Below are 136,633 nucleotides of genomic sequence, written 5' to 3' on the forward strand. Positions count from 1 at the left end.
CACTGCCTGGTGGCGGCTGGGGGCTGCTCCCCACCGCTGTGCACGCCGGAGCCCGGTGGGTTTGCTGAGCTCTGGAGGCCAGGGCTGCCTCCCAGCCCCGCAGACAGGGGCTGCGGAGGGAATGCAGAACGGCAGCCAAGTGCTCTCCAGCCCTGCCAATGTTTTCGATGCCTTTCTGTTTCGCCGGTGGAGCTCAAACCAGCAGCCCCAGCACTTGTGTCAGGGGCTGCTGGGAACAGGCTTGCAGCCTTTTTATTTTCTTTCTCCACAAAGCAACAAAGCCCAAGTTATCCCAGAAATCAAAACAGGCACGGGCTCACTAAATCAACAGGGTCTGTGGCAAACCCAGAGACACGCAGTCTGCACTTTCCCAGGGGGACGCAGGCTCCTGAGACCACCCGGCCTTTGCAGGAGCCTGAGGACAGGGTCCTGTTGGGACAGGACCGAATCCTGACTCGGCCAGACCCTCAATCCTCCCTGGGGTGCTGGGTGTGCTGGGTGACCCCAGAGCATTTCAGTGCCAGAGCCAGGCTGTGCGGCTCACCCAGGACTCATCCGAGAGCAGCAGTGCCCCGCGGTCCATGCACAGTGGAACTCTTCTCCTCCTGCCGCTTCTGGACAGCCCCAGGCTTTGCCCTGCACTTGGGCAGCCGACAAACGGTGCCGTGAGCCTGGCCGAGAGCAGGGGCACAGCCTGAGCAGGGGGCTAGGGCTGGCTCCCCGGCCAGAAGGGTGAATTAAAGCTCAGCCACCTGTGAGGCCAGCACAGAGCTGCCAAACCTCGCCTGTGGAGCTCACGGGCTCTGCCCCAGGGTGCCACCAACACGGCACCTTCAGTATTTGGCATCAGCTCAAGGACCAGCTCCTCGGGGCACGGCCCAGGGCGCAGGCTGGAGGGATCTCCCCGGGGGTACAGAGGATGGGTGAAAGGCACAGGGGTGAGCCTGGGGGCTGCACTGCACACCCTTAACGCCGCGAGCTGGGCTTCTTACACACTCACAAGCCCAAAGCTTCCCCTCGGACAGCTTTGTAAGGCCGGGGCACGGGCAGGATCCAGAGCAGGACCGCAGCCGGGAGCCCGGAGCCCCCCGGTAGATGGCAAGCACGGCCCCGGCGCGGCGCTGGCGAGAAACCCGAGCCGGGCAGACACTCCCCGGGAGCTGCCGGGGGCCGGGAAGCAGGAAACACGGGCTGTGCCCGGCCACAAGCCGCTCCTGCTGCGCGGAGGAGGCAGCGACATGGGCAACCGCTGCAGCCGCGGCCGCCCGCGGTGAGTGGGGCGGCGGCGGGCAGGGGGTGGGCATCTCCCCCCAAACCGCCACCGCCACCCCGACAAGTTTGTCTTTTGTTTTTTTTTTTTTTTTTTTTTTTTTGGGGGGGGGGGGGGGGGTGCTCCTCAGCCCGGCTTCCCCCTGGTCGGGGCTGAGAAGAGCCGAGGGACCAGCAATCGGATCCCCCAAAGCCAACCAAGCGCCGGGAGGGGCGCCCTGAGGGCAGGGCACCCGTCGGGGACCCCCTGTCCGCTGCTCTCCCCGCTTGGGGAGCCCTGGCAGCTCCTCCTGGGGCTGCGGGTCCGTGTCCCCGGGGGGACACAGCCCTTTAACCCCCCCCCCCCCCCGCCTCCCCCGGCCCGCTCCTGCTTGATGAACCAGGGCAGAGCGGGGAGCGTCCCGCGGTGCCGGGTCTGCTGAGCCCCCGGGGGGGTGCGAGGGGGGAGCGGCGGCTGGCGGCCGAAGCCCGGAGCACATTCCCTGCCTCCAGCGCCGGCTTTGCTCAAGTGTCCGAAAATCGCCGGCGCTTTTTAATAATTAAAAGCGGCACAGCATCACCTAGCGGCTGCTGCAGAGGAAGGGGGGGGGGGAGGTCAGGGAGTTTGGGATTCGGGGCTAAAGCCCCTTTTCCTACATCCTCTGCCCTGTGCCTGGGGGAAATGAGGCACCCGGGGCATCTGCTGGGACCGGGCTGGGGGCGGTGAGAGCCACGGGCGCACGTCGTGGGGCACTGCCAGGTCCAAGCAGTGCCAGGCCCTGTGCAAACACTGCTGCTCCTGAAGGAGGCACAAACCCGGATCTGGAGGTCACTCGCCCAGGCAGGGCCGAGCAGGAGGGAGGCTTTGTGCTCCGGCTGGGGAGCAGCGATGGCTCCTGCCGGCTCCTCTGGGGCAACGTCAAGTTCTGCTGTCCCAAGGGACCAGGGCTGCTGTGTCCTGCGTGATTTTATTCCCAGGGGCTGCGTGGAAAACAAGAAGCTGGCACGGTGTTTCTGCTGGTGGCAGCAGGGGACAGGGCTCTGGCCAAAGACCCTTTTGCCCCCAGCACCCCTGTGGGACTTGGGTGCTCCCACCTGCCTTAGGGGCTGTGTGGGGCCCTAAAAAAACAGAGCTCTCTCCCCAGGAGCAGCTGTCCCTGCCCTGCACGGGGAAACGCCTGGGTGAAGGTAAATGGGGACGTGCTGTTGGTAACATGGGCTGTGGGACACCTACAGAGGACCGCGACCAAGCACAGCGAAGCCCCGCTGCAGCAGCTTGCGTGATTCATGGCTTCACCTTGGTGACAGAGGGGAAAAAAATGCTACTTAATTTTAGTTCAGGTGTTTCCAGGTGTCAGAACCGCTTGTATTTTCGGAGACTTGCTCAGCACCACAGCGGCGTCAGCAAAGAGCTGGGCTTCCTAAAGAAAGCTGAGACTTACAAAAGGGCTCAGGGGAGGCAGGCACCCGCCTGCTGGATGGAAGATCCTTGTCATGATCACTGCCAAAGTGTGGGCCTTAAGGGGGGGCAAATGGCGAGAGACCGGGGAGGTTCCTGAAATCTTCAGAGAAAAGCCATTACAGCAAACTTCTTCACGGAGGAAAGCTGCTGATGGAGGAAAGTGTGCCCACGGGTCCGGGTACCTCTGCAGTACAGCCCTGGGGAGGATTCTTACCTCACCCAGTGTGCATGGGCAGCAAAGGATGTCAAGGTTTGGGAACCACAGTGAAACAGGCTTGTGTAGGGCAGAGATCAGGATGCTGCTGACACGGGGAAAGGAGAAGCAGTGTATCGCTGCGCGCTGTCATGCAGAATACAATCTAGCAGGCTGTGAGTTAGTTACAACACGTCTGACCTGGTTTTGAGAAGAGGAGGGGAGAGGTTTGCCCTGCTCTCGTTTCCCTTGCCACATCCTTTCTAATTACCGCAGATCTGAGGCAAGGAGATGCCATCTCCTGCCGGGCTGCGATTAGCCTGCAGACAGCCTCAGCGTACCTCCAGCCTACACGCTGCCTGCTAAGGCCTCTCTGCAAAGAAAGACAACCCAAACAAGACAGAGCGGCTTGGAAAGCTGGTTCAGGAACCCACCTCCCAGGAAAGAGGCAAGGGACCCTGCCAATTTTACTTCAGATGGCGTTATTTTAATTACAGTGCACAACCTGCCTGAATGCTGTGAGGAAGTCAAGGCTCGAGCACACAAGACTTGCCAGGGAGGGCCCTGGAGACCCTGCGAGCTCACAGGGACAGTGGAGGGGGGGAGCCGCAAGTGAGAACCCCCCCAAGACAAAGCTGCCTTGCTGGCAGCCCCCAGATTTTGTCTGCCAGGGACTGGAGGGCTGGCAGGACACAGCAGAGGGGCGAGAAGCAGCGTTGGATCCTTTTGTACAGGCACGGCCCCCCTGCCCTCCCCAGGGCTGCCTTTGACTTCCCAGCTCCAGCAGGCCTGGTTAATCATTGCCGGCCATTTCGGAGGTTTCCAGGTTCTTGGCCATTATTTTCCTTTTCTCCTTTTGCCATTAGAGCACCAAAGCCGGTACCGCACGCACTCAGCCCTGCTCAGCCGCCTCCCCAAAATGCCTCTAAAAGCAGGCAGGGGCAGAGCTCTGCCTCAGGGGCTGCTTTGTGGCAGACGTGTCTGGCGAATGCACACCCCGTGGGACACACAGCGCTCCTTGGTACCAGCTGGGAGCTCTCCAGCCCCATTCAGAGCACCGCCTGCCCGTTTTCAGCTGTGCTGCAGCCCACGGGGGGCTGGCACCTGCTCTCCTCCAGACATGCGAGTGTGCTGCAAGGATAACATTTGCTTTGTGCTGCAGGGATAACATTTGCTTCGTGCATCTGGCACGGAATGTGACACGTCTCTGCTTGGCCAGGCGGACGGGCTGCCCGGCCAGCGCCAGCCCGCGGGAGCTCGGCTCCCGGCTCTGTTGTTGCAGCAGGAACGAATTTGGCTCCCGTCTGCACCGTGGCTGGGCCGTAGCTGTGTTTGGCTTGTCGCTCTCTGGTCACACAGGTACAGACAAGATTAGGGTTTGGCTTGGCTTGTATAAAGCACGCAGCTTGTTTGGTTTGGTAGTGTTTTAGGTGGAAAACTGCGAACAGGAAAAACACAGTCTGAAACATTAAATCAGCACATGGGCTGTGCAGCTGTTCCTTGGGCACGGTGGCCAAAGCACAGGGCACGGGGCTATCAGAGCATCTGGCCCTAAGAGAAATGTTTCGTGCTAGCTGAGATCACGCTCAGCACTCCACATCTTTGGTCACGGAGCTGTGGAAACGCAGTTGCAAAACCACAGTGGAATCTGTTCCCACTCGCACTGATGCATGTGCATAGGGGACAACCAGACAGGGCAGGATGGCAAGGAGCCTTGTGGGTGTCTGTAGGGCAAGGCAGATCAGCCACAAAAGAAGGAAATGCAGCCCCACGTCTCTCCCTTGGACCTTCTCCCTGCAAAAGCCACTCAGGTTCAGAGGGTGCCTCGTTCCACCAGCAGGGCTGGAGCCCACGGAGCTGCTCAGGGGGTCCTGGCAGCCCCAGACACCCCGGGGTGGTTGCAGCAGGCTGGGATCTCAGACCTTCCCCACGGCACAGATGCGGTACCCTGGGGTGGTGCACTTGGGTTTGCATGTTATGAGAGCAGAGGCTGGGGCTTCTCCGGGCTGACGTCTCTCTCTGATTTCAGGAACTGTCTTTCGCTTTTTAAAAGGAAGAAGGAAAAGCAAGGTAAGGATTTGTGAAGATGCTCTACAGCACAAGAACAGGGGGTGTAAATCAGCCCCTGGTTAGCTGGCATTCATCAGCGCTGGCTGTGAGTGGATCCCTGAGGCTGAGACCCTCTCCCAAACTCTTCTGTACCTAACCTTTCTGAAGAGAAGAGGCAAGAGGCAAAATTTCATTAAAACTTACAGCGAGAGGGGTATGATATGCCATGGAGCTCAGCAAGGGGGAGGGAAGGGGCTTCAGCAGTATCTTTGAAATACCGGAGTCTCACATCGAAAAGCGTGTGAGTGCTCTCGAGTGGCAGCAAAGCAGAAGCTGCATCAAACACCCCTAAGAGCCGCAAACATCTGTCTGACATCAGTGCCCCAGGATAAAGGGGGGTCCTACGTAGCCCAGTCGTGTCCTGTGGCCTTTGGACCATGCTGGGCAAAATATGTTTGCAGGCAGCAGAGGAAATAACAAAGTTAAAACTGGATCTGACTTCTCCAAGGGCCTGACAAGGAAGCTCTCTGTGCTGTGTGCGTCCTCCTAGGTTCTGCCAAGAACATTGCGGTCCACAGCATGTTGTCATCCCAGGAAACCTTATTTTTTCCAAAGAAACAAGTCCAGGCTTTCTTCTCGGAGGCAGGCCTCAAAGACAGCGTTAGGGCTGAGGATGTCAGATGGGGTGGAAATTTGATTTGCGTCCAGTGGAGAGAGCCCATGTGCCAGATGCTGCATTTCTGAATTCAGAGATGGAACAATAAACAGTTGTGTTAACCTGATCCGCTGGTGTTTCTTTTTCAGGAACTAATGTGAGACATGAGAGCCAACAGCACCAGCCTGGCAGGAAGGTAAACAGCTTCCCAGAGTTGTTTTGCTGACGGGATACCGACAGGACGGAGCTGACCATCACCTCCTGGCCTTGAGGGGTCAGGGAGATGTGGGGCAGTTATCCACAGCTGTGAAATGCCTCGTCTGATGTAGGCTGTGGGAACGATGTGGGAACAATTTTTTCCCCTAAAAGTGCAGTGGAAGCAGTAGGATGAAACCTGTCTCTCTGAGCAGGAGGTGTCAGAGGGCTGGGGGTGCTGGGGGCAGCGTGCAGGCGTCTCTGCCTGGCCCGGGGAAGGCAGGCGTAGCAGTAGCCCAGAGCTGACCATCTGGAGCTTTTTCTCCCCAAAGGCTCCAACATATGAAAATGTCCCGGAGTCTCCTGTCTACGCCACTGTGAGTAAACCCAAGAACATGAAGCAGGACGACAGCATTCATTACGCAGACATCCAGGTGTTCACCAAGGTCCGGGAGCGCTCTGCGGAGGAGGTGAAGAACTTACAGATGCAGAATGCCACAGAGTATGCCACCCTCAACTTCCCCCGGCCCAGGCTGAAATATGACAGTAAGAACGGGACCCTGGTTTAAAAAGATTGGTGCCCCTCTCCTCGTTCAGCAGCAAAAGGATTTCACAGACTTAGAGATGCTGTAGACTCGAGCTAACCTCATGGACACGTCGAGTCTGCCTGCGAAGCAGAGAGGCTGTGTCTTCCACCTGCGTGTGCCTTCAGAGGACAGAGGCGTATTTATTCTCACACAAGGAACAGTTACCTGTCTGGTTCTGCTGGCAAAAAAAGCCACCTCTTCCCCTTGGAAAATCTGCATTGCCTCTGAAGCAGGCAACCCATCTCCTCTCAGCCCTGCGAGAAGGCAGAGCTGCTGCTTGGCTGGTGATGGTTAGAACCACAGCCCGGAGCTGCTGGAGGGTGTTCCAAGAGCGGCTCTGCCGGCGGATTTGGGAACACGGCACAGAGGAGTCCATACTGGGACAAGGGAGATGTTGCCATGGGATTTTATGTTGATGTTAAGAAAATTCTGCACTGTGCAGAATGACATGTGGATGATATTGGGAGGAAATTGTATGGAAGTTTTAAGAGTACCTGCTGCGATGTTTTCCTCCAACACCAGCCACTGTACACTGCAATCATGCACTATGTGCATCCCTTTTCTCAAAAAGCAGTGTTTTACAGCCATGCACAGCACACTGAGACCAAGGCCAGAAATGCAGAATTAACTGAAAGGTACAGAACAATTTCACTGGAGGGCGGTACTGACAGGCATCCTTACCCCAAGGTGCACAGAAGTGAGCACTGAGCTCTTGGCTCTGACTGGCAATGAAAGAAGGCAAATTTGCAGGTTATCTGCAAGGCAGCCATTTAAAAGCCACTGCCTATATTTAGGGCAGTTATCTGATCCTTAGAGTGCAGTAGCTGTTTGCATGCCTGAGACACTAGGAATGACTCCTGGCCAACTTCAGAGAGGGCTTTGGACTTTTTCTCCATGTTTTCTTATTTTGTATTGTCAGCCTTAGTTATAAAACCACGTAACGCAGAGCACATACCACGTGGTGTTTTCTGCTAAAGCTCCCAAATACACATTTGAGAATTTATTGGTTTAAAATAATGTCAGTACAGCAGCCGTCCAAAAGGCTTCTGCCACTGGACTGAAATTGACAGTGGCACCATTGGCAGTTGCAGAGTGCTCCCAAGCAGTGTCCTCAGGCCCTAAATCAATGGTTGGCACGTTCTGTTCCTCAGTAATGGTCTGCATAGCCAAATGCAGGTCGTGGAACAACCTGTTTATTGCCAGTGTTGAAAAATGGACTTCATTGTACACTTTATAAACATGCATCATTTTGCATATTATGGCTTAGCTAAATGTAAAAAAAACATGAAGGAGTTCCTGCTCGTTACAAAAAAAATAAAGCTGGTACGGGTAGTGTGTACTAATATGGAAGTGTTTTAAGGACCAATCCTACAATTTTTCCGCTCTTTTTGCTTGCACTATCCAGTGGACCTCAGCAGGGCTATTATAAGGCCAGAGTAAGGTTTGCAGAAGGCCCTTTTTTAATAATGGAGACAGTTTTTCTGCCTGAACAGTTTTTTTGCTCCTGCTATTGAGCTGGCCTCTGCAGGGGCTATTGTAAGGCCTGCAGCAGAAGACCCTTCACTTATAATGGGTGCAGTATTATGCTGTTTAAGCGCTGTCTCTTCTGAGTGCCAAGAACAAAAACCTGCAGGGAGGAGGAGGGCAGGGGTTTAGCTTAGGGGGGCACAGGACTGCCTGAGCGCTCGGTCCTGCTTAGCCCAGCCATCGGAGGGGCTCCCAGGACACAGCCCCAGGCCCGGCTGGTGCTGAGCAGCAGCTGGGGACCTCCTCGCGCTGAGCTGCTGGCACCAGAACTGGAAAGGCACACTGGCTTCACTGGTCCAAGCCCTCCGCAACGTAGGAAGAAATATATGTATGTATTTTTAATACACGTTATTAAATATAGACTATAATTCACCAGAGGGGAGGTTTTCTAGAAGGTGCTGACTTGAACAGGTCATTTTTAAAGACAATTTGACTGAAGCTGCCTGCTACTGCAGTGTCAAGCACAATGAAGGATCTTTTTTGTGGTACTGGAGCTTTCCTCCCCACCAGGCGAGCTGCGGCTGGGGACAGCGCAGCACTGGGTCTGCTCCTGGGCACGGCCTGGTGTAAATCTGGAAGGATTTTTCTGAAAGCCTTGGTTTTGCACTGAATATTAACAGATTACGGAGGCCTGCCCAGTGTTACCCAAGGTTGCCTGTTTAGGGGTTAAACGAGTGTTAAACGTATCGAGCGTTCCTCGGACGGTAAAGACTTGATTTTCGGCTACTTCGCACTTTATCCCCGCGCTGGGCCACGGCAGGGAAGTCCGGGGGCTGACAGGGGGCCTCGCCCCCATGGGAACGGCCTCGCCTTCGGGGGCCGAGCCCTCGGCCCGGCCCGCCCCGTTCCCGGCCCCGTTCCCGTCCCCATGGCAGCGGCGACGCGCGGGGGCCGGGCCCGCAGCCGGCCGGCCGCAGGCAGGGCCGCGGGGTCTCGGCTCCCGGTTGTCGGTGCCACCCGCGCCCCGGCGTTCCTCAGCCCCCGGGACCCTCCGTTCCCCGCAGCCCGGTGTCCCCGGGCTTGCCCCGCTCCTGCTCCAGCCCCCCCCCCCCCGGTTCCCCATCCTCGCTCTGGGGCCCCCTCGTCTCTCGCTGCCGGCACGGCGGACCCCAAAAGCCTCAGCCCGCAGCAGGGGCAGCAGCAGGCCTCGGCTCCGCCAGCCTTCGTACCCCTGACCTGCGGCCCTGGACACGCCAGAGACAGCAGCAGCCATCGACCTACAGGTTACACGCCTTTAAACCATCTTTAAATATCGCATTTCCCACTGTTGTTCCATTTCTTTCCCCACAGGGGGTATTCCCAAGGAGTCTCACCATTTTCTATTCTATTAGCTCATCCAAATGCCCCCACCCTTCCTTTCACCAGACGTTTCTCCAGAACCCTGAAAGAAGACAAAGCAAAAAAAATACAGATTACCCCCAAATTCTCAAATATGAATGTCAGTTTGTGGAATTGCTTCCTAAAGTTACTTATGAGCGTTTGCTGTCTGGGTCATTTAACACCAAATCAAGTAATACCCTGACTATTTGACACCAAGGACCAGTACAGCTTTGTGTGGCATGTTTTAACTTCTGCTGAATTTGTATTCCCCTTGCACAAATGCGGAAGATAATTAGACCCTACGTGCACTATGAGCCAATATAATCAGGAATCTTTTCTACATACATTTCATAGGAATTCCGCCCACTGTACATGCTTTACATGTGGAACAAAATATAAAAATGTGTAACTTTCCCTAAGATAGTATCTCTTAAGTATATATTGTTTTTCAGGCAATGATAAAAGGGGGCAACTTTTCTCCTTGCTGTTGGTTATATTCAGGCATTGCATTGGTAAGTCTGTTTTCCCTCTAAGAAAATTCTTTCCTTTGTTTTTAATATGTTTGCTTCTTCCCCTCAGGCTTCAAGGGGGAAGGAGTGCTGGTACATTCCTCCTGGCGCTGAGCTGAGCTGTGGCACCCAGCATGGGAACTCTAGCGGATGCGGTGCCCCGTCACACATCGCAGCCTGCTGCATCTTCCGTGAGTTCCCTGGAGTATTTTTTGTGTCTGAGCATTGTTTGGGATGCTTAATGGGAGGCTGGGAGGGAGCACTCAGTGGCACAAAGGCATTAGTTGTTTTAGACAGATTCCTGCAGTCATGGCTGCACAAGCTTTGTCTAGAATCACCCTCACTCTTATTTACCCAACTAAATTATTATTAGCAAGAGCTCAGCTGTGGCTGTTGATTTTTCTCTTCTTCTCAAGTGCTGATAAGGTAAATAATCAGTGAATGTTGATAAAGTGCTTTAAAATCCTTGCATGGAGGGCTTGAAGGAAGGCTCAGGTGTTTGTACTGATGTTGTGCAGTGACACGACGGCTGTCACCTCACAGCAACAGGAAATGGAGCAGGAACTGGGCTGTGTCGTGCACCTGGCCCAGGATTCAGCAGGGGGAAAGCACAGAGGTTGTGTTGAAACCAGCCAGGAGAGGGCAGTGCCACCAACCAAACTGCCATCCGCCGCGTTTGTTTTGAAGGTCACTCGCAGCAGGACGAGCAGACGCCGAGATCCTTCTCGTTTCACTGCCTCCCTTTGCCTTCACCTTGGAATTATTTTCCGTGAGTGTTAAAAATCACTCCTGAAAGGAAGAACTGTGAAGCATTAGTTTTTCTTCTCGCAAATACAACATTCAAAGGCATCCTTTGTGATGTTATACAACTGAAAGAAAAATATAATTCCTTCTACAAGAAGCTTGAAATTTAAGAGTGAAACACAAAGAGGGGAGAACTGGGATTTTAAAAAGTACCTTTTTAAAAGGTACTTTTCAGCACACACAGACACCCAAGATGCATTTATGTTACCACAATGAACAGAAAAATGGCCCAGCACTCTCTACCACTCAGTCTAGCCATTAGAAATGGCCTAGTTTCTATTCTCTGAGGTCCATGATCAATTAACTCTTTTTCTCAATCTATCAGCTTATGATGATTTAAGCAATATATTTTACAAATCAAATTGTATTTATACTTTGTATTTCTATGCTCTTTGAACAGATTATCTCTTTATTCTTATTTTGAATCCTGCAAATTTAGGTCATGTTTCCAGTATAGTCTGTGCCTCCCTATGGCTTATCTCCACTTCAAAGGACGAGTGTAAATATCTAGAGCTTGTAGGGGTTGTGAGCATACAACATTTAATCCGCTATTAAATTCATAAAACAAATTCTAAAAACAATCAGGGAACACCTGACAGCCATCTGCCACCTCCTCTGTGCTTCCCAAGTACATGTGATTTCACTTTAGTACATCTGCAGCTTATTTATTTTTTGTTCCAGAAATCGCAGGGGTAGAGGGAAGGGATGACCTCAGCATTCCTACCTGTAAACTTCTGTGAATGTGTATTTACAATGAAGCATTGAAAAAACAGATAATAAATATATTTTTTTCTTTGAGATTATTAGACAAGAATATCGTAAAGTTCACAGAAAAGGCTCCGAATGTTTTGTTGTGTTTTTCAAATGAGGTCACTTCCTTTTTGATAGGGAAACCACTCATTCAGTTTTTCTGTGAAATTTTACTGAAATTGCAAAGGCACAACCTACTTGTTTGCATTGTACAAAATAGGGATAGATATTTCCTGTCATCTAATTAATCGCATTTTGAGTAATTTTGAGTCTCAAAAGCAAACTGGATCGAGGTACTAACCACCAGCATTGCCACCTTTCAAGATTTTGTGCAAAGCCTCATCATAATTTACCGTTTTGCTTAACAGCTGTGATATTACAGTCAATGAAAACAAAAATCTCAGTCCCCACTGGATTATGAAAAGTAAGTAGGAAAGGCAAACAAGAATAAATCATTTAAAATTCAGGCTATGAGTGGGGGCTGACTCCTTTTTGAATGACTTGGGTTGGTTATAGAAGGAAATTAGCTGTTGCTTGTCTTTCTGTGTTTTACCTGCATCTCTCCGTATCTGACAGAAAACATTAGCGTGGTATAATTATGCAATTGCTTTTTCCTCTGGAACCTTCAATACTCAGGCAGGAAAACATGTTTGTTTTTAAATGTGTCTCTCACTTAGAAATGCTTGGCCATGATATTTTGAAACCTGAAGGCTCTGCCTGAGTAGTGCTGAGCAGGACGTGCCGTGTTGCTCTGGGGGCTGGCAGAAGGTGGTTTCATCCATTCCGAGAGGTTTTCTGTGTTTTTTCAGGGGATTTCTTGCAAGATGAGATGAAGTTTGAGAGATTGCCTAGAGATATCCGATACTTTCTTTCTGGAATGAATGCAGTTATTGTTGATTTAGAGACTTTGCTGGGGATCGTATTTAATTCTGATTTGGAAGTTTTCTGTCTTATTTCTTCTCCGGACTCCATTGCCACAGCAGCTAGGGTAGAGCCCAGTGCTGTGCAAACGTCGCTAGCTGTCTTGTGGCCTGGTTTGCAGCTTCCTGCCTCTGCTGGGTTGCTGAAAACGCCGCTGTTTCTTCGGGGCTGCAGACCGATTGCCGAGAGCTAAATCTGGCAGCTCGTACAGCCTTTCCCCTTGCTTTTCTAGCCGAGCAAGACATCTGCTATTTGCTGACTCTCTCCCTGCCCCCACGCCGGACAGGGCTCGCAGTGTTTGGTGGGTTTGAAAAATCTCTTTTTACGCAGCAGGTTTCGTGTGAGCACGGCTGCTTGGAAATAGGTTTCAGATGTTTCCCCAACTCAGCGCAGGGCCTGCGTCGTGTAAGCCGAAGCGTTTCTATAGGAACTGTGTGACATCTCTCCCGCTGCTCCCCGGCAGCTCTCTCGCGAGCATGCCCAGTGCAAGCCCTGACTTTGGCTCAACTCTCCGTGTGCAGTAACGGGCTGCACATATGGGACTGTGAATGCGGTTCCCGATGAGCTCCAACTCTTTGTCTTTGGGAGGAGGAGGAAGAGGTCGTGCCCGGAGCCCGAGGATCTGCCCCGTGTCCTCTGAGACCCTCGCCCGTCGGCGGGCTCGTGGAGAATGCTCGCCTGCTTGGCCAGGGGGAATTTGCTGGATATTCTGCAGGAGGGCTTCACGGAGGTAAATGCATGTCCCAGATCCCGTGCAGACCTTCCCGGGGTAAGGCAGCGTGCTTTTGTGCAGCATCTCTTAAGGGCTGCTATGTCTCCCAGCGCTTCGTGGAGCAGAAAAGGAGAAAAATGAGCAAGATTTTGGGGCTGGGGAGGGGGCAGAGCTGTTTACTAACAGGAGGGAATAGGAGGCAGCTCAGCCGGGGCTCTGCAAAGCAGCAATAGTTTTGAAGAGTTTGTGGCTGGTTTACAGCTGGTGGTTTTAGCTTGGCGTTTTTATTTTCTTTGCAGAGCTTTTGCTTTTGTACCAGAAAATAATATAAATTGCAGCGAGTTATGGAGAATGGTTTATTTTACATAACTGATTCCTTTCTTGAATATCTGAAGTCTCTATGTCTGTGGACTCTTAAAAAGCCTGTAAATCTCCTAAGTGGGCACGCAGTTCTTGGGAGAGGCTGACAAAGAGCAGGATGTTTTTGTTTTTTTTCCATCCTCTTCTGTTGGTTGTATTACTGGGGGACTGAAATTCATCTTGGTCAAGAAAATACCATCTTTAAAGTGTTCTTTATTTGATTATTCTAGTGTCAGGGAGACAGATAAATCACAAGGAGTGAGAACTACCAAGAAATTCAAGAGATGGGAATCCTGTGACTACATGGGGAGGGCAGATTGCTGTCGGTTTCCTTCTTTAGGGTGCACAAGCAGTTAGTCCACAGAGAGCCCAACCAAACTCAGTGCTAAATGCCAGGTCTGCATTCGTCATGCAGACCATGCTGGAGCACGACTGCCTGTCTGTAAACTGGGGAGGAAGGAACGCTGGGGGGGCTTGTGCTGAAACCCAACAGTGAGTGCTGTTTCCTCTCTTACCTGGTGCCAGGGATGGTCTCTTGGTGGGTTTCATTCTTTCCTAGAGTACATATCCTGTTTTGTTTTTGTGCTTAGTGGTTCCTCATCCTTCCAAGGCCCAGACCCCACCTCACTGTTCTGCCCCCATGCTCCATTCTCTGCAGAAACTGCACATCCCTCCTGGGCTTAGCACCGCCAGCCAGCAAGGGGAAAACAGACCGGGCTTGAAACTTGAGCTCCACGCCAGCCACAGGTCTCCTCTGATTGCGCTGCCTGACCGTGTAAATACTCCATCCCCTCCTCCACAGAGTGTCTCAGTCTCGTTTTTAGCTAGCAAAGGTGTTGTTTTAGCTCAAGTTGTTAAGCCTTACACTTCCTGTTCTCAAGGGCAGCAGATCTTTCCCTGGTCTAAGCTAATAGTAACCTGTATATTAATAATGGGAGTAAAGTACAATTTTACACACAATGCTAGCTCAGCTCAGACTGGTTTTACCCATAGGCTGCCCAGCTGTGGAAAAAAGTCCCTCTCCTACCATAAAAACCATATAAACTGACATTTACTCCCATGTCCAGACTGAATTTCACACAGTGAGGTATTGCAGGAATTGCCTCGCTAACTCGGTGCCTGTTGTTCTTTTGATAGAGCACCCTTTCTGGCCGGGGGGCTCTTTGGGTGGCCAGCTACCTTGAGGTATAAAAGGACGTATTTTCCAAATCTGGGCATAAGAGATTAACATACACGAGCAAGTAACTAGCAAGCTCATACGTGTTTGTGCAGAGCTCAGCCCTGAACACGCTTAGGACCTAGAGGCTAAGTATAGTGCCAGTTTCTCCAGGGATATTGATTGCTTGTCTCTGTCTTGCACGTTCGGTCAATAATCCATGCCTGGAAAGTTCCCCAACAGCCAGGATGCGACAGGCAAGTTTCTAATTTCTTTGCACTCTTCCCTCTCCATCCATCCTGCTGGTTAGGAGCCTTATTATCACACGAGCAGGGAAGGAGAACGCAGCATAGCTGTCCCTTCTGCAGCTAATGCCTGTTCTGCTTCACCGGTCACTTGTTAGACTGATGCTTTCTCCATGATGAACATAATCACAGATTGCTAATGGGCCCCTGTAAAATGCAAGTTCAGGGCAGTGTATATCCTTCCCTTTCAGAGTCCCTGTGCCAAAACAGGTTGCAGAGAGTGTCATCTGCAGACGTCTAAAGAGAGATGAGTTTTGTTTAATATTGAAATGCAATGAACTCCCCTGAGGCGTCACACAGCTCCTGTCCCCCTCTCATTAACAGACTATCCTGCCTCAAAGGTGTTTCGCTGCTGTTTATAGAGACTTACATTGCTCCGAGACAGCTAAATAATTCAATCCCACAGCTGGATGGTGTCATGGGAATGTATGGCTGCTAAAAGCTGCAGTTTATAATGAAAGGAAACCCCAGGAGGCAGGGTCTCCTCAGTGGTCACCGTGTCATTGCGGCCTCAGCTTGCTCTTGCTCATTGAGGAGATGCAGTTTGTTTGAGATACCCGCTCATGCTCCTGGCAGTTCATTAAGACAGATGGGGCACACAGAAACGTGTCAGAAACGCGCCTGACAGCTCCGAGATGTTAATGTGGCTGTATTTTAACAATTACCTGCCTTCTCTTTTTGAAGCTGGAAGGTCATTTCCTCTGGCAGATTTAGTCTGGAGCTGCTTGTGTGCCAGGAGTCGTTTGAAACGGGCATCTGTTCCCCCCAGACTGCGCTGAGCGCCAGGCCTGGGTCTGGCTCCCCAGAGGGTGAGATGGCATTGAATTTTCGAGAGCCCAAGCAAGAGGTGATTTTGAACGCAGGGTTTCCCACCAGCAGCAAAGTGAAGTACAAGGTTGGCTCTGTCTACGTGGGAAGTACCTGCACGTCTTGCTCCAGGAGGACCGCTAGTCGCCAGCAGTACGAGCGCAGGAAGCGGTGCAGTGCGAGCAGGGCTCTGTGCTCGCTCCCAGGTAGGCTGCACAGGGCCTGACCGCTCGCTAAGCAGTGGGTTTGCAGCTGAGCAGCCCCTGCAGCGGGTTTTTCCTGCACTTCCTGCACATGCAGCCTCTCTCCTCGCCGTTCAGTTTACTTGAGGTGATTAGATAATGTCCTGTCTGTGAGACCGGAATCCTAGCTGTGAGAAGTGACCTGGGCTTTGCTGTGCTTTTCTGGCTGAAGTAATCTTCTGGCACTGTAGACTTGCTGCCGTCTTGTTCTGGCAGCCATTCTGTTCTCCTTGGTGTAACATGCATGATCTCTGTTAAAAACGTCTCTGCTACTGGGATCTCAGCAGTAGAAACTTGCACTCACCCTCTCCTTGCAATGAGTGCTATTTTTAGCTAATAGGATTCACTCTGCAGAGAGCTGTTTGGACTCCTGTCTCACTCGTCCAGGTTGTCTCCAACAGGACTACCAACAAGGGAAAGATTTTTATCACCATTAGGGCTTGAGCAGTTAGGGTTCGGTCCCTGCCTGAGGTTCACTGTATGTCTAAGCCGGGTTGTGCTTTGGGTGTGCAGCAGTGGCTGTCCTCTGGCAGGGTGTATTACTGTGCATTTGCACGGTAACAGTCAAAGATTTATTGTTATCACTGTAGATCGTAGCATTTTACAGGGAACATAAAACTGAGTACAGCTGCTTTATAGAGCTGCTTAGGAAATGGAGACACACAGGAGAAGTGGGCTGCCGAATTCACATCGAGTCGTCGGCAGAGTGAGGAACGGAGTCAGTGTCCCAAAGGTGCCTTTAGCGCCCTTTATCCTGGACCAGGCATCCTCACTGTGTGCCTCTTCCCCTTCTCTCCATATGAAAGGTTTCTGCCTGCAAAGAGCACCGCTCGGTCACGCTGCGTGCCCCGTCTCTTCACAAAGCTCCTTTCCCCTGTCTGTACGGGGCTAGTGACTGCACACAGCTAAATAAGGAACAACGCTCCTTTTTTTTTTTTTTCCTGAAGAATCAGGGGATGTCTCAGTGCAGCTTGTTTTGACAAACCTTAGACTTTATTTGGGTGTAGTGGAACCATTTGATAATTGAGGGTGAATCATGTGCTCCGTGGTACTGGCAGTTTACAGTGAAAGATCTCACGTGGCTCAGCTCTTTGCACGTCTGCCTGATTGGAAACACCGCTTAAATAGAAAATCGCCTCAAAACACCATATTGGGGAAAATAGAGAGGCACTAAAACATCCTGCAAAAGTGCCAGAAATGATCCCTAAAGCGGCAACTTGGCTTTGAATGGCAGTGCCATGTTGAGGTGTGGGTGGCTGGTTGTTGATTAAGAGGAATGCATCCTAGACAGATTCAATTTACAAGGCTTCCCACCCGGTAGACGTCTGGAGTAGTTGCTGCCTGCAGCGCTGGTGAATTTGTTTAAATGAACTGATACCATCTTTGGGTTTCTGAACGAAAAAGAGTGCTCAGAATGGCCACTGCGGGTGTGGACGGTACAGTGAGTAACCCCAGGATTTTTATAAACAGGAGATTGGAGTTAAAGGACGTAAAAAACAGATTAATTACAAGGAGAATGCTTGCGTGTGGTGTTAGGGAAGTGACAGGCAAAATTACTGCTTGAAGAAATCGCACTCGGATGCCACTCACAAAAATACCCCCTAGCTGGCAGATGGGTCACCCAAGTGAGATCACTGCGTGACGGCAAGAATACGGCTTGGCAAAAGATCAATGGAAGGAAAAGGTTGCTTATATTACAAGGGAAAATGGAGTCATCAGGCATTTGTTCTGCACAAATTAAATAACTCTTTGGTTCTACAGAGATAAAAAGCTGTCAGACAAGCATTTCTCGCCGCTTGCCTGCCTAGGCTCAGTTTCCTGGGAGGAGACTCAAGGTGAGTTATTACTACCAGGTGCAACCAACTACTGAGTGTAACTGTCCTTCAGAGGTGAGCAGTGCTGCTGGCACCGGGAGCTCTTTAAAGAGATCTTCCATTTGCATCTACTAAGCTGTTTCCGAATGGATTCTAAAATGCAACATTAGCTGAATAAGATACCAGTATGTATAGGCACTCATAAGAATTACTTCATCCTGTACTGAAAATCATGTTTCAGAAATGGAGCACGACAGCTGTGTGGCTGTGCAGTAAGAAATACAGATCAAAACGATGTAAAAAATTAGGGTGTTAGAATGGAAATGGGCCTTGCTGTCTAACACCCAAGCTCTTCTTCTTAATGGGTAAAGGACCAGGAAAGGTCTGGAAAACTTCGCAGTCAAAAATGATGTGTCCTGATGGATATCTGGACTCTCTGGAAATTCTTGCTGTTGTTGGCACTTGGGCAACACATGAAATACAGCTTCAGCTCAGAACTTCACTGTTCACAGACCGTCAGTACTTGCGCTGGCATCCGAAAGCCTGCCAGTGAGCTTCTCTCCTAATAGCCCAGTCACTTATTCCCCTCCCAGGGTCAACAAGTGGTAGTTCAGTCAAGATGCCAAAGGCAGCTGTCATTTCAACCCAGCCATACTGCCAGGATTTGAGCAAAACCTCCTGCTTTCCTCCCTCTGGAGACGAAGACAGTGTTTTCTCAATTCTGACATTCCGAATGAAGGGCAGAAGCAGTTTCTGTGCAGGATCAGTGTTTGGAGAGTGGGATTTAAAACTCCTTATATTTGTTCCAAACACGTAGGATGCCAGGAATATCTCTAAAGTATTTCTAAAGATGTGGCCAAAGGCTTCTATTTGCAGGCACTTGCTTTCTGAAGTGTTGAGCCCAACCTGAACAGCTGATGAATGGCAGTCAGAGGCACTGGTTTCAAAAATGTTGACTGGGCAAAGAGATCAGAGAGCAGAAGACTGGTCTTTGTGTTCTTGAATCTGGCTCGAGAAACAGATGGCTGGTGCTTGAGGAAAATTCACTGAATTCACTGAACCAAAGAAATGGTTTTTGTTAAAGCAAGGAAAATCCAACGGAGCGTGCCTAGAACATACCGGGGATTAAGGGCTTCGTTGGGCTGCTCCTCCCAAACGTTTGTGCTGCTGAGTGTTTGAAAGTGACCTTTGAAGTTATAGGAAGCATGCTGGCTAGAATTTCAGCAAGACTTCGGCATAATCTTTCTTTCTGGATCTCAGCAAATCTGTGAACAGCCCTTGTCCAGACATTAGGATGTTGGAAACGTCCACGCCTTCACTCAGATGTGGGTAAAAGGGTTAAGGAGCTCCTGGTCTTTTGCAGCTCACAAGCTGTCCTGTCTCCTGGTGTGCACCAGCCTGCATGGGTGCCTCTTTTTCCAAACTGTGTTGCCATACTGAGGCGTCTTCTGTGCTCGAGACAGACTATTCATAGAAGATTTGGAAAATGCGCATCGGGCCAAAAGTTATTTTGAAATAAATCACATCTCCTGCTTTGAAGTGAGAGTTTTATGAAAGAGGAGTCCCGTTGGTACACACGGTCATTCTGGCATTACCCTGTCCATAACTGGGTGTGTTTCACCGTTGGATTCATCATCTCAATACATTAAACAGGCTGAATCAAGCAGTGATTTTGAGGAAAAAAAATCTTCTGCTGGCTTTCAGAGCAGGGAGAAACATCGTTTTCTTTGCTTGTAAGTTTTTATTATCTGCTTCTACAAAGGCCTTCTCAAACCAAAGCAAGAAAAAACTTAAACTTGAGGGGCACTGGACGGCAAATTACAGGCCTCGTCTAATTAAGGTCATGTCAGAAAGCTTAGAAATTATACAAGGCCTTAAAATCACATCCTGATGTAATTAGGCCACCCTTTGAGCTTCGTTGTTGCACACTTCTGGTTCAGTGCCCTAAACAGACAGGACACTAAATGCCTTTCATACTGGGACCAACCTCATAGCACGGGGTCTGTTACTGACCTTGTCAGAGTTGGTGTTTGGGCAGCGTCCACAGGGCATAAAGGAAAAGCAGAGTAAAGATTAAGAGAAACTTGATTCTTCCAGGCAGAGTCCCTAAATCCAACAATAAGGATCGATTCAGATTCATCAACTGTGTGCAGAAAAGGCGTCGTGTCCCTTCTAGAAGCAGAGTGTCTTGGGGGTCTTCTCTAACGTGACAGCAAGGGTGTCAGGCCCTTTGAAGGCATCTGCCCACTAAAGAATCATTTTGCCCAGGAAGAAGATTTGGACAACTTAAAAATGTGCAATCCCCTCATCTCAGAGGAGTTCATATTAATGAATTAACCTTATACAGGGTCGTGTAGATGGCACTGAGAGCAAACGACAGAGCAGCACACCACAGCATCACGACCTACCTGTATTTCACGTCAGGCAGACCGGGCTGATTTGTGGTTGAGGGGAGAGAAACCTGAGCCCCAAACAGCAGGTGGTGAATCCCACCGGTTAAATGAGAATAGCAAGGACACTTAGAGCTGCCAGAAGGTTTGCAATGGAGCTGCTGCTTTTCTTCCACCTGTGGACCGCATTGCTTAATGACACTTAACTGTAGTTATCAGCCAGGGCTCGCAGCTTGTTTGAAGAAGGGCTGACCCTGGAAGGGCGTTTTCCTCCCGAAGGCAGCATCGTCACTGGCTGTCGATAGAAAGCACGGAGATGTCTGCTCCTGACCTCAGCAGCTCCTTTCCCATAAGCACAGTAGGGCTGAGACACTTCTTCAGGGTACGGGCTGGGTAAGTGATCTGAAGTGGAATCCTGCTCCGAGAAGTGTTTGCGGAAAGGCACTAGAGCGCTAACCTGTAATTTGCTAGCAGAAGTACCTGCAGGTTGTTCCGTTCCTTACAACTGGGGGTGACCTCTAGTACCTTGCTTTAAAATCTCTCCTGCCCTAAGAATTCCCCTAGGGCTTGCAGCGGCTTACATGCAAGCAATGATCTGCCTGGGAGCTGAAGCAGCCTGGGCTCCAAGTTCCTTCAGGTAAGGAATTGGTGAGGTGAGGAGCTGCTCTTCCAGCTGCATGGTACAGGCAAACCTGGCCTTTTTTTGGAGTGCAAAGCTGTGCTAATATAAATAGGATTAAGCTTAACTCCGCCATAATCCTAATAACCTCTGCTCTGTATAGTAAATCTTAGACTAGGCTGATAGGTTTTTCCTCTGAAAAGCCTGCGTTTGAAAGAAATATTGCTGTAGGGCCAGAGCTTAGTGTCTGCTCCATTAAGTCCTGGATTTAGTTGAACAGAAGCTTAGTCCAAAATGCAGGGGAGTAGCAGAAAACTCCTGAGAGGTCAGTGGCTGAGGGAAGAATTATTCAGGGAAAGGTAAGGGACGAGCTGGGCAGAAAAATCATTCCTTCTCTGATTGCTCTTGGATGTAGCTGTCAGCCAGGCCTGAATATATCCTAGCAAGGGGAAGTTGTAGGGGTTGTTAAATCCTGTGCAGTGTGGAGCTTTGTAGGAAGCTGCATTCCACAGTCACAGCATCCCGGGAGTTGGTGTAATAGATCTGCAGGGCCTTTTCCCTCAACTAGAAAGGTAAAAGCTAAAGAGGAGCAGCAATAAGAACGTGAGCAGCTGTCGGAGCAAGGCACCTGAGCAGCTCTGGGGGACTGGGTCCAGCCACAAAGGCTCACTCTGCATCCTTCACCTGGTCTGGGGCGTGCTCTGCTTGTCCTGCCTCTGGGATGAGCCCCTCTTGTTGTTAATTACCCAGCACGCACAAAATGTAACGGCCTGCTCTGTTGTCAGGAAGCAGTGTGGAAGCCTGGGTGGAGGAACAGGGACCAGTCCTGGAAAAAGAAAGGAGGAACGCTTTGAGGTGCGTTGTCCACCCCCTTCTTCATTCCCAGCCTCGTTTCTCTTCCCCCTGGGGGTCCACGACTGAGGAGCCCAGACCCGTGTGAGGCTGGATGGGGCACGTGTCGCTTGAGCTGCGGCGCCTGCGGCAGCGAGGAGCGGTGGAGCATCTGCTTTTGGTGTGAGCATCTGTGTGGGCAGCTGATGAGCACAGCCTGGGGGGTATTTTTGGGAGGTGGAAGAGGCTGCGTAGGGCTGCTGTTCTCTTGGCGCAACAGATCGTAGCAAATCTTGTTTTTGCTTATTATGTGCTGGAAGATAGCTGGAATACTTTCCAGAACTGCTTTGCAGCAACCTAAGACTCTTGGTAAAGTCGTTAGCTTTTCTAGTTTTTGGATAGAAAATCGGGAAATGCTGCTCAGGCCAACTGTCTGAACTTACGCAGGAAAATCTTATGCGTTAGTGGAAAAAACAATTTACACCGCTAACAAAATGTAAGTCTACAGTATTATAGCAGCTACCGGTGTGAAATTCTCTCCTTTGTGACCGTGACATCCATATTCCATTGCCTCAAAATCCCCTTTTTAACACGCGTTGTTTAAAGTGTAAATGCTCTGGGCGTTAGGAGTGATTATTTTTTTTCTTCTAATAATAACAATGTCATTCTTACTCTTTTAAGAAACGGAGACTAAAAGATTGCCCGAATTATTTTTTTTTTTAAGAGTATGTGAAGAATGCTGAGAGAAGATAAAAAGAAAGCCAACTGCTTAGTGAGTGAGGTTTTTTTCCCTTTCAGTGAAAAAGGAGGTGTCTGAATGGAAGAACCACATAGACTCTTACAGACAATTGCAAGCTTTCTGTAGGCTGGAAGGGACCGTGCCCTTGTGGAATTACTACAGGACAACAGCCTAGTTCAAAACTTTGTAAAATAATTTGAGAAATGACAGCAGGATAGTAAACAGTTGTGAGGGATTACTTCCCTGAATTACATAGACATCAGATGCAATTTTCCTGCAACCTTATTTAATACAATGTTATTATTGAATCTAGATGTTTTTGTAATGATGCTCTGTTACTGTAAGCAAATCCACCTTTTTTTTCTAGCGGCATTTGCTTGAATAAATTAAAGCTTTATTGAATATGTGTAATTGAAGGCGTGTGGTCTCTGGCTCTGGAATCAGGCTGTCGTGAGGCTGGATCTCAGTGCCCCCACCATCAGTTAAAATGCAGTTGCGAGAAGCAGAGGTGCTTCTTGCAGTTCGGCAGGAGTTACCAGTGCAGTTCTGGAAATCAGCGCAGCATCATGAGCTTGTACAGGAGAGAGAAGCCACGACTTGTTGCTTCTTTGCAGTCCCCAGTTGCATTAAGCAGCAAATAAAGACCTCTGAAAGGGGGCAGGCAAAACTGACATGCATTGTTACCGTTACAGGCAAAGGAGAGCGCGCAGACCCCATCCATGTGACAGGCCAAGTCTGCTCCAGCAAGCTCTGCCACTTCTGCTTTTTTTTTTTCCCCTTTTTTTCCAAAAGCCATCAGGCAGGCCCCCAAGCTCGTGTCCTGTGTCCTGCTTTGCAGCTCCGCTGAGTAAGCAGGACTGACTGAACGTCGGTGCAGGCGTCTTTCTGAACCAACAGACCGAACCGTGGCGTGGTTAACGTTGGATTTCCCATGTCAGGATAATTACGAGTGAAGCTGTGATCAGATTGTGACTTCGATGGGCCGTAAAAGCATAAACTCTGACATTGCTGAGATAATACGGAAAGAGGTCTTAAAACCTGCTGCATGGGCAGAATAATGGGAAGCTTAGTGAAACAGGAGGTAATCCCATAAATGGATCAGTTTGTTTACCTTCCATGTGCCACACCAGCCCTGCCCGAAGGGATTTCAGTGTCACCAGGGCTCCTGCTGGCCATGGGAGTGCTAGGGGGTGGGGTGGAAAGGAAGAAATTGTGAATCTGCTCTATTTCTGTTCAGTTGCATGTGCCAGACGGGTCCTCGCGCTGACCAGCATCCTGAATTTCTTCCCCTTGTGGCAGCACTCACAGCTCTGTGAGGCTACGACCTGCTGCAAGGACGATGCTCTTTGCTGTCAGGTCCTGCAGGTGCTGAGACAAGTCATCTCCAGGAGTACAGGGCCCTGTGCAGAAATGGAGATCGGTCCATTAGAAATGCCCATGCAGCTCCTAGGCAATGGAGGAAGGGGGCTGTACAACAGGGTGACCCTTCCCTGCTGCACGGGTTTCTTCAAATGAGCCATGCTGGGTGTGCAAAGGAGGCAGGCTCTCTTCCAGGAAATCTGTCCCAGTTGTTTCTTGTGATAGATTGCAGTTTAATGGGAAGTAGCACAGGTTTTCTTGCTTCTGCCTTGTGGGTTTTCTACTTTCTAGATATCTGGAGGGGAAAGAAATACAGGGGGTAGGACACTAAATGCTGTGAGCGACCCTGTTCTGGCACTGTCATGCTGCCTGCCTGCGCATCCTGTCTTGGCACGGAGCAAGCTGCACCACAGTGTGCAGTGATGTCAAGTCCGTGCTCAGCAGGCTTCAGGGATGAGACCATTCCTTTGTTTTCAAAGGCAAAAGACAGTGAGATCTGTGAAGAGAGAGAGAGAAAAGTAAGAGCTATGCAACTGCCTCCTGAAAAGGCAATGATGTGCAAACATTTTGTTTTGTTTTCCATTTTCAGCAACAGCTACAGGCATATGTGGCCTGGGTGAATTCCCAGCTGAAGAAGAAGCCAACAATAAAGCCAGTCCAGGACTTGAGACAAGATCTCAGAGATGGAGTCATCCTTGCCTCGCTTATTGAGATTGTAGGTCAGTAATGCCATATGGCACTGTTTTTCGTCTTGCAGTTTTAGATCTCGTGTAAAAGGCTGGCCTTGGCTCCAACATCTGTCAGGCAGACTGGCGGACGTTAATGAGCGTCAGAGCTTCGGGGAGGGCTCACGTTAAAACAATCATAAAGCAAATCATAAAGGCAATTCTATTAGGTCCGCATGTGGTAGCAGTCAGTTACAACGCAGCCAAATCGCAGACCTTTTGAACTGCGTATGTGGTCTCTAAGGTAACCTGTGACAGAGATGCCAGAACTGATCAGGGACCATGTTAATTCCCACAAGGCTGGAACGGAGTCGTGAAAGGATTTGCCATGTTGAGGAATGGTGTTAGTTTAAGGCATTTTTGGAAGAGTGAGCTGCTTGCCGAGATACTGGTATTTATAAGAAGAGAGAGCAGAAGCAGCTCTGGGGGATAATGCTGTCTGTCTCAGCAAAAGTGTCTACTATTTCCACACAGAAGCTCACAGTGACTCAGGAGTAATCGTAGAATAATGAAGTATGCTTAAAAATGCCCCTTTTCAGACAATATACTGCAAGGTCTGCCTCCAGTGTACTTATTCCTAGTACTGGGTATCTTATAAGCAGGACAAGAAATCACACATGTCTCCTCGCAGTCCAACAAGACATAAAGTTAGCCCCTACAGCTGTAGCAATTCCCGAGGCAGCACTAAGCACTGTCCCCTCTAATCAAGTTTTTTTCACTTCTTTAGCTGGTGAGAAGTTGAACGGAGTTCAGGTCAACCCTACCAGCCAGCAGGAGATGAGAGAAAATGTGGAGAAAGTCTTACAGTTCGTGGCATCAAAAAAGATCCGCATGCATCAGACATCAGCAAAAGGTACTTGCCCCTGGCGGTTGCCACATATGATTCTAGCTGTTGAACACCCAGTTCTATTTTTGCCTCATATCAAACAGAAACAGATAATGCGTTGTTTTGTGGGGGAGGTTGGTTTTTCCCTCCCTCCCCTGTGGCTTAGTAACAGGTTTTGGGTTGCATGATATCGTATTCTCGACTGTTTTTTTGTTCCTGTGCACTGTGCTGCTACCAAAGTGCCTTTTCTTCTGTCACTGAGCAATGAGAAGACCAAGTGATGGTGTGACGGGGAATTCAGCTAAACTCTTTTAAAAATCCTAGTCTGACAGAATGGCTGATCTGCACAGTGAGCCCAAGACCAAAATGCTTGAGCTAGCTTGTACACAGGAGGAAATGGCCTCGTGTGAGATAATTAAAACTGATTAGTTAACATTTGGAAGGTGCTACAAACAGTTTAAGGTACCCTATTACTAAAAAAAAACTATTAGCTGGAAATGGCCACAGAGGGAAGGCTCAAGTCTGTTCAAAGCATTTAAACTTGGAGTCAGTTGTCAGCAGTGGGTTTGCTGCTCTGTGCAAAACGAGCAAAGTTAAGCATGAGTGCTGTAATTCAGTCTTTTTTGTGCAGTCCTTGTTTACTGGCACGGTCCTGCTGGGTTTAATTACATTCACGCTTGTTGGTCAGAGGCAGCTCTGGTGGGACTTCACGTTAAATAAAGCCAAGGAGGGTAATGTTGCCTTTTGCAGATATTGTCGATGGGAACTTGAAATCTATCATGAGGCTGATCCTCGCCTTAGCTGCTCATTTCAAGCCGGGCTCCGGAAGAGCAATGAATCACAGCGCTGCTGGCATGACGGGGAAGAGCTTGTCAGCGTCGTCTGCCAGCCACAGGCCTCGCTCAGCTGCTGCAGTGGCCCAAGGGGCAGTGGCTGCTCTGGCAGATGTTCGTCAAGATGTCTTGCAATCTGGCCGGGACGTTTTCCGGCACAGACAGAGGTAATTATTTTTTTTCTGATTATGAGAGTTCAGGTTGTGTTAGCAGGTGGACACCGTTTCATTTTTAAGTAGATGTCTCTTTATCCCGACAATTCCTGATGTAAGGTATTCCTATTCAGTGAACATGTAGAGAAAAACACTGCTGTCTCACTGAAACCTAGAATGGTGGTGCCCTAACAAAAGGGACGACTGATCTATGCTGGATGCCTCATAATGAAAACTGCAGGCATCCCAGGTCCTTCATGGATTTTCCAGCAAAACAACTGTTGGACCTGTGTTAGTTCACAGAAAAAGGACAGTTCTTTATGGCTGAGCCAGAGGGAGCTCTGCTGCCTTGTTTTTCCTAATTCATGCTGAGGATAGTGCCCTCTTGGTGTTGTTTACTTGCAGACATTCCCATTTCAAGTGAAACAAAGCGAGGGTCTTAACTACAGGTGCTGCTTACAGCTCTGGGAGCAGTTGTTGCCAGAATTGTAGTGTTGGTCCTGTTGTACAAAGTGGTTTTCTGCGTTGCTGTTCGCCCCAATGTTCCACTTGCTGCTATGTAGGCAGATGCGGTGTTGTGTGCTGTTAATCAGCTGATGCATCCTTCCATGGAAGTGGAGGAGTTCTGGTGATAATGAGGGGAAATGATCCATGTACAGAAGGAATGTGTAATTCTGAAAAGCACATTTAACACTTACAGAAGGTGCTATGTGGATTATAATAGTAATGACAGTTAAATGGAAGCCAGATGGCTGTCTTTTGAGGGTTTCATTTACACAGCTGAAGGTCATTTGCCCATGTTATATTGGCTCAAGGGACTACCCATGAAGTAATTTGGAAATGAGGCCGAAATGGTATATTTTGTTGAAAAATTAAATACTAGAGGTTTCTCTTGCAAAGTCGTTAGGTCAGGAGTTCTTCAGCAAAGCCAGTCCTCGTTCTCTTTGCAGATTCTGTTCTTTTCCTTGCCTTCACAGAGCTCTTCTGTTTTTCTAGTCACAGAATAAGGGACGAGTTTACAAGGAGAGTTTGTGTTTCCTTGCATTTTCCTCACACCAAGAAGATGAGATGAAGCTCCCTGATGGGAGAACTTTCTTAATAGGAAGTTTTCTAATGGTTCCCCCCTTCCTGCCTTCTATTCATTAGCTTTCCTCCCCTCCTCCTTGGAGACCAGAAGCATTTCTGCCCCTTCTTCATGAGGCTTCACTCATTTTTTGATTTTTATCTCCAGAAACAGCAGCATGGATGAGGAGATTGAAAACCCCTACTGGAGTGTCCGGGCACTGGTGCAGCAGTACGAAGGGCAGCAGAACATCGCCTTGGAGTCCCACTCCTCCAGGTAAGGAACTTCATTGCCCAGCTGTGTCCCATTGTGTTCCTTTGTCTGGCATTCCTTAAAATGCCCTTTGTCATTGTGATCTGATTAGCTCTGAAAGAAAAGAGGATTCCCAACGTAGAGTCTCCTGTCTGATCTGGAGAATGAAACCTCGGGAACCAGCATGGAGAAGTGGTTTACTGTGGAAAAAATGACAGATGACATTGGTCTCATCCATGATGTGATCACATAGATAAGAGCTAGGAATTTCTGAGTTACCATTGCTCCGAGTGTCCCTCCCTGAGATCAGGGGAATAGGATCAGGAAAGACACAGCTGGAGGTGACAGGCATGTGGATTTGAATAGTAGTTACGGGAATACACCCGTCTGTAGTCCAAGCCTACAGTCCCTGAGGGATCTGCAGCTGTGTCTTCATTGCCATCGTGCCCTCATCCATCACCTTTAATTGTCTCTAGATGTACAGGTATCTCGCTTAGCCTTCCATCCCCCAGACTTTCACATTAAATTATGTTACTGAAAAATCTCCTGCACGCTGTTGTGAAGTCCCAAAAGTCAGAGTTCACTATGGTTTATGTGAGAGTTGGCTTTGCCCTTTAAAGTAGAACTTGGATCCTGAGAAGTGTGTGGTCTGTGCTATAAACGGTCTGCCCAGAACCTGGGCAGTGTGTGCCAGTCATGACACATTACAGTGGTGCCTTGCAGGCTCTTCTCACTCTCCTTTCCTTTGGGGCAGAAGTGAAAACTCTTGTCCCTACTTACTTGAGCAGTGAGGAGAGAGGGAGGACATGTGGCTATGTTGTTTTATTTTCATGGATATAGGAGAGAGTGTAGCTGAAGGGACAGTAGAAGAAAAACTGTACTATGGCAGGGGAGCTGATTTACTGTGGGTAGATTCAGAGTAAGAGACAGCCTTTCCCTTTTTCCCTGGAGGACAAGAGACTAGTTTGCAAACAAAAGACTGTATGACTGAACATATTTGCTCTCCATCTGGGTATGCTGCTTTGCTCCATTTAAGCTCCTCTGGAACACACTAAGAGCTGCATGGGCATGGCTGCAGCTCTTTGGTTCGGTTTCTTGTCCCCGGTGTAAGTACCAACACTCCTTCGTTGCCTCCTTGTCCTGCCTGGGCCATCCGCCAAAAGTGCCTCAACTGGGTGCTCTTATTTTCCCTTCTTGTGCAGAAGTGAGGAGGTTGATTTTCTTGGGGCAGATTGGCTCTGACAGTTTGTCAGCAAGCAGGATTTCTCCACAAGATTTCTCGGGCCGCTTTTGATGCTCCCATAGTGCAAGGAGGCCTCTGAGTACCTAAGCATTAATGTCACTTAGTCCAACAGAGGAGAGGGAAGGAAAAAAAAACACACAATAGTTTGTACTTCTGCTCACCATTTGCTGTGTATCAGTGTGAGGTCTGCTTTAAATATAGACATAAACATTTGGATGGGTGTGGAAACTGCGTGTGAGCCAGTACTGGACCACTGCCTCCACATGATGTCAGTAGAGAGTGGACTTGGAAGCTGTCATTTGAGGGAAGATGTAAAAATTCTGGTCCTGGCCACACGATTTCATGGCTAATGTCACAGGAGTTGGTGTTGATTCTTGAACTGTGATCTCAGTAGGACGGTGAGTGACGCATGCTGTCTCCTTCCACTCCTTGTTCAGTTTAGGGTAGCCATAGTATTTTACAGGTACTCTCCTACCTAGCAGGTATTGTTGGACAACAGTTGTTTGTCCGTTTGTGGCTGTATTTTGCTGATGAGTGAAACTTTATGTGCACATCCTACATTGCTTTGTTTTTTCCCATACAATGCCATGAGTTCTCTTGCCATATGGTAATGGTGGTACTGTCCCTAATAGGGTATAACATGGTGAGAGCCTTTGTGTAATAATTAACTTCCACAATTTTCTATTTACTGTGGATTCAGAAAATGTTCCACCATGTAGACGAAAAATCTGCAGTGAGTTATCTTGATTTTTTTTTTTCAGTAAGAATTCTTCTATTTTTTAGTCTGTTTCTGCTTGGAACTTACAAACCTGTTTTGTTTTCCAGGGTAAAATAGCACATCTCCACATTGGAGCACGGTTCATATTGTAGGCGTTCCAGATGTGAGTTGGTGTGGGTGGATAGAGGCCCAGGGCTGAAACAGTGAGGGCTGATGTGTTTGGCAAAGCTTTACTGTGGTCTCGTTCTAGAAAAGCTGAGTATGTGGGGCTCAGGAATAAGTAAGGAAAAAAGCAGAGAAACGCTCTCTATGTTGGTTGATTTCATTGGTAGGAGCTGCTTTTTATCTGGAATTAGAGAGCTTGAAAGCCCAAGACCGTTTTTGGTCCACTCCCTGCGCATACAGATCAGGAGCAGAAGGCAACCCCAAGCCCTTGCAGCCTTCCCGGTGTTTTTCCTTTCCTAGAGCTCTGCTAATCCTGTGCTGTGGGGATGCACAGCCAGCCACTGAGAGCTCAACAGGAAATGATCAGAGATTGCATCGAGCTGGAGCTAAAACAATTTTAATTAAAGCTGGGAATATGCAGTGGTACATAATTAAATTTTAATCGCAGTATCTCGAGAGTGGGAATATTCCCCATCCAGCGTGTGGGTTCGTTACCTCAGGGATGCGGGTCGGAAACCACGTTGTGTCTAGCAGCAGCAAGGCCCAGGGGAGAGACTGGGAGGGATGCAGAAGGTGCTGGTTCTGTCCTCAAAGGGTGAAACCATAGCTTTGAGGACTGGGGAAAAAACAGGCAGGGTGATGATACTGGCTTTTTTTTGCATGTGGGGCTCAGCTGGGGAGCAGCTCCGGGCTGCCAGGCAGGAAAACTTTTTCTGTAGCCACCAGCACTGCCAGTTAGAGCACTTGTGTGTGAGCAAGGAGAGAACAGATTGGGGCTTTTGTGGTGAAAAAGCATCTGATGCTGTTAACCAGAGGCACAGCAATTACAAACACAGAGGTTGGCTGCTGAATTGCGGGAGGAACTGCCAAGTGGGGAAGGATCTATTTATACTGAGCCTTATGAAATCGGGAATATGTTGCCCTGTTACAGGGCACCAGGCACTCCCTGGTGCTCAGAAATAGGGCTCAACAGTAGCGATATTCTGTATTTTTGCTTTGACTCCTTTGGTGCTCTCAAGGACTGGGCTTGCTCTTAGCTTTGGTCGGTGATCTGCCAAAAGAAACTGGGAGCAACCCGACCTCCAGCTCCTGGGGCTGTCCTCTGCTGACACCAGGCGTGGCGATGAAGGCAAGATGCTTGTTTCTCTTCCCTTACAGAGAGAAATGTGCTAGCTTAGCTATGAGCCACAGAAGGAAGCCCCTTGTCTCTGGCAGCAGCAGCCACCCCCTCCACCTCATGGTGCTGCCGCCGGATCCGTCCCAGGGCAGCATCTCCTGCCTGGCACCGGCTCGTTTCTGCAGTAACTCTTCAGAGCGCTCGCAGCCTGAATAGCAGATTTCCAGGGACAGCAGCTCTAACAAGCAAAGGCAATAGAAATGATTCATGGAAAATTTCCCCAAATCAGCCTGATTCCCAGGCCAGCGAGCCCCTCACGCATCTCCCTCCTCCCTCTCCCCTCCCCTTCCACCAGCCTGCCTTCCCTCCCCCACGCCGAGCCGGGCTGCTCGGAGAAAAGGCTCTGCCTTGCACAGCCTGTGTGACAGCAGGAGGGAGAGGGAGCTGGAGATAGCAGCAAGAAGAAGCCGTGCACGGGGCTGGGAAGTGCTGCATGCCGTCTTCTGAGGCGGCATCCGAGCCTGGAAGAGCAGGGAAGCGGCTGCTTGCAGCAGCACCGTCTCCCGGCGCTTCGTTGGCATCTGCAGCAGGTGCTGGGAGTCTGAAGAGGGCAGAATGGGCTGAGGAACGCCACCGGGAATCCAGATCAGTCCGGGTGATGCAAACAACCGGCTGTGCGGCTGACCAAAATGCAGCAGCAAGAGACAAATAACCCGAGAGGAAAATCAGCAAAAGCAAAACCCGGGCTGCAGAATTCCCCGGCCCTGGAAGCAAATCTGTGCGCAGGGGCTGCTGATCTGCCGTCAGACGGCTTCTTGCAAAGACCCTGAGTTTTTTCGGCTGTGAATCTTTCAAGCTAACGTGAAGAGGTCTGCCTTGCAAATATTTCTCCAGTAGTTTGACAGGAGCTGGCATCTTCTGCACTGAATTCTGAGCTGGTGGAGGGACGAGGCATGTCTGTAGCCAGAATCCTGAGGCTCCCCAGGAAACGGATCCTGTGAGGCGAAAGGTTAAAGTGGGATCATGGGAGGGAAACAGGTCAAATGGTGAGCGATTGTTGCCGTTGTCATTTGAAACAGCAGGGGTGGGGTGTTTATTAAAATTATGGGAGTTGGAGCTTATCATTGGGGCTGTTTCCCTAAAGCCTTGACTCTGCAGGCACTGACAGCTCTGGGACTCGGCTGAGCCAAGGATATATGGGTTAAGAAGCCAAACAGTGGTAAAAGGAATAAAGTGGAACAGTTTGCATCATAAAACTTAAATAGCTTTAATTTCCCAGCACTTATTTCTGCATGTTTCAATCATGAATTATGATGTACTTTAAAGAGAAAATCACGAGTGGGTATTTCATACTCTAACGGGCTTGGTGACTGATACAAAAAGCGTAGAAATGTTTTCAGCATTAACTCGTTGATGGGGTAACGAGTGGGGCAACTGACCTGCGGTACTGCTTCGTCGGGCTTCTGAGTGCATTTGAGGGGCTCTTCACTGTGCACCCACTCAGTGACAAGCAGGAGCAAGCGGCTGGTTACAGGTGGTGTGTACAACGTGTGCCTAGTGAAGGAGTGCTGTAATGGAGTTAGTCTTCCTGAAGGTAAATCCTTGAGCAAAGCCAGGCGACTTGGAGCCCTTTAATGATCACGCACGCCCTATTTGAGCAGGACAGGACAGGTACTGTGACTGTTAGAGATCCCCATTAGAAGATGGTTATTCTTTCACTTAGTAAGTTGTCTTCGTCTCTTCCTTTAACGTGGTGAATGTCCATTCAATTTGGACCTTTTAAACTAGATGGTTTAAAGCTCTGTAACATAAACGAGAACTAAGCTAGCACTGGCTGTGGGAGTGGACTAGACAGAGCTGCAAGCAAGTAGTTTCCATCTCTATTGCAAGGCTTTTCAGATTCTGGGAGAGCTGCAGAGTATGCAGCAGCAGCGCTGGGAAGATGTGGAGGGCAAGCTGCTGAAACCTCTTATTTTTCTGAACCTATCCTATTATTTTTCCACATTGTTTCCTTTTTGTTTTCTGCCCTTTGTTTCTGTGTTGCGGAGAATGAAAAATTAACTCCTGCTCACACTAGCGAGGATTAGTTCCTGAGACTTTGGAGGTATGTTGAATGGGTCAGTGAGCTTCAGCCACCTTTTCTTGTTGTCTGGGTGATGCATGTAAGAAGAATTTCAGGAAAAAAGATTGGGTTTGGACCTCACAGTCAGCTGAGATGACTCCACTGAAAATATTTGGGTACTTTAAAGAACTTTTAACCTAAGAACACAAATGAGTGTTATCTGACTAGAAAATCCAAGAACAAAATATTTTTAAGTTTGTTCTCTGATTGCAGGGGTGCTTTTGAAACCCAGGGGTGAGACATGAAGAAAGCCAGGGTGGCTTTTTGTTCAGCTTCCAAAGTGCATAGAAGGCTTGCAGCAAATTGTTTCTGAGCAGACCTTAAAGTGTGGTCTTATCCCTGCGTGAGTGTTTGTAAGCTCTGTGGAAGCAGCAAACTTACTTTGTGTTAAGGAAAATGAAGAGACACGTTGGGTTGCATAACAGTTAGCCTGCTGTCACACTGATGTAGAGTGATTGAAAAGTTACATGCCAAGTTTAGTTTGTTAATGGCTTCCCTAGTATGCAGATAATTCTGACAAGACTTCCTGCATATTCACTTTTATCTTAGATAAGGGTGATGTTGATCAGCACTCTGAAATAACTGTTTCCCATTTCCTTTGCAGTCTCGCGTCACCCAGTCCTGTCCATAGCACAAAGAGCGAATCCACTGTAACCCCGTCAGAGGAGAAAGCAGGATATGTGATTATCCACACTGAAGAAACAGAAAGTAAAACAGGTAGCTTGCACAAAATGCTCCACAGCTCACACTTTTATTGCAATTTGTTTGCTTCACAAACTTGCTGAGAAGTTCCTCAGAGACTGAAATGAATGTAGAGAATAGGTTGCTGAGTATCTCTTCATAAACCTAAATCTCAAAACTGTCAGCACTACAGTGATGCCATATCTGGCAACAGTTGTACAGTCAATGTCTATGAGTCTTGATAGCTAATGTGTGGAAAACAAAAAAGCTCTGGGGAAGGATTAGGGGTCATGTTTAACTTTCATGGTAGGGTGATGCTTTCATCACAGTATCATTTGGCTGTATTGAGAGGAGGAAAAAAAAAAAACTCTCAAAATCCCCATAAAAACACAGTCCACAGGAAACTGTAAAGCCTGTAATGCAGAACTTCACTTTGTGTAAGGGTCTGTGTGTACAGCGTGTCTGTACATAGGTGGAGTGACTCTTTGCAAGGAATTGAACTATTGAAGTATTGTTGTGGCGTTTGGATTGAAGTCCTTGTTGTGTTGCCACAAATGCCCTCTGATGTGGTCAGTTTGCACTTGAAATTTTCATACAGATTGAAGGAAATCTTTTAGAAGTTCCTGAAATGATTTTTTTTTTTTCGAAGAAAACATAGCCTAATAATAGCCCTTCCTGGTTAGCTTCCATCTCAAGAGCAAATGACAGAAGCTGTCCTAGGAAATGCTTTGCTGCCTCAGCCAGTGCTCGTTTGAAAGTATTTGATGACCACCTCAGCAGGTGGGGTAGCTGGCAGGCTGGGGCTCTTCCTTATATTTTTAGCAGCAGCGCTGTGTCTGCTTGCTGCCCATGCAGCAGGGTACTGCAGCTGCATGTCTGTAGGTGCACAGCACTGGCCAGTTTCATCTTTTATCAACAAGGTAGCAGGTATTGCTGTGACTAGTCCTCATCAAAACTCATCAGATACAGCAAGTTAATGAAGGGGGAGGATGCCGATCATCTTTGATTTACGTGTGCTCCGGAAAGTTTCCTTTGTGTGAAGAGTGAGGCATAAATAGCAGCTAGAAGACATGCTAGTTTGGCAGTGATTGACATTGTGGACAGCAGGCAATTACTGTGTTGTGCAAGTCTTTTTTGGATCTCTGTCTGTCATGACCACATTCAGTTGGTCTCTCTTCCAGAAGAGACAGAATCTCACTTCCAGCCTGACTGGCAAGCAGGGAACCCTGTGTCACATTTGGAGAATTCATGGGAGGAGCAGCTTTTGGAACAACAGGACCATTTGGAAAAGGAAATGGAGGAAGCGAAGAAGATGATATCAGGTTTGCAGGTAATAGATTTTCTTCTCAGCCAGATTTCCCCTACATACTCTTTTTTTTTTTTTTTTTTCTACCAAATCTAGCTGGCAGATAGGTTATCTTGCAGCTGAGACACTGGCCTGGAACTCAACAGCTGAGTGAGAGTCCTGGCCCAGTAAGGTCGCCTTGCAGTGATTGCGCAGAATTCAGTCAGTTAGTGGGGACAGTGGCTGTCCCCACGTCTTGCCCTGTGGGATGACTCCCTTCAGGGAAGGCTTCCTTGGGAATAAGGGGGTATTTGATAGTGCTTTGTCATAAGCACCTAATACACACTCCAATACCTTCCTTACCTGCAATGTTTAGGCTCTCTTGGCTTCCTGCACTTGTCATTTGGTCACCTTTTCCAGAAAGGGAAATGAAAAGACTGTCCTTCCCAACTTCCCAGATGCAATGCAGAAGATAGCAGGTTCTGTCTGCGGTCTTGCCTGGGGCAGGGTATGCCTGTTCCCCATCATTATATACTATGCTTAATCAAGAGAGACCAGGGAGGGAAGAAGCATGGCTGCAATTTGCCCAGTGCCTGCATATTTACCAGGGTTTCAAAGAATCTAACATCAGTCTGTGCAATTCAGACACAGCCTTTTCTGTTGGTTTTAGTTCAGGTTTCTCCAAAACTGTGTTGATGTAAGTCGAGGCTTGTATTTGGTGAGGGGGGAAAAAAAGGGCTGTAGAGAGAGAGTAAGCTATGGAGACTAAAGATCAGGGGTCTTGACTAATGGTATCTAGGTAGATTTTAAGGGCACAGCAAATGCAGGTAGGAAAGGAACCCCTGTGGAAAAGCCAGAACAAAGCCTGTGTTTAGAAGTTGATTATTATCAGCTTGTCTTTCAGTTGGAGTCCAGGTTCATTGGCCTGGTGCCCTGTCCTGTGGTGCTGTGCTAAGCCCTGAATGCGCTATCATCCTGCAAAGCACATATGTTACTGTGCAAAATGGTGAAGATGCAGCAGTATTTTCCCATGGGCTGGGGCTCCCATTCTTCCCCAGGGCACTTAGCAGCCTGCAGGTTTGGTAAGCGGCCTGGAAGAATAGAGCGGTCATTCTGTGATTTGCGATCGGAAGTAATGCAGGGAGACAAGGAATGTTGGGAAATCAATCAAGATTCACTGAGCTGATCAGGGGTCACGCAGGCTTGCATCAGTCTTTCAGTGAGCTGAGCTGAACTATAATATTTGGCACGTTTTCCTCCCATGACCATTTATTTGCGGGACCTTTTTCTCACTGCCCTGTTCAGTCCCTCCTTGACCAAGTGACCCTCAGCCCAACGCGTTTGTGAGACTCTGCATGGGGAGTAGAGCCTCCGATCCATATGGTAAAGACCCTGAACTCTCTCAGGAATATTCCTTTCTGTTTGTGCTGGGAACCATACTGGCTTTCAATTGTAAATATTTATGTGCCAGTAAACAAAGCAGAGATTGTGTGAGAAGCATAGGCAGCCGGGAGGGTGCTTTCCCGGTGGACAATGGGAAGGAGACAAAAGACTCCAAAAGAAAATAGATGCTTGGTGCACTGGTAAAATCCGCTCGCATTGTGTGCCCGCTGGGAGCAGGGAGAGAGAGCGCTGGAAGGACTGGCATGTCCTGCTCCTCCACCCTGGCCCCACGTTCCAGGACTGAGGGTGAGCAGCTGGCATTGCTGCCCCCTTATTCCCTGGGAGCAGGAAGATGCAGCTGTTGCTGCAAGCCAAGAAATTGGATTTGATTAATTGATCTTTTTTTTTCTTTCCCCTTCTTGCTCAATATTTCACAGCCACCAGTTCATGAGAGTTTGATTGAAATATCAGGGACCTGATGGTTGTCTGCCCCATAAGGAGCTAAAACCATGACAGTTTTTTCTGTTCCTGTCTGATCCCTGCTTGGGTGTCCTGCTGGGCAGGCTTTGGGATGCCCTCACAGGACAGTTTCCCAAAGAGCCTTCGCATTAACCGAATACAGATCGCTGTCTGTCTGCTGTTCGGCAGCAGTTGCAGCTCTGTGGAAGATTCTGTCAGCAGGCAGAACGTGACCTGTCGGCCTCGACGTCTTTTGGAGCTGGGCTGGAATATTGCTGCAAATGGGATATTTTGTCTGTAGCCTTGAAGTTCAAATACAAATAAAACAGAAAACTAACTGGAAAAAAAAAAAAAGACATTAAATTATTGACTGGTGCAACATCCTGGCAAATACCAAATGTCTTTGAGTCCTGGGAGTTAGAGAGACAGAAAGGTCAATGTAAATACCACCAGCTAGAGCAATCTGGTACGGCATACCCTGCTGGCTATCTGAGCAGTCCTGCCTGTCACACTTCCTACAGTGCAGGGTTTTCCCTTTTTCAGGCTGGACGCAGTTTACTGTGGAAATTCTGGCATCTTCCTGCAAACATGGGCTACCTTGGAGCTGCTGAAGGAGTTAAGGGCTGATAGAAGCACAGTATTAAGTACAGGGGCTAGCTTAAGATTCTCACGGTGTGGGCAAGGGCTCTTCCCTCACTTAGACAGCACCTCTGGAGGTGTCCTGGTCTTTTCTAGCACAGAACAGAATTAGGCTTCCCTGCACATCACCTTTCTAAGGTCTGTTGTAAATGTGTGGTTAGAACAGTGTCTTCCAGCAGGGGACAGACACTTCAGTCTCATTCCAGATCAGAAGCCTCACCATGTAAGCAGGGATCAGTCTCTTTGCTATGGACTTGTTATTGCAGTTACTTTCCTTTGAAATGCCTGAAGAGATTTTTTTTCCTTCATCTACCCAGGCTTTGCTGCTCAATGGATCTTTACCTGAGGATGAGCAGGAAGGATCCTTTGAACTTTGTGAGCACGGAGCCTGCCCTGAAGAGCAGCTGGTGAGCACATTGCTATACTTCCATTTCTCTGATCGAGCAACCTCAGGTAATGTTATGCTACAGACAGGTGTTTTGCACAGTAATGACCATGGTGTTTTGTGTTCAGATCATAATCCGAAGTCGTCTGGACCAGAGTGTGGAAGAAAATCAAGACCTAAAGGTTAGAGGAGGGACAGATGAAGGGAAAAGAGGTTTGGGGTTGAGAGGAGGGGGGGGTGCAGAGGTGAGGTGTGTGTGCATGTTTTGTTAGAGTCCAGCTCTATTCCCATCTCCTGCTGTGTGGAATCTGTCCCTAAAAACCTGAAACTGTAATTCACTGACCTGGAGAGCACTGAAGATACTTGGCTAGGAGGTGTTTACTGTATCCATATACCCATTATACCCACGTATCCGTTAACCACTAATATGGATGCAATGGCTAATAACAATTTGTGGGGATAGCATCAGAAAAATATCTGCTACCTCCCTGGTTTGCCTCAAGCTGCTGCTAGTATAGTCAGTTTCTAGGAAAACAAATATCGAAGTATTACCTGAATTTAAATGTACCCTGAAGTAGATTTGCCTGCATGTTCTTGAAGTTGGAGAGATCCAGGTTGTAGTAGCTTCTCAAAACTTTTTTTTTTCTGGACAGCTGTTAAATCTCTAACCATATCTGAATATAAACAAGTAGCAGATAAATGTAGCAAAGAACCTGTCCTGTCAAACCTGCCTTAGTCAAATATCTGCTGATGCTGGCTCTAGGCCCAGTTCTGATTCTGGGAGAGAAGTACTTGACATTGGCCTGAAGGACAGATTTGGGGAATAAGGAATTGTTTTTTTCCTCTTGTGCATTTAATAACAGGGGCTTAGGGAGCTGCTCAGGTTTTTCTGCCGTGTCTGTAACTCATTAAGGGGGCTCAGGGCCTGTCATGCTCTTTGATCTGTGGGGAGAGGTGGGGTGTACTTTTGTCTGAAGCATGTATCTGGGGAGAGAGAGAGAACACTGAAAATTGAGTCGATTTTGAAGGGGTGACAAGATGCCATTTAATCAAGTTCTTTTGGATTTACAGAAGGAGCTGTTGAAATACAAACAAGAAGCTCGAAACCTACAGGGGATAAAGGTGAGGAAAGAGACTCTTCGTGAAATACAAACAGTAAAGCTATGGGGACTGCTGCAGCCCAGGAGTAGGGCAAGCAGCAACCATACACCTCTGAGGAATCCCAGAGAGTGGAGGGAGCTGTATTAGGGGAGTTGGAGGCGGGGGATCCTATGTGCTGTTCCCTGCAGTTGAGACAGGCACAAGGAGTTAGGTCTCATGGGTTCTGTCTCTAGGATTGTGGTCAAAAATCACCTCTTTTTTCTTTTTCCCATAAGGAAAATGTGAGGCACAGGATTCCTGGTTGCTTCTCATGACTTTGTTTTTCCACTGTCTTGGGGTGTGCACAGTAGGGTTGGCCCAGTGAACTCTTGACAAGAGGCGAAAGAGCTTGGGGGCATCCTTGTCCTCTTCAGCTGCAGCGTTTTTCACCTTTTTGGCTTGTTTGTTCAGTTTCTCCCTCTGGAGTTACAAACTTGCCATAGTTGACTCCTGAGAGGTATTTTTGGAGCTGCCTGTCAGGCTTCTGTGAAGGAAGGCGGCAGCACCTGTCCAAGGTAGAGCTCTCAGCTTCTGGGTAATACTGAATGAAAGGTGCGGAATTAGTCCTCACTCTGGCCTCTTCAGAGAGCATTTCATTGCACAATTAGGTCATGCTGAGAGCTTAAGTTTCCTTGTGTCCCTGGCTGACCTTGGCCTCTTACCCCGCTCTGGATGTTGCAGATGTGTGGCTGGAGACACCAGCTGTAGGCCACTGAAAAGACCCTTGAAGACACTATTTTCTCCCATAAGGGCACATTGTCAGGACATTTCTGGAGCAGGAAGTTCAGGCAGCAGCACAGAAATCCCTCCATCAAAGACGGCTAAAATGTTGGTAGGGAAACCGCCACTGGGCAAGAGCAAGGCAGAAAGACTCTAAGAGCCTGTTGGGGCAGATATCTGTATTATCTCCTGCTCTCTCAGGCTCTCGGCAACCCTTCAGCACTGCGCATAGCCCAACGTGCCATGCTACTGGTCTAGGTCACTTCCCATGGAAGGGTCTCTGCCTTTGCACCTTCCTATACGTGCACTTTTCCTATAGACGATGTCTTTTCCTAGGATGCTCTCCAGCAAAGGCTGGCTCAACAGGACGCTGCAGTTCTTCAGCTAAAGCAGGAGCTGCTGAGAGCCAACATGGACAAGGAGGAGTTGCACAACCAGAATGTGAGTCACTGTGCTGCTGAGGTTATTTTGGAAAGAGGCTGGGGGCCCTGGGGGCTCCAGCAGCCAAAGGATGAAGTTGGTGGTTGCAGCATAGTTCCTGGGGTCGTGGGAGATGGAATGACCAGTCAAAGGTCTCTGCACAGTAAACACTGCAGTCTGCTCGCCAGCTGTCCGACTCGCTGGAGTTCCCTGTTCTTCACTCCCACTTCCTGTCCTCCAAGGCCTTCAGCTGAGACAGGGAGGGGCTTCCCATGATGTTTTCAGTGCAGTTGGATTGCTCCTTCCTCATCGTGCTCCCTGCTTAGCAAGTGGCACTTTGACAGGTGGAGCTGTGATGCAGTGTCTGCTTGGAGAGAGGGCAGTGCAAGGAAGGAGCTGCCCTGTTCATAAGGTTGCTGACCTTAAAAACCAGCTCCCTGAAACCCTGCAGCTACGTGGTCTCCCTTTAGCGAAGGGCAAAGAGGTTGGCACTAACTCCCTAGCAATACAAGACCTCACACCTATTTGTTTTTCTCTGTAGGTTGACCTTCAGAGGAAGGTTGAAGAGAGAAACCGGCTGTTGGCGGAATACAAAGTAATGGAACCTCTCTTCTCCGGGAGCTTTGCTGGGGCAGCATCTGGTGGTTCTCCTGTGAATGTGACTGTTGTCTCCCTGGCACTCAGTCACCTCTGAGAATGGCACTGTGGGTGGTGAATAAATGGCAATAGCCATGGATGTTTGTAATGAGGTGGAGGGATCAGATAGCTTTTGATAGTGGATTCTTCATTGTCATGTTTTTTCTGTGATGGCTTGCTGAATGTCTAATGTGTGCAGAAGCCTATCAGGTTAGGTTCTGTCATTTGCCTACTGATCCCTCAAGAATCTTTTCTTTGCATCAGTTGTCTGGCCTCAGTAGTGGATCTTTGTTTGGCCAGGGGCCTCCAGGCAGCGAAGACCTGACAAACAAGGCTTTGAAACTCAGATCTAACATCTAGCTAAAAGCAGACGGATTGTGTAGGTCAAGCTGTAGAGGAGCCTGGTGCTGGCAGAATACATAATCTTCCCTGCCATAAGGAAGATGACTGTGAGCCTTACTTACAAGTAAGTACTTACTTACTTGTGAGCCATTGATTCCTGTGTTACAGAAGGAACTGGGCCAGAAGGATCGGCACTTACAGCAGCATCAAACCAAACTGGATGAAATGCTAAGGCAGCTTTCTGAGGCCAGCTACCAGCAGGTATGGAGCAGGTGGGCTGCACTGATGCCCTAAGAGCTGGCACGTAGCATGAAGATGAGCCAATAAGGTTAACTTCTGTTCCCTTTTCAGGTGGATTTGGAGCGGGAGCTGGAGCACAAAGAGGCCCTGCTAGCTCACTGCATGAAGAGAGAAGCCGAAGAGGTATGGGAAGCCTTGGTCTGCACATCAGACTGTCAGAATGATGTTTCTGTCTAGCACCCTCTAGCTACCTCTCTCCAGAAATCATCTCCTTTATCCCAGAGAGGCCAGGGTCAATGCGGTCTGTTTGTCTCTGCCCTAACCAAGGCAGGCAGACTCTACAAAGCATACAGCTTACCAGAGATCTCAGCAGTGAGCTCTGGCTTAGCCTCTTGTGTCAAAAGCCTAAGGGAAATTTGTGCTCTGGCCCATAGGACTGCCTGCACACCCCTTAGTGTATTTACCTGGTAGAAGGTGCTGGTTGTACCACTCACGTGAAAAGTTTTCATTCCTTCTTGTCACTTTGAAGATGGCAAACTGGGATCTTTGGGGTATTCCTAACGCTAACGTTCCTAGCACCACATGCATCTTCCACCGAACAGGTGATGGCCTACAGCAGTCACAGTGCTCAGAGCAATGGCTTCCTCCAGACAGCAGGAAAAGGAGCTGCTCCTGCAGCCCACCGAGGGGTAAGTGCACCTAAGGGATATTTTCCCAGCCAGATGTAGACGAAGGCTCCAGGTATCCTGGAAGCTGTTACCTTTGTTACCTTTTTAAGATTTTTTTTCCCCTTTCTAAGGCCTGTGGCTTTAGATGGGAAGAAAGCAGCCTGGAGATAATCTGATTAATTTGTGTTCTCTTGGCAAGACAAACGACTTGCAGCTTGTTCGTGATGCACTTCGTAGCCTGAGGAACAGTTTCAGTGGCCACGACCCACAGCACCACACTATTGACAGCCTGGAGCAGGGCATCTCCAGCCTGATGGAACGGTTACACCGCATGGAGACACAGAAGAGGCAAGAGAGAAGGGTAAAAGTTTCCTAGTGTTTGGCTCTTAAGCTCTGGGTTGCGCGTGAGGGGTAGAAATTACCAGCAATGTGAGTCCCAACTGGGAAGTGACACTGTTCTCACTGTTTCGGCTTTACATCCTAGATCCGGGGGAAATCACCAGCAAGCAGAGCAACAAATGAGTGTAGAGACTCCTGGCCTCCAAACTCCAGTAAGTGCCTTTCAGCTCCTGCTCTCCCACTGCTCAATTCATTGCTCAGATTTCTTATCTAGAGTCTAGGACATAGCATCGCCTTGAAAATCTGCCACCCCCAAGCTTATTCCCTTCACCAGAGCTTACTTTGCTGTTTTTAGTCACTTGCTGTACAGGCTAGGCTTCACTGCAGGGAAAAAGGGCCAGGGGCAACCTACAGCTGCTTGTTTGTAAAGCGCCATTACAGTGGGAATCTCTGGGCCATTTGGGTAGTACTGCAGTAGAAATAATTATGACAAATAATTACCCCTGGGATGAGTGGGAAACATAACGTTATTTCAGCTTCCCTGCTGGTGTGCACCATCTAGTGGACATGTAACTGTACAGTTGTCTCCTCCCCTGCTTCCCCCATCATGTCTGGCTCCTTTCATGTATGCGGAACCGCACAGCCCTTTGTGACACCGTGTTTCCTGGCTCCAGCTGGAGCAGCTCCACGTTTGCTTTTCACTATGAAGGCTGGTTTTTTTTTTTTTTCTCCCCAGGGTTGGTTTTAAATGTTGCCTAGGAAGTCTGTGAGGTTGCAGAGGACTCCATGTGCTGGGGAAAGGTAGAGGCCACCTTTCAGCTGCATTACAGCATCCAGCAGCAGGGTAGTATGGATGTAATTGATGTGGAGGAATGCAGGAGAGGAACTTCAGAAGTCTGAAATGGGGTTGGGGGAAGAGTTGATGGTTTTCCTTCTCCCATAAACTGCAGTTATTAGATCAACCACTGTCATTAGATCAACCCTGCATGCACGCTGTACCTCTCCCTTTCTCACTGAGCCTTAGCAGGCTTCATCACCTCCACTGCAGCAGGAAAATTGAGTCTTGCAGCTTCAAACCTAAACTCCCTCAGGTGTAAAGAGGTCTATGAGGTGGCTCTGAAGATTTGTTAAATTAGAAAGCCTTTGACTTGGTGTCCATACTGTTTTCTACATGCTAGGAAAGTTAAAACTGTAGAGTCACTCAATGTGAACCTTCCCCTGCTTCAGCTTTTGGCGCAGCACATTGCAGGGGCAGAGGAAACTAGGCAGTAGCCAGAGGGAGAGAAATACAAATGAGCAGAGAAAAATCTGTGCACAAACACCTATCCTGGCCACGCTGAATGGGCAGGTGGGAGGAGACAGATAACCTTTTGCCTTAATGATGGTGATCAATCAGACCATTCTGCTGTACCCATCTGCAAGTGAAGGCGAGTGATAATGTGGTTGTGTGCCCAGCCAGTAGGAGGGAGTCTGTTCAGTCTCCTCTTCCAGAAAGGTTCTCCTGTCACTGCTGAGGTAATGAACAGAGTGCCTGTGGAGTAGATGGTAGCAGCAAGCTGCTGGGACAGCAATCCTGGAGGGCAGTGCTAGGCAAATTGTCTAGGCTTACGCATTTGGGTGGGTTGTCACCTTAAGATGGAGTTTTCCAGTAAGCATTGGAATACCTGATTCTTCCCAAGGGAAATCCACCCTCATAAGAATATCTTCCCACCTCCAGGTTCTTCAGTGTGATAAGTTTGATGCTGAGAGCATCGCTTGTCTACTGTGGTGGCAGGAGGCAGGTTGTTCCCCAATGAGTGTGCTCTGTGCTCCTTTCTTTGTAGAACTGCCTCATTCTCACAGCACACCTGTGATGAGCACCAGTGCCTGCACCAAAGTGTTGTACTTCACTGACCGCTCCCTCACACCTTTCATGGTCAACATACCAAAGAGGTGAGATTTTGCTTGGCCTTGCTCACGTTGATTTGGGAGGCGTTTTTTCCCCTGAAAACATCAGTCTGATCTCTTCTGGGTATGGTCACCACTAGCATGGGTTCCCTGTGCGTTAACTTGGGGCTTGGATTTCATACCATTGACTGGGGGAAATTGCCTAAAGCAATTCCCTAGCTGATACATTTGTTTGAGCCCTAAGAAATTATTTATTATTATTATTATTATTAACTTCCAAGAGAAAGCAGACAAGCAGATCTATTGTGGCTTGTACTGCAGGACTCTTGTGCCGAAACACCCATGTCAGTCAGTGCAAAAGGGAAAGGGAGAAAGGCTGTTTAGAGGTGGTTCCTGCAAATTATGAGGAAATTCTTCCTCTGAAGAGGACCTTGGGGTTGACAGATGGGGCGCGCTAGGTCCCTAGCCAGACTTGTGCTGTGGTTCCACATGCCATGCAGGAACACTGGAGATAAAGCCTGCACAGTGTACTGTGGTTTAGTGCCAAACTCTTCCCTTGCAGGTTAGGGGAAGTGACTCTGAAGGATTTTAAGGTAGCTATTGATCGTGAAGGAGCCCACCGGTACCATTTCAAAGCCCTGGATCCAGAGTTTGGCACAGTCAAGGAGGAGGTAGGTGTGGAATTTAACTATCAGGCAGCGTTGGGTTCAGTGTTACAACACAACCCTGGAGACCTTGGTCATACCACTTCTAAACTAATGAAATCTTTGAACTTGTCTCCAAACAGACTGCCGATTTTCACAGTTGTAGGTTAAGCTCCTCTTCTAAGGAGCTAAAATGGGATATTTTTATCTCCAGCCAGGACAATGATATGAATCTGATTGCAGCTGCCTGGAGTTTTCAGAGCCCCTTGGGCAAAGGCTATTGCCAAAAGCCATCTGTGACACAGCTCAGGGGACGCTGGGCAAAACCAAGGCTACGCTTGTAGCTCTTTAAGTGTTTTTATGAAACCTGCTGCAATGAGATACGCATTAGGCCAATGTGTTTTATTCAGAAAACATTCTCCTACTTTATTTTAAAGGTTTTTCAGAGGTAAGTGTTTGTGGCATCTCTTCCTTTGTGTACTGCATTATAGCCCTGTTTGAGCTCAGGCTGGCGTTGGTGTGTATTGGATCCGTTAAAGGTTATTGGAATGTTTCCTGTTTCACAAATTGAAGACAAGTGCAAGGGGATACCCTCTCTGGGAGCAGTCAGTGGACTACTTCTGCAGAAACAGCTGGGGTTTGTAGTCCGATAGATTAGAAAAGGCATGTTTCCTGTCTTTATTTTACCTTTCCTGTCAAAGAATAAAAAGCCAAAAATCTTGACTGTTACCAGCTGAAGAAGGAGCCTAATTTGTTTTTGTAACTTAAAAACCTGAAAATATCATTGAGATGCATGTCAGTGATGGATGAGGAGTATGTTCAGTGAACTGCGCAGTAAAATCCTAGCTAGGCTCTCTTGCTTGATGCCTGCCTCTTAAGCTATGCACACATCCTGGAGCGGTGTCCAGACTCCAGACATGACTGGACTCTTTTCTCACAGGTATTCCATGATGATGACATCATTCCTGGTTGGGAGGGGAAAATTGTGGCCTGGGTGGAAGAAGACCACGGGGAGAATTAATCAAGCTTTTAGGTCTTGTCACTATGGAAACCTGTAACTGGCTGCTGAGCTCGGAGAATGACCAAAAAGCATGCGTGCTGGAAGGAGTCCAATTCAAGCTGCCAAAAGAAAGGGTTTTTCTGCAAGCAACGGGTAATGCATGTTGTGTGCATGGATGCCTGGCGTGGATGCCTGACTTTCTGTGGCCAAATACAGACAGCGTTGTGGGACTGGAATGATTGTCTGTGGGAAAGAAACACCTTGCTTTGTCCTATCAACAGAACCCTGAAGGCCTTAACGATGCATTTCTCCTTTCCCCTGCTTCTCCATTCCTGCAGTATGTGCTGCAGCCTGTGATCTGGGCGTTTCAAGTCTCGTTTGTTGTACACAGTATTGCTATAAGTCTGCACTGATGGCAAAAATGCGAAGCTTTGCCTTTGAGTCGGAAGAAGCCGCTGGAGTATGCGAGCAGAAGGTTTGAACAACTTTGGTCTCAGACTTGCATGTGCTGCAGGAGCAGAGGGAACTTCGTGGACAGTCCGGACTGAGTATAGAAGCATGACCTGGGGAAGGAAGACAGTCTTCTGAAGGTTTTCTGCATGATCTGAAGCAAAGATCACCAGCTTGGCAAAGCTTCCTTTGTCCCAAAATTTAGGCTTCCACTTCCTAGCCCTGCTTCTCCCCCTTGCCCTCCAAAGCTATACTCACTTCTGAGGTCCTCTGGGTTTGCTTTGTTGCCATGGGGACTGTGGGATCTTGGTGCTTGCTTTTCTGCTGAAGGATTTCATCTGGGGAGGCAGGAGCTGGAATCAGCTGCTTCCCCAAGGTACTTATAGCCCCCCTCCCTGCTGAGCTCCTCTCTTTGCACACCTGCCGTCTCCTCTGTCAGCACAGTGGACTGATTGTCACCTCCTGTGCACAGGCACCTCTGTGCTGCTGTCCACTGTTTGCCAGGGCCACCAAACATAACCACACCGGTAGGATAAATCCTGTCAGTAGCACCATCCGTTCCTTGGTAGGCCTGCTCCTGGGGTTTCTGAAGGAACAGGAAATAGATGGCTGGCTGGGAGGGTGCGCGCCCTGAAAATCCCTGAGGCTTGTGTTTTTTGTGTTCTATTTTTGTTTGTTTGTTCTGTTTATTTCTTTCCCCCTGCATTGCCTGCCTCTGTCCTTCTGCTGCCGGTCAGCTGTACTTGCACAGCACTGGCTCTGGTCTGCAGCAGACACTGTTGACTTAAAAGGTCAAATGGCAAGTCAAGGTTCTGCTCATTCTCGGTGCATGTGGCCCTTTCATGGACTACCCACGTGTCTGTGCTTTGGATGAGGCTGGGAGAGGGTGACCCTGGTTTTACTGTTTTATATTAACATGTCCTTTTGTAAATATGTTACTGTTTGGAATTATTTTGTACCAGTTTACATTGTCTGAGGACTGTGGATATTTTTATACCAGTGCAAGTGCTTTCTGTATATTTCTGCACGCATTATACTGTGTTTTACTCACTTTCTAGTGGATGCTGAGATGTTTTGTATGGTCTCTTGTTCACACAACACTGGGCTTGATCTTATTTTACTATGGAACTCCAGCTAGTTCCTACTGGGTTTTATATTCTGCCAGCTTGTACAGGCACTAACAATGCTATTTCCTTCCACACTGCTTCACTGTCCAGGAAAGAGCTCAAGGCTTTTCCCTGGCCCTGTGCCACACTGTAACACCACAACATGCCTGCGGTGCCCTACAGTTCGTTATGGTGACTTTCCTCACAGACAGCAAGCAGTCAGTGTCAGTGGGACAGCTCGTCAATGGACAAGTTCATCAATGGCTGCGGGGGGGCAGGCAGGACCCATCTCTTGGAAAAAACAGATTTTCTTCCTCCCTGGAAATTATTTCACTGTTGCATGATCTTTAGTAGGTTGTTAAAGAGAGCATGGGGTTGTTACGCTGAAATCAATTGTTGTATTTCGATTGCAATTTTTTCCTCAAGTGTTGCTTCACGTTTTGCTTCTCAGTTTTATTTCAGCAAGAGCCACACACCCAGACTAGAATTTTATGGAGACAGTCTGTAGTTGCCAGTTCAATACTACTGCTTGGTTTTGGAGCACTGAAGACATGGAAGGCTGTTAATATAATCAGAGCTTCTGGTTCAATTTAGCCTTGTCCGGTAGGCATCCAATTTTCTCCTGGAAAATAAAACAGATGTTAGCTGGTACAGGAGACAGTTGGGAGCCTCAGCCTTGTTCTTAGGCCAGTTCAGGCAGCTAATCATGGGCACGTTTAATATGCTTACTGCCCTTCCTACCCATGAGTCAAAGACTGAACCAGATCTGACAGCCTTTCAGCAACATGCTCTCCAGAGCAGCACTGGGCTGTGTCTGAGGAGCAAGACTGGACAAGACTTGCTTTTTGGGGTTGTCATCAACAAACCTATCATCAGAGCTAATGTCGCATGTAAGCTAAGATGCAAACAACATTCCCTGAGACAGGACGGGTAGCAGTGCTTTGTTCTTGGGTCCCTATGTGCAGCTCCCTCGGTGATAGCAGAGGTGGGACTGCTAGCAGTGCTGTCACTGAAGCTGAAGGCCCCGCTTTGCCTCGTTCACTCCCAAAAGTACCGCTTTGGTGAGCTGTTTGGATTCAGCTTTGTTCCTGCAGTGACACCGCAGCCTTCACCAGATGCTTTACCTTCTGTGATTTACAGGAAGGGGTCTGAAGCAGGTAAGAAATGGGGATAAGAGGTATTGGATGGCAAGTCCTTGGACAGGATGGGTTTTGCTGATAAAACCAAAAGCTGTTGCTTTTAAATCAGTCTGACACTGCTCTAACAGTGACTGCAGTGAATTTATTCTGGGAATATGCTCTTAATATCATACCCAGGACTTGCATTTTTGCTGTGTTGAATGTTTATTTCTACCCAACTCTCTTCAAAGTTACTTTCCTGCTCCTATACTTGTAACTTGGCTGTGTAACACATGGTACGTGTAAAATTATATTTTCATAGAAACTCTATATAGAGTTTGCATTCATCATTTGAAACGGATGGTGGTTCTCAGGCATGTCCTCAAGGAAAGTGAAAACCTTATCTGTGTACCTAAGATCCTGATATCCCAGATGGTTGGTTTTAGAGAAACGGTGGTTTTAGCGGACCAAGCCCTTATCTCAATAAAGTGGGGTTTACAAACTGAGTCTGTTCAGTGCTTGCACAGGGAAAGATAGCTGTGAAAAGTGAAAGGTGTTCCTGAGAGGAACAGGGACTGTTTTAGGGCTAGCTTCATACTGGTCCTGGAAAAAAGAGGAGAAGTTTCCGTGGGTTTATTTGGTGAGGTGTGTGGGATGAGGGGCTTGGGGGAAGGAGGAGGATAGTGGTGGAGGGTAAATGGGAATTTTACGAAGCTGACATCCGAGTAAATCCCCCTACCCTGAGCATTATACACCTCCTGAGGGTGTACACGGTGCACTGACAGCCCCAGTTCCCTCAGCGCACGTCCTTTGGGTCCCCTCTCCCCCTCAGGCGCCCCCCCCGAGGCCTGGGCCGGGCCCGGCCGCCATTCCGCGGCGGCCCCGCCCCGCGGCGCTTTGCGGCAGTGCCGCGCCGTGCCGTGCCGTGCCGCGCCGCTCCGTGCCGCGCCGAGCCGGGCCGTGCCCGCACCGGGAGGTCACCGAGCGCCGGGGCCCCGGCTCCAGCTCCGGCTCCATGTGGCGGGCGGTGGCCCGACGCCTCGTCCCGGCCGCCGGCCTGGCGCGGGGCTGCCGAGCGCTCAGCGCCGCCGCCGTCGGCCCCGGCGCGGCCGTGGGGGCCCGGGCGGGGGCTCCGGGACGCGGCCCGGCTCTGGGCGGCCCCGCCCGCGGGCCCCGGGGGCTCCTGCCCGTAGCCGGGCCCCGGGTCGTCCCCAGCCGCTGCTGCAGCCTGCCGGCGCACCAGAAGGTGAGAGGCGGCCCCGCGACCTTCCCTTCCCCTTCCTTCCTTCCTTCTCCTTTCCTTCCTTTCCGCCGTTCCCTTCCTTCCTTTCCCTTCCCCTCTTCTTTTCCGTTCCTCTTTTCCTTTCCCCTTCTCCCTTCCCTTCTGTTCCCTTCATTCCTTCCCTTCCCTTTATCCTTTCCCTTTTTTCTTTCCCTTCCCTTTCTCCCTTCCCTTCCCAGCTGCCGCCCCCCAGCAGGCAGCCCTCCTCGCCTCAGAGGACGCCAGGCTCTCTCCCCCTCCCTCAGCTCCCATACCTCTGTGCCTCCTCCTGGCCCGGAGCCTCTCCTTCATTCCCCACCCCTGCACGCCAGGCCCTGGAACTGCCGCACGCCAGACCCTGGTACCACCGTCGGGTTCCCCCCTCACCATTATCCCCTTTTCCCTGTATTCTGGGTTCCCTGGTGCACCTACTCCCCTGGCACCTCGGTGTTGGGATCTTTCCTGCAGGCTGGAGGCAGTCCTGACCCGCCAGGGGTTGCAGACAGCCTGTCCTCAGTGACCTGTCCCTGCCCTATGAGTGGGGTCCCTACAGGCAGGGCTGCGCAGGTTGTAATGCTTCCCTTTTCCTCGCAGGTGGCCCTGCCGGCGCTGTCCCCCACGATGCAGATGGGCACCATCGCGCGCTGGGAGAAGAAGGAAGGTGACAGGATCGGTGAAGGAGAGCTCATTGCAGAGGTATTCTGAGGGCAGAAGCTGTGCTGCATTTTTACTGGGCAACTTGCGCGCTCTGGGTTCTGTCCCTGGCTGCCCTCGCCTGAACCCACTTTTTGGAGATGCTGCTGGGAACGAGCGACCGGCAGCTTTACGGAGTTGGTTGCTGCTTTTCGTCTCTCTGAGTGAGAGGAGCACTTACTGTGTTTGAGACCATGCTTTCCCAGAGCTGGTGGGACAGGGTGATTTTTCAGGACTGCGGGCGTTACGACCCTACACTGTCAGACTACAGGGCTCTGAGCTCACTAGTCTTCTGTTTTGCTTTAACAGTATCCTGTTCTTTTTCAAAGGTGGAGACAGACAAAGCAACAGTTGGCTTTGAGAGCCTGGAGGAATGCTACTTGGCCAAGATCCTGGTGCCAGAAGGAACAAGAGATGTTCCTATTGGGGCCATAATATGTATCACAGTAGAAAAGTAGGTATTTTGCTAACTCTTGAGTTGAATTTTCTCTCTTGGGACTTCTTGGGTGCCCTGCGTGAAAGGTTAAGAGACAGCCACCAGACTGGTTTTACCATTGTGTTTTTTGTTTTTGTTTTTTCTAGGCCTGAACATGTTGATGCCTTTAAAAACTACACTCTGGATACTGCAGCGTCTGCGCCCCCTGCAGCCTCAGTGCCTCCCCCTCCAGCCGCAGCTCCCTCAGCCCCACCGCAGCCTTCTCCTCAGGCTCCTGGCAGCTCTTACCCTCCTCACATGCAGGTAAGAGAACATTGCTGCTGATACAAGGTTTGTTGCACTCTGTCTGTCTTTGGCGTTGCCAGCTCTAGGGGACTTTGTCATAAACTCTGTCAGGAGTGGGAGGTTATGAGCTGTAAGTGCAGGAGTGCAAACCACTTGAATTGTTGCATGCTTTAAGCAGGTGTTCGGGGAGGTCCCAGAAAGTGTTTTATTTTCTGAAAATTGTTTTAGCATCCCAGCTGCCAGTAGGAGAGAGTTATTTCTCCAGGATTCGTGTGCAGGCTAGAAAAAAAAGTTAAATTTGTCTGATTTGAGCAGTTCTGGTATATACAAACCTTGTACTATGTGTGAATATGCTCTGAAGGCCCTGCTCAGGTCCTGAAGCAGAACTCCATTCTGTGATACTCCAGGTGTGTTTGTGAGTGACTGAAAATGATATATTTGTGGATAATCTGTTTGCTTAGATGCTGAAGTGTACATCCATTGCTGTATCTGAGCACTTGGTATCAGGGTATTTCTGTGACATTCCTTTGAAATAGAAAACTTGAAAATACTGTCCTAGTTCCACAGTTGAGACGTGGAAGCCGATTTGTTTGAAATGTTACGAAAAATCAGTAGTTTAATAGAGATCTAATTCAAGGCTTTTTGATCTGACTTGAATTGGCTTTTCAATCTGACTTGAATTTCAGCTACTTAACTTGATTTCCTCTGCTTGCCTTATCTGTCCAGTTCTGCTCCAGAGCTGTAATCACACGTGCTATGTTTGTTGCACTGCAAAATGTGCATGTAAACCTACAGCACCTTTAAGTGCTTATTGGAGGACGAGTCCGTATAGCTTTTACAGAAGCCAAATGTGTTTGTCAAAGACGAAGCAACTTGCTTCAGCCTTCCTTTTAGCCTTACAGCTGGCAGCTGCAAGACTCTCCCAGTGTGATGGTGCTACTAATGACTTTGATGTATAGATTTCTTCTTTTTTTTGTCTTTTGCTTGCTTTCTTGCTTTGATAAAAGAAGCCAAATTAGAGATACAGCACACGACTGTGCTTTGCTGTAGTGGAGTCAGATCTAAGAGTGCATTAAAGGTTGGCTGCTCCTTTAGGTTGACATCATTTGGTCAGGAGTTACAATCATGTTCCTGTTCCGTTTGGATTACCAGAATGTGATGCACTTGTGTTCTCTGGCTTCACAGGTCACTCTCCCTGCCCTGTCACCTACCATGACAATGGGCACGGTGCAGAGATGGGAGAAGAAAGTCGGGGAGAAACTGAATGAGGGAGACTTACTGGCAGAAATTGAGACAGATAAAGCCACAATAGGTGAGTCAACTCCAAAGCCAAGAATGGATGATGCCCCCTTAAAAGGGGAGGATCCAGAGTAGCCTCTTGTACCTGTTCTCCTCCGGCTGCTCATGACATGAAGATGTGGGGCAACGAAAAAAAGTTCTATTGCTTTTCATGCTGCTTTTCATGCTCTTTCCCTTTCAGGCTTTGAAGTGCAGGAAGAAGGCTACTTGGCAAAAATCTTGGTGCCTGAAGGAACAAGAGACGTGCCATTAGGAACAACCCTCTGCATCATTGTGGAGAAGGAGTCTGATATTCCAGCCTTTGCTGACTACCAAGAGACTGCGGTAGCTGACATGAAGGCGCAAGTTCCTCCTCCTCCTCCTCCGCCTCCACCAGTAAGGGCCTTTCTTAGCCAGGGAGAGAAGTTGTGGGCACTGTAAAGAGTTGCTGGTTGGATCTAAACTGTTCTGGTTTGACTGTGTGAAGCCCTGACTCCAGTAATAATGTCTTATGATCCTCTGAGTGCCAGGCTAACACATACATTCAGAAGAGATCGCTTCTGAGGTCTCTACTTTGCCCTCTGAAAACTGGAGCAGGTTATCATTTGTTATGGTCTCTTCTCCAGCCTGTTCCTTGTACCAGTTCCTTCCTGAAAATTGGGACTATAAATTACTTATTTCACCATTTTGATATATAGTTCAACAGTTTAGTTGGTGTTCTGCACAGGAAAGTTTCTGATTTAATTTCTGGTGCTGGGAAACTTCTCTGAGTACTTTCAGGTTAGAGACTATTCTTGTTATTCCCTTGACTGGTAATTAGATGGTCCTGTTCTTTTTTCACACTGAAGTGAAACCTCCAAGGTGTTCGCAAAATAATCACAAAGCTAATGGCTTTGATTCTTCTGTTAAGGTGGCAACTCCTGCTGCAGCTGCTCCTCCTCCCCAGCCTGCTGTTCCTTCCACTCCAGTAGTCCCCGCAGCTGGGCCACCTCCCCGGAAAGGGAGGATCCTCGTTAGTCCTCTGGCAAAGAAACTGGCAGCAGAAAAAGGAATTGACCTTGCCCAAGTGAAAGGTAAGGTGCCCTTTGCCTTCCTTGTTCTCTCTGTCAGGTATCAGTTCCTCCAGGTACGTTCTTGCCTGTTCTGTTCTTTTCTCCCTATCAGGATCATCCTCACGGTGCAGGTTTCCCCACCAGGGACTGTTAGTGACTTACATCTCTGAACAGAGCTTCGTGATGCCCTGTTGCGACTAATTGAAATCCTCTCACGTTTTCCTTTGACGCTTTTAGGTACTGGACCAGAGGGTAGAATCACAAAGAAAGATGTGGAGTCGTTTGTGCCGCCAAAGGTTGCTCCAGTGAGTAGACCTGAGATCTGTAAGAATGGGATGTGGAACCATCATCTAGCAGGACTTAGCACTTTGTGAACTTCAGAGCAGTGTGTAATATTTAATGTGTGATTTAATAGTCAATTGTAGGGCTTATAATGAACCTAGTTGGAGATCAGAGAGTGGGGCTAGAGAGTGGAAATATCTGCTGCTCACAAGGAAGAGGCAGCATGGCTTCAGCTCTTGTCCTACCTACTGAACTACTCTGCGATTGGTGTTTGACCAGTCCTGTGAACTGTGCTGTCTTGCTCTGGTTGCAGGCTCCAGCAGCAGAAGCAGTACCTGCAGCTGCTGCAGTCGCGGCAGCACCAGTGGGGACCTTCACAGATATCCCTATCAGCAACATTCGGAGGGTGAGGAGATTTTACTTCCCTGACGTCATTATTTGCGATCATAAATTTTCTGAAATCATTTATTTTTGTTGTTTCTGTTGTGTACCCACAGGTCATTGCTCAACGACTGATGCAATCTAAACAAACAATACCTCACTACTACCTTTCTATCGATGTGAACATGGGAGAAGTACTGGTGCTAAGGAAAGAACTCAATCAGGTCAAGTATCTGGGGAGTCGTGGCGAGATTGGGGTTGGGGGGAAACTGCATTCGCTCACAGGTTTGCCCACCCTGCTTTTTGGTGATATGCCAGTTTGGGTTGGAAAAAATACGCTTTTCAGTGCCTTTTCTGGCTGTTGTGCATCAGTTCTGGACTGTCAGTGACAGAATGAGAATTTTTACCAGGGTACTGTGCACTGACACCTAACTTCCCTAAGAAGGCCATTTAGTATTCTGCTTGAGGGTAAAAATAAATAAATAAATAAATAAATAAATAAAAAATTCTAAGCCAAGTTTGGGGAAAAACAGACATTTAACAGACATCTAAAAAAACCGGTGCCTTCTTAGATTATGAAGCATATATAAAAACTCCTAAACTACCTCCTAAATCATCTTGGCATTTCAAATGTTAACGCTTACAGGTAGTGTGATTGTTTTCTCTCGTTTTCTCTAAGCAAGGCTGCGTGGCAGTGACTACCCAAATTATTTAACACGCAAGGGATAAACTGACACCTCAAATCTCTTCCTTTGCAGGAGGTCTCGGATAACATTAAGCTTTCAGTCAATGACTTCATAATTAAAGCTTCAGCTCTGGCATGCTTGAAGGTGCCTGAGGCAAATTCTTCGTGGATGGACACAGTTATTAGGCAGTAAGTTTATGGTACGGTCGAAGCCAGAAACTTTATTTGTTCAGTAGAGAGTTGATGGCAAAGTAGATGATCTTCCGGCGGGATTTTGAGGAGGGAGGGGAGCAGGTATAATGCAACAGTTGAGGGGGTTTAATGGAAGTGCTAAGAGTCTTGAGTCTGAGGCTAGCGTGAGATGAAACGGTTGTTGCAGAAGACATATTAACTTAGAGTTGTCTTAATACCTGAAATTCCTTGTGTCTTGCTAGAGTAACTGGCATCTCTGTTGTGTCTTGCAGAAACCACGTAGTGGACGTTAGCGTTGCAGTGAGTACTCCTGCAGGCCTTATAACACCTATTGTGTTTAACGCGCATATAAAGGGCCTGGCTTCCATCAGTAAGGACGTGGTTTCTTTGGCCACTAAAGCTCGAGAAGGTAAACTGCAGCCACATGAATTCCAGGTGAGGAACTCCAGCTGCTAGTAATAACTGCTGCCCTTGTCTCCTGTCCCTGTTCAGAATGAGCCGTCTGTTTCGTGACGTGTCAGTTGTGTTCATTAATATTCCACTTGAAACAGCTTTTCTGAGTTTTCTATGAATGTGTTTGTCTTGTAGGGTGGCACTTTCACGATTTCCAATTTAGGGATGTATGGGATTAAGAATTTCTCTGCCATAATCAATCCACCTCAAGCCTGCATCCTCGCAGTTGGTTCCTCAGAGAAAAGGCTAGTGCCGGCTGATAATGAGAAAGGGTCAGTATTCATCTGGTTCTGCGTGCACTGAGCTTCTGAATTAAAACTCTGAAATAATGGCTAGTTTTCTAACACTTCCCCTAGAAAGATTTTTTAAAAATAGTTATTAATTGTTGACATGCTGCTTTCAACACCTGAAGAAGAAGAATAGGGAGATATACATTTCTCCTAATGTTTGTGTGAACCTGTTGCAGTGACGGATGAATGACCTGCCATATGTTTGTTCTTGCAGCTTCCTTGCAAGTTAAGGAAGGGCTGGCCCTTTCTTTGAAGGGGGTGGGTTGGGGAATAAGGTATGGAAAAGCATAAGGGATACACAACAGTTTAGCCATCTGTTCCTGTTTATTTGCTTAATTTTATATTTAAGGAATGCTCAAGGGGTGGATTATAATTCAAGTGTCCTGTGTGAGATATAACTGGCTTGGCAGTGATTTGCAGAGGATTGTGTTAACTTTCTTCTTTCTTTTTTCCAGATTTGATGTGGCCAGTGTGATGTCCGTTACACTTAGCTGTGATCACCGTGTTGTAGATGGAGCAGTTGGAGCACAGTGGCTTGCTGAATTCAAGAACTTCCTTGAGAAGCCAGTAACCATGCTGCTATAATTTAACCATGCAAGCAGAATTTTCCTGGGTCACACTGTTTTGTTTTAAACAAGCTATTTAGATAGACTTTAGTGTTCAGACTTATTAAAGAGTTCCTTTTTTTTTTTTTAATTTTAAATATGTATTATATTATCTGGTAATGTTATTACCAGTCTGTACAGAAACAGAAGTTTGCAAAAATGCTTTTCAAAGCAATATCACAGCTATACTGTATTTTTATACAGTTAGTTAACTTGCAAACTCTTCCAAAACAGAGTTAAGCATCCCAGATTTACAAATGATCCAGGCAGAATGCATACTGCCACCTGCTTCTACACTAGATTGAACGAGGAGGGGCGGGGTACATACCAGGTAACTTCATGACCTCAGTGTTTTCAGAAATTTGAATTACAAACATCTCTTCACAGGAGTTCAGATTAGATGGTAACTGAAATGTACAAGGTAGTAGGTGAATATTATCCTGTTCTGCTGGGGTGGGTGACAATGACAGATGCACTAAGGGACTGAAGCCCCTGGGAATGGTTTCTCAAAGGCCAAGTGTTAGCATTCCAAAACTCTCTTGGAATTTGGCACTGGTTTGGACCTTCTCAGCTTTGGGATCCCTTTTGAGCACTTTAAAGGTGAAAGAGCACTGATACCTGTGGTGTCACAGCTCTCAGATGCCACAGGGAATGTGCTGCCTTTGTGTAGGCTTTCACTTACATGTGCTTTTCATATGAAGACTCTTTAATTGCTTTTCCTCTTGCTAAGTTAGTATCAGGCTATGATGCCATGGAAGTAACCGTTTTGCAGAATATTCGAGAGACTTTGTGTGTTGGAACCCATATAGGCAAATCACACATGATAATAGTGCCACCAGTGGATGTTAATCATGTGGTGACTCAAATGTTTGAAATTTTTTTCAGGCATTCTAACATAGGAAGCTCTGCGTTAGTCACTGGTACTGCAGTTCTTCCCTGAATTGTCTATGTTGTCCCAGCCTCAGTAAACTGCAGAATGTGCTATCCATGTATATATTGTATGTAAAATGCTTAAGTAGTTTGTTGGACTTGTGTCCAGTTACCCCAGTCATTGTATCCTGAAAGGGATGCAGTGCTGAACATTCTTAAATTCCACTTTCCACTTGGAAATGTTCATGTAAAAAGGAGGATTGTGCAGTAATTACAAAGTGACCGGGAGAATTCAACAGGGGGAGAAGTTAACAAAACAAAAAGTTAAAGCTAATCTGTTTTTCTGTATATTGCATTAAGTACTGTCTCCTGTAAAGTTCTGCTACAAAATTCACTAAAGATATTGGAAGAAAATACTGTGGAAATTAAATATTTTTGTGGGAACTATTTAATGTCTGGTTGCTGTGATAGCTGGTTTTCATGCCTGGCTTAAGCAAGGAAAAAAAAAAAAGTGCATTAAAGTTTGTTTTTTTTAAAGATCTAAAATATCTTGGTTCCAGACTTGCTCTAGTGAACCTATGTTCTATTAAATGTTTGGAATTGACAACTACTAAAACATGTTCCAATGCTTTTCTCTTCAGTCGTGTGTGGCTTATCGTACTGCTATGGCACAGTTAGAGCTGTTTAGCCTTTCAGTCTGATGGTGAAACTCACCCTATTAACCTTAAAGTTGTGATCACAAGGATTCCAAGATAATACAGCAAACTTGGAATCTTCCTAGTTTTCTTGCTCAGTGTTCACCGGTACCTCAGGTTCTGGCTAAAGAAAGTGCTGGTTTCTTCCTGCGTGAAGAACACTAAACAGTTTACCTTATGGTTACACTCCCTGAATGACTCGGGGAACAGCCTTGCAGTCTCAAAAATCCAATCCAGGGTGCTTGCTTGGAGCGCTGATAGTGACTTCCAGCACTACTTACAGCCTTCCCAAGCCAGCTCAGCTCATGCAATGATAATATTTTAGCTTGTATTTGATTGAAAAGACTACAAAGCCTATTCCAGTTAAGTTCAGCAGGGATTGTCCTAAAGAAAACAGGAACAGCATGCAGGACAACTGGTAGAACTGCGTATGACACACCTCTGCTAGTCACTCCAGCATAAAATGCTTGCAAGAGCTGCTTTAACCACATAAATCCAGCAAGCAAAATAATTTATTTAACAACAAAAACACAGAAAAACAGTACAACTGCTACTGCCATGTATCTTAAAGCAAAATTAATGATACAGTAAGGCTCGTATGTATTTATGGTTCATTAGTACAGCTGTTAATATATTCAAGTATTCCTTGAGTATTTAGTCTCTATGTTTTCCTAAGTTTGGTGGTGCTAATTTTCCTCCTGCCTTCCTTTTCTACATGTACTTGCTAAAGGCAGTTTGAGGTATTCACCTTTGAAGATTAATTAACTCATCACCAGCTGCAAGTCAGGGTTCTCGTTCTGGGCTTTTGATTAGTTCTGTCATCTGTGAACAGGAACTGGACAGAATGTAGAATTCTTTAACACACGGGCTTTGCAACTGACACTGTGATGAACAATACCCCTCTTCCTTTGTTAAATGTTGCTGTAGCTGTTTCCTCATCCACCAATTCTGGCAGATCCAGTTGTAACTTGTATTTTTCAGGGACATCGATGCTTATGTCATCCTAAGACAATATTAAAATACGTGATTGGTTATTTGACAATGAATTAGCAGCGAGTATTTCTAGGAATTTGATACCAGACAGAAGACAAGGTTATTCTTTCCGTTGCCTTACCTTTGAAATTCTCAGATCACACTCAGAAACAGAGCTAACTTTAGGCAATTCAACTTTCAGTTCAATTTGTAATGGCTTCTCGTTTGCATCCTTCACGGTGCTCATTTCATAGACAGGGGTGCTCAGCTCCTCTGGCACTTCTGTACTGCTAATTTCCTCTATCAGAGGCACTTTAGACTGTGTAACACTTCCTTTTTTCAGCAGGATAGGAGCATTGCTGTGGTCCTTAGCTTCTATTCTGTGTAGCAGCTGATCAAGTGTCAGTTCTTTCAAGAAAAGAAAGTTTTTCACATAACAGTCAGTTACTAGGAACTGTTATACCACTTGACAAACTTATCACTAAAGTTTTAGCTTTGTAATTAGCAGTTTTGTCAGGTGAAGACTCTTATTTGCAGTTGCTCCTTCCCTTGTGATTTGTTTTTACTGCCAAGCTGTTAAATGTTGCTGTTTTCAGAGCACTGATAACAGCAGCAACCTCTTCTACTCATGTCAGAGCAAAAGAAACTTGGTACATCACAGGATCAGCCCCTATCGCAGTTTCCCCGTCTAGTGGTTATACGGAAAAAAGGGAATTTGCTGTTGCAGTGTCAATAGTTTCTGACCTGTAAATTAAAGGAAAGTAGAAACAATGCCAGAGATGAATGCAGACAGGCCAGCAGGGCTCAACTGTTGTCTGGTATGAATACTACTGCCTTACTCTGAACTTTTAGAGAAGTGCTTGGTTTGTGCTTAAGGCAAGAATTGGGGTTGAGGGAACTTGTTGGAGGAGTCTGATAGGCCTTCAAAGAAAACTGACAGCAGCTGTCTACATACCCTTCTTTGTGTTCTGATTGAGACAGGGCATTGGCATCTGCCATCCTTGCAGACGTTGCTGCATCCTTTCCAGGCTGCCTTTCAGCTTGAATGGTTCAACAGTGTACGAAGGCGAAAGAATAACGTCACATCGTTCCTCAACAAATTTAAGTGTCATATGGATCAAATGTTTCATTTTTTCTGGGTTTTCTTCTCCCCTCTGAAGAACATCTGGGTTATATGCAATATCTATAATGCTGTAAAGATCTAAAAAAAATAAGTTGCATCAGAATTAGCGCTTCGGTATTATGTCCTGGTTGACCAGGACTCAGCTTTCAGGTTTTTTTAATAATCACTTGCTTTAAAAGCAAAGAAACTGAATTTGTGGCTGCTGGGCTGTGGAACTCCACATCGATGGAGTTCACCTTTTCAGCAGTGTGTTTGTGCTCTGGAAGCAGGGGAATGTGGCACACCTCTCCGTGAGCACATGTGGCTGGGGAGCCACCTGGTGCATAAACACCCTGCGGGATTTAGATGGGTGCCAGTTGTGAATCCCTCGGTGTGCCTGGGCAGAGGGAATCATAGGATGGGTCGGGTTGGAAGGGACCTCAAAGATCAGCCAGTTCCAAGCCCCTGCCATGGGCAGGGACACCATCCACTAGAGCAGGTTGCTCAGGGCCTCATCCAGCCTGGCCTTGAACATCTCCAGGGATCACAGAATCATTAAGGTTGGAAGAGACCTCTAAGATCATCTGGTCCAACCATCCCCCCTACCACCAGTGTCACCCACTAAGCCACATCCCCAAGCACCACGTCCAACCTTTCCTCAGACACCCCCAGGGACGGCGACTCCACCACCTCCCTGAGCAACCCGTCCCAATGCCTGACTCCTCTTCCTGAGAAGAAATGTCTCCTCATTTCCAACCTGAACCTCCCCTGGCACAACTTGAGGCCATTCCCTCTGGTCCTATCACCAGTTACCTGTGAGAAGAGGCCGACCCCCAGCTCCCCACACCTTCCTTTCAGGTAGCTGCAGAGAGCAATAAGGCCTCCCCTGAGCCTCCTCTTCTCCAGACTAAATCCCAGATGGGGCATCCACGGCTTCTTGGCAGCCTGTTCCAGTGTGTCACCACATTCTGAGGGAAGAATTTCCTCCTAATACCTAGTCTAAACCTTCCCTCTTTTAGGTTAAGACCGTTCCCCTTCATCCTGTCATTATCTGACTGAGCAGAGTCCTCCATCCTTTTATAACCCCCTTTAAGGCCGCAGCGGGGTCTCCCCTCAGCCTTCTCCCCCCGATGCCGCCCCCCAGCTCCCTCAGCCCCCGATTTATTCCCGCACCCCCGTCTCCGGCCGCCCTTTCCAGCGGCCCGGCCCTGACGGGCACGGGCGCCCCGGGGCCTTCGGGGGCCGGCACCGCGCCGCAGCCGCACACGTTGACGAAGAGCGGGGCGGCCCCGCGGGGCTGAGCCCTCAGGCAGAACCGGGGCTCCGCCGGGGCTCCGCAGAGGCTCCGTAGGAGGCTCAGGCAGGCCGGGGGCTCGCCCTCCGCCATTTCCTCCGGCAGGGCCCCGTTGCCGTAGCGACAGGGCCCGGCCCCGTTCCGCCGCCGCCGCCGCCCGGGGGAGGCGCTCGGCCCGGCCGCGTTCGGAGGCCGGGGCCCGGCTGGGGCCGGAGGGGGCCGGAGGATGGCTCGGGTGCCGGTGGGGAAGGTGCTGCTGCGGAACCTCATGCGGCACACGGGAGCGCACAACAAGGTAGGGCCCGGCCCCGAGCCCCGCCGGGCCGCCGCCGGAGTTACCGGGGGACATGGGGCGGGGGGGTTGGGAAGGCGCCGCCGGGTTTCTGTGAGCAGCGAGGCTCTAAAACAGCCGGGTTTGTTTCTTATCGCGCTCTGCGTGTGCTTTGGGTTGCCTCGAAGAAGTTTCGGTTGCTGGTATCGTCTACAGCGGGGTGTAGGAGCTCGGTGGTCCTCAGCAAACCGCGACTTCAGTTCCTGCCGGCCCGGCCGAGGCGTTAATTTCACGTGTTAATGGAGGGGTTTGCTCCCTCTCTGAGCTGGGGACTGGTGTAACGCGCCCTGTGTTGGTAACCATGCCCCGGCACTACGCTTCCTTCTTTTTTATGACTTTCAGATCCAGGAAGAGACAGAAATGTGGAAAATCAGGGAGTGGGAGAAGCAGACAGAAGAGACGTACTGGAGGAGGCAAAGCAGGATGCTGTCGGACACCTCCAGGTGGGTGCTGCTTGTGTGGAGGAAATAACTGCCTTGGCACAGTCACTGAACCCTTTTGCATTATAATGCTGTAAGAGCATTTTGTGCTGGCCATCCCCTAATAATGTAGGAATACCACATAGGTCACAGCGTCCCTGGAAAGAAGTCAGACCTGCACTTAAATCTGACTTTTTATCTTTCCATCTAGACGTATAGTCTTCAGAATACAACAGTAAGTAGGCCGGGCTCTCTGAAGGAGCTGGAATAAGAAGTGCTGAAGTCGTAGGTTAGAAGGGTGTGAGGGAAGTCTAAACATGTTGGCCTTCAAGTTATCAGTAACCAAAATTGTTGTAGGATGGGGTCCTGCACTGGTACAACACTAGTATTGACCGCCTCTTAAGCGGTATCTTTCAAACTGTTCTGGCCCACCTGAGGATCTCACAAGTTATGCAAAAACAAGCTGGTTTGGTGGGGATTGCAAGTGGAGATTATTTTTTTTTTCTTTTTAACTACTGGGACGACATGTCAGAAATGTAAATGCTGCAGGAAGTGGTTTTGGTATCTCAGGGGAGAACACCTTTCAGACTCATGCCAAGTGCACAGGTGCTGCTTTGCTCAGGAAGTGTGGGACCGAACGAGCCGCCAACATGTGAGATCGCTCAGAGCTGTTGGTGCTTGTTGGTGGATTTGCAGTTTTAGTACCGGTACCTGATCAAACTGTAGTTCTAGTTAAGTCAGTTCTGCTTCCCGAGTTCCTCATTTGCCAACTTCTACTGGCAGCTACATCTCACTGCATGTTGCTAGTCTGCTCCTGCAGAGTATTCTGAAGGAGGAGAACTGCATTTTTCATGGTGGGCAGGGTAACCCCTTCCTCTAATTTAGCGTGTTTGCTGAGAATTTTGCCGTGCACAGTAGGCAGTAGTAAGTGTGAAAACCAGCGTTAGCTATTGAACTGGTTTTGTGAGAGCTCTTAATGGTGACTGTCTGTTAAAATGATAGTTGGTCTTCTTGCATAGATGGACACTCAAGACTTGCTGGATTTTTGCTCCCCTCGCTGGACTAACCCCTTGCTCAGAAAGTTTCTCCATCAGAACTGACAGCTGAAGGACAACTGTTCTCTTTCTGCAGCAGTCGGATGCGCAGTGACGGCTTTGATGACGAGGGCCACAGGGCCGACTGGAAAACAAAGAACTCACACTTTCTTGACCCAGTCGAAGATGATTTTCTTAGAGCACGGTCCTGGAATAAAAAGCTCTATGAATGTGAAGCCAACATGCCAGACAGGTCTGTGGAGTGTTTTAAATGTTCTCTGATTGTAACTGTAATTGGAGCACCTTTCTGGAGTCCTGTACCGAAATATTAGTGTGTTACTCTTGTCAATATGTACTCCTATAAAATAGCATTTGATCTCATTTTGAGAATAAGTAAGATGCACAAACTTTTGCACTGTCACAGAGTATCCGATTTGAATTTGTCTACAGAGTTCCTAAGTCACAATAAGCTGCAAAAGCTAAGCCCTAAGCTTACCACCTAGGCTTGGTATTTATTTCTTTGCCCAAAGAACTGAAAAAAGTCTAAAGAAGTGCAACAGTGCTCTTCAGAGTTCTTTTCAAGAAATGGAACTTATATTATTAGAAGTAGGAAAGAGCCTGAAAATATCAAGTGTCTTTAAATAGTACTAACCAAATCAGTTGTTTTTCCTTCCTTCTTTCCTTGTTGGGAAGGTTCCAATGTCTGTCCTTTCTTGTGTCTAAACTTGTGCTCATTCTGCGGCTCTGTTTTTTCAGAGCCTTTTTTCCTCTTGAACACTTCTCTGCTTCTAATACATGTTTCTGCTTCTTACAGATGGGGTCACAGTGGCTATAAAGAGCTATACCCTGAAGAATTTGATACAGACAGGTAAGGCAAATAGATTCAGAAATGTATCCCAAGTCTGTCAGGGTATTCAGGGAATTTTACAAACTGAATTATTATAAGTTTTGATTGTAGATCTACCTTTAATGGCAAAGCAACACTGTTTAGTTACAGATAACCACTGAAAAAAATTAGTCCATTAATGTGGTTTCCCCCTGTCTGAGTCTTAGGGGAGAATTGTGTCTCTTGTAGTAATTCAGCTTGAGCTTGAGTTACTGAAACGTTGTGAATTGTGGAGGGTTTGCCTGAGCCAACAGGGAAACAGAGAAGTAGGCTGAATCCAAATCAGGTCAGTAGACACACTGTCAGATCCGGATTCCCCACTGCATTGTAGTGGATCTGTGTTTTCTGTGTTAGCCCTTATTTGGAGAATATCAACCCTCCCAGACCCCTGGAAAGTAGAGACTTAGCTGTAAAATAAGACCTTAGAATTAATTATGTTAAGCTACACCTAGCAGTCATCAAGTACCAAATTTGTCAGGCTTTCAGGTTTGAAATAATCTGCTATAAATTATTTTCTCATCACTTGGTGGCTTTCAGTACATGTTGTCATTGGTTCTGCCTCAAATACCTTGATCAGGGGTATTAGTAAGGTGTGGACCAAGCCGTTAACAAGAATTTGAAACCAAAATGCAGCCACAACATCCACTCCCCTGCACTGATCAATTGAGTCAATGGACTTGCTAACAACTTTGAGATAGAAAAGGCTCAACTGCTATGTGCCTGCCTGCCTGGTTTCTTCTGATGATCCTTTGTTCTTCTTGCAGTGACCAGCAAGAAGGAGATGAACAAAACGCTGTCAATGGGAAGAAGAAATCTCATTTGAGAAAGCAAACAGCCCACGGCTCGCACAAACGGAAAAAAACAAAGAAATCGCACAAGAAGAAGCAAAAAAAGCGTTCACACAAAAAGCGAAAGAAAAAGAAAAAGGAGCAGGGGAGAATGTCGTCAGATTCTTCCCGGGAGAGCGAATGCTCCGAAGAGGAGACTTCAGGCACTCGCAAGGGGAAACACAAGCGCAAGAAAAAGACCAGGAAAGTGCCTGCCAGGGAACCTACCTCGTCTTCTGGGCAGGAAAGTGACTTTTCCCATGCAAGCAGCTCAACCACCAGCAGCTCTGAGGACAGTGAATCTGAGGAGAAAAAAGAGAAACGCCCCCCCAGAAAGAGAAAGAAACGTCACAATTCTGTGTCGGAGAGGCACGCCGAAGTACCGGAGAAGAGGAGCAAGAGGAAGAACTGGAAGGTGGCTGCAGATGATAAATCTGAGGATAGCTCAGACGAGGACTGACGAGGAATTGCTGAGTCCAGGCTGTGGCTCAGGCGATACAGTAGAGGACAGAGGCAGGTATTTTTCTTTCAGCACTGCCCCATCTTTCAGCATTTTTCAGCACTGTGGTTTATCCTTCCTCCCAGACCGCAGGGGGGGAACTGAGCCTTGGCAGCCAGCAGGAGCTGCCCCCTTGCTTTTCCTTGACTCAGGAAGGCAGGGGAGCAGTTCCCTGCCTCACAGGTTGGCTCGTCCTGCCAGCTTCGGATTTGCTTTATGCGACCAGGTTGATCTTTGATGCACAGAAACGTGACGGGCTGTCTGCGGGGGGAAGCAGGCACGTTTGCACCATTTTTATTTGTTTTATTTAAGTTTTAACAGTTTGTTTTTTTTGGGTTACCCGATTAACGACCAAAACTTGCAATAAGAGACGGGAGACGCACGAAGTCCATCAGCTGAGCTGCTAACAAAGAAGTGTCACTGGATTTACCCTCTGGTAACTGTGTCTTTCCCCCTCCAACAGCAGCAGACCTGTGTGGCACCACGCGCAGGCTCAGCTGGACGCGGACAGGAGCATGAGGGAATGCTCCCGTTCCAGCAGGAGGTGCGGGGCAAGACACCCGTGCGTTTGCTTGATTTAGACGTCTCTCCAAACCCTGGCACAGGCTGGAGATTGCCTTGCCTTCTTCCTCTCCAGAGGGCTGCTGCACCCGTTCGTGCCAGCAGAGAGCCCTCGGCGGGCGTTGTGTGCTCTCCAGCCTGCCTAATGTCTTAATGGAGAAGGGCAGAGGCCGGATCTCCGTGCCGTGCAGCAGCCAAGCCTTCTTCTCACGAGATAAATAAATCCGGAGCTGTTTGATGGCTTTGTGCTTGCTTTGGCAGAGAGCTGGGGGACGCGGCAGAGCCCGGGGAGAACGGGAGGGGGCTGGGGGCGAGTTGGGGCGGGAGGGGCAGAAGCTGGGCCGGGCACGGCACCACACGAGGCCAGAGCCGCGCGGGAGCCCCCACCGAGCGGGGCCGGGCCCCGGGGAGCTGCACACCGCCGCTGAGGGAGGCCGCGGAGGCCGGCAGCGGAACAGCGGGGGCCGCTCCCCTTCCGCTCCTTCCCGTTCCGGTGTCCTTGGGGTGCGAGAGGGAAGATGGCGGCGGCGGCGATGCTGAGGGCTGGGCTGGGGGGGCCCCGCGGAGCCCGGACGGGTGAGTGGCACGGCACGGCACGGCCCTGTCCTTGTCCCTTTGTCCCCTTGTCCCCGGCCTGTCCCGGCCCTGACTGTCCCCCCCCACTCCCCCCGTCTCTCCGCAGCTCTCCTCGCCAGGAGCCTCCTCCTCCGCCGCCCGGGGGTGCTGCCGGCCCTCGCCTCAGCCGCCGCTCCGGCCCGGGGGAGCCACGGCCAGCAGGGGCACGGTACGTCCCGGCGCGGTGGTGTCCGTGTGTCTGTCCGTGTGTCTGTCCGTGTGTCCGCCCGTGTGTCCGCCCGGGGGTGCCCCGCTCCCAGCCCCCTGCTGCTGCCCGACAGAGCGGCCGCGGGGCGCTGCGGGCGGTGTCGGAGCAGCAAAGCCGCTCCCTGAGGTTTTAACGCGGGTCTTACCGCGCTGAATGCTTCTTGACATCCCCGGCACTGTTGCCTAGCGGTGGATAGGAAGGGTGAAAGATTTAACGCCGGCAGCAGAAGTCAGGGCGAGTGTTTCGCGTGGCCCCGCCGAGGCTGCCCCGCTCCGCCCGCGGCACGGCGGTGAGAAGCGCGGCGAGGCTGAGGATGCTGTGCAGCCGTTACAACGCGACTTGGAAGTGGAAAGTGTGAAGAAACGTTGGGGAAAGCAGTGCCTTAACCACGGCTAGACAGCTTCCTTCCTTCTCGCTCGGGCTTTCAGATGGAACACGCTTCGTACGCCTGCTGCGGAGCGTCCTTGGCCATGGGGTTCCCTAGGGGCGGTTTATTAGTCCACACCCTAGATCCTTCCCGTGTTTTACTGCAGGTTCTTTCCTTTCCTTATCCTGTCACTTTGCTGTCTAGTTTGTTTCTATTTGCAAGAAGGAGCAAAAACATTTGGCTTCTGTTTTGAATATGCATGTGTGAGGCAAGCACCCTGAGGGTATTGATTTCTGAAGGTAATTACACACAGTCAATTCCAGATGTTTTTTTGCTTGGGCTGGTGCTGATCATTCTGTTACAGGGTATTGCTTATGAAATTAGAGGTTTGGCTTCCTCCAGAACTGATTTTTTCCCCCTCCTTAACAGTATCTGCACGCTTCTAGGAAGTAAGAGTTAGTCACAGGGCTTCCTACCCAGCACGTCCGTGCCTAGAGTCACCTGTTACACAGTCTGCATTGTACCCAGCAGAGCATCAGTGGACGACTGAAGTCCTCTGGCCTCCAGGCTGCTTCTGGGTCGCACACCACTGCGATGATCCCAGAATTTTACTCTGCGACTCGGGTCATGAGGACCTGTGTTTGTTTTGACCTCACCCGTTGAGCTTCTGCTCCTTTCAGTTTAAAGACACTGCTCTTCCTCAGTGGCAGCAAAGAAGAGTATTAAAAATAAACCTTCTAGGCACTGTAAAATAGATATATTTTCTCTTCCAGTAATTCAGAGACATCTTGCTCAGACGGAAGCGTAGTAGTCAGGTTGGAAAAAACAGGTCCTTGGGTGGCATCGATGGGAGGAGGCGTGTGTGAGGCTGCAGCACTCTGAGCAGGAATGTTGCACTCACAGTCCTTCTCCTTGCAGGCGGCTCCAAGGCTGCGTCCTTGCACTGGACAGGTGAGCGAGCTGTCAGTGTCCTCTTGCTGGGCCTCCTCCCCGCAGCCTACCTCTGCCCTGGACCGGCCGTGGACTATTCACTGGCTGCAGCCCTCACTCTCCACGGCCACTGGTAAGCTTAGTAGGTTCCTCAAAATTGTCAGTGAACTCTGATGGTCAGGACGGCTCCGAGCCTGAGGTCTTAAGGCAACACATGGCAGTAAGTCCACAGACTTCTTTCCTGAGGAGTATAGAGCGCCTGGAAAGGGATGCTAGCAAGCTCTCCGAGTTCTGGTGACTGTCATGATCTTTAACAAGTCTCGTTGTACCTTGGTCTTTCTCTGTCACAATGTTCTGTACGTCAGAAGGCAGGACACACGTTGCTACTAAGGAATCTGTAAACTCAACGTTCTCTAGTGTTGTCCTGCACAATACGAAACCCAAAGTCCTACCTTGGAGAACTGCCTTGGTACTGGCTGTGTAGAATCTTGGATGGTTTTGTCTTGTAGAAGAACTGATGTTTTATGAACAGAGGGAACAGGAACAGGGCAGATCTACATAAAACAACTTCTTCTAAGGTTCTGTGCCGTGGGCTGCTTTGTCCATCTTAACGGTGATGAGATTCTACCTAATGAAGAGTTCATAACAAACATTGCAGTGAAGAAGCTGAGACCTTAGTCATTATTTTCTTGATTCCTGCAAAACAGATGCTCGCTTACATTCGGAAGTGCAGTTCTGCTGTGGTCTTTCATGTGAGTCGGCTGGCCTGGCCTTCTGTCCTTTACGAGTCTAGGAGTGGATCCAGCTGCGCAGTTGGCCCAACTGGCAGCAGTTACATTCTTGAGGTGACACTGCTCTGCAGTTCCTTGTGGCAGGGATAAGGCAATTTAAATGGACTTAGAGGTGGCAGGTTTCTTAAATCTCAGTTTTGCCCTTAGGAAGTCGCAACAGATTCTTGAACTTTCTGGCAGCTCCTTCCCAAAGCTCTCCAATCTAGCACAGAATTCATCAGAAACGTGGCTGTCCTTGAACTTGGTTGACGGAGCTCTTTCAAATATAAAACAGGTAAAGCAAATCCTGCCTGCTTTGGAGCACTTCTCTGCTTGCTGGGCACGTGCATTTCAGTGCCGCGCTGAATGTGAACATGTGGCCAAGTTCCAGGCAGTGGGACAGGCTGTTGCAGGCTGATGTGTCGAAATGAGTTCCTGGAGTGATGCTCGGTGTTGATGCACACAGCTTTGATTCATAAGTGAGTGTCTCTTATCCAGCGTCAGGATTTTTCATACTGGGAATCATTTTTCTGTAAGCGGCATGGGGATTTCCCTGTGAGAAAAATATCTTGCTGCTTTTGTGTAGCTCTGCCGTAGCTTTCATCAGAGAGAATCCCTCCCCCACATCTTGCTTGTGTTGTTCCCTTTTTAAGCTGGGAAGTTGTTCCAGTACCAAACTCTTATTTTTGCAAAGTGTGGACGCAAAAATCTAAATCCTACACAGAGAAGTTCTCTAGTGCTTTCATATGTATTCAATGCTAGAATATCTTTTAAAGAAAAAAGATGATTTGCTTGCCTTAAAAGTTTAGTTGATTGCCTGACAGATCAGATAAACTCTCTAATAGCTGATCAGAAACTACAGAGGAGTTTTTCTTATATTTTTGAGGGGATTTCTTTCACCTTCTGCTGTGTTTTTCTATCAGAAATCTTGTTCTAAAATATCATTGCACTTTGTCAAGACACCTGGGGCCATCTTGTACTGTTTACACTGGCGTGTGATAAATATTTCTCTGCCCAGTGAAGCTGCTCTGTTTTGAACTAGGTCGTGTGTCTACCACAGGCCAGCTGCTTCCCACTAATTCCCTTCCTTGTTCTCAGGGCCACTTGTCTTTTCTCTCGAGAGCTTTGTGTGGTTTAATTAGTTTGTGGTCAAGTCACACAGTTATTTTTCTGAGAATTCTTAGCATGACTCAAGTTTATTTTGCTATGCAAAGCGAAGATCTATTGAAGGTCCTTTATCGACGCTCCAGCTGAAGGACAGCCTGTGAATCCCATGCTGGGTATGCCTTACTTGTCTGTTCTTAGAACAGTCCATGGTGCAGGTGCTTGCACTTCTGACCTTACTCCACCATTCAGCGACAGGCAGTAGCTATAATAATTCAAGAATTAGTTGCCTTTCAGATAGCTTCTGCTTTCTGCTCCTCTTCCGTGTATCTAGGGCTTCTTTGCACCCCTTTTCTCACATTCGACATCATGAAGGTATCAGAGTCCCATCTGAGTGACGCTGAGCTCTCTTCTCTTGGGGTAGAATCTGCTGCGGGATTTTGAAACTTGCCAGGCCACCAGCGTGGCTTAACTTGTGGGAGACAAGTCCTTCAGCTTCACGTTAGACCAAGGCGAAATTCTAGGAAGAAGATTGTTGCATTAAGTGTGCTTCTCTTTTTCACCAAGTTGCCATCTGTCATCACAGAAAGTAAATACAACTGCTTCTGGGAAGAGAACTACCGCAGCAGGGTGATAAGAGTCCTCTGTCTTCCTGTTGCTGAATGGTTTAAATCTGGACCACAGAGTTCAAGTAAAGTCTGACAGATGTAGGAAAAAAAACAGAGTATGCTAATCTCTAACTATTTTCTAATCTCAATACACATCCTTGAGTCTTTTGTGCATTCGTGACAAGGGTTAGTCACAGAGTTTGGGCGAGAAATGCATTTCCTTTGGTCTGTTTTGTTCAGGCCTTCAAAATCAGGTTAGCTGGAGGCAGATCTCTATTGTTTGGAAGAGCTGTGCCCAGCACCTTCTTTCCTCAGTATTGTTAAGAAAACTCCGAGCCAGTATATCTGTATTTTAACAGAACACGTGAAATGTTTTTATATATTTTCACTACATGCATCTGCTTTTTGAGCGGGAACTAGACCTTTGGTAATAATGGTTGATGATAGGTGGTGGAAAACCTGACAGGTTTGAGCCGTTTTAGCAGTGCAGTCACAGTAGAACGCTTGCATAAGCTGGGTGGATTTTCGTGAGGCATGCTCTTTCCTGATTTCAGCTTGTTGCTCTCATTCTTTAGGGGTCTTGGACAGGTTATAACTGACTACGTCCATGGAGAGACACCCATTAAAGTGGCCAATACAGGTCTGTACATTCTGTCAGCCGTGACCTTCGCTGGCCTCTGCTACTTTAACTATAACGACGTCGGTATCTGCAAGGCTGTTGCCATGCTGTGGAGCCTCTGAGATGTGACGAGTCCCTGACAAACACGATTGTTCATTGCTGCCTTTGCTTTACCATATTTTTACTGACGTGTTTGAGACGAGAAATGAAAAACCAAGAGTCCGTAGTATGTACATACTGCAGCCAGTTCATTATGTTTTTGATTTATTGCAAGAGCATTAAAAATCTTAGAAAGGAAGTAGAAGATATAAAGTGGATAATGTCCAGGTGAGAGTGTGTTGATTTAAGCTGCACTGCAAATTTGGAGTAATTAAGTACATCAAAGATGGAAAGTAAGCTGAAGATAACTTCCCTTGTAATGGCAACTTTCCATGAGTTGTTTTCTAAAATACAGTCTCCTGTTTCGTAAAGCAAACTTGGTGAAAATTGAACTGTTATTTCTGACATCACAACTGAACTGTATGTGAGGCACTCCCTGTCGTTCTTTTGATCCTGAGAGTTGATGTAGAAAAGGGAATACTTTTTTCTTAATCCATACAATAAAGAATTTACAGAAATTGCATGTGTTTCTGAATGATTTTTAATACTGCTATTTTTCTCTCCAGATCTTTTTTTCTAAAGTCACATTCAAATACTTATTCATGTTGCTATAGCTCTGCTTCATGTCATTTAGATGTTATAAAACAAATATTTTTATGAATATGTATTGTCCTTTTTCCTAAAGGGTTGACATACTCTTGACTTTATAGAAGAGTAATTTCCATAATAAAATAAAGCAATAACTGACTTAGACTTCTGCAGATTAATTCGAGGAGACATAAATAGCATATGGCTTTCATAGCTTCCCTGCAACCCGTATGATCAGCTGCAGCATTTTTTGTTTTCTAAATAAACACAGCCACACTTTTTCCTGTGTGATTGAAAAGGGAAGGAATGTATACCCCTTATGTCATAGCTGGACTTGAGACTGAGCCAGCATTCTTTTCTGTATCTTCAGGTTTCAGAGCATTTCAGGGGAAAAAATGAGATTATGGTTTTTAACTTTCTTCTCAGACTGCCGTAATAGTAAGGAGTGGTTGTTTCCACGTTCTAATGGTACTTTTGCGGTACTATTAATAGCAAGAGGAACAGAATTGTGTTACCATCAGTGTGATTATGCAATAAACAGAATCGGTAAACTGCTGAATTTGACAAGATTTCCTGACTTGATTTTTGAATCTTTTATTGAATCCGTTGTTGGATAGTTCTGTAGAATCTGAGCAGTTATAGAAAGTGGTGGACATTTTCTCTTTTGAGACTGAACATACGCTGCATCTGTATGTGGTATTTGCTTAAGATACCTCGTGTGAGAAATGAGTTGTGTCAAGAGTTTTGGGAACGGAGTAGCCCAGACCAACTATTGTAGGGGTTAGCAGCTCTGCGACCAGCTTGCTGAGTTTTTGAGGCCAGAATGGAAAGGTAACAAGCACAGCTTTCTCCGAGTCTGATTGCCTCAGGTACTCCTGTAGCAGCTAGAGAGATGAAACCTTGGGGGCAGCATAGCATGAAAGCTGGTAGGCAGGGTTAGCACAGCACTTCCATGTCTCTACCTTCTATGCTTTTTTAAGGACACTGATTTTATTTTATTTTTTATACCAAAATTAGTGTCTTCTCTCTTCTGCAAGCTTGAGAATTTTCCTGTTTCATGACAGAAGCCTTCCTGTTTTCTCTGATTACTTCTGCCTGCATGGTAAATAACAGTTATACCCTCTTCTGCCTGACAAGGTGATGACCAAGGACCCAGCTGCCACCCACGTTCAGGTAATCACTGCCTCTAGTTGGCTCAGAAGAGGAACAATGCCTGTCTCATACACAGAAGATGAGAATAATGTGTCATCAATTTCCTCAAGAGTGAATATCCAAAGTATATTACACTCATCTTATTTTCGTCATATTGCTGTGTTTGCTCAACCGCCACTGTGAAATAGCGTTCACAGCTCACCCCCAACATATGCTGCCTTGCATACTCAGAGTAAGGTTCCATGTGGAACCACACCTGCCTTTGTTGTTAATAGCATGTTAGATGTACAAATGTGTATGATCAGTAATCTGCAATTTACTGTTAAATTTTAAACCCCCTTTTATTTTCTTAGTGGGTGGACCCTCTGAAGACAAACGGCTTTATTAGATCTTGAATTGCGTAGGTTACCAGTTTTCTAATCAAAGATTCTGGTGAGTTTCCAGTAGAAACAGTCTGTTGTTTCTACTTCAGTTGAAAGTGAGAATGCCACCGTGTAACTGAAATCAGTGAAGACACTCGGGACATGATCATAGTTCAAAAAGACAACATGTTTATTTGGCCAGGTTCCTGGTCTGTGTAGTAAACACGGGGGTTGATATTTATTTTTATTTTTTTAAGCTTTCTCTCTGTCCCCATAGTAGGTCTGCCTCACGTATGAGACACCTACCTCACAAGCTGTTTGATCAACAAGCTCTGAAGACTTTAGGGATGAAACTATACAAGCCCATAGAGGCACGCACATTTTTGTTTGTTCATTGTGTAATTCTCTTTGCTTCTGTCTTACTGGCATATTTCTTCTTTTCCCCAATAACATGCATTTATTTTCCTTTTGTAAGATGCTCATTTTTGTATTGCCTTATTCAAACTTATCAACCTATTTTGCTTTAGATGAAGAATGTATTAGAGTTTTCTTTAAAAAGCCAAATTTTATTTTAAGATTGTTTAAGTAATCACAGGTTGTGCCTTTCATTATGACTTGTTAAAGTTATCTTTGTGGTTTCATCTACCTCATCTTCTCTTGGCAGTTTCTTTAAAATTAATTTTCTTAAGGAGTCTTCTTCCTCAAAGGCCAGGAACATTCCTCGTTCTAGTGAGTATTCAAACTTAAATGCCTTGGAGCTGTAAGATGTAAATGTCTTTTTGAAGAAGATGATGTTGCTTTCACCAGGAATGTCTTTGGGAACTTCTCCTTCCTGAGGAAAAAAGGGAATGGGTCAGTCCTAGCACAAGACTCGAGCTGTTTTGTGTCAGCTCACGTATGTTTCAATGCTTAATGTTGCCTACCACTCACATACACATAGGGTATGAAAAGCAGATACGTACCCGAAATCGAACTATCATTTTCCCATGTTCTTCCTCACAACACATGTAGTAGCTTTTATCTTCTACCTGGACGCTGAATGCGACAGGCATCCCTGCTGAAGGGGTGGTAGTTTTGTAACAGTGCATGTAGAAGTTCATTCCGCTGCCTAAATATAAATTTTTTGAAACTATTAATAGCCTGCTCAGAAGGGAGCTGCAAAAACTTAGCCATAAGTATGTCATACCTCTCTTATCTGAATTTTATTCTTATAGATGTAATCTAAGCCTACTCTCGGTTTCACTATTTAGACTCAGTGATTACAAAGAACAAAAGCCCATCTAGAATAAAGAAACAGTACAATGGTTGTAAGACAGGAAAAATAGTGTACCAGATTTCATCTCCTGATCTGTTACATCTTCAAAAGCTGCCAGGTTTAGATCTGGCTGGACCACAAGCACCTGGCTATTTACATTCCGAAGGAAGCGATGGAGCGTTTTTTCCTTAGAGAAGGCATCACATTCCAGCTCTGCAGAAATATTAAGCAAAGGGGAATAAAACTAATCTGCTTAGATCTTAACAGGTCACTACAGGTTTAATTTAAGATAGCATGCAAAATTAAAGGTAGCATGCACAGTAAATTCTTAGAATAGCAATCTCAAACGGAGCAGAAGCTGTCTCGTTCTTTCCACCTCTACCTCAGAGATCCAGGCAAGATAGAAGGATTTCCCAAAATACAAGGAGTCTGGAGAACAAGTGAGAGAAGCTACAAATTCTGTTAATGCAAGTACAGAAGCGACAGTTCTCTCTTCTGCCCAAAATTATAATTGCACGAAAAACTCCTTGTATTAGGGAAGCACTGTCTTGGTCCTTCAGGAGAAATAAAGCAACATCAACTTTAGAAAGAAGTGAGTTGTAGCTCTCTTTTTTAGAGTAGTCATTAATCAGTTTGAAAACTTGTTCTCTCAGGCACACAAAGCTTCTGGGTGTTAGTACACCTGAGCAGGTTAGTTTAGATATAATTAATTATGAAGTAATAAATGATGAGCTTTCAGCTTACCATCATCGTCTTGGTTCCAAGTGAGCAATTAAAAAAAAAAAAAAAAGAAAAAAAAAGAAGAGTCAATCTCTGCCCTACAGAATAAACCAATTTCTAACCAATTTTGTACTGCAAGAGTGGAAAACGTTCAGCCACTCACCTGTGCATTTCCAGCTGTACTCCCCAGTATCCCTAACCCACCAAACCGAGCTGTTCTCGCTTCATAGCGTTTCATTTGTGAGCATAACAAGCTCAACAGAATGGTGAAGCCAACAGTCATTTGAGAAGTGAAGTTATCACCAAACCAAGAAGCATGCAAAATGTTTTCGGGTTAATTCAGTTTAAACCTACATTCAAGTAATAAATGGCATGCAAAATTCTGCATTCATCAGCACCTTTGTTCTAAGTGAGCAATTTCATTTCAGATTGCTTCCAAAGACGAGGCCATTTTTGGACTGTAAGGCTGGAAGTTATCCAGTTATTCCAATTCCACCCACACGCCGAAAATCCTTCCAAGTTTCCTTTACCAGAATATTTTATATGAAGGAGTAACGATTTCACTGGCTCAGCTGCTTTGGCTACAATACTTCAAGCTGAAGCTTAGGGGAAAATTACGTGAAAGCGGAGTGATAAAGGAGTTGTTTTTCATCAGTGTTCAAACAGAGAAAGTTAGTGAAAGCTTACAGTGTTCAGCAACAGTATGGTACTGACCTGTTTGTTACTACACTGGGACAGCTGTTTCAAACTCAGATGCTTTTTGCACTGAGCAGCCTGGCTGCATGATCTAAGAACAATAATTCTACTAAAGGGGTGGGAGTGGTACGAGCTTTGAGGATTGCTTAGGTGGTATGGGGGGGTTACAAACAGGCCCACAGAAGCAGGGATGCCTGCCCAAGGAAAGGATTGAATTGCTTCGCATCTTTTGATCTTCTGCGCAGGTACCAGAAGCACCATGTCTCTTTAAGCAGGGGGTAATCATTACCAGCAAAATAGAGGCAGAGGTTTTCTCCAAGCTGTACAGCACACACAACCATCAATTCACAGCTCATCTTCACCCTGCCAAAAAACACATGGACAGAACTCAGGGTTAAGAACAATGCTTACTTTGTGTGGTGAGGGAGTTCTTGGGCGAGTTTGCCTCTAGTGCACAGTACCACATAGTGACAGCGTATTTCATTGTATATGGAAAAATAGTTTTTGAAGGACATTTGGTCTCCTCCTCTGTTGCCTTTTGCCATTATTTAGAATTACGTACAGCATCCTGAAAGTTCTTTTATTTTATAAAACTTTCCATTGACTTATGTGATGTTACACGAAAAAAGAATCTGGTCCAGAGTACATTTCACTAAATAAATAATAGTTCCACAGATAATATTATAAGAACTCATTTTCTGTTTCTGTGGGAATGCTAATTAAGTACCTCCATAAACATATTTCATCAAATTAGTCCTGTTCTCTTGGGCCTGCAAAAATTGTCTTACTATCATGTGGCCGTTTCTATTTCTCATTTTTCAGTAAGGAAATGACTTTGAATGCTGACCGAGAACTTGCAGAATGCCCAAAACTTATTCCTGCTTCGACTGCCCACTAGAACAGCCTGAATCTTTCCATTAGCTATAAAGACAGCCCAAAGAGTCTAAACTTTATGCTGAAATTAGCTATTTAAGTGCATCTTGAGCTGGACTTGTACAGGTGCCTAGAGAAGCAGAGATGTGTTCTATTTTGCAGTACTGGAGATGTACTTATGGTATTTTAACCTGATTTTTACCAAGGCCAAATTCTGAGCTTGATTGCACAGCTATTCTCTTTCAAGACTGACACAGAGCAAAGTGAAGACGAAAAGGTATGCTTGCATTCAGAAAAAACACCTGTCATTCACCAAAAACCTGAACTAATCATTAAAGTCCAGCCAGCTTCTGCACCTGAGAGGTTCCGCTCCCTGTTCTGCACGCTTTGGGCTTGCACTGTCAAGACACAACCCCCTCCAGGAACTCCAGAAAAATAATTTGTTTTTGCTTTGTTCTTGTCCTTGACCTCCTACCGGTAACAGCCAGCCAGACTTTATGTTCTTTAACTTTTTGACACAGTGACTGAGAGCCGTTAGCGTGTAAAACAGCACGGCGATGGTCATAAATTTGCTCTACCCCTTCCACACTTACCTATGACTGCACTCACCCCTTTTCTTCTATCTAAAAGTTTCCAACTGTGCTGGCAGAAAAGAGGTACACCTCAACAGACTGTATTGCTTCACAGAGCACAGACATTTCCATGTCTTAGTTCCAGCAGTGCACCAGGAGAAAAAAAAATGAAAATAAAAGTGACCTGGAGTCACCTGACTGGGACTGTAAAGTCAAGCATTTCAGAAATTCTTCTGCTCTATTCTAGTGCTATTGGAAGCAATAATTCTAAGAAGTAAATGCTAGAATGCATTTATTTAAATAAAAAAAAAAATATCCTCTTCAAAATTAAAACAGCATCTACTACCCTTAAAGTACAGGTTAAAAAGAGGTTATAGACAGCAGAGGAAGATACGACATCCTTTCACTTCTCTGGCAGTATAATTTTAAAATGTCCTCTTCTATGCCACTGAATTTTGTGAAATGCAGGTTGCCACTTTCCTTCCTGTTTCGTTTTGGTCTGCATCTTAGGAAAACGAGCAAGAGATTTACTAAAACGCTTTTTCACTTTCAGAAAATAAGCGGCTCCCTTTGCTATCTGCAAGATCTGATTTGCTTGGCTTTGTGATAGGCGCCCAATGTTTGGCCAGCTGCACCCAGCAACATGCACAGTGACGTTCAGCAGCACAGCCTCTAACCGTCAGGAGCCCAGCATCTGCAAGTCTTCAGCTGGAGCTGCGTGTCTTGCTGTGCACTATGCAGGGGAGAAGAGAGTCACAGCAGAGTGCGCAGAATGCACATGGTTTTTCTAAGTAGCCTAGAACATGAAGGGCTCCATTCAAACCTACCAGTTCCCGTCCAGGCATTTTTTCCCTCGTGCTAGCTGCCGGAGTGACAAATGTAGCGTTAAACCTGGGCAAACAATGGGAAGAGCCACCTCTTGCACCAACATTTTATTGTGCAGTCAGAGCATCTGGCTTACTTCCAAGGCTCCTTTTCGCAACTTAGAAACAAAATTATAAAGCAAATATACTTGAGCAACTTAGGCAGCCTTAGGGATTGGTGGGGAGGAATCACGGTGACTTCGTTGTCCCTCCAGAAAAAGCACGTTAAGGAATGTATTTGGGAGCCATTCTTTCCCTCATTTTTGTAGCCTATATAGCGCTAGCTGGTCGGGGTGGAAGAAACAGCCCGGTTCATGGCAGAGGACTGCATCCTCCTTTCCACACACGCACAACCAAGCCTTTGAAACAAAATACCACGCCACCAGCCAGCACGAGCCTCACGTAGCCAAATGAGCCAAGAAGTCAAGAACTATTATTCTAAAGCAGTGGGGAAAGTGTAAGCGGGATTTATGGATAAAGGACTAAAGATGGCCCTCGTTTTGGCGGGTAAACCCAGCACAGGGACTCCCTGCCGAGCGGAAGGTGCAGGTCGGATCCCTGCTCACCCAGCCGGCCGAGGGGAGCAGGGGCAGGGGCAGGAGGGGCAGGGGCAGGAGGGGCAGGGGCAGGAGGGGCAGGGGCAGGAGGGGCAGGGGCAGGAGGGGCAGGGGCAGGAGGGATCAGGGGGACAGCAGCCATCCCCCGGATCTCGGGGTGCCCCACTCCCACGAGGCGCCCACCGCCCCTTCCCCGGGCGGCAGCGCCCTTACCTCGGTGCTGGGTGCGGGGGAGCCGTGCGGAGGGGCTGCGGGACCCCCAGGGGAGCCGAGCCCCCGGCCCCGGGTCCAGGCGTGTCCGCGGGGGCAGGAGCAGAGCCGGGAGCGCTGCCGGGGCTCGGGGCTCGCCGCGCTCCGTCCCGAGGCTCCTGGTGACAGCGGGAGGGGATTTCAGGGCGGGGGGCTCCGTTCCCGGGGCGTTTGTGCGCGTCGGCATGTAGGGGTGGCACTTCCCCTAAGAGGAAAGCCAATCACGCAAATTCGAGGTTACGAAGGAAACTTTTTTTTTTTTTTTTCTCTCTCTCTCTCTCTCTCTCGTCCCTCCACCTCACGCCGATGCTGTCAGAGGAGGGCTCGTTCCCACGGCACCAAGTTGCCCTCCCCAGGCTCCCCAGGCACGATGCCGGCAGCACGCAGCCCTTCCTTCCCTCTCCGCACACTTGCCCCTAAACGCTGACTGCTGTGGGGAAGCCAGTCTCGGACCTAAGGCATGCTGCATGCCTCGGGCTCTTTAGTAAAGCAGCAGCAAGAAATACATCACTGCTGTCTGCTGAGTCCTCCCTCCGATCACCCTCCGTAGATGTGTAACTACAGGGGAGAAATATTGGCAGGGGAGAAATACTCCCTTCCTTAAGGGAAAAGGAACGCCAGAAACATACAGCTGATAGTTAAAAACAGGTGAACCAGTAGCTCCTAATTTGCACCAGCACGTCAAATTGCTTCGCAAGGACTTGTTAATTGCAAATACATAAAGTGGTGGTGGCTGCAAGGGCTCTTTTAGGTGGCCCAGCCCCAGCCGGGCTGTTTCGCAGGAGGTGCGGCTGCCCTGGGGGCGGTGGGGGGGGTGCTCAGCGCGGCAGGAGCTGCGGTACCTACAGCGGCAAGTACCGTGCGGCGATAGGACACAAAGGCAGGAAAACAAACCCGGGATTGAGTAATTCGCCAGGATTTGGCATAGTTTGTAGAATTCAATACAAGTTTTAGTACTGGGCTGTGGGAAGAAAAAAATCAAACAAAGCGGTAGAGCAGACCGCAAGGCAAGCTAAGTCGTTGTTCCCGTCCCCGTGCCCGTCTGTTAGCGGGGCAGCTGTACCCGTCTGTAGGCGATGTGTTCCTGGCTATACCCTAAACCGACGGAGATATTTCTGAGGCCAAAGGGGGATCTTTCAATATTCCTTCTGAGCTAATAATCCTGAAATATAGGTACTGTCCATTTTACTAACAACTACGGATCTTGTCTGCTCCGCTCACAGTACCTCACAAACACGCTGAGACGAAACCCACGTGCTAGCTGCAGAAATGTATTGCTTCTTTGAAACTGTTGAAAGAAACCAATGCAATTGATTTAGAATAAATTATAAAAAAGCAGAGGAATGCAGGTGTTGCAGGGTATTTCTCAGGAGGCAAAATTTTTCTTTGCCTAGTCGCTAGAATATACTTTCCACAGAGTAAAGCTTCATGTTTCAGGCAGATAAAAATAATTTTTTGGTAGCTGCTGCTTTCAGATAATAACTGTAAATATTTATAGGCACTCAATTACACTAAATTCAAATCGGAGAGCAATATTATATTATCCTCTTCCATTTTCTTGTTTTGTTATAAGGCATTCACAGTGTGTGTTGTTCACCTTAACCTGTGCCAAAGAGATATCCAGATTTGATTTAAACAATTAGATCTAGATTATTTCAATATATAACAGCTGTAATTCTATCATTTCTCTTGGTACTCTGCTTGAATAGTTGGTTCTTGCAGTAATACACACACACGTCTTTTAAAATATAACTGATTTCTGCTTCTGATCGTTGGTTCCTGTATGTTTTCCTGATAGCTATTATGTAACAGATAGTTCCTTCCTCTGAAGTTTTAAAGTATGATCAAATTGACTCTTGGTTTCTTTCAATGAAAATAAAAAGTTTCAGTTCTTTAAGTATCTACCTCTGAATAATTTTCTTTTGGCTTAAAATAATACTCACGAATCTCGTCTTCCTTCTATTGACTTTTAAGTGATTTTTAATAATTCAGAAACCAGAGCTTTTTTCAGGAGAGCCCCCCATTTGGGTGATACTGCTTGTCTCTCTCTTTCCCAGATACCTAACTTTTTGTTTCATTAACATATATATAAAATTAATGTTGTAATCATTATTCTTTTGCATTTTTTCATTATTAAGTTTAAATTTACATGCAGATTGCTAATGAAACATGAAATAATATTGTACTTGGTACAGAAGGTTGTGCAAAAGCACCAAAAAAACAGTGCCAGTCAGCCAATATTGTTAATTTTGTATTAACCAAAATTGGTCTTTTGTTTCAACCTTTCAGATTGTAAAAATTCAGTTAGGTCATTTAGCAAATTGGAGGTTTTTTTCCTCTTAGTCTTTACATGTTTGCATTTTTAAGGACTAGGGTCTAACTCGTAACAGTCGTTTTTATTTTAAGCTTTCATTTCTCCTGCTATTTTAATATCTCTAATTTTAAGGGAACTGGAACTACTTTTATAGTAATTGCTTAGATTTCTTTTCTTTTTTTTGTCTGACCTCTTTCCATAGACTATCACATTCATAAGATACTGAAAGTGGTTAAAAAAAAACAAAAACACATAGTTCACTTATTTTAAGTCAGGTGGTCTGTTAATAGAAATGTTAATATATTAATGACAACTTAATATTTAATTAACATATTTCTTTTGTATCTATTTCATAATGTTAGATAGCGTTCTTCAGCATTTTCAGAGAGTTTCATGAAGTGGGCCATGACATTGAATTGAATATTGCTTCTATTTTGAGGAAGTGCTTAGTTCTTGTTCTTTCAGCAGTTTCACTTCTTACCCTGAGTTCTGACTTTCAGAGGATATATGGATAAAACGTGTAAGGTTAAGATCTGTTCTCTTAACCAGAAACGAAAGATGTATGAAAAGTCTCCTGTACTCCAACGTAACTTCACATTTTGTGAGTATTTTCTTGGTTGTAGCTCGTTGACCTGAGCTTTAGGAAGGCAGTAGCAGAATGGTGTTGAATATTTTGGGCTAAGAACATGAGGTGTAATGCTGAAGACGATTTCCCGGATCATGGTGGCCAGCCTCTCGCTGCTGTAAACCAGCCACCTCACAGCACCATCTGACTCAGATGCTTCCTAATGAAACCGTGCATAGTTTACCTACAGTGTAAGGAAAATGCAATGTTTCTTTCCATTTTCTAGAAATGACTCGTTTGTCTTGGAAGTAGTCTAGTCTTATAAGTCTGATGTAATCGCTCAGATTTACGCATTTGCGGGTTCTTCCAAATTTTTGAAGTGGGTCCATCTGGCCTAGTCACCCGCAAGCGGCCCCTGCTTCAGACTGCCATGCCACCTGTGACAGACAAAGCCAGCACTGTCCCACTGCCTGGCACAACCACCCAGTGCCTACGGGTGAGCCCAGGGATAACCCAGGCGTGTGGCCGGGCTGTGACACCCCTCCCTCGGCCGCCTGAGCCGGTGGCACGGCTTCTCCTCGCCTGAGGAGCCAGCCCCCCTTCTCCTCCCCTCAGCCGCCGCCATTTCGCGACGGCCGTTAACGGCCGCCAACGGCCGCCAGGCCCCGGAGCCGCCCTGAGGGGAGCTCGGGGGGGGCGGCAACTCCCTGACGGAGCCCCCGCTGCCCGCCCCGGGACGCGGAGCCCTCTTAGGGCTGTAGTCGGGGTGCTGTTTGTAAAGTGGTCGCAGTGGTGTTGGTCACACATTTGTCAGGTGATTGTGCAGGTTTATTTCCCAGTCACACCCAGTAACTGCTCGCAAAATCTGAACGTTGTACTTTTTTTTTTTTTTCCTTCTAATCAGGTAACAATGACAAGCAACACACAAAAATCTGATGAAAATAGAAGTAAGCGTAAAAAAGAGATGGAGGTGAGCAGTTCTGTGTGAGGAAGGGCCACTCCTTGCAGCCCTGGTGGGGGATGAGCTCACTGGAAATGGGGATGTTCAGCCTACAGAAGAGAAGGCTCCCGGGTGACGTCGTTGCAGCTTTTCAGTACTTAAAGGGGGCTTAAAAAAAGATGAAGAGCAACTCTTTGCTCAATCAGATAATGACAGGATGAGGGGGAATGGTTTTAAACTAAAAGAGGGGAGATTTAAATTAGACGTTAGGAAATTCTTCACTCAGACGGTGGTGAGGCACTGGAACAGGTTGTCCAGAGGGGTTGTGGATGCACCATCCCTGGAGGTGTTCAAGGCCAGGCTGGATGAGGCCTGGGGCAACCCGATCTAGTGGGTGGTGTCCCTGAAAATGGCAGGGTGGTTGGAACTAGATGATATTTGAAGTCCCTTCCAACCCAACCCATTCTATGATTCGTTCTATGATTCAGTGGAGCATGGCATGTTGCGGCTGCTGCTCTGGCATTGCTGCAAGTTCCTGTCATGGAGAGGGGCAGAGAGAGCCCCATGGCTCTCCGTGGTCCCTCACACAAGGTGTTCTGTCCTCTCTGCTGACAGTTAGGGGAGCAAGGATGACTTCTGTGAGGAGCCTGCAAGACTTCTCTGACTGTTTGAAGATCAACAAAATGGGGTGTGCACTGCAACATGGCTATGCAGGGCCTCTGAGTGAACTGATGAAGTGCACCAGCTTTTACTGATAGAGGCAAAAATCTTAGCGTTTCCCAGCCACTCCCCTAGCACAGTCATGCTGTGCCTGCTCCTAACAGAGGGTGTTGGCACAGGTGCCAGCACTTGGCTTTCTGTGAAAACAGTCAAGATCTTTTTGAAACTTTTTGCTATTTTCAATTAAATTTGATTTGTGCTGAGCATGTTTCAAGTCCTAGAGTCTGTATTTTTATTTATTTATTTATTTATTTATTTGATTTACTAGAATGAAGCTACAGAGAATCCTCAGTTGTCCTCCACGGACAAAACAGACGTGTCTTTTTCTGAGGGCTTACAGTCCCTCTACAAACCTGAACCACTGGAAGAGGTTTTAAATGGTGATGTATTAAATATACTCAAAGTAACTACTGAATTAATTAATGGGATGTTGAGGTGAAGATTCATTCAACTGTTAAAATAAAATTACTTTTTCCTTTTAACAGAGATGAACAAAGAAATTAAGAACTTGTTATCAAAATATGCCCACATTTTAAGGCAAGTTAACTTTGTCCTATTTATACAGCACTTCTTTCTAACTTTTCTTGGTATGATTGATTACTGTGGCTGTATTTGAAAACAAATGCTGAAAATTATAAACCATAGATCTTGAAATAAACGTGCTTTTCTCTGTTACAATAGAGAACAGAGAAATAAATTGGTCAGAAACTGAGTATTGGTAGACAGCACACTTAAGTAAAGCATAAAAGCAGTTGTGAGTAGTGAGAAAGTTACTGGCTATAGTATTGATTTTAACATCAGTTGTGGGTCGTTTTTATTTTGTTTTGTTTTCAATTAAGTGAGAGAGCAGCAATGGATGCTTCTTATGTCCAAGAACTTGACGGAATCTTGAAAGAAGCAAGGACCCTAGAAAACCACTTAAAACAGAAAAGGGAGAGTCTGAAACAGAGATTCACTGTGATTGCAAATACTCTGCAAAGCTGAATGGAGTCTGTTAGACTGCAGAAATACAGAGCAAAACCTTTGTAAAAACCATGGTGAATGTGATGATGAATGTTTCATAAATATCTTCTGTAAGTATTTCTAATTCAGGAAACTTTCAACAATTTAAACAGCATCTTATTTTTTAAATAAGTAAGCATATGCAATATGTAGGGTAGTGACAGTAAACATAGCACTAAATATCCCTTTTAAATCCTACCACTCCAAGGGATTCTACAGATTAGAACATCTTTTCTTGTTGACCCATTGTGTAGGCTGTCCCTGTACTTCCATCCTTAGAAAACTAAATTTTGATGCTAAAATTGTAGTAGAATGTATCTGAAAATTTATTTTTATTTTTGTATCTGAGCATAAATAGATTGAAGAGATCAGCTTAGAAACAGGAGAGTTCTATTAAGAGTATTACTTTGGGAAATGTGTAAAGAAATATAAAGTCTTAATTTGAATATATATTTCAATGCCTACAGCTTTTCAAATGAAAAAAGGCCATTTTAATATAATCATAAAAGCATATAATCAAAACTTTGCTGGTAATACCAATAAATGAAAGATAATGTTACCTCTATCTTGAATTACACAGTTCTTTTATTATTGTTGTTATTATTTTGATACATCAATACTGTTTGCTGTATATCCAGTTTATTTAAGGGTGATTATAGAGGTTTTGAGCAATTTTTCTTTCTTGTCTTTTCATTCAGTTAAAAGATGAAACATAAAATATATAAAGCATTATTTGTACTAATTGTGAGGCCAGTGTAATAAAGAAAAGTGCTAGATAATCCTGTTGCTAGCATAAGATAGATAAATATCTCTTTCTCGTAGTGCTGTGTGTTAATTTTCTCTTTAAATCTTTTCGGACTTAAAAGGCGGAAAGGAAGGTAGATACAAGTCCCGACTGAATGTGATGTCTGTCAAGCTAATACTAATAATCAAATTAAAACAAATGAGAGAAACTGGACACCTAGGAAGAGATTTTCCAAGGTATCTAAAGATGCAGATATGGACTTAGTAGGATTTTCAAAGTGCCTACGCATGTAAGCACCTTACAAGCTTAGGAATTTCTTAAAATCCCATAAGATGACTATCTGCATATTTAGCATCTAAAGACTTTTAAAAATCTCACCACTAGGATACATCATATTTTACTAGACTGGTAATTTTGTAATCGGTCTCTGCAATTCTGTTTAAATGCAAGAAAGTGGGAGAAAAAGAGAAGTTTTTGGAAGGTAAATTTTATAGAATATTGTACTCGGTGTCTCTAGAATAATTGATTATCTAAAAAAAAATTATTAAAGGTGGAGTTTAAAATTGTCATCTGTGAAGTGTTTGAAATTGAAAATCTACCTGAAGTAACTTATATAAGCATTTAAATAAAATTATTGCAACTTTCATGACTGTTAAATATCTGTTTGTTTTGTCAAATTCAAAAGAGGCTTGCTGCGTTTTATCTGTTTGTGCCTAGGAAAATTATGCAACTTTTTTAGATCAGCTGGATACAGATCATTAGATTTAGTTTACATGGCTAATATATATAGGCTGTAAAGCTCTAGCTCTAGTATCAAGTATTAATAGGATGCACAACTCAAAAGTCCCATTGGATCACAGAGTGCAAGTTTGTTCCCTTAGGGGTTCAAAAGAGCACAGATATGTACTGTTAATCTTGTAGTGGTCTGCTCCGTTTAAAAACTTCTTAAAATCCAATAAAACTAGTCAATCCGCACCTCTTAGAATGGAGAACTGCTTAAATCTGACATTCAAGTGCAGTTAAATTCAACAAACCTCTCTCAAAGATGACTTGCTTTTCTACAGTGACTTCTACAACTGGTTTTCATTACGTTACACTGCTTGTTTGTAATGTGGTATAATTTATGGTGGGATTTCTGTCGTAGTAAAAGGAATTTAGAGTCTGAAGAGACATTAAAAGTAAATTCACTAGGCATGGCTACAGTAGACTAGGTGAACTTGTGAACGGTGTGACTATGCTTATTAAAAGGCAGTCATTCAAAGCTTTGTGTGATTTTGAAATTGACGTTTTTAAAACTAATTACTAAATTGCTATGAGCAACAAAACTTCTGTTTTTTGCTGCACAAATCTATGTAAGAATATATAAAAAGAACCACTAACCAAGTGAAATAAATAAAATATGTAGTTTTATAGAGTTCTAGCTTGAAATGGTAAGTTCAGGAAGCTTGATGTATCCATTGAAAAGAAACCTCTCTTCTCTTTTGAAGTTGAAATATTTCAGCAGTGGAAATACCCACTTACTGCTTGCATTTGTATATAATTCTCTTCCTGTTTAAAAAGGATTCTTTCATAATTACTTTAAAAATATAAAAAAGGTTTTTTGCCCTCCAGTGTGCCATTGAATATCTGTTTATATGGGAATACTCATACATGGTTTATCTTCTAAACCATTACAAAATATAATTTTGGTGTTTTCCTGTTTGCCTACATTGATAGTGATGTTCTGCACTTATTGTTTCTCTGGGGTATTTCAGTATTTATTGGGAGAAAAAACAAAGTTTTCTTACTCTCATCTTCTGAAATGAAGCCAAAAGTTCATTTTGTCTCTGAGGATTGAGCTTCATATGGAGTCCTCCTGGCACCTCTCCCATCACTATCCGCTTTCCAGTTTTACTGAAGGAGGTTTGAACTGAAAATTAATTGGCTTTAAAGCTGCCAAATCTGATCAGCAAAGCTCAGCTGGTAACTACGTTTTCTTTAAGCTTCTCCCCCTGTTGTTTAAGCTGCAGTGCCTTAGTAAATTACCAAGAAGGTCTAAGATGACAGATCAGTAACAGAATATAAATGGATTTTCTAGAAATTGTGGAAGCATCTGAGGCAAAGTTCTGACTCTCTTGAAGTCACGGGGATTTTCGACGGTGATTCTCTTGCATTTCTGAGCTTGCTGTGAGTACCTTCAGAATCCAGAAATTGTAAGTGATGAAAAACTAGTATTCAGTTTATCTTGTTGCTCTGCTATTATCTAGAAGCTGAAATGGAGAACAACAAATAATGCAGATGTGGCTGAGGTATTCAGGGATGAATCATCTTTACCCAGGAAAGGTTATTTTTGACTTTTCACTTAAAATAAAACTGCCTTGAAACAGCATAGATGTAGGTACCTGGATCATAATAGAAAAATACAAGATTGAATAGGTAATAGATGTATTTAAGGCATATGAAATTCAGTGTAGAACATGTAGAAAATTCAATTTTGCTAATCTAAAAAACCTCTAGGTTTTTCTTTGAATTGTCTTTGAAAACCTGATGAATGCAGTACTAGGAAAGACCAGAGTCTCTTACATTATCAGGGTGAATAGCTGGAAAAATGAGGACAAAGAATCAGAGATCGATCTGTCTAACTCTCATCCTGTGGAGATTCTGTACTAAATTTCTTAATCGCTTCAAAAGCAGCAGTCCATAAAAACAAACACTTGGATTGGAGTAGCAAACTTAATAGATATAGAAAAATGATAGGTGGGGTATACCTTGATATAAGGTAACTGCGAGTGTTGTGCATGATATATGTATAGAAAAGAACAGTCAGCAAGTAGGGGCTATATGAATTAGCTAAAAAGTCAATCAAAGGAATCATTCTCACTTTTCCTGAAAGTTCAGTTTAGCTGGCGTCCTAAAGGGATCTGCTTCTAACCTGGCCTATTCCGTATTATCCTGAATGATTTAGAAGGATGACATTAGAGAATACAGTTAATTTTCAAGTGTCAGCAAGCTATGCGGGGTTGCAGAGGCTATCGGTAACGTACATTGAAATTTCACTGTCATCTCAATCAGATGGAGGACTGACATGAAATCAAGATCAATTAAAAAAAATAAAAAAGGGGGAGAAAAACACTAAGCTTAGCAAGGGGGATAGTGTGCTACTTACAGAGCAGGGCAATGGCTATAGTCAGTATGATGTGTGGGGAAAAAGAAGCTGAGATGTGTTAACTAAAGGTTAGCGGATAAGACAAAAGCATAGTTCTGTCTTACTCCGTGCTGGTTAGCTCTTAGCTGGAGAATTAAAAACAGTGGGCAGTCCAGAGTGGGAAACAGGAATAATAAAGGACAAAGAAAGCGTGATCTGTTAGGAAAGGCTGGAGTTAAATTTAGAGAAAGCAGAAAATGGGAAGGCATGATAGCATAAGTTATAAAAAGGACAGTAATCAGGTGTTTGCTGTGTCTTGTAGAAAGGACAAGAAGAAATCAGCTTAATTTGCAACAGAAGATTTAGGATGAGTAATAATCTGTCCCATCTTAAGGACAGTGGGATGGGTTACCTTGAGTGCTGTGTATGCTGCCTCGCTCTCCACCGAGGGACAGCTTCTGGGAGCCACTTGATAAAAAGAAACAGCCACAGTCATCGCGGTGCATGTGCCAGATGGTCGCCACTTGCTCCCTGCGTCCCCAGGGCAAGGGGAGAGGCTCCCCCCGGTGTGACACCGCAGGCCGTGCCCCCCGCCGGGAGATGCTCGCTTCCCTGGCCGGGCAGGAGCCCGAGGCTGCTGCTGCTGCTGGCAGCCTCCCTGCTGGCTCTTATTCTGAAGCAGCTCTCCGCAGCCACCAGTGCTCTGCTGCACGCTGCTCGTCCTGGCAGCGGTGCCTTTCCAGACCATCTCCGACCTGATGCCTTCGGAGCAGAAAATGTTTTCCAAAATCCTGTTGTCGGCCGTCAGCATCCTGCTCGCTAATTTGCTGCATTTCCTCTCCTCCCTGATGCAATTCGTTCCAGGTAAAATGCATAAACAAACAAATCCTTCTATCCCATCATCTTGGAAAGGGTTTTCTGTCGTCCTGCTGTTAGGTGCTGCTGCTAGCACAGGTCGGTCGGTAGAGCAAGCTTATTTCTAACGATCAGGAATTAGTAACTAAGCAAATTCAAAGCGTTTGTTGGGAGCCAGCATTCTGTTATTTACAGAAAAGGTAAGCGGGAGAGGCAAGTACACTGCACAGATTCTCTCGGATTATTAGCAGATACGGATGGTTTAGAGCTGGAAAGCCAGTAGGCAGCAGATTCTCTCTGCAAGGGAGACTGCTGTGAGATGTGTAAGTGGGTTGTGAGAGGGAGAGGATTGCTTAGGGCTGTGACATTACTGAAGCTTTGATTTGAACGTACAAGTGGGAAACGGTGCCATGGGATTTTGCCTTGCCGCAGCACTCTGCAGTTTGTGCCGTCATTACACAATTCAATCTGTCTTTTGTTCTAAGAGAGGGAGATCTGCCAGCATAAAATAGGAAAATAATACAGATCAGGTCAGTTCACCAGAGTCTCTCCTTTCCTATTTGTTTTTATTGATGATGGTTTGCCTCCCCCCTTAGAATAAAAGGGTTGGTTCCCAAAGCTTGGAAAGGTTCTTCGATCTGCCTTTGTGTGCCACCAGTGCACGTTGTCCATGAATGCAAGTTTAGGAACAGTCCGGGAGATTTTTTTTCCACTGCATGTGTATATAAGTTGGTGTGAGGCATGTCGTCAGCAGCATCTGTGAGATGGAAGAGAAAAGAATTTGGAGTCCAATTAATGCAAACTAAATGACCAAGTAGAAAATCTAGCTTTGGGAATTTTATATAGAATAACATAACGGTGTTAGCATTTCAGGGCATGATAAAGTACTTTTCTGCTGTAAATAAAGCCTATATATGCATACATTTATGAAGTTCTTTTGTTCTGCCAGCAGATTGCAATGACTGTATAATCTAGTTTATATTGGGGTTCTTTGCTAAATTCTCCTGAACCCTGCTTCTTTCATTACGTTTGAAACTGGACTGCATAGGAATGTAAATATTTGTGGTTTTTCTTTTTGATTATCTGATTAACATGAAAAGCCTGAAACTTTCCTTGCCTCATTTCTTGTATCTTTTTGGAAATTACAATTTTTCACTGACTTTTACGAAGGTCTTTTTGAAAAGGCTTGCTGATATAGTATTAGTTCAACTTAGCTAGAAGGTAAGAATGTTGAATGATGAGACAGAACCCCTCCCCTTCTCTCCCCAGCATTACTTTGTTCAAGCATTTGAATGAAAAAGTGATAATATCAGGAAAAAAGTGCAAATTAAGTTTGTTCCATCTGTTATATTTTCCATGACTGGCCAAAGTTGCTCTCTCTCCTTGTTCATGGTGTCTTTCTAGAGAAAGTGTTCCAAGGACTGGACTATGTAAATCAGTACTGAAGAAAGAAATTATTACACTTCCTTTATGTCATTGAAAAAAAAAAAAAAAAAGACCCCTGAAGTATAGTATTTATAAGTATTTATTTCTATAGGTGTCTTTAGGGAATCAACAAGTATTTCATATGCAAGTATATGCACAGTTCACAGTTGCTCTTCTGCCTTACCTCACCTTGACATGTCTTTCTCCCCTCCTTTTCTCCATTTCTTTTCCCCCGTGTTTTCTATTACTTCTTTTATGTTCTTCTTTGCCTGTTAGCAAGGAAGTGGGTGGCTGAGTCCCTGACAATGGGAAACCTACAGGCTAGACGGAACGAGGACTCACGTATGGGGACTTCCCAGCAGACACAAGGCAAGTGCAAGAACTTTAGTAATCAGTGTGGGACACTGGTGAGCTGAGTGTCAGCCCTGGTGATTCAGCATTGGCAGAGGCTGGAAATCAATAGCTACAGCAGCATCAGCTCCTTTTGATGTGGGGTGGGTTGGGTTTATGAAAGGCAGGTCCTGCTTGACGAACCTGATCTCCTTCTATAACAAAGTGATGCACTTGGTGGATGAGGGAAAGGCTGTGGATGTGGTCTACCTTGACTTCAGTAAGGCTTTTGACGCCGTTTCCCACAGTGCTGGGTCCTGCACTTGGGGCTCAACAACCCCAAGCAGCGCTACGGGCTGGGAGATGAGTGGTTGGAAAGCTGCCTGGCCGAGAAGGACCTGGGAGTACTGGTTGATAGTCGGCTGAATATGAGCCAGCGGTGTGGTCAGGCGGCCAAGAAGGCCAACAGCATCCTGGCCTGTATAAGAAGCAGTGTGGCCAGCAGGGCTAGGGAAGTGATTGTCCCCCTGTACTCAGCTCTGGTGAGGCCGCACCTCGAGTGCTGTGTTCAGTTTTGGGCCCCTCGCTACAAGAAGGACATGGACGTGCTCGAGCGAGTCCAGAGAAGGGCAACGAAGCTGGTGAGGGGTCTGGAGAACAAGGCTTACGAGGAGCGGCTGAGGGAGCTGGGGTTGTTCAGCCTGGAGAAGAGGAGGCTCAGGGGCGACCTTATCTCTCTCTATAGGTACCTTAAAGGAGGCTGTAGCGAGGTGGGGGTTGGTCTGTTCTCCCACGTGCCTGGTGACAGGACGAGGGGGAATGGGCTGAAGTTGCTCCAGGGGAGGTTTAGGTTGGATATTAGGAAGAACTTGTTTACTGAAAGGGTTGTTAGGCATTGGGATGGGCTGCTGAGGGAAGTGGTTGAGTCACCATCCCTGGAGGGCTTTAAGAGATGTTTAGATGTAGAGCTTCCATGATATAGTTTAGCGGAGGGCTTGTTAGTGTTGAGTCAGAAGTTGGACTCGGTGATCTCGGAGGTCTCTTCCAACCTAGATGATTGTGTGGCAGATGGGAAGGAGAAAGCTGTTTTGCTTGCCTTATTGTTCCAATCTGTCATTTACAGGGATGATAACAAGGCCCACGTTTTGCGCCAGAAGATTTCCAGATCAGCTGTTATTCTTTATTCTGTGAGGCCTCAGGGAGCTAGAGTTCCTCTGCTTGAGGAATCCCAACTGTGAGCATTCTTTTTACTGGTCTGCCATTCGGTCTGGTCCTAGATGTCTTTCTGAGTCAGACTATGCAGTTGCATGTGGAGACAAAGGCCCCTGTGCCTTGGATTTAAATATGTAGGTTAAAATAAAAGTGGATTTGCTATATTCAATGTGATTTCAATTTCACAGCTAGCAAACATTTTCTGTCCACTATTAAGATTTTCTGACCCAGCCATCACTGTTCAGGTGTAATTTATTGTCTGATTCATTGCTGCTCTACCCAAAACACATGGGTTACTTAATGTATAGAAACTTTTTTTTTTTAGATCCTTGTCCTTGGTTCCACAGCTTCTGGATATAAATAATCCATGCTAGGATGTCAGTTTGTGACAGACAGAGAAATTGTGGCACACTTCTACTTGAATGGAAACAGCACGTGGAAATGATAGGCTGTGATAATTATGCAGAAATAGCTTACAGTCTTCGGGAAATATCTGAGGAAAAAGTACAATGCTGTATTTGGCTCTGCCTCTGCTCTGATATGCCAAATTAAGTTTGGACACTAATCCTGTTTTTAAGGGTTTGAAGTAACATGGAAATTTGAGTTCAGAAAAAAGATCTTTGAGCTGGCAGGTTAAAATCTTGCACTGTTTTGCAGGTATTATGCTCAAACAAGTATATGAAGTCCCACTGAGAGTTTAGTGCCTTTGATTTGTTGCTTATTCAAGTTCTCCCATCTTGGTCTGTAGCCTGAACAACTGTGGGTTTGTCTTTTAAAGGGCACACAAAAAGCTGTTCCTTAGTGCTAGCAGAGTCAGTTACTTCCGTTAACTGTTGCTCAACATTAAAAAAGTCTGTCTTTTGTCTTTTACAGAGATTGGCGTCCTTTTGGGTAGCTAGATGTTAACATTTAGAGCATTGAAGTTAAACATTTAGGAGTGATCCTATCTGATGGCAATATGCCTTTATTATAATAGCTCATGAACAGTGCTTTCAAATAGGAAGTGTTTGTACTCCATCTGCTTAGTGCATTTCAGAGTAGGAGCAGTTTTTAATATTAAACTATGATTAAATCTGGAGGGTAGGCTTTAATCAGGCGGGGTTTATTCAGATTTATTTATTTTTAATAGGGAAGAAACAGGTTAGGCGGTGTGGATTTGTGTTTTTTTTTTTTTTTTACACAGCTATAGTGACTTACATATTAGCAACAAATCAATATCCTTTAAAGTACTTGTTTTGTATTGTATTGTGCTGTACTGTCTTGCCGTAGCAGCTTGTTTTTTTCTGAATGAATACCAGCCTTTCCAGTGGTGACAAGGAGAAACATGTTGTACTAAGTCCTTCTGGTCTTGCTCCACATGCTAATTAGTCTGTGGCATTTTTTTCTGCTACTGATCAAGTCTCAGTATATTCTAAAATAATGATACATCACAAAAGGAAAGAAACAGAAGGTAGGTTGCATTAAGTCCCTTCAAAGAAGCACCCATCCAGCTGCCCAAGCAAAGTGCTTAAATGTTGCATTGCTTTGTAGGTGATGGTCACTGAGGAAATCTCCGGACAACCTTCTTGTTCCTAGATCTGACCAGGGGTCAGTAATAATGAGGTGGCTTACATAATGCAACTGAAAGAGACTTTTTTTTTTTGTGTTGTGCTGAATGTAGTGGAGGTAATTGCTTATTTTTGTCTTTTGTTTCTTGTCCTGAATCTTTTCATAACCAACTCAGCAGAGCAAACTTGCTTCCTTCCTGACCCCCCCCCCCTTTTTGTTCCCTCCTTTTCAGAAATTTCCTAGAATGACTTATGTTTCTGAAAACTTCTGTTCTGATTCCTCTGGACATCATGACTTCTTTGCATTTAGCATGCGTTACTATCAGGATCTTCATCTCCTTTGATTAGTTCCCAGAAGGAAAGATACTACATGATCTTGCTGTGCTTGTTTTCTCCGTGGTCTGATCATACAGGGCAATAACGTACATGTTCTTGTTGTATATAGCCTGTTCTCAGACGCTTTCTAGAAATCTCTCAAACAGTTGGGTCTATCCAAGGTCAAGAAAGATGAATTCTAACCAGATGAGGTTTCAAGAAGGGCTACTACGAATCATGTAAATGACAAGTTTGAAATAGGAGAAGGAAAGCTAAAAGAACGTTGTTTGCTTAGCTTAGGAAGTGATATAATTGCTCTCTCTAAATACAACATGTGATAAACACACGAGAGGGAGAAATACCAAAACCACCTGACAGTGCTGACAGAATAATGAGGATGATGATCTGTCCTATTAATAACTTCTTTCTGTAAATTCATTTTCTTATCCCTGGGCAGTGGGTTCTAAAGCAGTCTTCCAAACAGAGGTTAAGAGCCAGGAAACACAGTAACTTTTAAGACAGACCTCAGATAGAACTTTCTGGGACAGTAACTGGGATGAGAGATGACCAAGGAGGTGTTTGGCAGTCCTGTTCAGCCTTATTTGTGAAGTATATCTTCCTAAATTTCCATATGTAATAATGCTGCTCACCAGTATCTTTTTCTGTTGCTCCATCCTTGGTTATGCCATTGTTGCTTCTCCTTAGATGCAAAAATCTCTCTTTAGGAACATGTTGCTCTCATATTTTTATTTTATTTTTACATATTTTACATCTTCACAAATTTTCACTCAACCTACTAAAGCTGTATTTCTGCAAATACTGATGGCAGTCACTAAATCAAGTATCAGTTGATACGAAAAGCCTTCTGTTCCTTGTATAAGGAAATACTATGGAGCACTCATGTTGGGATCAGATTGAGTGCTTCACATAGGATTTAATCAGAACTTAATTGAATTTTAAGAGGGAGAGGATGTTGGTGGTTTGAGGTTAATTGCTTTAGCCCTGCAGCCTGAATTCTTTATCTAGCTGACTTACCATATTAGAGATCTAAAGAAGGATTTGAGGATTGACAAGCCAGAGAACCACATTGAAGGGATCTTGCAATTCAATTTCCTGCATGCCTAACACCCATTCTGTCTCAAGCTGTCCTAAATAAGCAAGCTAAGGCAAATGCTGTGTGCCAACACAGTTCTTATGCAGATACTCTCCTGCTCCTCTGTATGTGTGAATATGTGGTTTCAGAGGCTCACGGATAAATTGTGCAACCTGTGGAAATTCACTTCCTTGGATTAAAGAAGGTAGGCTAGAACAAGCATCTGCGGTGGTGAAAGTGAGTGGTATAACCAGAACAAATCGCTACCTCAAAATTCAGGAGGAGTTTGATTATCTGACTGGAATCTGTTTAGTGTTTGGTTTTGGCTGTCCTAGAACTGGTTCAGGAATGGATTTCTGTATGCCAGGCTGTCCCTGTTTGTCAGTGTTTCACTTGTACCTAAATCTTCATCAGTTCTGGTTTCGTTCAGGGCTAAATAGTCTAATGGTGAGGATGGAGCAGGGCAGCAGAGCAACTCCACTGACCTGTGGAAATGGAGCCTGTGCTAGGCAAGGAGGTGGTAGCACGGGGAGGGAAAGCGACAGCCTGGACACTTTCTAGATAAATCCCCCTTTGCAGCTAAATGGATTGCCAAAACAATCCTTGTGTTGATGAGGCTTTGCAAGCCAGGCTACTGGAGCTAATAACTGTGTGCTGTTAGCACACAGCATTCCCTTCTCTTCACGCTTCATTGATGCTTTTGTCCTAGTAAGGGGAGATATTGCAGCCAACGTGCAAAAAAGGGACTACATCAGAAATGATCTTTTTCTCCTATTGCTTATATCCTTGCAGGTAAATCTGTTTAATCTGCTTTGTCCTGCCCCGTCAGTGTATTTCAGCTCAGTTTCATTTGTGTTCTTCATCACTTCCTTTTTTTTTTTTTTTTTTTTTTTTTTGGCAGGGAGGGGGGAGGTCTGCAGGGGGAAAAGCTAGTGATTACCTTCTTGAGCTTCTGAAATCGGATTGTCCCGGTGAGTTTGAGAACTGACCTGTGCATCTTTCAATAGTCTGAGCTTCTGGTTTATTGCATTTCAAATGCTGCCAGCTTGGCAAAGTCCTCTGTGTGCAGTGTAGAGAGAAAACATGACAACCTGTGTTTGATAGCCTGTATTCTTCCAAGATTTGTGGTTCTTTGAGTTCATGCTTGTAACTATTATTTTGTTGTTTGTTTAGCAAGCTATGGCTTGCCTGGATTTACAGTAGAGCACTGGGAATCTTCTGAGGTGTTCTCTGGGATGTTCTTTTTAGTGAGCTGCCTTGTTGCTTTTTTTTTTTGTCTTTCTTTTGGAAAAGCCTTTGTACTATGGGTAGAAAAACTTTTTTTTTTTTTTAAATTCAGTGGAGGATGTTTTAAAGTTTTGTTTAAGAATAGCTTATTGTTTTTAAGGAACCTAATGCCATGATGTATTCCCTCCTAAATTTCAGTGTTGGGAGATCTTGAATTTTGGCTAACTATTCAGGTTGAAAGGAATACTAGTAGTATAAAATTTCTTCACTGTGAAATGGCCAGCATTAGGAAAATTATGCGTTACCTTTAGCTGCAAACAATGTTGTTGCTTGCTGTGAAGAACCTCGTAGCACGGTTTTTCAGCACTGTTTCAGCAACCCTTGGTTAAATTCAGCTCAGATTAATTCCTAGATGGAGGTGTCTGAAGCAGTGTTGAACATGATTGGACCTGGATAAGCCTTTCTGTTAAATTGTATGTTGCTGCACTGGTGACTTCATCTGTAAGTGACTTCATCTGTAAGCAAGCAGGGAGCAATTCTTTTAATACAGAATTAGTTCACAGCTGTTAATGCCAGAGAATATGGCCATGATGGCATAGTAAAGAATAGAGGCCATACATAGTAATCCTTGCATCCAGTCTGCTGGCATGGAGCTGAAGTGAACCATACCTTTAATTATCATGTTCCAAACCTCAAAGCAATGGATGCTGCTAGTCCTTGTCCTCCGTCTTCTATGCCGTTTGCTCCGTGCTGTATTGGCCTTGCTTTCCTATGCATGTTTTACACATACAAAAGCCTTTGCAGTCAAGGACTTTACAAAACACTTTTCTCATTTCACAAATAAAAAAAGGATAAAATCTGGGCATACAGCAGCATCAATAATGGCTATAAAGCTTGATGGTCAACCACTAGTCACGGGACAGAAGAAAGACCCTAAGAAAACTGCCCATTTTATTACCTCCTTTTGACTGCAGAACAGGTGTCTCTAATGGATTAACTAGGTAAAGTTAACTCCACTGGATTTTCGTCTCTCTGTTGATGTGTGGGGTATTATGGGAGCAGAGCATTAGTTCGAGTATCTGGTACAGATTTGCTTCTTGCAGGATGCTGAATGTTCTCCTAGATACCCAAACTCAAGCTCTAGCAACTGTCTGTTCATTGAAGTGAAAATCTTAGTTACTTGCTTTTTGTTGTCACTGCTTTCTTTGCAGGTTTAAAGAGATCCCTGCCCAGCCCATCAAAAGAGCAAACCACCTTGCCCACTTTGCAATGCATCTCGCCCTTACTGAAGACAGTAGAGGAGACCCCCCAGCCCATCCCAGCGAAGGTCAAAGGACATATTCCTGAATGGATAAATGGCAGTCTGCTGAGGAATGGTCCTGGGAGATTTGAGTTTGGCGAGGAGAAGTAAGTCTGGGTTTGGTGAATTAGTCAAATAATTCTGGCCTGAGCATTAGCTAAACCTAAAGGGCCCCCCCCCCAAATGGCTTGCCACTGTTGGAGCACCTTGTAATTTCTTTTGAAATCAGGTGAGGGGGAAATCCTTGTGTTATCATTCTTTTAAGAACGGCTGCTCCCTCATCTAGAAACTCTTAGTGGGCTCTCTGAAATAGCTGTGTGGTTAACTTACTAAGGGTGGAGAAGCTGAGGCACAGAGAGGCTGTGTCCTACTCAGAATGGTATAATGATGGAACAGGGCTGGGGATTAAAACATACACACTCCCAGTCCTTTTTTATTAACAGAAGTCCATCCCACTAGCACTCTGAAATCCAGGGTGCAACTTCTAAAGTTGATTGTGCCAAATTGTGTGAGTTGCTTTAGAAGCAAGTCCATCTCACTTTAAAAATAAGATATCAAAACATTTTAAGAAGGCAACCCCTGCCTTTGGCTCGGGATCTGCCATTCTAGCAAACCGATGAACCTAGCTCTTCTTCCTGCAAAGCTAATGGCAGCAACTAGCCGAAGGTGATCATACGACCAAGCCATTCTGCGGTTGATTTTGTGAATGATATTATTTCCAGAGATTTCTTTAACAAAACAAAACCCACATATTTCCAGATATTTCTTTGTCTCACAGATTTCTCCTTTTGGAGAGAATGACATCATGCCAACAGTTGAGAGCTAAAAGAAGCTCCTTGTGCAATTGGGCTTTCAGTAATGTTTTCTGTTCTTGTTGTGCAGTAGTGCACAATTTCTTTTCCTTTTGCAGAAGTCTTCAAAGTGGCTGGTTTACTAGCATATATTATTTCCCCCATACATAGCATTTTCAGAAATTCCTGACGTCCATTTTCAGATGTGATACGGGGAGGCCCAATCTCTCTGAAAGTCAGTGCCTAACTTCAGGACCCTCACCCACAAATACATTTTATTTGTTTCACTCAGTTGAGACTCATCACAAGGCTGTACATATTTATTTGTTTGTGGGCTCTGGGACGTGAGTTTGTCACAGATGATAATAAGGCAAGAGGGAACAGTGTAGCAGACCATAATGTGGTGTCCAACTCTCGTTCTCCTATTTATGTCTGCTTGTAGATATAACCACTGGTTTGATGGCATGGCCCTGCTGCACCAGTTCCAGCTGAGGAATGGCACAGTGATGTACCGGAGCAAGTTTCTGCAGAGCGATTCATACCTCACTAACAGGCAGCACAACCGCATCGTGGTCTCAGAATTTGGGACACTGGCAATGCCAGACCCATGCAAGAGTGTGTTTGAGCGCTTCATGTCACGCTTCGATACGCCAAGTAAGAGGGTTTCTAAGAAATGTGAAATGTTCTGAGATTTTCTTGGCGAGCTCATGGTTCGGTTTGAAGGGAGCTGTGAGGAAGTCTGGTGGAGGCCTATTCTGAGCCCATCTTTTTCTTAGAATATGGCCTCTTGGAACAACACTAACTACTACAACTTGGTGTCTGATGTAGCTGGGAGATGCACATTCAGCTTAATGCTTTAGTGACACTTTGTCTCACTTGGTTCCAGAGTTTGTGTAAATAGCCAACAGAATTCTTTCCAAAGAACACCCTGTACAGGTCTGATAATGAGCATTACACCCTGCAGTTCTCCCTGAGACACAGCTTTGCCCTTAAAACACCTTGCCTTGCTAAGCTTGTAGGGTAAGTGGGCTAATCCTTCCCTTCCTGTACTAAGGTGTAGGAGATGATACAAGTTAAGGTGAGAGAGTGTTTTGCACAGGAATGGAAGTACCATTGCCTATAGAGTTCTGCATAAATTAGGAAAGAAATAGGCTTAATTTCAACACAAGTGTCTTCCACTAAAACCAGAACAGACCTGAAGTGTGCAACTTGCTGCGTGTGTGTGTGACAACTTTCTGCTTCTTATCTTCCTGTGGTGAAGGATCTTGTTCTGACCTGTCCTATGGGCTTTTCTCATGCCAGCTTTGGGCTCTGTGTTCTCTGTACGCACGCTGCTCAGTCAGGGCATTTTCTTTTTTTCCTTGGCTCTTCTCAGCCACCTGGCTAGTGGGTCTCAGCCTCCTGTAGGAGTAGCAAGAACAGCTCTGACTGCTGTGCGTGTGTAGCTCTCAAAGGGCATCTCCCTGATTCGGTTTCAAAGAGAATGGGGAAGAGAAAGCAGTCCCTTCCCAAACTCTGTCATGCAGATAGCATCCCTGCCATCCCCTTAGCCCAAGCTGTAGCCTCAAGTCTCGCCTCTTGTTTCCAATGGTGTAAATCAAACATGGGACTCCTCATATGGCTGTCCGAGGAGAAAATTTTGGCTGGGGAGGAAGGGAAGAGAGATATGAAGAAATAAGTCAGAAACAAAGGGCATATGAAAGTATGAAGGTTATGCTGGCCTCACTGGAGTCATTTCCACACTTCCCTTACTAGAATGTTAACGTTTGTGTGTATTTGAAGAAGGCAAATTAAGACGTGGTAAGTGAAATGTGAAACAGAAATTGAGCCTCCTACTTGAAGGTAACACAGTTTTGTCTATGTTGCTCCTTGACAACATCTGAGCAATGCAATTGGTGCAGATGTGAGAAACGAAACCTGTTTAAGCCTCTAGGAGGTCAGTAGAATTACACGTCTTCCCAGAATGTATAAAGTGAACAGCTCAGTTTCTTTGTTTGGGTCCAACTCAAGCTCTTTTGCAGGAGGTTTCCAGATCTCATAAGAAGCAACACAAGGATCTCACCCTGGAGCCTTGTCGTGCACATGAATAGTGCGACCTTAACTGGCAGTGCTGACCAGGCTTAAGCATCCAAATTTAATAGCTGCTGAGATACATAAAACTCTCTGCTGGGTAGAAAAGCCTTCCATCACTGCAGATATACAGTTAAGAGGTCAATTCAAAAAACTTACGCTTCATAGCCTTTTAAATCAATGCTAGTATATTCTTTAAATTGTATTATTAATGATGTTACTGTCACTGACCTGTCTCACCAACAACCTGAGTCCTGGCTTTTTTGTGTTACTGTTGAGTACATGGAGCTTTGTGTGGGGTCTTTCAGTGAAAGATGCTTTAGCTTTCCCCAGCAACTGTTTCTCAAGATTTCTGCTGATGCAATCAATTCCCTTCAGTTCCAGGAAACAACACACCACCAGTAGGTTACTGGTATCTAGCACTGAGCTGAGAAAGATATGCAGCAACTGCTAGTCCTTGTCTTTTTGTCCTGAACTCGTTTGTGCAGAGAATTTCTTGGGTATCTTTGTAGATTAGGGAGGTATTTCTGATCAACCACAGGGGGATCAATGTCACTGCAAATGGTTTCTTTGTCTAAACATGTCCAACTCGATATGATGTGATGTAAGCTTAAACCGAGCTTGGGTTTCGTTTCAGAGCCAAGTGACAATGCCAGTGTGAGCTACGTTGTGTATAAAGGAGACTACTATGTCAGCAGTGAGAACACCTTCATGTACAAAGTGGACCCAGAAACACTTGAAACAAAGGAAAAGGTGTGGGCAGGTGGGCTAAGGGGGTTGGCTTGTGGTACAGAAGAACCAGATTGCAAACCAAATGATCGGTGCAGCTGTAAGCCATAGTCAGAAGCATCTCTGCATTGTGTGCTTGAGTCCCTGAGAAATCTACCTAGCAGCAAGGCAGCTCTCACTCAGTCACTGCCCACTGCAGCAGGCCAGGGGAGAGACAGATGTAGACTCATTTCCGTTTGGCCTTTTTCCACCGAGCTTGCTGCTTGTCTGGACTTGTCTGTACTTGTCTGTGCATGAAGAATAGAAGTGCATACCGGAAGAAGTTAACATCACTGATCTCAGATCTCTATTCTTCCACTGTCACTGCAATCTTCCCATCTGTTCCCTTTATCTCTTCGCACACCCCCGGCTCTAAACACTGCAGACCTGCAAAGCCTTGCCTAAAACCTCGTTGTTGCAACCGGGTGGTGAAGCCAACGTAAAGTCCAAGCGTAGCTGCCACTTTACTTTTGCCCATGCTAGCGAAAGAACCGAAAGTCAGAGCCGAAGTCTTCCCATGTCCTCTGCACTGCCTCACAGGAGCGTGGCTGTCTTTGAGGGCAGAGCATGGCTTGTGAGATGGCAGGGTGAGCTACGTGCCCCCCTGCAGGCTCCTCTAGAGGAGATATGGGTATTTGCTGGGCTGTGAGAAGGACTGAAGAAGGATTCTGCCCTTCCTGAGTATTAACTGCCCTCCCTGTATGTTACTGTGGACTGTTTAATACTATAAGATAGCAGTCTCAGCACACCCTCAGGTCTCGAGGGAGGCATTCCAGCAGTCCCTAGGTCTCCACAGGACCCGTTGTGCACCGTGAAGACGCTCTGTTTATGAGGTATTGCACGCTACTTGCGTGTTGAAATTGAGAGTTTGATTTGCTGTTTTCTGTTTCGCAAACCACAATTTAGTGATGAGAAGATGTGTAGGCATTTTTAGTATGAATGTTCAGCTCTGTTCAGCCAACCTGTCACTTGAAGAAAAAAAATCCCCTTAAGCTGCGTTTTAGATGTAGACTGGCATTTTTGGGCTAAATGCAGGAATGGAAGGGATGACTTCACTTTTAAAATCTCTGATTCGAGATGCCTTAAAAGGGTGTGGTCTTGTGAGCTTCTGGTGGCCTGGTATTCTTTTCAAAGGGGGTCTTTCAAAGTCTCAGGCTGGATACATGAAAGCAATTTTTAAAAACCTTTTGGAAAAGCAGCAGATCTTCCGTGCCTTAATGTTTCAGTGCATGTGTTGATCCCCCTCCATCTTTTTTCCTTCAGACTTCCTTCCCAGCACATCCCCTCTTCTGTCTGAGTCCAAACCACAGCCCACCCCAGGAAGGGAGAGTACTTTTTGCGTGTGTGTGTGTGAGACAATGACCATCGATTAGCTATGTGTGCTTTCAAAAATTTATTTTTTTTTGGGGGGGTGGGGTGCGGGGTGGGCAGTGACTGTCTCTTTTTGCATGTCTGCAGTGCTTATTACATAGGGTCCTAGCCAAAATGCTCCTGTGCACAATGTTCCCACAATGTCAGCATTTCTGGCCATAGTAATGTCCCTGTCTCCCAGGGAAATGGCTACTGCTATTAGTCCCATTTTACTGGTAGGATGAATGCACCAAGAAACATGGTTACTTTTCAGGGATTCAGGAAGATTTCAGCCACAATAAAGGCTTAAATTCAGATCTCACAGTAGGGCCGTAGTCACTAAGCTATTCTTCCTCAGACTTCACCAAAACTAACGTTTAGAAACACTGTGGCTTGCTAGAGAGCAACAGGAAACTTCTGCACTGACCGAAAATCTCTGGGGTTTGCAGGTAGACTGGAGTAAATTCGTTGCAGTGAATGGGGCCACTGCTCATCCTCATTATGCATCTGATGGGACGACATACAACATGGGCAATTCCTATGGGAAACATGGTAAGATTGGGTCTGACCAGGCCTGGCCGGTGGGCGGGCTGGACAGGCTGCTCCCTGCTGCTTCAAGGAGCAGTTATTGAAGAAACTTCAGTGTCTAGAGACCTTGAAATTGCTGTTTTTCTTTGTGTCAAAATGGTGGCAGATCGGGTTAGTCCGTATTTCAGGGTGTCAGCCTGCCCCAGAAAAATGTCTTCTCTCAGCAATTAGTTTCAGATGCTTCTGACTCTGGCCTGTGAATATCCAATGGATTCCCCACTTTTTCTGCCAAGGTTTTATGGAAAACAGGAGAATGATATTTAAAGTCCCATTCAGTGTTGAAGTGTCATTGAAAGAATTTTGACATTAGACACGTTTTCCTCTTACATTAACCAGCTTTTGATAAGAATGATAACGGTGTATACAGGAAAGAAAATTGAAGTTATTACAGTGACTTGGCTATCTCACAGTGAACCTGAATTTTCTGGCATATATTTTCTTCTCAAATCCATGAGCATTAGATCACGTTGGGATCTAGTTACATCTGCGTGGCTGCTCAGAGCTAGCAGGCACTGCTGAAAGCCCTCTTCTTCAGGTGTCTGAGGCCTATGAAGACAGCCACTGCTGTTTATTATTATACCTCAGGCTAGTTCCAATTCACTGAGCAGTTGCCCAGTTTTGTTTTTCATTCTTGCTGTTTTCATTTCCTTTTGGCTTTAGCAGCATCTGGCATTACAGCACATGCTGTTTTCAGCTGGCGAGACTAAACCTTAGATGTTTATTCAGATATGCCCTTCATAGCTGCCCACGTGCTCAGATTTAGTAAATGAGCTTCAGTCATCGCCAGAGTTCAAAGTTTTCATCAGCTTTGGTATATAATCTACGAACTTGGTTTAATATATTCCTTTAAAATAAGGAATTCATTGCAAACAAAAAACTAGATGGTAGTTAACCAGGCTGAGCAGATCCTTCTACTGCCTTTAAAATCTTTTTGTGGTAGTCATCTGCTGTTGATTGTTTTATTGACTTGCTAAATGTTTTGTAGTTGTTTGTTCATTTGTTTTCTGCTTAGTTTACCCATGACTGTGGTTCCTAGTACACTAAGGAAACAGAAAGGAACAGAGTCTGACTTTAGTTTCATGAATGTGGACAGTCTCACATCTCAGTGGTGTTGAATACCCATTCTCCTTTCCAGGGACAAGGTACAATATCATTGAGATCCCTCCACAAAAGTCAAACTGCAGTGACACGTTGGAGGGAGCAAAAGTGCTGTGCTCCATTGCTCCAATGGATAACATGAAACCCTCCTACTATCACAGCTTTGGTAAGAATGTTTCCTGTCTCATACTCTGTGGATTTTGCCTACTGTGAAGCAGATGGGGCTGTTTGCTGCCCTCTGCCCGTAGATTATTTTTTTTTTGCCTCATTTGCTAAATTCTCTGATGATACTTCCTTTGCTCCCTTTTCAGGGATGAGTGAAAACTATATCATTTTTATTGAGCAACCCATCAAGCTGAATCTGATGCGGATTATCACTTCCAAATTCCGTGGGAAGCCCATTTCCGAAGGGATAAACTGGGAGCCTCAGTACAGTACTCGCTTCCACGTGGTGAATAAGCACACTGGGGAGGTAGGTGGCTCCTTGGCCTTTTCAGCAGCTCTGCAACTGTAGCTGGAATTTTAGATCTCAGAAGAAGAGCTGGGTAGCAGCCCCAGGTGGTTTTATGAATCAATGCAGAAGTTACTGCAGTATAGGCTTTGAAAGCACAGGTGCTGGTTTCTTAGAAATGGTGTGACTTCATGTATTTTCTGCTCTATTGATTCATCTTTTTGCCAGCCCTAAAAGAACAGGCAGAAATAAGAAGTTTGGGGTTCCTATAGAGTACTATTGCATATAACAGGGTCAGGCAGAGTCTGGGCATGATGCCTATAGTATCATTCATGGATGGAGCACATATGAACCCATGACAGCAAGGGACCTATCCTGCGCTGCTTTGTATTGGCTTTTCTTCACCTGGGTCTGCCTACTTCCTGGCTTAAAGCAGCCATTCCATAGCAACTCAAGGGCGTAAGACAAATATTAAGGAATAAGTGGGAATGAAATGAGAGCGAGAAGAGCAAGTCTCTGAGTCTTGTCTCCAATATTTAGAGAAGAAAAGTCAGTCTCTCTTACGGTCACTGTAGGTGCTGCCAGGACAATGGTATAGTAAACCCTTTGCTACTTTCCATCAAATCAATGCCTTTGAAGATCATGGTTGTTTGGTCCTTGACTTGTGCTGCCAGGATGATGGAAAAACTCTGGCTACCTACAAGCTTCAGAACATGCGGAGGAGTGGTGTGGATCTGTATCAGGTAAGATCTCTGCATTTGTGTTGCTTAGGATCTGCTGGGGCCCCATGCTCGTGGAGTTACTTTTCTGAAGCAAAACTCGTGCTGGTAGAATGGAGAACGTTACAGGGAGACCCCAAGGCAGAGGATATAGACTAGGCAAAGTCTATATCCTAAAGCCAAAAAACTACGACTATATGGAAAAACTAAAATTATGGTCTATTGATATGTTGGTATTTTTCTTTCCTTTTAAATCTCTTAGCAGATAATCTCTATGGAGCATTTCCTTGAAACTTTTACAGACTGGTGTGTGACGTAGATCTCCACCAGACAGGCAGAATGTGCTTTTCTTTTAAAATTTCATTTTTAATGATACTCATTTTCCATATCCCCATGTAATAAAAGGAAATACTTTTCCCCCTAAGAAAGTATGCAAAATGAGATTTTGCCCTACATTTACGTGGAAAAAAGAAAAAGAAACCCTGCTATTTAAAGGCATTACTTCATAAACCCAACCTTTATTATGTAAATCGCAAAGCACAGATAGTCAGGAAATCCCTACATTGTTCTTCACGTTCTCTTGACAACAGCACGTACCCACACATAACCTACTATATCCAGCTCTGTCAAAAGTACTATATAATACCATATAAGACACATTATTTTACATAGGCCATAGATGGGAAAAAATGGGGTTGCCTTGAGTTTCTTGTACTGCAGATGTGTTTACTGGAAACCCACCCATTGGGTGAAGGGCAAACATTTCTGCAACATGTTCAGACAAATCAGAACTTCCTCTATGGTCTGAGCTGTCTGAAAGCAATTCAGTTCTGATCTTAAAAGTGTACGGTTGTGTCCCTGGAGGGATGTTTTGTTGTTGTTGTTGTTGCTGGTTTTTTTATTTTTGCTGGTTTGTTTGTTCTTTCCCCAGATGCAATGAAAATTAATTTAAGTACAGCATAGTGTTGATATGAGCATTTGTCCTGCAAAAAGATTCTAGCTTTTTTTTTGGCCTTCTCTGAGCTCAAAAGAGATGTAATTTGACATTTGAAGGTGTCCATTTGTCAGCATTAGATGCTCCAATACCCACGTTATTTAACGGGCAAGTAGCTTAGCCATTAAATTGTACACAGACGTATGAATGCAAGTCATCTCAAAATCAAATCTTAAAATTACTCTACACCCAAAGGCTAAGGCGTGCGTGAGCATGATTTATCTATTTTCCCCAAATCCTGTTTAGTGCTTTTGTTTGCTGACTAGCTCATATTTTGTTTGGTGGAGTTCCTCAACCAATCAGTTTTCTGTGGCTACCTGAAACACAAAAGCTTTGAAAATAGGGTTTCGGAATTAACATATGAAGTTTCACATCCAACCGGTAAATTACAGGTTGGAGTAACTGAAAAACACCACCACAGAATCCCTGCCCAACCACCCTCTCAGTGAAGACCCTTTTTCTCATATCCAGTCTGAACCTCCCCTGATGCACCTTCATGCTCTTCCCTCTGATCTCTTCTGTTGTCTACCAGTGCCTCTAATGTCTTCTGTTCTCTGTCGTGTTGTTTTCTCACAGAGATTTGAGACAGTCGAGCAGTTTTCCTCCTGAGGTTCATACACCTATAAAGCGCTTCTTCCCTGAGTGACTCATATTATTTAAAATAATGTGGAAGCTTCTCGGTGCTTTGTTTTGCATCAGGCTTCTGAAGAGGGACTCCCACTTTGTGCTCTGTGCTCCCACAAAGCGGGATCAGCAGTGGGGCTGTAGAAGATGAGTTTCCAACAGGGGTATTCCCTCGGCATGCTCAGTGCTGCTGAGCATTTTTTCTGTAAGCCCCATTAGCTCGTTACCGTGGTTGGGCAAGAAGGGCACAAGTCACACAAGCCAGTGGGACATATGTGGACAGGCTCTAAAAAGGTTTAGTGTAAGTCTGTTCTAGCTGAGTAAAACCTCATGCATCATATGTTCCAGGGTTGTATCTGGAGAATGACTGGGTGATTTCCATACCCAGTTATGAAAGCAATGACGACTCTTGTTTTCTTTCTGTGCCTTTTTGTGTTCTACTGTAAAGTACTGCAACAAGCAGAGTCCTTGCCAGAACCTGGTAAAACATTTAATAGAAGGAAAAGATTTTAGGGGGTGATGTATGTCCAAAGCTTCAGGTTTCCTCCAAAAAGGGGCACTTGGCCCAAAATGCCACTTTCCTCTACTCATCACTGTAACTTTCTGGCTTCATAATAGGTTTATGACTCAGTAGCCCGAACTTTCCCCCGTCGCTTTGTTCTCCCACTGAACATGAGTTCAGATGCTCCTGTGGGGAAGAATCTTAACCCTTTGCCTTATACACTGGCAAAGGCTGTGAAAGATGCGGATGGCAAGGTATGTATTTGACTTGCAAAACTGCGTTTATAAGCTGTAGTGAGGTTGCAGTTATCTTGTGCTTTTATCTTCTCAGAGCTTGTCCACCAAGCAAGCAAGATTTCTTCATTACTAAGCTGGGGCTTGGTGTTTTAATACAAACCCTACCACATTGCCTTATATGAGAGAGCAAGGACAGACTGTGGTTTACCAAAAATGCCCGAGTGGGTTACAAGCCTCTATGACAATTGGTTGAATGTGAAGTTCTTCATTGACAAAGTCCCCTGTGCTGTCACCTGGTCACAGAACTGTTCTTTGCTTCTAGCTTTGAACGGTCCGATAGTGTGGCTTTAGGTGGTATAGAACATGTGTTGTCCGCTCTGAGTGGAGCAGTCTCTGTGTGTATCTTGTGCATCACATTCCTGAGTGCTGGAGCCGGGTTTTTCTGAGCCAGGGGTGCAGGACTACATGGACTCGCTCCAGTTTCAGTTTTTTACATTAGACTGACCTTGAAGTTTCCAATGCCTGTGAAGATGAGTCAATTCTTTGAATGAAACAGATAAGGGAGGTAGATTTGGTGTTCCTACCTGCTTCTGTGCAATGTCAGGCGCTTCAAACATTTCTTGCTGCAACAGCTGTGCAGTGGGTTGGTGGGACCAGTCAGCTCTTCTGCCCAGTCAAAGCTAAACTGATGCTCCTGTAATGCATACTTCTTCTAGGTCTGGTGCACGCATGAAAATCTCTACCCCGAGGGTTTTGAAAACTTTGGGGGTTTGGAGTTCCCCCAGATTAATTACTCTCAGTACAGTGGTAAGAAGTACCGTTATTTCTATGGATGTGGTTTTCGGCATTTAATTGGAGATTCCTTGATGAAGGTTGATGTGGAGACCAAGAATTTCAAGGTGAGGTGAAATAGGGTTCTCTATTTTCAGCACTAGGAGTCATTCCTCTGAACTGGCCTATAAGTTCTGTCATCTACCAGGCGTTGTGTTCTTCAGTGCTTTTTTTTTTTTTTTTTTTATAATACAAGTCTGCAATGAGGTTCCTTATTTCATCTCCCACGTAGCACACTTACCAAACAGAAGATATCACTCCAGGTCTCTAGATAGATGAGGAAACAGGAAGGGTTGTGTAAAATATGTCTCTCTCTTCCAGGCCAAAATAGTTATCTCTTACCAGATAGTGTAGAAAATACCCACGTAGAGTAGGCTGTTGGAGGCATTTTGTCAGGACGCCTATAACACTAGTAAGAAACAAGGTTTAGCATATCCCCACCTGCAAACACAAGCTGGGATTTATGCTGTCTCACCCATAAACAGGGAAATAATGATCTCCAAAGCTTTTAAGCTGTTAATCTGAGACTTTCCCAGGGCCTAGAGGAATTTAGGAATCCTCAAAAAGAGATGCCCTATTTTTAATCGTTCTGCTCTGGATACTCATTTTGCAGTAAGAGTGCCCTTCTTCCACACAGCACTGGGTGCTGTGGCTCTGTCTGCAGTAAGAGCAGGAGCTACACCTTCAGGTGGTGGTGCTGATAGATCTCCATGCTGGCAAGGCACCTCCATGCTGCCTGGGCACAGTGTGAGCTACATGAGGGAGGTGTGAAGCTGGCTGTGCCAGCTAGGATGATGATGTTTTCTGCGCCTGTACCTGTGCCAGTGCGAGCTGTTGGACGAAATGAGCAATGGGAACCCTTTTCACTGCCTGTTTACACAGTGCCTTGCACAATGGGTGTGCTGTCACAACACTGCCATCATCACAGTAGAGGAACCAAAAGAATGACTTGAAACGTTGAACTATAGGTTCCTCGGGGCACAGAGTACGCCTGGGTAGCTCTGTGGGGAGCACTATAACTTGCAACTCTGCTAACTGTAGTAGACAAATGTTAATGAAATGAAACATGTCCATATGTTACTGCACTTGCTAGATTTGGCAGGAGGAAGGATCCTACCCATCAGAGCCAGTGTTTGTGCCAGTGCCTAATGCCACGGCAGAAGACAATGGAGTCATCCTGTCTGTTGTGATATCCCCCGATGAGGTAACTTATTCCTACTAGTTCATCAAAGCCATGTAGCATTAGGTATGTTTTCTAAACCACAAAAAAAAATGATTTAAGGCTCTCTGGCAGATAGAAGCACCGTGCTTCCCATGGTGTGTACTTCTGCAATTGTCAAGCACAGCTAGGTAAACTTCAAGTAGGAACATTGATGTTTCTTGGGTGGCCTCTGTGACTCTTGGTGTTCCTGGCTAACTGTCTTACGGGTTTAGTCGGTGAGGTCTGGTTGTGCCTGGTTGTGTGTTTGGGCTCCTTTGTGTTTGACAGATGTAGTGGGTTGGACTGTGGGATGAAGCTCACCTTGGCCATTCACTCTGGTTTTCTTTTCATCCTGCAGAACCAAAGTGCTTTCCTCCTTGTCCTGGATGCAGAAACCTTCAAAGAACTGGGGCGAGCAGAAGTCCCAGTGGAAATGCCTTATGGATTCCATGGCATCTTTAGGTCCCACTGACCTTGCCACTTCCTGTAACTCAGGGCGAGGTCAGGCTCAGAAAGAAACCTGTTTTCTTTTGTCTCCCAACACTGCATTATGCCAGTGATGAAGGGAACTGTTTCTTCTCTATCATAACCTCTGGGTCACTGTTGCTTTCCTAGCAGTTCACAGAAAAGAGAGGGCAGAAGCTCCATTGCTCTAACAGCTCCCTGCTTTATCTTAATTTTCCAACTATCTTGCTAGAAGAGTTAGCAGCAGTTCACAGAGGCTGCCATGCATAAGGGTTGCAAGGGAGAAAATGGAAACTAAGATGATCGTTACCTTCTCTGGGTAGCAAGTATCTGTGCTTAGGGCAGTGGCATTGGCTGAAATCAAAGCAGAAGAGAGGAGTAAAACCAACTACTAACATGTAGGCCCGGTGATGGGATGTAATTTTGGCCCCACTGCATCAAGATTGCCTTCAGTGAAGCCCCAGAGAATAGACACAAATGCTCACAGAAGCTGTACTTGTAGTGCTTTTCTCCATACACTAACTGTGCCCTCAAATAAAAGCTTGTGAAGTTTCTTCCTTTCTTTTGCTGCACTCACTAGAAGTACGGCCAACTTTGTGCTGTGCCACAGGAGGCAACAACAGCAACTGTGACCCACCCTGTGATGTTAAATCATCTCGAAGATATGTAAGGTATCTCCATCATACTCCTGCTAAAACAGAAGAGCTGGAAGTGGCTCTGATGGCTAACATTTCCTGCCTTCTTCCTAAAGCAACTGGTATGAAACGTGTAGCACTCCATTATGGCTTTGATAGCCCTTTGTTCTGGAGTTGTGCAGATCCAACTCCAGCACTCTCCCTTACACTTGTTTCCTCATCCAGGAAACAGTTCCCGGACAGTCGCCTCCGAGGTTAGCTGACGGGTCGGTGGGGAGGCGCGTTGAGGGATGCCCTCCCAAGTAGTTCACTTGAAGGCTCTTCTTCTAAGGACTCTGAAAAGTGAAGGCTTTCTGGACAAGGGATTTTCTTCCTGGCTTGATGACTTTTTATATTGCTTCACTGCGAGAAGGCTGGGCCATGTTTTGAGCCCGTTTCTTGAGCAAAGAGGGAACTTTACTCGTGTCACAGGGTTTGAAGGAAAACCCTGGCTTCCTATTTAAAAGTTTGCTCCGCTTTGACCCCTGCTGTTCTGGAAGCCAGCCCAAAGAGAGCAGGACCAAGTCAGAGCTTATTCACTCCACCCAAATGCCCCAGCTTTATTTCCTCTCGGACCTTTTTCACCTCCTTCCAGGTCGTGGGCAAAGGCAAGGGAGAGGCAGGAGGCTTGCACACGGGGGCTGCAGCGCTGCGGGAGGGCACAGCCGCTCTCCCACGGCCACCAGGTGGCAGCCAGCTCCCGCTGCTGAGGCTCCTGCTGCTGCCAGCCCTGCCGCAGGGGCTTCGCCCTTCTGTCGCCTGTCCCCCCCCCAGGGGGCAAACCCCAGCGAGGTCGCATCCCCACGGCGGGCAGCTGAATGATGGTAGGGGAGTGCTTAGTGGTGGTGGGTAGCGCTCTCTCACCCCCCTTTTTTATTTTTTATTTTTTTTTTTAATCTCTTTTTTTCTTGGGGAGATGGGAAGGAGAAGCAGTGTCAGAAGTTCCCTGTGCTAACTGCAGCCCTCCGGAGTACTAAAGGCAGTGCTGCTGATCGATAGGGCAGGGGAAGGGAGGTGCAGTGCAAAGGCCCTGCTCTGTTCAGAAAAGCCGGGCTGCAGCAGCACACACTCCCAGCCCCTGCCTGCGTTGTGTGCTCACAGGCTGTCCCTGCTACATTGCGAGCTGTGCTCTCACCTGTTCCTGTAACACAGAACTGAGCATCCTGCCCTGAGGCTTGGAGTTGTCCCACTCCAGATGTGCTGTATTGTCCCCGGGGCACCAGGAGGATCCCGGAATGGGGCAATAAGCCGGTGTGGTTATCTCCATTCAAGGCCTTGCAGCACTGACAATTCCCAGTCCCACTCCTTCTCCCAAAGCTTTCAGAAAATCACACACTTCATGGATTCCTCTGCCTGATCCCATGAACCTCATTACTGGAGCACGTGCCTGTAAGTCTGGCAGGCTTATAACCACCCCAGCAGTCAAATCAGTTTGCCAGGCTAGAAAGAGAACAAGAGTTTGGCAGCCCTTCCTGGGAGTGGTGCGGGGAAGGACTGCTGTGTGCTTCCTTTACCCAAAGCATCTCAAATCAGGCAGATGAGCAGGGGGTGGGGAATTCACAGTTTCATAATCGATCCTCAGGTCCCAGGGTGCTGCAGTTATTTTAGGGGGGTGGGAAGGAGATCTGTGAAGTTGTCCCAGTCCCTTCGGGCAGGTATTGCTTTGTGAACACCTCCTGAGCACACTGGGAGCCTGACGGCTTTCCCCTGGCAGACCCACCCCTGTGCACTGATGCATTTATAAACGCGCTTTGGGGAGCTGTCATTGTTAAAGAAAACAAACCCAAGCCAAACTGCTGGCCCGAAGGGCCAAATCATTGCTGACGTTACCCCTACGGGATGGACAGTCTTGAAAAAGGAAAGGCAAGAGGCGCGACGCCCAAATCTGGGGTCTGGGGTCACATTCTGCAGCAACCCCTGGTCCTGTCCTGGTCTGCAGACAGCCCCCCTGCTGCTCGAGCTGGGTTCTATCCCCGGGGGCCTCTTGGGCTGGGATCTGCAGCACCTGAACCGGGCAGAAGCTGCAGCCGCTCGGGGGGCACGGCAGCAGCACCCCCTCACCCCCGTGCCGCCATCGCACGGCGCCCCCCGAGCACCCCCGGCACCCGCGGAGCCCGGCCCTGCCCGGCACCGGGCGGCTGCGGGGCCGCGCTGCCCCCGCCGGGGGCGCTGCCGAGCCCCGGGGGCCCGGATGGAGCCGGCCCCGGTCCTTGTCCCGGTCCTGGCCCCGGTCCCGGTCCCATGGCACCGCCCGCAGCGCGCCTGGCGCGGCTCTCCCGGGCCGTGTCCTTCAGCGCCTGCCACCGGCTGCACAGGTCCGCGGCGGGGGGGAGGAGGAGGAGGAAGGGGAGGAGGAGGAGGAGGAGGAAGGGGAGGAGGGAGCCGCCGAGGCCGCCCTGCGGAGCCTGGCCGGGGTTAGCGGGGGCTCGGTCCCGCGGGGGGCTCGGGGCGGCTGGGTCCGAGGGAGGATTTATTTCCCCCTCGTTTTCCGTGGGGCAGCGCCCTCGGCGTGCTGGTTAACGCTGCTTCTGCCTGGGGCTTGCTGCTGCCGCTTCCTGCTGGAGCCCCGGGGCTTTTGTCCTGTCCCCGGGGAGCAGCAGCCGGTGCTCGCGCAGCCCTGGGAGCAGGCAGCTGGCACGGAGCGTGTGTACATAAACACCGGCCCAAAACCAACGTTGGCGGCTCCTTTTCACGGGGCAAACGCTCCTCCGGTTGTGTGCGCGCCTGCTGAGTAGGAAGAGCAGGGTTAAACACAAGAGGATAAATAGAGGGAAGAGCTGGAAAGCAGTCACAGGGGGCAAAGCCACGAAAATCTGCGGTGGGTGCTGAAATGCCGCCTCTGCTTCCCGCAGTAAGTCCCTGAGCGACGAGGAGAACCTGAAGCTGTTTGGGAAGTGCAATAATCCGAATGGCCACGGGCACAACTATAAAGGTAAGGAGCTGGCTTCCGCACTTACCTGTGGGCACAGAGAGAGGCCGGCGTGAACGCGCACAAACCCCGGGGAGAGCAGGGCCAGCCCTGTCCCAGCAGCCTGGCGTGGCTTTCAGTGCCTCATTTGTTGTGGTTGTTTGCTTGTTTCAAGGAAAATTATGGTGATTCCTCAGCAGCAAGGGGGTATGGCTATGCAATAGCAGGGGTATGCAAGCCATTAAGTTAAATAAGTAATAAATAAATAGGTAATAAATACTTATCTCAATTCCCATTCATCTAATGAATGATACTTAATCTGCAAAATCATTGTTTTGAATGGAGGTTTTTCTAATCAAAGTACACACAATTTAAACAGCCCAGAGACTTTATTTGAAAGTTGTCCTCACAAGTTCTTCTTGCATCTACACCCTACACATGTAAAATTCACATCTCCCCCCTTCACAGGCCGGACGGGCTTTGTCTGTGCTGTAGGTGCCCTGAAACCCGTACTGCAGAGCTGCTGGCTGTCCAGATGTCACGGGGAGCAGGTGCTTGAGATGTCAGCTAGTTTAATGCTGCTGCCAGGAGGGGCTCCTCAGGGATGCTGGGGTATCCCTGGGCATCAGACCTTGGAGGATGACCTCTGTGAGCTGGGGGAGTCACAAGTCCTAAAGCAGTGGATAACCATTTTATAAAAACAGTTGCACTTTGAAGTGTTGGGAAGCCTGCATCAGTCCTGGCGAATTAGTGATGAATGGATGGTCTGCCTTGATCACTAGTGTAATTTGTTCTCAGGTTTGTGGTGGCACATACATGACCTGGCAATTTATTTTTCTTTTTTTTCTCCAGTTATAGTCACTGTGCGTGGAGAGGTAAGTGTGATCAACGTCTTCTGCCGTTCCTCGAGCAGCAGGGCAGTACTGAAGTTCCAGCTAATTGCTAGGTTTCCTGGGGTGTTTGTGGAAGCTCTGCACACATCACTGTAGAAGAAGGTTTTCCAAAGTCACTATCAATCACCTTGCCTCTAACAAGGACTTGCAGGTAACCATGTTTAAGGCTTGTAATCATCCTCTGGGCACACAGCTTGTTCTGCCAGAGCCTTGCTGCAGCTGGTGCAGGCTCTGTGGGGCACCTCTGGATGACTACAGAGCCGCAGGGAGGCATGGCGCTTCCGATGGGTGATTCTCTCTGCTACTTCTTAGGGTAGTTTGCAGTGAATATAAAAGAATTTTTCCTTCTGGAGTTGTTTTTCAGCTTTCATCTTGTCATTGTTCTGTGTATTCTGCACAGTGAGTTATTTTGATGTTTTCTAAACACCTTTCTGAGAATTTCCTGCTATCAGGAACCTGGAAGAGGGGAGGTTCTGTTCAGACCTGAAACTAGACTTGTAAAGCCTTCTACATTCCCCAAATACGCTGTGAACTAGAGAACCTGCTTTGGCTTCTCCAGACTGGAGCTTTGCCTTAGCTCAGACTGGTCTTTGCTTTGTCCGTGACTCTTCAACCCCGCACTTTCAATGCCTGTTTTCTGCCCATGGCCATGCTAACTTCTTGCACTGAAGACTCTTTCAAGCTTTTTTCCTCCCTGGTGTCAGGGAGTGGAGCCATTGGAGTTGTTTATGTGTTGTGTCTAGCCCTTGGGAACATCACAGGGGTAGAGCTGAAACTCAGCATGTGAAGCTGAAGAGAGATTTTCTTTGTGGCTCGGATATTCACTGATTTGTACTGGCTCACAGCAGCCCTGGTAATAAGGACCCGTAGCTAGGCTACTAATCTGCCTTTTGTTTTCCCTGCAGATTGACCCAGTCTCGGGAATGGTTATAAACCTGACAGACCTGAAAGAATATATGCAGGTAATAGCCCTACTTTCCTAGACATCCTCTGTGAGAATTGGTTAGAGCCTAGCAATTTGTCTGGTGCCAGGGTGGAAACACGATGAGTTGATAATGGTAGGAAATAAAGAAGAAATTAAGGCGTGATTTAAGGCTGAAACGCTGGAGCACGGTGATGTGAGGCAGTACCATGTCTCCAGCTAGGAAGTTAACAGCTGGATGTAGGGCTCTTACCCTTTCTTTACGTGCTGGTGCCTTGTGCATTGTAGCTGGAGCCTTCGATCTGCTGAATCACGTGCAAGATGATGGCTAATGGCACTGATCTCTTCCTGTAGCAGGCTATCATGGAGCCGCTTGACCACAAAAACCTGGATAAAGATGTGCCCTACTTCGCCGAGGTTGTGAGGTGGGTGACGGGGTCTCCTCAGGGGGTGGTTGCAGGGAGGGCCAAGCAATGGTCTTCAGGGCTGGGTCCTGCAGCTGGGTGCAGCCTCCCTAAATGCCACTGCCGTCGGTTCTGAGCCTGCTCCTGTTCCGCTCTCAGCACCACGGAGAACGTGGCAGTATTCATCTGGGAAAACCTCAAGAAGCTCCTGCCCATGGGAACTCTCTACAAAGTCAAAGTGTACGAAACGGACCAGAACATCGTTGTTTATAAGGGAGAAGAAGCAATCTCCGAGAAGTGAAATGAACTAACTCCGCTGGTCAGAAGCTCTGCTGCCTCATCACGTCAGTGATCACTTCGGCCCTGCTCCCTGTGCCTCTAAGGCCTAGCTGTCCACTATGTATTACACAAGGACCAGTGTAGGTACTCTACAAAAATCCTTGCAGCAGTCTAGCAGTTTGGGCTCTCAGAATTTGTTGATTTGTCTGCCTTTTCCCAAGACATTCCTGTTTCATAGAACCAAAAAGCTGATGTGAAATTTGCAGTTGTACCACGTTAAATAAAGCAGCTTTCTAGCAAGGAGATGACTTGGCAAAGTGTACATCCCTAACAACCACCAAAGGCTTTGGTTTTTGTCTAATTAAACGTCGGATTCATTTATGATTTTTAATAACCTGGGCTTTAGTGCTGTTTCCCTTATTTATTTATTCATTTGCTGTGCTTCAGTCTCACTTCTCCCTGTGGCTAGCAGGTCTTTCTCTGCCCGAGGAGGTGGCACCATGAGCAGTGCAGCTGTTTTCAAAGCACCCCCGGACAGCCTGCGGCTCCGAAGAGAAGGGTTCGTTGTTCAGACTCGGCGTGGGGACCTGGGGAAATAAAAGCAGCTCATCCTTGTTCAGCAGGGCTGGCTCGTGGGCTGCTCCCACGACACAGAGGTGTCGCATGGGAGAAAGCTGGAGCACCACGGCCCAGCTTCAGGGTTCACTTTAGGGTTTATTCTCATCTGCTTCCCACAGGTGTCTGGGGGACATGGCTTGTGGGAAGCAGATGAGAATAAGCCCTGAAGTACTGGTTATTGAGCCAGTGTCCCAGTGATGCCACTCTTGGGGAGGTTTGTGGAGAATGCTTTTCATCTTGGCAAATTCTAGCTGGTTTTGACTCCTTGTGGTGCAAGCACTCATTTCATGGGTATCCCATGGTGCTGTCTCAGCTCAGGGTCAGAACAGACCTACAGGCATAATCCTCAGCTTTCTGGACCCGCCTTTCTGCATCTGATTGTGGGCAGCTGAAATTGTAGCGGACAACCTGTGATACCTCGAGACCACAGTCACTGAAGCCCTCTGGAAGCTTCTTTTTTTTTTTTTTTTTTAGGGAGGCTTTTATGAATTCTGTAGGAACAGGATTCAGCTCTCCCCTTTCTTTCTGGAGAGAGCAGTCAGCTTGTGTTACTGATCAGCAGTTATTTGGTATTTTCATCATCAGAATCCCTTGTAAAGGTCTTGTGGACAAAAGGAGTGCTTGGCATGCACCAGTCATCAGGGCTGCAGCTTCCTGCTGCCTCTCGCAGATCAGGAGAGGCAGCACTGTTGTCATTACAAAGGGTAAGGTTGTGAAATGTGCTTAAATGAATGCTAACCAAGTTGTTCTGAAGGTTCCTGAAACTGTAGGTATACAGTGAAAGCTAAGTGCTGCCAGAGGAATGCATGTAAAACCAGTCAGGGAACACTTACTCTACAGCTCACACGGTTGTTTTAAGGGCCGTAAAATCAATCTGTCAGCCCGGGGCAGAAGCGATGGTACCGTGTGTAATTCTCCATCACAAGAGCAATGTCCTGAGTAGTAGTCGGAGTAATTAGGAGGCATGGCCATTAAGAATAACTAAATGCGTATAATTTAAAAAGTGATATCCAGGGTAATAATTCCCTTGCTTTACAAGGAAATTATGTGGCTGAATAATGATAGCAAACAGCACCATTTAGAAAAGTTTAATGAAGCTTGCCTAATAGTTAACCTTGGCTTCATGTTACTACAGGCTGAAGGTAAAGTATCTCTCTCTTGCTACCGGCTCTGCTGTACAGTACTTTTTACAGCTCCAGAAAACACTTTGACTGCTTTCTTTTAAACTGTGACCACTTTGTAGGAGGATGGTTCTGTGCTGGCTTCTGTCTTCATCCATCTTTGCCCAAACTTTGTGGATGTGCTCCTAAGAGGGGCTAGAAGGAGATGAGGGATGTTCCTGCCAACCTTCCTGTCTGGCAGAGGAGCCCCAGCACTGCTTTCTTGGCTCTTAAAGGTAGTGCTTTGGGGAGCGGGTGGCTGAAGGCTCACTCCAGTGTCACACAAGTGCTCAGTACAGCAGATGAGGGGGGCACCACGCTGCTGGCAGTGTCACACCCCCACCATTTTCACCCCAGGTGTGGCACCAGTTGTTTTTTTTTCAGTGGGCTCTGGCCAGGGAGGCTCTGCACCTTAGCCGAATGCTCCTCCCATGTTGTAATTCACTAGTGTGATGCACTGTGCCTGTTTGCTAATGTTCCATAGATCATACAGGTGATAACTGCTGTGTCATATTCACAAAGCCTTTGATATGGTCAGGGCATCATGGAGACTGAAAAATTCATGTCGTGTCTTTCTCAGAAATGTAATGCAGCTGTTGACACTGATGACAAAAGCAAGCAAACAAATGGATGTATCTATATAGCACGGCAATTTGCTATCCTTAACCAGAAATCAGGTAGCTGGGCCAGAAAGAACTAGCCCAAATTCCTGACCTTCCACTGCAGTGCAATATAACGGTGACAAAGTCCCACATTAACTGGGGCACTTGTTTCTATTGCTGCATTGCGTGTTGGGGATGTCCTCGGGTCCTCCACTCTGATCCGTCAAGTTTAAATCGCAGCAGATCTGGAGCGATGGAAATGGCTTGGGGGAAGGGGGCTGGTGCTATCCAAGCTGGGATTGCAGTTGCCAGTGTCCCAAGAAGTTACGGTGTGTGCCGTCCCTTCTCCCAACTGCTTAGGGGGCTCTTGATCTTTGCAGGAGAATGTGAGCTCCGTGTAGGGAAGTCTGTGGGAATTAGCCTCCAAATTCACGGGTTGGGGAGGGCTGTATAGAGAATGAACTCGCATCATTGAACATTCAGCATCTCTGTGCTGTAACTTAGTTACCGAGTGATGGAACTGGTCAAAAGAGAACTGCTCAGGTAATGGGGGGTGAGGAGTCCAGGGAGGCAATTTGGAGGTGAAAACAGAAACGTAAATGGTAGCGTAATGATGGCAAGATCAGAAATGTGCTGTGGTATTTAGGGACCGAGTGGGGAGCCCCCTGTCTGCCTTCCTGTCCCCTGGAAGGGTCCTTAATCAGGGGGCGAGGGAATGGGGAGCCTGTGCAAGGAGCCCGCACCTCGGCTGCTCGCGCTGCACTTGTGCCGTGTTGTGCTTCAGCTGCTGTGACCCTGTGGTTCTGCCTAGCAGGGTGGCAAAGCAGAGTTTGAGGCTGCCGGGTGTCAAAGCAAAGCTGTTAAGCAGCAGCTCTGCTTTTTAATTAGTTGTTCCTTGGGAAAGTTTTCCCATCCTGCCTCATGGCGAGGAGAAAACATCTTAGCCTCTTTTCTGGGCTTGAAACAAAATGACCACAGGACTGCGGGTTCATCCCCAGCTTTTGCAGCGTGGGGAGTGGGAACCGATCATTTTCCCATGATGTCTGAAATGTCAAACAGGGCAGAGCGCAAGGGACACCGTTACAGAAGGATCAGCAAAAGGAAAACACCATCCGGAGCGGAGCTAAGTTCTGCCACTCAGCATTACGTGCCACTCCCTAGGCTGCTATTTATATTTCATTGTAGCCCCAACAATGACCACGTTAATAAATAATCCAGGCGTCGCTTCAGATGAGGGATGGGCAGCCCCCACCAGCAGCTCTTCCGCCCAGATCTCGTCCCCGGATTGTGGCTCCTTTGGATGCACGGTGAAGGCTCCGGGGTGCTCGCAGCCCCTCTGCCCCAGGCTGGCAGTGCCGTGGGGAGGAAGAAGAGGCTGAACGAGGCCTCAGAGCCCGTGATTTTGGGAAAGGACACTGTGAGCTGTTGGGAGAGGAGCCGCTGCCTGTGAGCGCTGCGGTGTCGCCCAGAGGTGGCCCAAGCCCCTTGTCCTGCAGGCAGCCGTCCCTCTGGCCGCCCCGTAGTGCACCCAACTGTCCTTAAGAGACAGGGGGCTTGCTCCATCCTGGGCTTGGGGAGAGTAATGCCACCGTTTGGGAGCAGAGCATGAGGCCACGGGGAAGCAGTGCTGGAGAAAAGAGCAGGAGGGGAGGCCGAGGGACATGCCGTGCTCTCCTCATGTCCTGTGTACTCAGCGAGGCCGGGCCGGGGGGAGGGAACGAGTGATCATACCTCGCACGCACAACGGGAGGTGTCCTGTGACAAAGCGAAGGCTTGGGCATTTTCTGATGTTTGCCATACCACCCCTGTGTTCTTTTAATTGCTGTGGGTGTGGGTGTCCCTAGGTACAATCAGGTCGTTAGGGTGGGAGGGTGAGCAGGCCTTTGGCTTTCCCTGTACCGGAGGTTGGGGTTTATTCAGACACTGCTGGAGCACGGGGTTGGAAAACTGAATGTCTGCTCTAAAAGTGATGTAGGAATGTCTGGGGATGGCACCTCTGAGCCAAGTGTTCCTGCCGCAGCTCTGTAGATGCCACCTGATGTTCCTGTTATCCCCATCCCTCCCCAGGGGGTTACAAAGAGGGCAAACATCGCTGTGTTCCCATGCAAAAGCGATGGGTGCTCTCAAAAGAGCCAGGGCTAAAGCCACATCTTGTTCTGCAGCAGTAGGGTTTGGGAATGATGCAGATGGAGTCAGTATCTAATCCTGACAGCCGTGTTAAACTCAAAATGAGCGAGGTACTTCCTCCTGCTCTATATAAGCAGGAGTAGGAAATGTTGGTGAGAAGTTGAGCCTTGCAGTCCAAGAAGTCGTTCTGCTGATTTCTTCAAAGCAGCGTGCTTCGCCTGGGGTGGGCGATGGAAAGTTCAGGAGTACAGTAAGTCAGTGAAAGGGCAGGGAAATGTTTAATGGCGTTTTATCACTTAGATTAAGCCATTTGCCGTAGCCACTCCGATAATTATTAAACAGGATTTTAGAGCTAAACACTTCCAGTAGGAGCAGAGCACTTTACCACCGGCTGCTGTTTATGGGCAGCTCTCTGGTGAGTGTCAGAGATGGGCTGGGGAGACAGACGGTGTCATTTCCATGGACCTGACCCAAATCAGCCTACCTGTTTACCGTGTGGGAAAGCACTGGGGCTTTCTCAGAAGTGAAGACGGGATGGACAGCTAGAGAGAGACCTACCAGGCAGCATTTTTAGGAGCAAGTTTTGCCTTAAAGGCGATGACTGCTTCGCCCTCTATGTGCAGCCATGCAGCTGCAGGACTGGGTTGGTCTCTGCCACAGGCTCCTGCTACAGACCTCACAGGTTCCCCCAAATCCTTGGTGTCCTGACCCAGACCCTGCCGAGCAGTGGCTCTGTGGTTGCCCCCGGGGCAGAGAAGGCAGACACGGGCATCATCCCGACAGCAGGGCCAGGCAATGTGCGGCCTCCTCTCGTCCCTTGGGACTTTTAGCTCTGAGTCAAAGGAGAGCCTTTCTGCTCCTCTCCCCGCTCACGTCTGAGAAATTAATTTTATTGAGGAAATTTCATAGGGATGGAAAAGGAAACGCTGGTGTTTACTGCTGAATAGTGCAAAAGTTCATGAGAATGCATGGCTGAGGGTTGTCAGTGGGATGAACCCAGCAGGAATCCACCTCTGGAGCCGGAAGGCCCTGCAATCAGAGTTAACAGGGAACCTGGGAGTTGCCCCAAGGTTACTTAGAAGGGAATTTATACCTGTTATCCAAGGCAAAGAGCTGTTATCTTACCAGATAGATGTATCAACAGTAAGATTACAATAGAACGGTCATCTACAGCACTAAGTAGGATTTTATTGAGTGCTATGTACTGCAGTAGCGGAACATATAACATTGTCTTGGTTACTCAGGACTCAGGACCTGCTAATTACCCTGCAGTGAAACAGATGCCAATTTTAATAGCTGGGCCATAAAATGTATTTCTATAAAATTCTGCAGAAACATTCCGCTAACACATCACCCCACACACTGCACGGTCAAATTTTCATTCATAACATTGTGTCTGAGACTTTATGACTTCACAAACTGACCGCTGTACAACCCTCCAGGAAACAGGGAAATAAATGGAAGCCAGTGTGAAACAACTGGAACTTTGTGCTTGCCCTGAGAAGCCTAACTGCATGGGAGGGAGGAATCTCTCTTCTGTGATGCAAACCATGGCTTTCTGAGACAGATAAATGGTGGATTTGAGCAAGACGCTCCCACTTGAAAGTAAAACCAGCCTCAGCAGGGAGAAGGGCACTGCTCATGGGGAGGAGACCTGTCTCTGGAGTCCGCAGTCACAAGCAAGGCTAAGTCACCTTGTGCTGGTCCAAGGACAGGTGAATGCAAATTCCCCACTGCATGCTTCGCCCTCCTTAACGAGATGCACATGCTGCTAGTGCAGGTGGTGCTGCCTGGGCTGGCAGCCCTGCTCCGAACTGTGCTGCTGGTCCACGATGGGCAGCATCAGCTCACAACAGCCACAGAAACCAAAATGTGCTTCCTCTGCTCTTAAACACTTGCTTAAACCCATCATGTTATCAGAGAAGGGCAGGAGTGAAAGCACAACTCCTTGATCCCATTCCCAGTGCTGTTTGGAGAGGAGGCAATGCCAAAAGAGCAGAGAAACAAAAAGGGCAAAGGGCTGATGTTGGGAGCAGCCCCTGTGCTGGTGGTCCTGGGGCTCCGCTGGTGGCAGGGGAAGGTCACAGAACATCTGCTGGAAAGTTTGGGTCAAAAAAAAAAGAAAGATTTGAGAAGTAAAACAGGCTTGTTGTCATGGGTTGTGACAAAAACCAGCTGGGTATTAATCGTAACTAACCAGTTTCTGCTGCTAATATTCCAGACCATTCTGGAGGAAGAGGAGCAGGAGGATGCGCAGGGCAGGGACGCCTTTCTGACCCTCCCCTCCACAGCCTTCTGCTTCCCCTGCACAGCCCTGCAGTGCCCAGACCTCACCTTTCTGCCCTCCTATGCCCAGCTGGGGGTCAAAGCCGAATGTGTTACAGGATTCAGGATCATTTCAGCTCCCCCTGCCATGTCCCAGCCAAGCCAGCAAACACTGTTAGGTGCAAGAGCCAACTTTCATTCCTTAATTTATTTAGACTAATTTAAGATAAAATTACTTTCCAGAAGTTTTGAAAAATCCCTAAATAAACTCTATTCATATAAAAATACAAACAATAATAATAAAATCAAGACATTCAGCGGCCCACCCAATCTTGCCCCGCAGCAAAATCAGTTGCTGATTAAAAAATGAGAATAAAAAATACCCACCCTCTCATTCCAGAAAGCCAGAACAAATCCAGGGGACCTTTACAGGTCATCCAGTGAAATAGAAAAATTCAGGGAATGCTGGGCTAGAGAATAACACAGTGTGAATGCCCAAGGCCTGGGGGCTCTGGGGAGGACACCCTGCCAGCAGGATCTCCAGCTTCTCTCGGGGAGGGATCCCCTCCCCAGGTGGAGGCTCGGTGGGTGCTTTTGTCTTCTCTGTGCTTGTGCTGGAGGATTTAAGCTGGCGGCAGACCTCTCCTTGAGCTTCTCAGCAGACCCCAATGCCACGACGAGAAGAGGGCCTTTTCCCTCTTGCGAGTGCTTTCATGCTTTTTTGTGCTTCACAGAACCCCAGGTGACGAGGAAGGGATGAACTCACCCAGTGCCCCTTGGTTGGACGGGGTCTGCTCCTAAATGACCTTGGCTGTGCTTTTCAGCTGCCCTAAACGGAGTGATGTCTGGCTTGCCACAAACATTTCACCTTGCTGAGAGTGCTGCTCCTGGGTGAGGGGATTAAGGGGAGCTCTGTAGTCATAGACCCTTATCATTTAATGTAGAAGTGCAGTTATCATCCGAATACACACAAGAAGTGAATATTTTTCCTGAGTAGGTCAGCTGCCTGCCCTGCCACGCTTGCTGTAGGCAAGGAGGGAAGGTGCAGCACAGCTGGGTCGCCTTCTCTCCCCAACGCCTAGGAGAGCAGTTTGCTTGTGGCGAGGAGCATCAGCAGCTGGATGGCGGCTATGAAGAAGGAGCTGCTCTGAACTGCGGAGACGGAGTTGGTGCTGCCGGTTGCTTCTGGAAATGGAAGAAACCCCCAGGGTGGGTTAGAAGTGCAGAGGACCAGCTGCAGACCTGCTCCAAGAGGCTGCCTTTAGCTGTCATCTCTCAGAAATGTGTCACAGCTATGGTAGGGGAGCGGGATGCTTGAATATATTCATTGCCATCAGTGGAGCATCATCGGGTTAGGCTCCTGGGTGGCAGGGGATTCCCTGGAGTACAAAATGTTACCTATGAGGGCAAACCACGATTTCCACTTCACCTCTATATGACAGAGAGAATAGGGGGATAAAGCCTGTGCCAACACCTGCAGGAACAAATAACCTCCACTTGTTTGTGGCTGTTCAGTGTCCCTTAAAGACAAAAGGAACCTGCAAAATATTTGAGTTCAGCATTAAACTTGAAAGCCCTCTCACTGGCTCTAGCACTCTGCTGTCTTTGCCTTGTCTCCTGACTACGAGACAGATGAGAAATGTCAGCTGGAGGTGTGCTGAGACATCTTTCCCCTCGCCCGAATCACCAGGGCACAAGCGAAGCCTGCCCTTGGCGTGCCGCTCGCCCTGCTGTCAGACCCGCCCCACCGAACCTTATTTACCTTGGTTCAGAGTCACAGTGTGGAACATGGTGGAACTATTTTCGGAGACAATGTATGCCCTGTGGAGGGAAGGAAGAGAGAGTAAAAATGAAACAAGAGAAGCAGTGTGTCTCATAGGCCCTGCCTAGTTATATAAAGGGGACATAAAGAGCAGATAAACAGGCAGGAACTATGAAGTCATCCTGCGCTCACTCACGCCAGATTACACTTTTTTTTTTTTAAATCTGAAGCGCTGATTCTTCATTTCTTTGCCACGGTCAGTCCTCTCCTGCTCGCTGCTTGCTGTTTCACTGCCCTGCTCCTGCCCAGGGTGGGATGCAGTGGAGCAGGGCGGCTGTGCTGCGAACACCTGTACCTTGTAAGAGACCCACTGTAGCAATGAAGTCCTGCATTCTTTCTCCTGGCAGATAAGGCCAATCAGGCTAATGGCTACGGTTTCCTTTGGCAAACATTTCCCACTGATGCAACTCCATTAGCGTTAATGGAAACGAGGGGTGTTCAATCCCTTCCTTTCCATTGAACTAACCCACATTCCGGCTAAGGTGAGAAACCTTTAAACCACCGGCCTTACAGTGCAGTGACTTCTGGATCTGGCCTTGCAGAGAGTATTTCCTTGGTAGGTATTTTCAAGTGAAAGTTTGGCGTGGGCACAAGAGGTTTGTTTCAGTGCCTGCTCAGGGGTGGGTGCCTGATTCCAGGCATTGCCAAGAGCTTGCACAGGCTTGCACTGTCCCACTTGAATGCTTAAAGGCGGGGTAGAGCATTACCTTATCTCCACAGAAGAAAAGTTACTGGCTGGGGATGTCCAATTTGCTGTTTTCTGAGTGTATGGTAACACCGCTGTGGTAATAGCACCGCAGTTTTCCTTGTTTGTCACATCCCATTCTCCAACAGAGACATTTTGGGGGGATACGGCCTGCAGTAAATACTTGGTCCTGTTGTTTCTGGTGTTATTGCTGTCAACTATCGTAACTGGAAAGAGAGCAAGTGAAACAAAGTCAGTTGTCTGTCCTGTAAGACAGCAATCTCCAGGTCCCCTGCCTTCAGGGTTTTCAGCCCAGAAGTGTTTGCTGGAGCAGTGCTCTCTGTGTGACACAGGGACACCAGCTGCCTGCAAAGAGAAGGGCATGTCCCCCTGCCAAAGCAAAAAGAGCCCTCACCTGCCCCCTCCCCACTTTGGGAACAGACCGGAGGAACTTCTCAGTCCCCACACTCAGCCCCTGCTGCTGGGGGAAGACACATCCCCACGCTGAGCTCCTGTGCCTTTCTGCACCCCAGGCAGATCTCAGGGGTGGATAATCTGCGGGGGACAGCCTGGTGGGCAGCCCACGGCTGGCTGTGCCAGACCCCACCCTGTCTTTTTCCCCACGTCTCTGATTCACAGCTGGGATGAGCCCGTGCAATGCTGCAGTGCATCATGCTGCTGTTGCACACAGCAGGGCGACCCCCTTGCAGAAAGCAGCTCCCCAGCTGCGTGCAGCTGCGCGTGCCACACGGCTGTAGCCCTTCTGGCCCTCAGCACCCTTTGGGTTCAGGCGGCTTCAAATGAACCCCCCCAGGACCATCAGCTGCTACAGGAGCTGATGTGAGACAGCAGCGAGCATTAAACTCAATTTCTATGCTCAAAAAAAAAAAAAAAAAAAAAAAGGAAATAACAGCTGTGTACAAAATATCCCCCTGTTAAAAACCCAACAAACTGCTGTGGTTGCTCCTTGGGGTAAGATCGGAAGAAATCTGTGCTCATTCACACCAGCAGACTGCTGGCCCCTTGCAGGAAGGGCTCAGGATGGATGTCTTTCTTGCCCTGCCCTCAGCATTTGGGTTTTACTGAACCTCAAGGCAGAGGGACATTTGTCGTCAGGTCTGGGAAACAGGGCAAGGCTGCTATTTACCCTGGGACTAAACCTTTTGTAGGATTAAAAGCCATTTTCTACAGCAGATGTTGAACGTGTCAGCATCAAAGCAACCTCTCCATCTTTGTCTCTATAGCCATTGCCACTGACAAGGGCAAATTCTCAGGGAGGAGGAAAGAAAAAAAAAAAGCAAAACAACTCCCCTCAGAATCCAGTGTTTCAAGAGCATTTGAGTCCTTCAGTACAAGTTTAGGCAAAAAGGTTAAGGCCCCATAAGGAAGGAAAGAGAATATGGGGCATTAACATGGAATAGGAATAAAGAAAGAAGAAGTAAAAGAACTATCTTCTGCCTGAAATTAATAATAATAATAACAATAATAACAATAACAACAATAATAACAATAAACAACCATTAGGCTGCACAGATTTTAAGCACATCTATGATCACCACAAGACTGAAGAAAGCAGCTGGGGCAGGGGAAGAGGAGACGTGGTGCTGTGCGGTGTGGAAGCTCCGAGGTCTGGGCTTACCGAAGTAGGTGGTGTTTGGGATGTAGTCCTTGGATGTCACGGTTACAGAGAAATTGCCTGGGACTGCACTCTGAGTCGAATTGCATTCTGACACCTGCAAATATGCAGGGACGATTAGCGTCCCAAAGAAGAGGAACTGCAGCAAAAAGAGGAGAGCCGCCATCATCCACCTTGATGTCCTCGCCTCACACACCGGCACCTGGGGAATGAGACAGCCTCACGCTTCCCAGCCTATTTATACCGAGATTTTGATGAGGTAAATGCAAATATTTCCTTCTCCCCATCCAGCCTACATGTACACACCCCCAATGGGAGGTTTCGCTCCTGGTTTTAGAGATTACTTCCTTCTAGCTGCTTGGCCTCTAGGTGAACCGGTTAAAATAAAGAGATGATCGGCTGAGTGGGGGTAAAATTGACAGTGTGCTTGTCACTCAGGAGGCCCTGGGCTGGAAAGCAAGTCTCTGCAAGCCTGTGTTCCTCGAGCTGCCTTTGTGTATGAGCATTGTGTCTTCTGCTTGCGTGCTGGTGGTCCCCGTGACCTCTTGCAGAAGCCCAGAGCCTGGGAAGGTGGAGGAGCATCGTAGTCCTGTTGCGAGCCCTGCTCCAGGCTTTCATTAAAGGCCAAACAAATCCAGAATGTATGGAAGGGTCCATCCTTGTGTTCACTTACAGCCTCTGCTCCTGCCTGGAGAAAGCTGTGGAGTGCAGGGCACAAGGACGGTCTCGGTGGCCCTGGCCATATTCCCTCTCGCAGCACGCTGCTGGTGAGCACGGCGGGCTCTTGCTAGGGGTCGATCACCGCCGGGCATCTCCTTGGGAAGCACCATGACAAGGCAGTTCGGCTCTAGCCCCTCAGATAATGTTGCATGAATGAAACCCCAAGCTCTCTTCTCTCCTTCTCGCCTGCTTCCCCGACTTCCCCGCAGGCCATCGGCCGGGATTTGCAGATGCTGATGTTGCAAGTGCTCCTTGAGCCATCGGGGAGGTGCTGGCGTGGGCTGCCAGGCACCAGCAGGTTCCTCCTGCGCGCCCTCCGCCCCGCTGCCACCCGAGTGAAACCCAGGGCGTGTGACACCTGCTAATTAGAGATGGTGGCAAGCCTGAATCAGAAGGGATTGCCCTTTCTTTCCCCCTATCTGCCCCATGCTAGCAGCTCCTGGAGGCGTTTCCGATGCCCTTGCTCTGTGGTTTTCCAAGGTCACCCCCTGCACTTCAGCCCTGGCTCTGCTGATTCACCCCCCGGGGCCGGGCGAGTGCGAGCTCTGGATTCCCCTCCCTGTTCTCCTCTTCCCCTTTTCCGACCCCAAAGCAGCTCGCCCGCGCTCCTCTTCCCCTTTTCCAACCCCAGAGCGGGTTGCTCAGGCTCTTCCCCTGAGCTGGGCAGCCCTCACTGCCCTGCCAGCGGTGTGCGGGTTGACCAAGAAGGCATTGTGTTAAACATTTCAAATAAAAGCTGAGCAGAGGTGGGAGAAAGTGCCAGAAAAAAAGGATAGGTGGGTTCAGGACAAGCAGAGTGAAAGGGAAGCAGCAGGAAAGAGGCAGAAGAAAAAAGAAGATGTGGTGGAAGAGCTGGTGTATGCCCATGACGTTAACGCGGGTCAGAGGTGAACTTTACCTCAATGCAAAGGGTGTGGAGAAGATGAGAGACCGAGCTCTTCTGGCTCATAAAATTGACTCAGAGGCTCCTGTGGGGCCTCATTTCCTCATGGCTCCTTCTTGGCTTCTGCCCCACTGGGAGCTCCCCCGGGGATGTCCATGGCTTCGTCCATGTCCAGCACCGTGCGCCCAGCAGCCCTCGAGTAGAGAAATGGGAGAACTGGGGGGGATGGGGGGCTGCGGGTCCCCTGCTTGCTGTCCTGCCTCTTCTGCAAACACATGAAGGAACACGGAAAGTGAGGCAGGAAAACGAGAGGAGATGGAGAAGCAGAGGGTTTTGGAAGCACAACCTGACGCTATTTGCCCGTGGCGGTTTCACCCAGTCCCCTTGCAAAACCTCTGTGCCATCTCCCAGCCGGAGAGGATGACTCAGTGCAGTGTCATTGGAGTGAGCGGAGTTGAAAATAGATGCTTTTGCCTTCAGGAGAGAAATAAATTTTGGAGAAGAAAAGGCAGGATGTGATTGTGTCACATACATCGCAAGGAGGATCCTGTTACGGCAACCTGCCTGAGACAAAGGAGATCTTTGTAAGTGGTGCTGGAAGTGACAATGTTTATTGCATGTGTGTGCTCCATGGGGCTTTTCAGTTTTGTTTGCAGAGAGGTTGGATTTGCCACAGGAAAGGGAAAGAAGAGACCTGCCTGTGGGAGCCAGAAAGCTCTGCCAGGAGGAGAGCTCGGGGAAGCAATAACATGAAGATTTTTAGCTCAAATGGTGGCTTCACATTTTAATTCATCTAGGGCTGAGCCCGTGCAATGAAGCGGATCCAGTGGCTGGTTCAGACCAAGTAGCTCAGCCGTGTGGCAGAGCAGCAGGAGGCAGCTGGCAGGGTGCGGAGTCCAGCACGCCGCTGGCTGCTCCACCTGCAGCAGGGATGGACCCAGGGGGAAGAACAGGAGCTGGCCCCTCCCGGGCTGGCAGCAAAAAGTCTGGTTTTAGGGTGCCAAAGCAAACACAGCCCCTGGTAGCAAGCCCGGGGCTCGAAGGCGATTGGGGAACAACTTGGGGCACTGCGTTTTCTCTCACCCCCACTGCAGGTGTGATGCCGTGCGGTGGGACGTGGGCTCTGCTCCCTCGTGGCGAGCACACAGAGGTTGTTCTCCTGCCCTTCTTCCTCCTTGCAAGCACTCGTGGCGTGGCTCCTTCGTCTGCCGTGTTCCTGTATACTTGTGGGCAAAACTTCGGCTAGAGCCAGAGCTGCAATTTCCACAGGCCTCTCTCAAGGTCAGCCCGTGGCCATTTCCCGGAATACGTGTGCTGTTCTTTGCTCGCTGTGGGAGGTGGTTTCTGCCTCCCAGAACTGGCAGGGACAGGCGCGGGGAGCAGCGGCCTTTGCCTTGCCTTTGGGGGGGCCCCGCTCTGCGCATCCCCAACGGGAACAGCCGGGAGCCCTGGGGCTGCAGCGCTCCCTTGCCACATACAGCCTGATTTTGGGGTCTGCCAGTCCTTGGGGGACTTCCACGGAGTCCTCTGAGCTTCTTGTTCTTCTGTACAGAGCTGGAGGTCCTGGAAGCCTGATGCTGTCCCATCCCAGCAGTGGTGCTGAGCACCCCCAGGCACAGAAGGGGAAGCACCGCAGCCGGGCCTAGCTCAGAGCCTCCTGCACCAACTGGTACAAGGGGACAGTGTCTGGTCCCTGCTCCCTTTCGTGTGACAAATCCACTCCCTTTTGCCTTCCCCAGCGTTACATGCACCTTCCTTTCCATGGGTGAAGGACGGGAGCACCCAGGCAGTGCTTTGACTTCAGGGCTCTGCCTCTGGCATGTAGATGAAGCCCTGCAGCGTGTTGGCTGGGTTTGGGGAAGACCGGGAGCTACGAAAACAAAACCTTCTCCTCCTGGCAGGAGGAGCTGACAGGTGACGGGGCATCTTTTTAGCAAAACCGCAGCGGTCTTGCAGGGAATAAACAACTGCATGCAACAACCTGCTTCTGAGGGTGGGAGCGTGAGTCACAGCGGTTCTGGGTCGGGCTGTTGCTCTCGTACAGCGGCTGCAGCAAGCGAAGCCATTTGGGTCGACCAGGTCCTGAGCCAGGGCCGGGCAGGGTGCTGAGGCTCCCTCCTGCCCCTCCAGCATCCTCCCCTCCTGCCTGGCTGTCCCAGGAGGGAGCCTGCCCTGCTCCAGGCAGAGGGAGGTACATTTCTTCTGAACTCCTCTGCTCGGGTTTGTCGGACTGTTTGCTCTGGGTGAACGGCGGGGTGGCTGAGCTTTACTGGCCTGTTTTGCAAACAGCGTGTTTGGTAACTGCAGGGTGGTTTTTCACTGCTCGGGCTGCTCAGCTGGCTCTGAGAGATTTTCTGCCCCGCTCGTGGTGTGTGGCGAGTTACCGTGGCTGGGCTCTGCTCCTCTCACCCGGCTGGGGCTCTGGGGCCACCTCTGTCCCTGCAGCTCCCCACTGCTGGGGGGCAGGCAGACGGCCCTGCCATGCACCATCACCTGCCACCGAATGGGAGATGAGAGGAAGCAGCAGGAGGGAGCTGGGAGGCTGCCAGTTCCCCCACCTGTCCCGGGCTTGCAGCAGGGAAACAACCCAGGGAAACATCCCGTCCTCTGCCAGCTGCTCTCCCAGGGAGTCCCTGGCGTGGGATTTCCCACAGGCAAACAGCAGAAGGAGCCTTCAGGTTTAAAGCCTTTTAGTCTGTTAGCCCTGGAGGGGCTTTATCCATGTGTGAGTAAAAAAAGGTGGATTGTTTGCCGCATCTGCCCCTGGGGATAAAGTCCTGAAAATCTCCTTGTTATCTACATCAAAAGGGCTGCAGGGAGAGGGAGGGCAGGTTTGCTCTGGCAGTTTGCAAGGGAGGAATCTGGTTTGAAGGACACATTGCAAAAGGGCTCTTCCCTATACAGAGCGGTTTAACAGGGGAATTTTCCTGCCTGACCTCCGTTGCTTCTTTGTACTTCCACAAGTCAACTTTGGGCCCTTTGTCCCCTCCTCTGGTGGTTTATATTGCAGCTTCCCATCGTGCTGACCTCCTGCCAGCCTAGCCGCCTCCTCGGGGTCCTTCTGCTCCTGCCCTCAACCCACCAAAGCAGGGGGCATGGCAGGGGCAGGCAGGGGGAGGCAGGCAGACATCCCACCCCGTTGCAAGGCAGGACCAGCTGCCGAAGGGCTGCACGTGGACGGGTCATTCTGGTAACAGCCTTATCAAATCCTCATGGAAATGTGGACTGTTTTCTCCTGCAAACCCGCCTGCAGTGAAAGGACAGCTCAAGTGCGAGCATGCTCCTGGCAGGCTCGCAGAGGGCTCCACAAACCTCTTGTTTTGCATTGTGGCAGCCTGAGTGGTTTGGTTACCAAATGAGCCGTGCTCCCAGGAGCCAGGAGAAACTGCAGCCAGGAGCATGTTTTTTCTGGAACCCAAATGCCTACAGCACACTGCCCGGGTTTACTCGCTTCCTCCAAGTGCAGAGGAGATCTCTGCTGCCACCTGCAACCCTCCCGGGACCATGGTCACTTGTGTCCCTTTTTACATCTGCTGAGCCCTTTGGGGAGGAAAGCCCAGCTGGCTGTCCCAGCGCCGCAGCTGCACTCAGCGTTTGGGTGGTTTCCTGGGGTTTTCACCACGGTACTTTCTTCCCCAAATTTGTCCATGGGAAAGGGAGAGCAGCGTGTCCAGGGCAGTGCAGATGTTTGGTGCCATCCCTCGCAGATCTGGTGCAAGGACAGAGACCGGGTGCTACAAAGCTACCGCCTCGTGGAAAGGAATCTGTCCGGGTGGGATCTGAGCCCTGCACATCCCAAAAGAGCAGAGCAGGTGCTCAGCTGGCGCCCTGTTACCGTGCCGCACGCTTTATTTGCCTTTGCAGGGCAGCTTGTTTGTCCACAGGCATTATCAGGTAGGCAGAGGCAGCACCCCTGTTTGCAGGAGGCTGACAGCTCCTGCCTGGACACCGCAGCTGGCGAAGGCTCCTGTGCTGGGGGGGGTGCAGGGAAAGCCCTGGGATGGGGGACTTGGGACTGCAGAGAGCAACAGCCCCCAGGAGAAGCAGCTGACGGGAAGGGTGCTGGGCTGCCCAGGAGATGGCAGCAGGTTTCCACCAGCGTGGTTGTGGACGTGGACCTGGGCAGCCTGCTCTAGGTGGCCTTGCTCGAGTAGGGCTGGACCCGCTGACCTCCAGGGGTGCCTTTCAACTTCAGCCCCCCGTGATCTTGGGCAGTGCAGAAAGAGAGGACGCCCTGCAGATAGCTTGTGAGGGCAGCCCCCAGCCCCCACATCGTCCACATTCACATTTCTGGCAATGGCCAGTGCCTAGGGTGCGCAGGGCGGGATCATTTTCCTATTCACTGCAGGCTCTGAAGGGTGCTGAGGTTGGGTGGGGGGCTGGAAGGGTTAAGAGGGCTGGGGCTGCACCCACAGCTGTGGGTGCTGAGAGGGTATAAGTGGGGCTGGGGCACACCTGGGCTGCTTTTGCCCCTGCAGCAATGGGAAGTGGTGCTTGTGCGTGGGTGTTGCAAAGGTAGGGGGGAAATCTGGGCTGGGGGGGAGGGCAGGAGGCAAGAGGGAGGGGCTTGTGTGAGATAGGAGGTGGCTGTGGTAGTCTAGGGGCTGCAGCCTTGGGCTGGAGCTCACCTGGCTTACTCTCTGTCCATGCCACAGCCAGCTTTGCCCGGAGGAGAGCATCTCTGCCAGTAGCTGTGCCACTGCCCTCATCCTGGGTGCCCCAGCCTCAGGGGGAAGGAGCCAAGAGGGGTGCACGCAGGGGAAGGGCTGGTCTGGAGGCTGTGCTCATCTGGCGTTTTTCTTTGGGAAGTATCTGTTTCTAGGGGTGGTAAGGAAGCGCCAGAACGTCCTGGCGGTGGCTCAGGGCACGGTGTCCACCAGTGGAGGAGTTATTTGCGATAGGAGGCTGCTCCCAGGCTGGAGGCTCTGCCTGGGAGACTGCTCAGGGCCTCGGGGCCGTGCCGAGGCTGCAGGTGGGCAGCAGTGACCTCTGGTGAGAGCTGCGGGCGTTACAGCCCCGGAGAGACGGGGGCTGGAGGCATCCCTGCAGCCTCTGCTGGGCTGTGCCAGGCTGGCGAGGGGCCCCCACTGCTCGTACGAGGGGGTCAGGGCCCGAGGAAGGTCCTGCTGCGGAGAGCACTGCTCAGCTGTGAGCCCCAGATTTGACCCCAGTGGGCACAGGCATTAAGCAAGTGAGAATTTTTCTGCCTCATTACTTTTCCGGGCAGCTGGGACACGGGGAATCAAAAGCTGGTACCTGAGGCAGGAGGCAGCTGCTGGAAGAGTGCCTGGTGCTGCTGCTACAGCAGCCAAATCCAAGGTGGGCAATTCTGCTGGCTCCAGGTCAGCTCCAGCCGGGCTGTGGGGTCCAGGTTAAGACATCTACAACTTCATCCTGGAAATGCGGTTTCCAACTCTGTGATGAGATGGTTTATTTATCGCTGTTGCCTCCTCGTTATAGATTTGTCCTTCTGAACTTTATCAACAGGAAGGTGACCTCTGGCGAGTCTAGAAGGGAGAGGATGTGTCCAATCAGAGTGGTTTAATCATTGCTTTATAATGGCATTTGGAGATTTCCTATTTAATCAGTAATGAAAGTGCCTGGCAATTAATTCAGCAGGACTCCTGGTGCCCTGAGCATTGCAGTGTTGATTCTGAGCAGACCTTTCTTTCTTTTGTCCAATTCTGAGAAGTAATAAAGTTGTTGTAATGAATCACAAAAGATACCAATTTCCTTCCTGGTTCAAGGAGCTGGCAAGTACAGCTCCTTAGTTTTAAACCTGGGCATGCACATTTAACTGTTTGGCAGGCAAGCTGCGAGGGACCAGGCACTGCAGAGGAAGCAAGGGGGAGTCTCTTCCATTAGCAGAAGCTGCTCTGAGTGGATTTCATCTGACATCTCTCTCACCATGATGATCCTGTGTCCTTGAGGCACTTCAATAAGATTTTTTCCCTGTTGTTTTCCTACCCTAAGCTGCTGTGAGCTGTACAAGGTGCTGCCTATGCTGGGCTGGCTGCCCAGGCCATGTTCTGACCTTGCAAGTGCTGAGGCTGGCAGGTGCCTGGGTAGCAACTAATGAGTGACCCCATCTGTAGAGCTGGCTGCTAGGCTAGCAGCCTTTACTAATAAGTAGGTTAACGGGCACTGAGGAGAGAGCCCATGGAAAAGAAGGGGCTGTGTAATGTGGAAAAGTGCACATGTACAGAAAAGCGCAGCAGAATTTAGCAGTTCTATTCCTGCTTTGATTAAATGCTTCCCTCTGTCTCAGAGCACCTTGACCTCAGCCGCTGGTGTATGTGGCTGGTGAGTTTGGCTGCACTGATTGGGGGAGAAGAGGAAATAGGGGAGGAAAAATATTAAAAATGCGCTGCTAGAGTTAGAGATTCAGCTCTGTCTTGGCTTACTGCCGGCTTCAAACGCAGCAGCAGAACCTCTTGTGTTTAGCCCCAAAGGAGTCCCTAATTAGCGGAGAAACTGCAAAGCTCTGAACATGTTTGGGAATGCTTTAGTGCAGTGGCCCCCTGAGGTTCATTAAACAAATGAATTCAAAGCAGTCAAACAGCCGGGATCTTCAAAGTGACAAGGAGCTCGCTCCCAGAGAAAGCAGCACAGCCATGAAAGCAAGCTGGCACTGCAACCGAAATGCTTTCCGAAATGGGTGAAATAAAGGCACCCACATCTCTGCAGCGCACCAGGGGCTCTGAACTCCCAGGCTTGCCATGCTGCTTGACATGAGAATGTACATCAAAAGCCCACTTAGAGGATGACTATTCAGTCTTCCCTTCTCTTTCTCCATCCTTCCTCCCCACGGGCTGGGGGCTGTCTGCCATGGAGCTGTTGGTGCTGTACGCGCACCCCTGCCCCGACACAGAGAACAGCAGGGTCATGGTGAGGCAGGAATGGGGTTCCCCGAGGGAGCAAAAGTGTGGGGTGCTGCTCATCTCAGGGCCAGCCTTTGTCAGGAACACTTAAATGAGCCTAATTCTCATTTAATTTGCTTAATGGATGTAATAATTATCTGGTGCTGCAGTGATCCTTCTCATTTGGAGCTTGAGGTGCTTTGTGAAGCAGTGAGCTTGAGACTTTCCCTCTTACAGCTGAGGAAGTGGGGGCAGAGCCATGGGCAATTCATTGCGGGGTAACAGGTGGGTTTTTAAATGGCTCAGCCTCACCAGTCCATGGACAGGGCTGGGCTCAGAATCCTGCTGGTGTATATTATCAAAAAGATGAAAGAAGAAAAGAGGCCAGGATGAGAAAAGCGAGCGGCAGGTCAGGATGTGAATTTACAGATATGCAGATCAAGTGTGAGACAAGCCCAGAAGTCTGTGCAAGCCTGGGTCTAGTAACATGTGTGACAGTTATTAATGAACATGTCGCCAAACCCAAAGTCAAACCAGATGAGGAACTGCTCACACTGACGTGCAAATGGAAAATAGAAAGGATGGAGCCAGAGGGAGACAGACAAAACAGATTGCCTGGGGCACAGCTTTGTTCATGGGGAGAGGCATCAGTGTATCAGGCCCTGCATGCACGCTGGGCAGGGGATTTACATGTCCTGATGCTGGCTGAGGCAGTGCAAGATGAGGGAGAGCCATGTCAGTGAAGTGAGGGGCTCAGGGAGGGCACGAGGAGCCTGTTCTGGGGGCAATTTGCCAGCAGGACCCCCGGGGCATTGGTGTAGGCCAGGCTGGGCAGATGTGTGGGGAGGGGATGGCCCCGACGGCTGCTCTG

The 136,633-nt window shown here is 47.5% G+C and overlaps 9 protein-coding genes across 16 annotated transcripts; 7 read left to right on the plus strand and 2 right to left on the minus strand.

Annotated features, from left to right (window-relative positions):
- Window positions 1-1,154: 1,154 nt before the first annotated feature.
- On the plus strand, window positions 1,155-7,730 carry C22H11orf52 (chromosome 22 C11orf52 homolog). The gene is made up of 4 exons (XM_035555834.2): window positions 1,155-1,270; window positions 4,933-4,973; window positions 5,757-5,803; window positions 6,135-7,730. Exons 1-4 carry the CDS (start codon window positions 1,239-1,241, stop codon window positions 6,369-6,371), a joined length of 357 nt encoding a protein of 118 aa, XP_035411727.1. The 5' UTR covers window positions 1,155-1,238; the 3' UTR covers window positions 6,372-7,730.
- Window positions 7,731-12,361: 4,631 nt separating this feature from the next.
- On the plus strand, window positions 12,362-48,816 carry DIXDC1 (DIX domain containing 1). Of its 4 annotated transcripts, none has more exons than XM_050715004.1 (20): window positions 12,362-12,989; window positions 24,144-24,273; window positions 25,007-25,132; window positions 25,856-26,105; window positions 27,322-27,429; window positions 33,375-33,487; window positions 34,633-34,781; window positions 37,535-37,624; window positions 37,731-37,784; window positions 38,674-38,724; window positions 39,799-39,903; window positions 40,424-40,477; window positions 41,029-41,121; window positions 41,212-41,283; window positions 41,703-41,789; window positions 41,968-42,129; window positions 42,253-42,319; window positions 43,931-44,039; window positions 44,557-44,665; window positions 45,579-47,701. In XM_050715004.1, the coding sequence occupies exons 1-20, from the start codon at window positions 12,891-12,893 to the stop codon at window positions 45,657-45,659; spliced, it is 2,109 nt and encodes a 702-aa protein (XP_050570961.1). In that variant the 5' UTR covers window positions 12,362-12,890; the 3' UTR covers window positions 45,660-47,701. The 4 variants fall into 4 exon arrangements, with proteins under 4 accessions (XP_050570961.1, XP_035411726.1, XP_050570963.1 ...); XM_035555833.1 differs by having other exon boundaries at window positions 12,688-12,950; window positions 45,579-48,816; XM_050715006.1 differs by lacking the exons at window positions 43,931-44,039; window positions 45,579-47,701 and having other exon boundaries at window positions 12,703-12,950.
- A 496-nt stretch (window positions 48,817-49,312) lies between these two features.
- Window positions 49,313-57,691, plus strand: DLAT (dihydrolipoamide S-acetyltransferase). The gene is made up of 14 exons (XM_035555624.2): window positions 49,313-49,558; window positions 50,168-50,269; window positions 50,596-50,720; window positions 50,849-51,005; window positions 52,173-52,299; window positions 52,468-52,661; window positions 53,176-53,338; window positions 53,555-53,622; window positions 53,913-54,005; window positions 54,097-54,204; window positions 54,739-54,854; window positions 55,130-55,292; window positions 55,446-55,582; window positions 56,056-57,691. The coding sequence occupies exons 1-14, from the start codon at window positions 49,328-49,330 to the stop codon at window positions 56,183-56,185; spliced, it is 1,914 nt and encodes a 637-aa protein (XP_035411517.1). The 5' UTR covers window positions 49,313-49,327; the 3' UTR covers window positions 56,186-57,691.
- Window positions 57,692-58,264: 573 nt separating this feature from the next.
- PIH1D2 (PIH1 domain containing 2) lies at window positions 58,265-61,427 on the minus strand. Its single transcript, XM_035555630.2, has 4 exons — window positions 61,018-61,427; window positions 59,698-59,943; window positions 58,885-59,150; window positions 58,265-58,773 (listed from the first exon to the last, which is right to left on the minus strand). Exons 1-4 carry the CDS (start codon window positions 61,406-61,408, stop codon window positions 58,627-58,629), a joined length of 1,050 nt encoding a protein of 349 aa, XP_035411523.2. The 5' UTR covers window positions 61,409-61,427; the 3' UTR covers window positions 58,265-58,626.
- NKAPD1 (NKAP domain containing 1) lies at window positions 61,304-65,933 on the plus strand. 4 transcript variants are annotated; one of them, XR_007709097.1, is made up of 6 exons: window positions 61,304-61,433; window positions 61,812-61,912; window positions 63,020-63,175; window positions 63,737-63,790; window positions 64,573-65,148; window positions 65,598-65,933. XR_007709097.1 is itself a non-coding variant. In XM_035555627.2 (5 exons), exons 1-5 carry the CDS (start codon window positions 61,365-61,367, stop codon window positions 65,093-65,095), a joined length of 903 nt encoding a protein of 300 aa, XP_035411520.1. In that variant the 5' UTR covers window positions 61,304-61,364; the 3' UTR covers window positions 65,096-65,933. The 4 variants fall into 4 exon arrangements, 3 of the variants coding, with proteins under 3 accessions (XP_035411520.1, XP_035411522.1, XP_035411521.1); XM_035555627.2 differs by having other exon boundaries at window positions 64,573-65,933; XM_035555628.2 differs by having other exon boundaries at window positions 61,395-61,433; window positions 62,908-63,175; window positions 64,573-65,933.
- Window positions 65,934-66,136: 203 nt separating this feature from the next.
- On the plus strand, window positions 66,137-110,857 carry BCO2 (beta-carotene oxygenase 2). Of its 2 annotated transcripts, XM_050715000.1 has the most exons (13): window positions 66,137-66,271; window positions 66,378-66,479; window positions 97,528-97,723; window positions 98,850-99,061; window positions 101,115-101,230; window positions 103,045-103,147; window positions 104,319-104,447; window positions 104,593-104,753; window positions 105,308-105,475; window positions 107,688-107,825; window positions 108,524-108,706; window positions 109,732-109,842; window positions 110,198-110,857. In XM_050715000.1, exons 1-13 carry the CDS (start codon window positions 66,214-66,216, stop codon window positions 110,309-110,311), a joined length of 1,791 nt encoding a protein of 596 aa, XP_050570957.1. In that variant the 5' UTR covers window positions 66,137-66,213; the 3' UTR covers window positions 110,312-110,857. The 2 variants fall into 2 exon arrangements, with proteins under 2 accessions (XP_050570957.1, XP_035411519.1); XM_035555626.2 differs by lacking the exons at window positions 66,137-66,271; window positions 66,378-66,479 and adding an exon at window positions 89,038-89,176.
- Window positions 73,657-76,147, minus strand: IL18 (interleukin 18). The gene is made up of 5 exons (XM_035555631.2): window positions 76,078-76,147; window positions 75,117-75,125; window positions 74,448-74,585; window positions 74,080-74,225; window positions 73,657-73,949 (listed from the first exon to the last, which is right to left on the minus strand). The coding sequence occupies exons 1-5, from the start codon at window positions 76,142-76,144 to the stop codon at window positions 73,707-73,709; spliced, it is 603 nt and encodes a 200-aa protein (XP_035411524.1). The 5' UTR covers window positions 76,145-76,147; the 3' UTR covers window positions 73,657-73,706.
- Window positions 81,775-84,425, plus strand: TEX12 (testis expressed 12). The gene is made up of 6 exons (XM_050714988.1): window positions 81,775-81,802; window positions 82,162-82,277; window positions 82,686-82,758; window positions 83,717-83,821; window positions 83,927-83,978; window positions 84,281-84,425. Exons 1-6 carry the CDS (start codon window positions 81,775-81,777, stop codon window positions 84,423-84,425), a joined length of 519 nt encoding a protein of 172 aa, XP_050570945.1.
- Window positions 110,858-113,145: 2,288 nt separating the features above from the next.
- PTS (6-pyruvoyltetrahydropterin synthase) lies at window positions 113,146-116,687 on the plus strand. Its single transcript, XM_035555634.2, has 6 exons — window positions 113,146-113,293; window positions 113,831-113,910; window positions 114,739-114,761; window positions 115,685-115,741; window positions 116,056-116,126; window positions 116,265-116,687. Exons 1-6 carry the CDS (start codon window positions 113,220-113,222, stop codon window positions 116,404-116,406), a joined length of 447 nt encoding a protein of 148 aa, XP_035411527.1. The 5' UTR covers window positions 113,146-113,219; the 3' UTR covers window positions 116,407-116,687.
- The last annotated feature ends 19,946 nt before the right edge of the window (window positions 116,688-136,633 follow it).

The sequence above is a fragment of the Cygnus atratus genome, chromosome 22 (assembly GCF_013377495.2).
Source record: "Cygnus atratus isolate AKBS03 ecotype Queensland, Australia chromosome 22, CAtr_DNAZoo_HiC_assembly, whole genome shotgun sequence".
NCBI classification, from domain to species: domain Eukaryota; kingdom Metazoa; phylum Chordata; class Aves; order Anseriformes; family Anatidae; genus Cygnus; species Cygnus atratus.

What these genes read in the sequence shown, in the direction of transcription:
- DIXDC1 (XM_050715004.1), top strand. Translation starts at nt 12,891, where the DNA reads ATGCTCGCCTGCTTGGCCAGGGGGAATTTGCTGGATATTCTGCAGGAG. An exon ending in AGAAACAGAAAGTAAAACAG is followed by an intron (nt 33,488 to 34,632) that starts GTAGCTTGCACA and finishes TCTCTCTTCCAG; the next exon opens with AAGAGACAGAATCTCACTTC. An exon ending in CTGAGGCCAGCTACCAGCAG is followed by an intron (nt 41,122 to 41,211) that starts GTATGGAGCAGG and finishes TTCCCTTTTCAG; the next exon opens with GTGGATTTGGAGCGGGAGCT.
- IL18 (XM_035555631.2), bottom strand. Translation starts at nt 76,144, where the DNA reads ATGAGCTGTGAATTGATGGTTGTGTGTGCTGTACAGCTTGGAGAAAAC. An exon ending in AGATCAGGAGATGAAATCTG is followed by an intron (nt 74,226 to 74,447) that starts GTACACTATTTT and finishes ATTTATATTTAG; the next exon opens with GCAGCGGAATGAACTTCTAC. An exon ending in AAATGATAGTTCGATTTCGG is followed by an intron (nt 73,950 to 74,079) that starts GTACGTATCTGC and finishes TTTTTTCCTCAG; the next exon opens with GAAGGAGAAGTTCCCAAAGA.
- PIH1D2 (XM_035555630.2), bottom strand. Translation starts at nt 61,408, where the DNA reads ATGAGGTTCCGCAGCAGCACCTTCCCCACCGGCACCCGAGCCATCCTC. An exon ending in AAGGGCGGCCGGAGACGGGG is followed by an intron (nt 59,944 to 61,017) that starts GTGCGGGAATAA and finishes TATTTTTTTTAG; the next exon opens with ATCTTTACAGCATTATAGAT. An exon ending in CAATCAGAACACAAAGAAGG is followed by an intron (nt 59,151 to 59,697) that starts GTATGTAGACAG and finishes TTTTCTTGAAAG; the next exon opens with AACTGACACTTGATCAGCTG.
- BCO2 (XM_050715000.1), top strand. Translation starts at nt 66,214, where the DNA reads ATGGCGGCGGCGGCGATGCTGAGGGCTGGGCTGGGGGGGCCCCGCGGA. An exon ending in CAATTCCTATGGGAAACATG is followed by an intron (nt 103,148 to 104,318) that starts GTAAGATTGGGT and finishes TCTCCTTTCCAG; the next exon opens with GGACAAGGTACAATATCATT. An exon ending in TGGAGACCAAGAATTTCAAG is followed by an intron (nt 108,707 to 109,731) that starts GTGAGGTGAAAT and finishes TGCACTTGCTAG; the next exon opens with ATTTGGCAGGAGGAAGGATC.
- NKAPD1 (XM_035555627.2), top strand. Translation starts at nt 61,365, where the DNA reads ATGGCTCGGGTGCCGGTGGGGAAGGTGCTGCTGCGGAACCTCATGCGG. An exon ending in ACACGGGAGCGCACAACAAG is followed by an intron (nt 61,434 to 61,811) that starts GTAGGGCCCGGC and finishes TATGACTTTCAG; the next exon opens with ATCCAGGAAGAGACAGAAAT. An exon ending in GAAGCCAACATGCCAGACAG is followed by an intron (nt 63,176 to 63,736) that starts GTCTGTGGAGTG and finishes TGCTTCTTACAG; the next exon opens with ATGGGGTCACAGTGGCTATA.
- DLAT (XM_035555624.2), top strand. Translation starts at nt 49,328, where the DNA reads ATGTGGCGGGCGGTGGCCCGACGCCTCGTCCCGGCCGCCGGCCTGGCG. An exon ending in TGACCTTGCCCAAGTGAAAG is followed by an intron (nt 53,339 to 53,554) that starts GTAAGGTGCCCT and finishes TGACGCTTTTAG; the next exon opens with GTACTGGACCAGAGGGTAGA. An exon ending in CCGGCTGATAATGAGAAAGG is followed by an intron (nt 55,583 to 56,055) that starts GTCAGTATTCAT and finishes TCTTTTTTCCAG; the next exon opens with ATTTGATGTGGCCAGTGTGA.
- PTS (XM_035555634.2), top strand. Translation starts at nt 113,220, where the DNA reads ATGGCACCGCCCGCAGCGCGCCTGGCGCGGCTCTCCCGGGCCGTGTCC. An exon ending in GCCTGCCACCGGCTGCACAG is followed by an intron (nt 113,294 to 113,830) that starts GTCCGCGGCGGG and finishes TGCTTCCCGCAG; the next exon opens with TAAGTCCCTGAGCGACGAGG. An exon ending in TACTTCGCCGAGGTTGTGAG is followed by an intron (nt 116,127 to 116,264) that starts GTGGGTGACGGG and finishes TTCCGCTCTCAG; the next exon opens with CACCACGGAGAACGTGGCAG.
- TEX12 (XM_050714988.1), top strand. Translation starts at nt 81,775, where the DNA reads ATGTATGAAAAGTCTCCTGTACTCCAAC. An exon ending in CAACCACCCAGTGCCTACGG is followed by an intron (nt 82,278 to 82,685) that starts GTGAGCCCAGGG and finishes CCTTCTAATCAG; the next exon opens with GTAACAATGACAAGCAACAC. An exon ending in AAAAGAGATGGAGGTGAGCA is followed by an intron (nt 82,759 to 83,716) that starts GTTCTGTGTGAG and finishes ACTAGAATGAAG; the next exon opens with CTACAGAGAATCCTCAGTTG.
- C22H11orf52 (XM_035555834.2), top strand. Translation starts at nt 1,239, where the DNA reads ATGGGCAACCGCTGCAGCCGCGGCCGCCCGCG. An exon ending in TGCAGCCGCGGCCGCCCGCG is followed by an intron (nt 1,271 to 4,932) that starts GTGAGTGGGGCG and finishes CTCTGATTTCAG; the next exon opens with GAACTGTCTTTCGCTTTTTA. An exon ending in AGCACCAGCCTGGCAGGAAG is followed by an intron (nt 5,804 to 6,134) that starts GTAAACAGCTTC and finishes TTCTCCCCAAAG; the next exon opens with GCTCCAACATATGAAAATGT.